The sequence below is a fragment of the Mirounga angustirostris genome, unplaced genomic scaffold (genome assembly GCF_029215605.1).
Source record: "Mirounga angustirostris isolate CCGP_5_RB_7025 unplaced genomic scaffold, mMirAng1.0.hap1 SCAF_136, whole genome shotgun sequence".
NCBI lineage: Eukaryota > Metazoa > Chordata > Mammalia > Carnivora > Phocidae > Mirounga > Mirounga angustirostris.
In genome coordinates this window covers 1-132,167 of record NW_026991844.1, presented here as the reverse complement: position 1 = coordinate 132,167, position 132,167 = coordinate 1, and the positions used below count along the sequence as shown (strand labels likewise).

Genomic DNA, 132,167 nt, shown 5'->3' with positions numbered 1-132,167 from the left:
GGCTCCGGTCATGATCCTGGAGTCCCTGGATCGAGTCCCGCATCGGGCTCCCTGCTCGGCAGGGGGTCTGCTTCTCCCTCTGCCCTCTTCCCTCTCGTGCTCTCTGTCTCTCATTCTCTCTTTCTCAAATAAATAAAATCTTTAAAAAAAATAAAAAGAGGGGTGCCTGGGTGGCTCAGTCAGTTGGGCGTCTGCCTTCGGCTCAGGTCATGGTCCTGGGGTCCTGGGATCGAGTCCCGCATCGGGCTCCCTGCTCAGTGGGGAGTCTGCTTCTCCCTCTGACCCTCTTCCCTCTCGTGCTCTCTGTCTCATTCTCTCTCTCAAATAAATAAATAAAATCTTAAAAAAAAAAAAAAGAGCACTGGCTTTGGAAACTTTAAGATTTAAGTTCGAATCCTGGATTTTTCAGCTCTTAGCTCCGTGACCCCGGATGAGTTTCTTAACCTGCTACGCCCTGTTTTTTTCTTAGCCGTAGAACAGGGCTGTAAGAATTTCATGATAAAGTGTATATAAAGTGATTAGTCAGACAGTCTACAATATAAATTATTATAAATAATACCTGTATTCATTATTGATATCTGTAATTTATAAAATATTTACACGTATCTTACGTGAACTTAGCGTCGAAGAGTATTTTATGGGAGAGAAAACGGAGTTAGTCTAGTTTTTGGGTTATGATGCAACTGATATTAAAATATCCATATTCTTCAAAATTGGTTGCTTTTTTTGTTTTTGTTTTTCCTCTATGCTGCATATCTTTGTTTAGTCAAGACTCATCAGGTGGAGAGGAACCCTTAACAAGAAGCCAAATTTGGATTGTGTTCCAAAAGGTCATGTATGATGTGATGATTTGGGGCACAGTTTTCTATAGAGTGTTAAATGGCAGTTAGGTTTTTGAGCAGATAAAAGCTTGTCTAAACGCATAACATGGTGAAAATATTCTGGATTTGCTGTAAGTACAGTAGTAATAGACCAAGAAAGTCAATAAATATTTATGAAGTGTGCTAGAAACAGTTAGCCATGGCACTGAGGAGATTTTAGTTATGGGCCCTGCTCTCAAGAGAGTCATAATGTCAGTATAGGTAATTAAGGAAAGATATAAAAACACTGAAAAATATTTTACTTGAATGTTAACTGAGAAAAATCAGTCTCAAGGAGCCTGGGGCATATGGGATAGTTGACAGAGCGTAGGCTTTGAAATGGACTCCTAGGCCTTCATCCTGACTCTGCCCTGTGCTCTCACTGTGTGTTATTTGGGCAGGTGATTCCTTCATTTTTTTTTTTTTTTTTTTTTTTAAGATTTTATTTATTTTTTAGAGAGCGAGCGAGAGAGAAACAGCATGAGAGGGGAGAGGGTCAGAGGGAGAAGCAGGCTTCCCCCCGAGGAGGGAGCCAGATGTGGGACTCGATCCCAGGACCCTGGGATCATGACCTGAGCCGAAGGCAGACGCTTAACCATCTGAGCCACCCAGGCGCCCGATTCCTTCATTTCTTACAGGGCGTTTTTTTAGCTGTGATATAATACAGTTGACCCAGCAGTGATCTTCAAGGTCCTTGGTGCTGATCTTCCTTGAAGGCATTGGATAAACAGTAGATATTTTAACGTTCTGTACTGGGACAGGGCCTCTATAAGGTACTTCCAAGGCTATATTGGCCTTACGCTGTGGTTTCTTTCTTTAGCTACAAGTGTATTCAGACTCAACGATTTTTCTATAACTAGAATGCCAAAAATGTCTTTTTTCCCACTGAGTTAGGATAAATGATAAAAAAGAAGAGAAAAGGTTTTACTGAGGTAAATGGGCAAGAATTGGAAGAGTGTGGTTTGGGAGAGGGGCTAGGTGGTGAGATACTGAGTGGAAGGTATGTCAGGTTAAACAGTTCCTGATCTAAAACGCCAGGTGGCATCCTTGGCCCAGCACTGTTTACTGCTTGCTGGCAAGGGTAGGACAAAATGAAAGGAAGCCCCTTTAGGGTAAGGGGAAGGAGGAAAACAGTGAACAAATTGCTTCTTATAAAGATGGTCTCAAATTGGATATTTTGAGGGTTGGCAGTGTCTAATGCAGTACTAGCGTGTAGTTGTACGTCACTTCAAAGAAAAACATGAGTGTAACACTACTTGGCTGAAAAGTGTTCTTCAGCATTATTACAGTGAAATCATTTCCCACATTTCCAAATATATCCTAGTTCTCTAAAATACTACTGCACTGGGAGGTGGACCATTTTTGAGCTTCATTTCTGTAAATAGTTTCTCTGTACTGCTGTTCAAAAGAATCAGAATAATAGGTTTAATATTTTTTTTCCTTTTAGTTAGTGTTAGACTTTGTAGAAACAGTACTGAAGTGAGATGGGATGATATAGGGGAAAGAACATCCTGGCAGGAATCATCAGTTCTTGGTATCAGCCCTGGCCCTTTATTAACTTTCTCTGTGGCCTTGACTGAGTCATTTAACTTACCTGTATCTCAATTTTATTAAACCATGGAAAGAGGAGATGGGAATAGATGGTCATTTCCAAACTGTGCTGAGTTGAACACAAACATACCACAGTATATTATTAGGTTTTCTTTAAACAAAGTGCTTCATGGTTTCATAAATGAGCAGAACACTTCCCATTTTATTACCTTCTTGGAGAGTCACAGTGTGCATATTAAAGTTCTGGGAAATTCTGATATAAAGTAACTTGTCCAAAACTGCTGAACCCCAGAGCCCTTATTTCTCAGAACATTGGTTAACATCGTAGTGACTCTAGCGTTTCATGGAATTCAGCTGGGGAAGCACGGGGTGAGGTAATTTCTGAAACTTCCAAAAGCAAGTGTGTCAAAGAAACAGTTCTAGACTAGTAGTCAAAACACTTAGATTGTAGGCCTAGCTTGACTGTCTTGGGCATCAGTTGACATCCCTCAGCTCAGTTTCCCCATCTGCAAAATAGGGATAGTACTAATGATATTACAGAATTGCTGTGGCAGTTAAATGAGATCAGGTGTGTAAGGTTATCAGTGTGTCACACATGGCACATGGTAAATATTTAATATATGTTATATCTTTTTTCTTTTTGACTTCAAGACATAAGACCAAAATTCTTGTCATATTCTGTGAAGGGAGAAAATAACGGGAGAAGCAGATTCCCTGCTGAGTGAGGAGCCCCAGGCAGGGCTCAGCCTCACAACCCTGAGATCATGACCCGAGCCGAAATTAGGAGTCAGAGGCTCAACCAACTGAGCCATCCAGGCGCCCCCCTAGGTCTTAGTTTTAATGGATATTGCTCTGCAGTCTTTTGATTGTGAGATCATAATGAAGTTAGACTTGTTTATGTGGGACCAGAGACAGCACTGCAAGTCAATATTCCTTGGATAGCCTGCATTTCCTTGTTTGTTTTGTTAATAACTTGAAAATTCATGGGGCACCTGGGTGGCTCAGTGGTTTGAGCCTCTGACTTTTGATATCATTGATACTCGCTCAGGTCATGATCTCAGGGTCTTGAGATGGAGCCCTGCTTAAGATTGTCTCTCTGTCCCTCTGCCCTTTCCCCTGCTTGCACTCTCTCTCTCTCACACACACACAAATCATTATTTTTGTTTTTTTATGTTTTCTCAAAGATGAGTAGAAGCTTTGCTTTTCATAGTTTGCATTTTGTTACTATGGGACGGGTGACTGATTCACTTGGAGTCACTGTGCTGTAGGTAATTCATGTTGCTTTTATTTAGAATAAAAATGAATCACAGTTCTTTAACAATGAATTTGTTTTATCATTCATAGGATATCATTTGAGGAGTAGGTGATGGGATGTGTCATTGACTCTACCATACATTTGGACTTAATAAAATTTCCTGTGAATAATCCACACAATATGTGTTTGAGTCTTAAATATATGAGTTCCTGTAACCTTTTTTTAAGTTGGCTTATATCATAGAATTTGAAATATAGAGGTCATATAGAACATAATGGCTATTGTATGAATATTGAAAAATTACTTGTATTTATTTGGTGTTTGTCATTGCTAAAGCTTCCAGTAAGAATCTCTATAAATGGTTTTAGTAATAATATGTAATAGTATGATGGTAGTTGGCATACAGGTAGCTATTTGGTGTATACACATATTATCAAATACAGGTTTTGTACTCCATTCAACTTTCTCACTTGCTAATACCATTAATAAACTTTGGTCCTAATACAGTTTGCTGTTATGAGAGAAAAACGTAGGCAATTGACAAAATAATAGAATAAAATCTCATTTCAGTCTAGTTGAAGGGAAAGTTTTGACACAGTTTGGCCATGTCCAGTATATATTGATGGGCCTGAAACAATTCATTAGTTTATTATTTTTGACAAAGCGAAATACTGAGACAAAATGGCAGGGTGACTACAGTTGTTTGTCTGATCTGCCTCCTAGTGAATATCCTATTACAGTGATAGTAAGCGAATAGAAAAGGAGAATCCTAAAACAACAAATAAGGAGGACCCATCAGAGCTGGAGATTTCAAAATATTTTTAGAACATAAAAACAATCGGAGGTATGGTTATTGATGAAACAGCTTGGAGGAAGTCCCAGCGTGTAAGTGTATGTGCTGAGGGGTGAGTAGAATAAAGAGAAGCCAAACTGCTGTGCAGAACCTCAGAGTGGTTGTGGGTGTGCTGGTGTTCAATGGGAGAGAGGGGGAGAGGGGGAAGTGGAGCTTACACAGGGGGGTTGATGTAAGTTTTATTATGGAATAGCACACAGATGTTTATCATGGAGGCTTGGGGCTGGTGGAATGGGCTGGTTGGTTTCTTCCACAGAAATTGAAGAAAGTGGAGGGACGTAGAACAACCCGCTGGTGTTGCTGCCCCAGCAGAGCCCTCTGCATTCTCACTTAGGAAGCCCCCATGTAATAGCCAACTTCTTACCCCTGTGTCTCCACGGGAAGCTGACCCTTCAACAAGCCTTTCCTGTGCACACATCAGTCTTTCTAGGCTCTTACTCTTAAATATCAACCAAATTGTCAAAGATCACCTTCAGTCAGGCTTTCCCTCCTACTGCTATTGATGCTGCTCTACCAAATTCTTGTCAAAAGGCGACTTGCTTGTGACAAATATAATGATCAGTTTTAAGTTCTTATGTGAATTATCACCAGAACTCTTCACAGTTGATCTTTTGTCTTCCTTGAAACTTTTTTTTTTTTTCTTTTTGTCTCTGGGACAACACTCTTTTTGATTTTGATGGCTTCTCCAGCAGTCTCCTTTGCTGGACCCTTGGATCTCTGAACTTTTGAAATGCCCCAGGGCTCAGTACTTAGCCCACATCTCTGTCTGTTCTCTCTCCAGGGCTAGGGTTGGCTCATGTTTCCCGTAAAGGGCCCCGATAGTAAATAGTAGGCTTTGCAGGCCGTAGGGTCTCTGCCACAACTACTTAACTCCGCCTTTGTAGCACAGAAGTAACCAGAGAGAGTAAAAGTATGAATATGGATTTGTTCCAAGAAAACTTTATTTACACAAATAAAAACAGGCCATGGGCCAAAGTTTGCTGACTGTAGCTGTTGCTCGAGGTGATCCGGTTCAGCCCCGTGGCTTTAGATACCATCTGTGCCTCCCAGATTTGCAACAGCCTGAATCTCTCTCTCTCTCTCTCTTTTTTTTTAAATAAAGATTTTATTTATCTGACAGAGACAGCGAGAGAAGGAACACAAGCAGGGGGAGTGGGAGAGGGAGAAGCAGGCGTCCCGCTGAGCAGGGAGCCCAATGTGGGGCTTGATCCCAGGACCCTGGGATCATGACCTGAGCCGAAGGCAGACGCTTAGCGGGGAGCCCAGTGTGGGGCTCAATCCCAGGACCCTGGGATCATGACCTGAGCTGAAGGCAGATGCTTAACCGACTGAGCTACCCAGGTGCCCCCAGCCTGAATCTCTTCTTGAACTCGAGATTGACACATCCAGTAAACATATTCCCTCTTCCCACCTAAATGTCTCAGAGATATCTCAAGGTTACCATGTACAGACCTCCGGATTCCTCTGCCCACTCGGTTCTTTCTTTCTGTCCTCACATCTGTAACCAGTAACTCAACAATCATTCTTGGTGCCTTTGTTACTCTTAACCCCACTTCTAATTCAGTAGTTTCTCCCTTCAGCTGTGCCTTTGAAGTGTATCCAGAAGACAGTTACTTCTCTCCACTTCCACCCTTGCCACTTTATCCATCTTCCACCTGACCAATTGTAGTAGCCTCCTGATTCTCCCCCCTGCTGCCATCCTGATCCCCCTGTAGTCTGCTTTCTACACAGAAGTCACCTTGATCCTTTAAAATGTAAGTCAGATCACGTCCAGGCTCTGCTCCAAACTCCAGTGGCTTTTCATTTCGCTCAAAATAAATTTCAAATATTCACCACAGTATACAAGGTCCTGTGTGACTAATACTGGACTTCCTCCCTGAATTTGTCACCTGCCACTCTTCCTTTTGATCAGTGTGTTCCATCCATTCTGGTCTCCTTGCACTGTTCCTCCCTAGACATCTGCTTGATCTGCTTCCTCACTTTATTTAGGTCTGTGCTGAAGTGTTACCTATCAGTGAGATCTTCCCTGACCTTTCCATTTGAATTTTATCTCTTCCCTTATTCATTCCTTTCTTGCTCTCATTTCTTTTCCTTTATGGCGCTTATTGTACCCAATATAGTAAGAACATACTCATATTCATTGCTTCTATACCTGCCCCCCCACTAGAATATAAATTCCATAAGAACAGGGAATTTGTATACCCAAGACTTACGTGTTCAGTAAATATCGAATGAATGAATTTAAGGAAATCTTATAAATTAAATAGAAAAAAGGAAGTAGAAGAGAATTTGACTTTTAAAAAGTCCAGTGAGTGTCCTCTGAGATTTTAGAAGCTCTTGTATCCATTAAAAAGGAAGAGGAAGCTGTGAAGAGAACATAATCACAGGCATATTAAAATACTGCAATTGTAAAGACAAAGAACTCAGTAGAAGGTGTAGTGAGACAAATGGTGATCTGTTGTTTTAAGCCACCAGGTGTGTGATCATTTGTTATGGCAGTCCTGGAAAACTAATACAGAAAAGTTAGAATATAAGGTAGAATGTAAGGTAAAGAAACCTACCAGAAAAGTTAGAATATAAGGTAAAGAAATCTACAGAAAGTAGAAAAAGATGTCAAAGAGATAGAAAAATGAGGTAGAGGAGACATGGAGGTTTAATCTAAGAAGTCCAATATTTGACTAACATGAGTGCCAGAAGGAATGGAGAGGTAATTATCAAAGAGATCGTAGAAGAGAGCTAAGAATTTAAGGACCGTAGTGTTCTGAGTTCCAGACATATTGCAAAATCTCAGAAAACTGAGGCTTTTATAAAGAAGATCCTGAAAGTCTTGGGGCACAGGGCAGGGGAGGGAGGGAGAACAGGTCACCTTAAAGGAATGAGAATCAAACTGGTATTTGACTTATGAGCACAAAAGAATACTTAAAGCCTTCAAGATTCTGAGAGAAAATAACTTTCCTCCCAGAATTTACCCAGGCAGCCATCAATCTAGGGTGAAGACCAAATAAGGACATTTCAGACATTTAAGGACTTGGGAAATTTACCTCATATGCATCCTTTCTTACAGAATACAAGTTAGGGATATGCTCCTGCAAAACGAGTAAGTAAACCAAAAAAGATGAATGCAGGGGATCCAGAAAACAGATCTGAGCTGGAGACCAAAGAAGCAAAGTCTTAGGATGCCAGAAAATCATCCCGTCCATGTTGCAACAAGAGGATAGAGATTTCCAAAGGGAGCTGTTTGTGTGTAGAGAGAATTCCATAGTCTTTGTGGAATCTGTGAGGCATTTGAATAATTTATAGATATGATTATGACTGACAATGGAAGAAACATGATTAGAAGCACAAATCAAAACAGAAGCTGAACAGGAGAAGAAATTTAATTATAACATTATACTTGGCCAAAAATCAATACATAGACAATGCTTCTCAAACTTACTTCAGTGTAAGAAGTATTTGTGGGTCCTTGCTAAAAATCTAGATACCCAGATTTCTCTTAAGATTCTGATTCCCTAGGTTGGGAGGTCCAGAGACCTGTTTAACAAACCAAGTTTTTCCTATCCTTAGAAAAATTTTGGAACTGTACTAATAGGAAGAGTATAGAAAATTCAGTGTGATTATAGAACATTTATCAACCTTGAAATGAAAAAATAAAAGTGCAAAAGATAAAAAGTAGGAGAGAGAAGTATGAGGGGACTGAAGTAAAAAGCCAGTTAGTACGGCCAAATACTATATGTTTGGTGGAACAAGGAATAAAGCTATAAAGTGTTAAGATTGGTCAGTAGAGAATTTAAGAGGAATAGGTTGGGGGTCAAATGAACTAAACTTATCTCTTAGAATTGGAATCAGTAGATAATTTCTAAAATTGATAAGGTAAAAACTAATCATACAAATACATTATTTGGAGAGATGTAGATAATCACTAGACTTCAAGTAAGTTAAAGAGGTGAAAAATTTTGCTGACAGTGGATCTGGATTGGAGAGAGGTGGAGACTGATACAGGTTTTTTAACCATGTACATAAATTGCTTTGTTTAAACAGCAAAACAGGTATTTTATTTTATTTAATTTATTTATTATTATTTTTTTTAAAGATTTTTTATTTATTTATTTGAGACAGAGAGAATGAGAGACAGAGAACATGAGAGGGAGGAGGGTCAGAGGGAGAAGCAGACTCCCTGCCGAGCAGGGAGCCCGACGCGGGACTCGATCCAGGGACTCCAGGATCATGACCTGAGCCGAAGGCAGTCGCTTAACAACTTGGTTTCAAATCTAAAGACACGAGCAGTCTGAGCTTCGAATAATGAAGTTCTGATCAGGATTTATTACCAATTTATTCTGAGGCTCTGAGAAAGGGCTGTCTATACCGTGTGCTTCAGCTCTGTCCTCTTCATAGAGCGGTACATGTTGCCCCAGAGCTTGCCGCATATACCACATCTCTCTGTGACTCGTATGTAAAATGCACATTACCCTTTTCATTTTGCAGAGGATCAGGGTAAATAGCACCTATCTTTACATCTACCTTTGGAGAGTCTTAACATTCTTTATATGGAGCATGCTGGCATTACTAATAGCGCTGACCCTAGAAAACTTAATGGGTTCTCATCCTTTCTGCAGTAGGTCAATGATTAGCTTTCTGATTATGCCAAGAGGACTCCTTTGCCTTTGTACTTACTGGATGATGCTGATGTGGATGATGTTGTGCATGCCCTGTCTGGGCTGTGGCCATAGCTCACTTTTTAGCACTTTTGTATTCCGGCATCTACTGCATTACCTTTTACAAACTAAATTACATAATGCTAATGGAAAAAAAATGAGAAAATTAAGTTTCAGAGAAATTGAGTGACTTTATCAAGCTCAGTAACTAGAAGTCAGGCTCTTGGTCTCTGTATTCATTGCTCTGTGTGAGTTTTTGGTATATTGCCCATCAAAGCATTTTCATTATCTGACATCTAAAGCCATATTTTATTTTTACTGTTGCAGATATAATCCTTTCTATTCTTTTTTCTTCATTAATACATTTTTATCTATACAATTTTGTGATCCAGATGGTTTCTAGTAGGTAGTAGTTATCTGAGTCAGACCATTCACTCAGTAATACTCCTTTTACTTTCCAAGATGCCAGTTAGATAACAACTTAAACCCATGTATTGGCATTACCATAGTCTTTGAATATCATGTTTAGATCCTCATTTAAAGAGATAGCTGCCTCAGCACACTTCATAAATCTTTAGCTTTTAGTGATCACAGCTTAGGCTGGTCCCATTTTTTCCTCAGGCTTGAGTAATATGCTTTCATCCTAATCTTACTGAGTTTGTTGGGGCTTGTCTCCAGTTAACAAGAACATTGGAGCTTTAGAGAAATTTAACACCAAATCAATGTGTTAGAAGTATCACTTATTCTTAATTACAGAGGCAGCCTAACTATTCTGTCAAATTTCCTATACTTCATAATTGTAATAACGAAGTTCCCTGGTTTACTCGGTTACCTGAATTCTTAGAGCTGAGATTATTGTTAATTCCCATCACCGTGATAGGTCCCAAATGTAATAATTGACATAAACTTCCAAAGGATTGTATTTTTCTCAAAACTACCTTGTCTTTGTGACTTAAAGCTGAGAAAAGAATCACAGATTGGTGACTGTTCATTGGAACAAGAGCTGACATTTATACTTTAATACATATTTTTCTTAACCTATTTTTTTTTTGCTTCATATTTATTTTTAAAATGATATACGGTAAAATTCAGTCCTTTTTTATGAACAGTTCTGAGTTTTGATAGAATATAGATTTGTTTAAACACCATCGTGATCAAGACACAGAACAATCCATCACTCCTAAACAGTTTCCATGTGGTCTCTCAAGTCACCTTCACCCTCTACCCTCAACTCTTGGCAGTCACTGATCTACTTCTTATGCATGTAGTTTTGCCTTTTCCAGAATGTCATCCAAATGGAATTGTTTGAGTCTAGCTTTTTTCACTTGGCATGATACATTTTAGATTTATCCATTTTGTTGTGTATCAATAGTTCATTCTTTTTTATTGGGTACTAGTATATCATTGAGCAAAATACCATTATATGGGTGTAGCAGAGTTCATTTATCCATTTACTATTTGTACATTTAGTTTGCTTCCAGTTTTTGGTGATTTTGAATAAAGCCACCTATAAACATTCACTTAGAAGTTTTCCTGTAAACATTAGTTTTCATTTCTCTTGGTCAAATACTTAACAGTAGGATTTCTGGGTCAAATGTTTAACTTTATAAGAAAATGCCAAACTATTTTCCAAAGTGGCTATATCATTTTCAATTCCCACTGCCATATCTTTTTTTTTTATCTTTTTTTTAATTCTTATGTTAATCACCATACATTACATCATTAGTTTTAGATGTAGTGTTCCATGATTCATTGTTTGTGCATAACACCCAGTGCTCCATGCAGAATGTGCCCTCCTCAATACCCATCACCAGGCTAACCCATCCTCCCACCCCCCTCCCCTCTAGAACCCTCAGTTTGTTTTTCGGAGTCCCTCGTCTCTCATGGTTCGTCTACCCCTCCGATTTCCCCCCCTTCATCCTTCCCCTCCTGCTACCTTCTTCTTCTTCTTCTTTTTTTTTCTTAACATATATTGCATTGTTTCAGAGGTACAGATCTGAGATTCAACAGTCTTGCACAATTCACAGCCCTTACCAGAGCACATACCCTCCCCAGTGTCTATCACCCAGTCACCCCATCCCTCCCACCCCACCCCCCACTCCAGCAACCCTCAGTTTGTTTCCTGCAATTAAGAATTCCTCATATCAGTGAGATCATATGATACATGTCTTTCTCTGTTTGACTTACTTCGCTCAACATAATACCCTCCAGTTCCATCCACGTCGTTGCAAATGGCAAGATCTCATTCCTTTTGATGGCTACATAATATTCCATTGTATATATATACCACATCTTCTTTATCCATTCATCTGTCGATGGACATCTTGGCTCTTTCCACAGTTTGGCTATTGTGGACATTGTTGCTATAAACATCGGGGTGCACGTACCCTTTCGGATCCCTGCTTTTGTATCTTTGGGGTAAATACCCAGTCCCACTGCCATATCTTAATAGAAAATAAATGTTACCCATTTAAGTATCTGTATTACTTATAGAAAAGTAAATAATCATGCAACAAACTGATAATTTTGTTCTTGTGTTGCTCCTAGATGATTTTAAATTCAGGCAGAGAATTTGAATGGTATGCCAAAGGTTTTTTTTAAAGGTGCATTTTTTAAAAAAGTAATGAAAAAGAACTTTGTAGATCATAGCAAGATTGTATATACTTTGCCACTTGTGTGCTCTTTCTCTTCTTTATCCTACCCTGTGAATGGGTCCTTCAGGAGTTACCTTGTTGCTAAAGTGGGAAAAGAAAAATTTCATGAACTGCTTGGAGGGAAAAATGAAATAGTAATAGAGATATATTTATTGAATGCCTACTAAATGCTAGGTACTTCCTGGATGCTGGGGACCCAGTGGAGAGTATAGCAGAACAAACAAAAGCAAACAACAAAAACTTCCTTGGAGAACTTTAGTAATAAGTGCTAAGGAAACCTACACAACATGAGAAGAAGAAACACTATTTTGGTGAAGTGAGGGCCATTGTTAAGTTACCTGCTTCTAATTTTAGTGGGCTGAAGCATGGCTTGTTTTTGTTTGTTTAAATAAACTGTATTTTGAAATAATTTTAGATTTGGCAAAGTTGCAAAGATAGTACAGAATTCCAATATATCTCTTACCAAACTTCCCCTAATGTTAACATCTCTCATTACCAATGTACGTTTGTTAAAACTAAGAAACCAACATTGGTACCTACTATTAACTCCTGATTTTATTTGGGAATCACTAGTTTGTCCACTAGTGTCATTTTTCTGTGCCAGGATCCAGTTCAAGGTACCACATGGCACTTAGTCGTTTTATTTCCTTACTGTCCTCCAGTCTCACAATTTCTCAGTATTTCCTTGTTTGTTTTATGAGCTTGAGACTTTTGAAGAGTGTTGGTTAGGTATTGTGTAGAATGTTCCTCAGTTTGGATGTGTCTGCTGTCTTTCTTGTGATGAGACTGGGTTATGAGTTTGGGGGAAAAATACAACAGAAGTGAAGTACCTTTCTCATCACAATGTATCAGGAGGTACGTGGTTATCAACATGACTTTTCACTGGTGATGTTAACCCTGATCACTTGGCTAAGGGTTCTGTTTGCCAAACTTCTCTACTGTAATGCTACTGTTTTTCCCTTTCTGTGTTGTGTTCTTTGGAAGTGAGCACTAAGTCCAGTCTACACTCAGGAGCACCACAGTAAGCTTTACTTCTTGGAGGGGGACGTCTATAGATATTGCCTTATTGCCTGGAATTTTTCTATAAGGAGGGTTTGTCTCTTCTCTCTCATTTATTTATTTACACAATCATTTGTATTAGTGTGGTCTCATGTATATTTATTTTATCCTTTGGTTTATAATCAAATAGTCTATTATCTGTTGCTCAGTTTGTTCCAGCTTTGGCCTTTGGGGGCTCTTACAGATTGGCTGCATTTCCTTTTCACATATCATCAGCCTTTTGTTTCTTTCAGCACTTGGTTGATTGTTGGTACTACAGGATCCATCAGGTTTATCTTGTATATTCTTTGTCCCAGCCTTAGAATCAGCCCCTTCTTTAAGAAGCTCTAGTTCTTTTTTATTGGAGAATGGTATTTGAAAACCAAAATTTGGGTGCTGCGTGTACTCATTGCTATTGGGCTGTCAGCCAGTCCATGTTTTATTTTGTTAAAATATTTTTAAAGTCTAAATCTGAAAATTATGCCAAAGAGGTAGCAGGCCAGACATAAAACATACCCTGACTTAGGAAATTATAAACTGAAAAAATTTTATGGCTCTATTAAGCCCAGCTTTTGGAAATAGATGCGTTCCAATAAAAGTGCATATTAAGTTGTATTTTATTTAAATAATATACTTTTTTTTTTTTTTTTAAGATTTTATTTATTTATTAGGGAGAGAGAGAGGAAGCACAAGCAGGGGGAGCGGCAGGCAGAGGGAGAAGCAGGCTCCTCGCCGAGCAGGCAGCCCAATGTGGGACTCGATCCCAGGACCCTGAGATCATGACCTGAGCCGAAGGCAGACGCTTAACCGACTGAGCCACCCAGGCATCCCTTAAATAATATACTTTTAAAAGTATTTAAAATATGCATTTCAGTATGCAATGAAGATAAGATAGTTTCTATTATTAAAGTCCCTTTTTGTTTTAAGCTTACCCTAATATAAGCATCCTTATCACTGAGTGGGAACCAATGATTTATTTCTTTTCTTTTAATTGGGTAGAACATTTAAATCTTTGTTCATGTGAATTGTAGGCAGAAATTGGGAATTCTCTTGCTAGGTTTCTCCTAGGGAAATTGACATCACTTTTAATCCAATCACTTATTAATGAATCTCTTTTTTTTTTTATTTAAAGATTTTTATTTATTTATTTGAGAGAGAGAGAATGAGAGAGCACATGAGAGGGGGAAGGGTCAGAGGGAGAAGCAGGCTCCCCGCCGAGCAGGGAGCCCGATGCGGGACTCGATCCCAGGACTCCAGGATCATGACCTGAGCCGAAGGCAGTCGTTTAACCAACTGAGCCACCCAGGCGCCCCTGAATCTCTTTTCAAAAGTGAGATTTTTCATACTTGGGTGAGTGTCAATTTCAGACTTTTTTCTGCTTTGGATGTTTTAAGCTATAGAGGTAAGTCCACTTGATCCTTGAACAAGGCAGGGTTAGGGGCACCTGCCCACCACACAGTCGAAGATCTGTGTACAACTTCTGACTCCTTAAAAACTTAACTGCTAATAGCTTATGTTGACCCAAGAGTCTTACCAATAGCATAAACAGTCAATTAACATGCATTTTTGTGTGTTATATGTATTATGTACTGTATTCTTACAATTAAGTAAACTAGAGAAAAGAAAATGTTATTAAGAAAATCATAAGGGATGGGGCGCCTGGGTGGCTTAGTTGTTAAGCGTCTGCCTTGGGATCAGGTCATGATCCCAGGGTCCTGGGATCGAGCCCTGCATTGGGCTCCCTGCTCAGCGGGAAGCCTGCTTCTTCCTCTCCCACTCCCCCTGCTTGTGTTCCTTCTCTCTCTCTCTCTGTCAAATAAATAAACTCTTAAAAAAACAAAAAACAAAAAAATCATAAGGGAGAGAAAATACATTTACAGTACTGTATTGTATCTAAAAAAAAATCCGTGTATAAGTAGACCCATGAAGTTCAAACTTACGCTGTTCAAGGGTCAACTGTAAAGTATTTCGGCAAACCAAAATACGGTTTATTTGGTATGTATTCTCTTTGGTCATCATATTGGGGCAAATTTTAAAAGTTGAATTAAACTTTAAATTCAGAGTTAAGGTTAATTTGAAAAATCTTTAAACACTTTTTTAAAAAGTTTAAAAGTGGATAAGGATATAATTGTTCTAAAGAACGGGATATTCTAATGTTTTAATTCTGTATTTTTATTTTGTTTTTGTTTTTTTCTTTGCAGAGAATGTAGCTGGTCACTACATTTCCCCCTTTCATGATATTCCTCTGAAGGTGGACTCAACAGAGGTATTGTTTTAACTTGCTTTGGGGGTGGATATATATACTTCTAATATCACAAAATGCTTTTTGGGGAAACATCTCAAGGAAAGAATGAGGTTGGAAGTCAAGAAGGACAACAGAGTTGTCATAACAGGATTGTAAGCCTCCTTCATGAATTAGAATTAGTATAAGAATAGGATCCTTCCAGGAGGAAGATTATGAAACACTGAGGTGGGATTTGTGCTGCTTCCAGCCCTTCAGAGGACTGGACTGTCAATATGATGGCCAACAGGGAAAATAATAGTGAAGATTTATTGAATGCTCATGGTGCTTATCCAGACACTGTGCTCAGAGCTTGACTTGCATTTTCTGAGTACGGCTAGGGCTACTGTTATTACACTTACTTTGTTAATGAGGTTCAGTGCTTTGCCCATGGTCACAGATCTGTTCTCTGAGGTGGGAGGTGGGATATGAATTTAGGTGCTCTGACTGCAGAGGTTGCATTCTTAATTGCTCTTCTGTAATCCTTCCAACTCATTAATTCTAAGTAGTATTTAGCTACAGGACAGGAGGGCATACAATCTGGAGAGAGAGGGAAGCCAAAGACAGAGCAGAAAGAACTCTCGTTTTACTGTGTGTGTGTGTGTTCCCCCCATGTGTTTTGTTTTGTTTTGGCCAATGAACAGTCCAACCCGAGTATCTCATGTCTCCTAACACCTCACCTCACTTTTGGCCAAAAGTGCATGCATTCACTTATTCATTTATTAATTAATTTATTCTTTCAATAAACAGTCATTGCAGCATTATGAGCTAGACAGCATTCCAGGCACTAGGGTTGCAGTGGTGAATTAGATAGCTGTGAGAGCTCGTTCACACTCAACTGGAGGAGACAGACAACCAGAAAACAAGTCAATCAATAATGTTAAGTGCTATAAAACTAGAATAGGGTAATGAAAGAAGGAGGGGTTGGTCGGTGCTTCTTCATGTGGGGGTGTACCATAACAAAATCTGTTTACTTAGCATAATAGTAATATTAATATTTTGGGGAATCATGGAGTAGGTAAGGGTGGAGCTGGAGCAAAGAGTGGACTAGAAGCATCCCAATGGGCATGATATTCTGCCTAAAGAGAATGGGGTTTGGGGAATGTGAGATTGGGGTTAGGCAAAGTTGAGAGTGGGGCGGGGCAAAATAACAACAGGATAAGCCAGTGAATTCTGGGCATGTGGAGATTGGTACACACAGTGGTTGTGTGGATAGGCTTCCCCCATCCTCAGCCATAATGGTTGCACCTTGTACTTTGGGATGTGGTATTTTTTCCTTCAGTAGTGGTTTTTTTGGTGTGTAAAAGTTACATAGAAGTGTGAGCATTTGTGAATGGCATAATTTTTCTTCCCAACCCATCACATACTCTGTTTTAATTTGGAAGTGCTTGATGGAGGCGTAGTAATCACACCTTGGTGGAATTCACAGGCAGGAGGTGCAGCTGAGTACTTTCATGGCTTGTTAGTCACACTCCCTAGAGTTTCATTTCAATAATGAAATGACTGTTTTAAGTGTAATCACTGGAAACTGATAGTCTTTCCTTAAAGACCAAACAGAGCCTTTGATTGTTTTATAAAAACTAGGAAAATATACTTGAAAGAGATTTAGCTTTTCTGATAATTTATTTTATGAAACACTTTAATGCTCAGGCACTGGGGATGCAAATGCTGAGAGAAAAGGAACTGGGCATTTGGTAGGTTCTTTGTTGAATCAGGTTTCTGGGCAGCCTCTGTAGTGGAATGTCTCTGTAGTAGGCTTACTTTCACTGCTTTGCAATGCAGCTGTATTCTTTGCTGAAATATTAAAATTACAAATACCATCTTTTCTTTTATAGGAAAATGGCATTCCTACAAAGAGAGCACGAAATGATGAATATGAGGTATATCTAAAGGTTTTTATTTTTGTGAGTCACTTCTGTTGTCCATTCAAGACCTTGATTATAGTTTGCGTTTGTAAAATGCTTCTAAGGTTTTCCCCCCTACAAGGTTTTTGTGTGCATTCTCTGTTTTTTTTTTTCTTCTAGTACCTGTTTAAGGAAGCTAGGGATGATCTTACTGTTTCACTTTTTTTTCTTGTGGTAAAATATACCGAAAATAAAATTTACCATTTATTGCACAGTTTTTAAAGTGTGCAGTTCAGTTTAATTATAATACTTTCACTTGTGCAGCCATCACCACCATTCATCGCCAGAACTTCTTCATCTTCCCAAACTGAAACTCTACCCAGTAAACACAAACTCTCCATTCCCTGCTCTGCCCAACCCCTGGTAACTACTGTTCTACTTTCTGTTTATGAATCTGACTACTCTAGGAACCTCCTTACCATTTCATTTTATAAGTGAAGAGCCAGAGAGAATCAGGAAATGAACCCAGATTTTAGTTGCAAGTTATTTATCATGGTAGATAGTCTAAAGTAAAGGTACTTTATGAGAATTGGTCAGTTTATCATTTTTTTATTTTAAGGGAAAAGGTGGTTTGAGAGGCTGTTTTAGAATTCAGGAACAAGTCTTTTGGGGATAGAGGAGAAACAAAGTTACACCAACTATATGCTAAAATAAATGTGTTCTAAATATATCTTTTAAATATGTGACTGTCAAACCTTTAATAGTTCTTGACTTAGGACCTGAACATTTGATTGATGCCTGCCATCCCATCTCATGCTGTTGATGCCTTTTTATCTTGCTGATGCCAGTTTTTCCTGCCACCTTCCTCAGCCTTCTTTTCCCGTTAACCTTATTTCCATTTTTTTCTCTACTCCAACTAAAACTTAGGACCCCAGCCTTTGAATCTACTTCCAGAAATAGCTGCGAGTGCTGTTTAATCCCTACCAGCTTTGCCTGCCATCCATATTGTATTTTCTTAAATTGGTGTCTGTTAAAATGGTCCTTAAACTGTCTATGTTGGAATAACATAGAACACTTGTTAAAATTTCAGATTCCAGGGCTTATTCCATATCTACTAAATCAGAATCTGCTTGATGGGGACTGGTTAGTCCACATATTTAACAAGTGTTTCAGGGCATCCTCTACACACTGAAGTTTGAGAACCACTGCCTTAGATGGGGGTGAATAGATATTGAGGGCTTCGAGGCTTTATAGGTTCATGGAGACTTTGTGTATTAACCTGGAAGTAGTTTTTTTTTTTTTTTTTTTTTTGGCAGGAAAAATGTATTCTGAATCCATACAGCCAACTTAAAATTTAGTTCTTAGAACATGGTTCATATGTCAGAGACTGCCTGATTTGAGTCTATAGCTTATGTGTTTATTTATATATAATTCTCTCCCATTTTTTCCAACCCCAAGCCCTTGGCAACAGCTTTTCTACTCTCTGTTTCTGTGAGTTCGTTCCTTCTCTCTCTCTCTCTCTCTCTCTCGGTCGTTCTTTTTTTCTTTCCTTCCTTCCTTCCTTCCTTCCTTCCTTCCTTCCTTCCTTCCTTCCTTCCTCCCTCCCTCCCTCCCTCCCTCCCTTCCTTCCAGATAAAAGTGGTACAATGCAGTATTTATCTTTCTCTGGCTTATTTCAATGAGAATAATGCCCTAACAGTCCACTCATGTTGTCACAAATGGCAGGTTTCCTTCTTTCTCATGGCTGAATAATATTCCATTGTATATATGAAGCATATCTTCTTTATCTTTTCATCCATTGACGGACATTTAGATTGTTTCTGTATCTTGGCTATTGTGAATAATGCTGCAGTGACCATGAGAGTGCAGATATCTCTTCAACATCCTGTTTTCATTGTCTTTTTTTTTTTTTAAAGATTTTATTTATTTATTTGACAGAGAGCAGGAGAGCACAAGCAGGGGGAGTGGCAGGCAGAGGGAGAGGGAGAAGCAGGCTTCCTGCCGAGCAGGGAGAGGAATGTGGGGCTCCATCCCAGCACCCCAGGATCATGACCTGAGCCAAAGGCAGATGTTTAACCTCCTGAGCCACCCAGGCGCCCCTCATTTTCTTTGGATAAATATCCAGAAGTAGGATTGCTGGATTATATGATAGCTTTGTTTTTCTTTTTTTGAAAAACTGCAATTCTGTTTTCTGTAGTGACTGCAGCAATTTACATTCCCACCCACTATGCACAAGCATTCCCCTTTTTTCACATTCTCACCAACACTTGTTATTTCTTGTCTTTTGATGATGACAACCATTCCAGCAGGTGTGAGGTGATAACCTCATTGTGGTTTGATTTGCATTTCTCTGGTAATTGTGATGTTGAGCACCTTTTCATGTACCTTTTGACTGTGTCTCTTGGAAAACCATCCATCCAGTTCCTCTGCCCATTTTTTTTTTAAAGATTACTTATTTGAGGGGCGCCTGGGTGGCTCAGTTGTTAAGCGTCTGCCTTCAGCTCAGGCATAATCCCAGGGTGCTGGGATCAGCCCTACATCGGGCTCCCTGCTCAGTGGGAAGCCTGCTTCTCCCTCTCCCACTCCCCCTGCTTGTGTTCCTGCTCTCACTGTCTCTCTCTCTGTCAAATAAATAAAATCTTTAAAAAAAAAAAAAAAAAAGATTATCTGAGAGAGCTAAAGAGAGCGTGCATGCATGTGCTCACATAAATGGTGGGAGGGGCAGAGGGAGAGAGTCCCAAGCAGAATCCCTGCTGAGTGCAGAGCCTGCCGCCATGCTCAATCTCAGGACCCTTGAGATCATGACCTGAGCAGAAACCAAGTCAGTCACTTAACTGACTGAGCCGCCCAGGGGCCCCCTCTGTCCATTTCTTAATCATATTTTTTTTTTTTTTTTTTTTTTCTGTTGAGTTGCATGAGTTCTTTGTGCTTTGGATATTTATCCTTGTCAGATATATGACTTACAAATATTTTTTCCCATTTATAGGTTACCTTTTTATGTTGTTAATTGTTCCCTTTGCTGTGCAGAAGGTTTTAGTTTGATGGTTTAGCTTGTTTATTTTTGCTTTTGTTGCCTTTGCTGTCCAAAATTTATTTGATCTTTTAAGAGTTAGAGGAAAGAAGGGTGATTTCCTCCCATTTTTTCCCAAAGTATATAAAATTTACTGACTTTTTTCATATCTTAATGAGTTTTTCTTTTTGGTTTTTGCAATAAAAATAGAAGGGAAAAGTGGAGAGAAAGAAAACCCCTGAAGGAGGAGGTAAATGGTTCTTGCTCGTACCCAGCTTTCTCACTTGAAATGTGTCCCCTCGTATCTTTGTGATTTTCCAGTAAATTTTAGCAGACCATTACTGATTTATAATTAACAGTAATCTTAGGAGAACCAGACTAACATTGGCTTTAAAAAATTACAGGTAATATGCATTTTAGCTGGAGAGAAGAAAAGCAGGCTGGAGATTGGCTCTTCAGAGATCAGGAACAAGTGATGAAGGAGAGATGGTTTGCAGGCTTAAAATTCAAACCTTATCTTTTGTTCTTTTGGCCTATTTCAAGTCTCTGTGAGTGGTTTTGGTGGGTGTCATTGTGTAAAACAGTTGTGACTAGCCTGGTCTTCTCTGTCACCTCTGGGGATTCATCTGTATGCATTTGTTCTCTTATAGCCAGGCTTTCAGGGATGAATAAATTATGTGAACATCTGCCATTTACTTAGGTTTTTCTTTTTAACAGCTACTTGAGACATATTTAAGCAGGTGCCGGGGTACCTCATAAAAGAGCATAGAAAATGAAACGTAACAGCAAGACTGTGTATAAGGTTTCTAAGATAGGTATGAGATATACTTCTAAGGAGCAATTGTTGAGAACTCATTCTTGGCTTTGTTCTTTATTTAGTCATGGATATGCATTTCTGTCATTGGTAAACTTTAGTCTTAACTAGAAAAACTTAACAACCATCATTGCTTTTGTGGCTCAATTTATATTTATATTTAATTGTGTAAATGGCATTCTTTGAATTAATAGCATACATGTTTCACTAAGCCCCCAGATATTGTTTAGCAGTGTTGTAAGCCAGAGGTTTGCAACTCTGGCTGCATATTAAAATTGCTTACAGAGCTTTTAAAAATAAGCAGTGCCCTGGCTCCATCCTAAAACTATTGAATTCAAATATGTGGGAGGTGGGCTCTAGGAAACCTTTTTTTTTTTAATTGACTAACGCTCTTGTGATTTTGATGCATAGCACAATTGAGAATAAGTGTATTTAATCACTGCTTTCTCAGATGATCTGTGCTAAAGGATTCGTTTTTTGGTTTATTTCTGATCTATTGTGAACTGATACTTTTAAAAATACAATAAAAATGAATTATTAGGGAAGTGTAATTCAAGGTTCAGTACACCTAAAAATGACTCCATCAAATTGCTATAAATGTTTCTAAATGAACCAGTAGCAGTGAACTTGCAGATTAGCTCTGGTTCTTGACCACACTTGGTGTAGCCCTGTTTTAAACCATTACTTTCCGATGGTAAGTTGTTAGTTACTGATATCCAAGTGGCATGCAAGTCAACTTTAACCTTGAGACTTCCTCTTTGTAAGGCCTAAACTACAGGAAATTATAGACTTGTATTCCTAAGTACTGTAGACAATTATTTTTACTCACCATTGACCTAGAGTCTCTTTTGCTTTAAATACTCTGCAAAGTTCAAAAATGATAAAAAAAAAAAAAAAAGCAATGGTCCTTTTGTAACTTTAGGGAATCAGAAATCTTAGATAAGCTAAGTGTAGAAAGGCATCAGTCTGACTCTTTTTAAACTTGATACTTACCTATGCCAAACGCCTTAATTTTACATTATGATCATAATAACTTGTCTTTAAATATTGCTTTGTGATTTTCAAAATATTTTACTTCATAATTTTTTGTGTATTTTCATTTAAATTATATAATTGATCTTTATTACAACCTTGTGTAGTGAGTAGGACAGATTATTACACTTACTTTACAGGTTGGAAAAATGAGACTTTAGCTTACATGATGGACCCTGTCTCTCACTTCTGTTGTTTTAGTTGGAAAATAAAAATTGAAACAAGTTACCTGACTCCATTCTAGTTCTGTCACTACACTGTGAAGGTGAAATATAGCAACTTCTATCAGTGCAGTAGTGTTCATGTGACATGATGGTTTAAATCCTGCTGTGGTGTAGATAACTTCTCTAATTTTTCAGAAGAAATTTAAGGCATATGCAGATGTAAGATGAAGTCTCCCCACGTTTTTGTGGGGAAAGAAACTACAGCATTCTTGCACAAAAGATAAATGATGAAAGATAGGTAAAATTTTCAAAATTACCTCTTTTTTTTTTTTTTAACTGCAGAATTTGTTTAATATGGTTGTAGAAGTACCTCGGTGGACAAATGCTAAAATGGAGGTATGGATATATTCTTTTACCATCAAGTGGAAATTATAATTAATGATATAAAAACTTTGTTTCAAGTTGTTTGGCAATATTTTGAACTTGGGATGGTCGACAAACTTCTTTATGGTAAAAACAATTGAAAACATTTTTGTGAACTTCGAATCTAGTTCTCAAATAGCAAAATATTATTCAAGGCTGAATTTACACTTTAAAAAAGAGTGTTTTCCATTTTTGTCTCTCTGGTTTGTTATACACATATTTATTTAATTTTCTTTGACTCCTCTGTCTTTGAAAAGAACAAACATTTTCAAGGTTTATTTAAACAGATTCTGAGATGTATTTTGTTCACAGATATAATTGAAACATATTTATTTGGGACTGATGGCAAGTTTAGTTTCTGAGCACTAACCTGTACTTTAGATTTTACTCTACCAGAAATGAAAGCATTTTCCTGGCCAACTCCTGATTTGTAAGTGCTGTATCTGAGGGCATCTGCTGTTCCCCTGGTTACCTTTTTTTTTTATCTTTTCCTTGAGACATGAGCCTATCAGGAACTTCGCTTTTGCCCTTCAGAATTTTAATGTTCCATCTTCAGTTAGGTAAGATTCCTTATAGTTCTGAGTGAAATTTAGTTTATGGTACTTAGTTTCTTTAGTTATTTAAGTCTTGTCCTATAGCTTTGGGTGTGATGGCAAGTATTATTTCAAGTATTATATTTTTTTTAAAAGATCTTATTTATGTATTTATTTGAGAGAGAGAACATGCAAGCACCCACATACATGCACGCAAGAGAGCACGTGCAGGCGGAATGAAGGGCAGAGGGAGAGGAGAGAATCTCAAGCAGACTCCTCGCGGGGCTCAGTCTCAGGATACTGAGATCATGACCTGAGCGAAAATCAAGAGCTGGGCATTTAACTGACTGAGCCACCCAGGACACCCCTCAAGTATTTTAATTAAGGATTGTTATATAGATGTATGTTTTTCAGAATTTATATTTATTTATTTATTTATTTATTTTATTTTTTTCAGAATCTGTATTTAGAGAATTGCCAGTAATTTCACCAGGTCCTAGTAGCATGTTTTGGTTAATATTTTAATAGGGAAAAGTATAAAAAATAGATTCTTTTTTTGGTCTTCCTTCAGAATATTTCAGCATTCTGGCTACTTTCTATCTCAGTTAGGTATAGAATCAAGAATCTGTGAGAGTCTACCTAATTTAAGCAGTGTTTATTCATTCAAAAATGGCTTCAGTTATACTTTATGGGATAGTTTTTTTTTTTTTTGCAAGGTAGTCTGAGTATATTTGATAGAAAGGTAACTGAAATGAAATGACTCGGTGAAAATCTTTTAAGTTAAACTTACTATCATAAGGTTGATGGTAAGACACCCAAATTAGTCTCAAAAAGCAAGTAGGTTAATCTTTATCCTTTTGCTATTTCAGTCATTCTATTATTTGTGTTAGAAACGAGTGCATATATAATAGAGTGCCTAAATATATAATCCCATGTTTTCAGACATTTTTTCTTACACAATACTGTAAAGTAGAAATAAGAGCTTAATTTATTTTAAAGTATCTTTGATCAGTAAGTTGGAATATAAATATTTAGCCCGATAATAGCAGACAGATTTAAAATATACAGTTTGAATATAGGATTAATCATTGCTCATCCTCCTCTCCCCTTTTTTCCATGATCTACTTAGATTGCCACAAAGGAGCCATTGAATCCCATTAAACAAGATACAAAGGATGGCAAGCTACGCTATGTGGCGAATATCTTTCCTCACAAGGGTTATATCTGGAATTATGGTGCCCTCCCACAGGTAACATTTTTGTTATAATGGTAAAACTTCTCTGTCTTCTGAAAAAATTGCCTTGTAAATCCTGTGAACTATTTGAATTTAAATTGGTTCTGAGGGCATGTCAGTTTGAGAGATTTGTAAATTTAAAATTTTTTAATGTGGAGTTTTATTGTAGCAATAAATTTTTTTCAAACTATATATATATCTGTACTCAAGTTCTTGGAGTTAAGCATATAGAACGCTTATATTTGGCATTTGAACACATTTCTTTTTCTGGGCTTGGCAGTTAAGAGTCAGTGAAAAATGTTTTACCTGCTTTACCTTCAGTCATTTCTTTGAATGTGACAAGTTACGTTTTTGTATATATTCATGTATGATAGCATCCTATCTTATCCCTTTTTGTTTTCTTCTCATGTTTCCTCACCCCTGGGAAATGGTATCTCCTTCCGGATTATTTAGTGAGTAAAACTCAGAGTATGCAGAATCAAAAGTCTAGGTTTAGGAGACATAGAGAAGCATCTGTCTTTAATGATTATAAAAGCCATCATATTAGACCATCTGTCGGGATATTTAAGTTTTATATTTTATTTTATTTATTAATTTTAATATTTTGCATGAAATTCCAAAATGCTTTTGGGGAGATAACTGAGAAAAAGGAGTCTGGCTTTATCCCACTGGAAAAAAAAAAAAAAAAAACAGCTGCCCATGTAGAATAAATATTTACAGGAAAAGAAGAAAGAAAATTGTTTTCTAAGGGGTCAGCCTGCCTTTGATGCATTTAGACCACCCACATGGATACATTCTTGGTTAAAACAAACACTTCTAAAATGATGTACTAAGAATGAGAATGTCTGTTGAAATAATGAAGGCAGGTGTCTGACTCCCCAGGTGCCTAAGTAGACATTCTGTTTGACCTAGCAGTAAGAGGGTAAAAAACAATTTTTTTAAGCTTATGGGATACTGTTTGTAGGAGAGGATGTATGGATGAGGGGAAGGCCGAAGAAGCAGTTGGATTGGAGAAAGACAAAACAGGGACATATAAAGTAGAGTAGGCAGGGGATAAACTAAAGTTCATGTATTTGTTTATTTCATGAAACATTTATTAAGGATTTTTATGCTAGGCAGTGTATAGGTGTTGGGTATACAAAGAAAAATGATATACATACATTAAAATCAAGGCAGCATAGTAAGTGACTGAGAATGTGGGTTTTGGAGCAGATGGCACTTACTAGTAATGTGACCTTGGGTAAGTTGCTTTGTCCTTCTGTGCCTCAGTTTCTTCCTCTGTTAAATAGAGATGATAAAGTACCTAGTGCATATGGTCATGTTGAAGTTAAATGAATTATTGCACAGTGATCTTAGAAGAGTGCCAAGAGGATAATGATCACATTATTATAGCTACTGGTACTTTTATTATATGGTCTTCCCTCTGAAGGAATTTAGAGGGGGTTATCAACAACTAAACCACTGGTTACCATGGAGCATGATAAGTTTACTAATTCATCTACTAATTCTGAGCTTTTGTAGTTTTTCTATCTAAAGTCCTGACAAATTTTTGTACTCCTCTGGATGTGTTTGAATTTTCAGGGTGCCCCTACCTACTATTATAGTAGTCTGTTAGGTATAGTAGTTTTACTGTAGACTCTAGCAGTCTCTTAATTCATCCTGAACTATTGCCTACTGAAATTTAATAACCATCTAGCATCCAAAATAGCATTTTAAGACTTAAATCTACTAATGTTTTGCTCATATGAGAACCTCTTTCCTATTTTCAAAAGGCTAAAATATAATATTCTTTTTTTAGATTTTATTTATTTGAGAGAGCGAGAGCGTGCAAGCGAGGGGTGGGGAAGAGGGAGAAACAGACTCCCCGCTGAACAGGGAGTCTGATGTGGGGCTCGATCCCAGAACCCTGGGATCATGATCTGAGCCGAAGGCAGATGCTTAACTGATTGAGCCACCCAGATGCCCCAGAATATAATATTCTTAGCATGGCTCCTTAACCCTGACTAATCTGGTCTCTGCTTCCTGTTCTAACCTCCTTTTGTAGCCATTGTGTTTCCTTGCTTCCATTCCACCACAGTGACTTCTTTAGTGTTTCTAATTTCCCTTGTTTCTATACCAAGGCATCACAGAGCTGTTCCTTCAGTACATACTATATCAGTGCCTGATGTTTGCCAGGCAATGTTGTAATACTGGAGGTAAAGTAGTGATAAGAATGACAAAAATCCTTCTGGGTCTTTTATTCTGGACAGAGTGACCCGACAAAAAAAAGGGTAATAAAATGTATAGTGTGTCAAATGGTGGTAAGTGTGTTGGAGAACAGTAAAGCAGGGAATGGGACTAGGATATATTGGGAATATTGCAATTTTGATAAGGAGAAGACCTCTGTGAGAAGGGGTTATTTGAGTGAAGACCTTCAGGAAGTGAGGGGACAAGTACCATGCACTTCTGGGGGAGTCCAACAAGAAACAGGAAGTGTGAGGGTCCCGAGGTGGAAGTAGGCCTAGTGTTTGAGTAACAGAAAGACCAGTGGCTAGAATGGATGTGAGGAGGAGGAAATAGACCTGTAGTCTCTCTGCCATTTTTAACCAGAGATCTTTACCATCTTTTTAAAGTGTGTGTGTTAGTCTTCAGCAAAAGAATACACTAGATTGCATAGAAGTTATTTACCAAACAATAAGTGAACTGATTAATGTTTATGAAAAATTGAAATTAGGCCAGTTGTTTATGGGAAAGGATAATTGTACCTAATATCTTTTCGCTTCATTGTCACTATCAAGACAGAATGAGTCTGTTAAAATGATAGCCAGCTCCTGGTCCCGTTTATATTTTTTATTTCATCTCTAGCTTCTCATCCTTCTTTTGCTCCCTCACTCCCACACTGGCCTTCTCACGATTCCTCTTGTTCTCCAGGTACACTCAGGCCGCAGGTCTTCATCTTTACATGTCCTCCAGCTTGGAACAGGTTTTGCCAGAAATGCACATGGCTTACGTCCTTAAATTATGTTTGGTCATAAATCACCTTCTTCATGATGCCTGCTCTGAAAATCCTTTAGAATTTTAACTCTGCCTCCTGCTTCCCTACTTTATTTTTTTCCCTTTTTTATAGAACCTACCAACTTCTAACATGTTCTATAATTTAGTTACTTATTATGTTTATTGTTAATTTTTTCCAGCTAGGATGCAGACTCCAGGAGGACAGGGATTCTGTCTTTATTGTTCATTGACGTCTTCCAACTAACTGCCTACCTTAGTACCGGGCACGGCATTAGGTGATTAACAAGTATTTGGGGAATGAATGCATTGTGTGTATTACACTTGTTTCATATGTGTGTGTGGGTATTAGATTTTGCTGTTTTCTTATGATTTGTCCTGTAACAGAGGGACATTTGTTCAGAATAGTTACCAAGCCAACCGTGCTTGGAAGAACATTAAGCAGCAGAGGATTGCTTAAGTAGCAGTCTCTCTTCCTCGGCTCGTGATTCATCCGTGTGCTGTCATTATTTCAGATCTTTAGCTGTCTAGACTGTTAAACCTTAATAACTTTTCCCTCACTAGCAGTAATGCCTTCCCCAAAGTTTGGGTTTGGCCTAAGCAAAAATTTTCTTTCCTCTCCCCCAGTTATATTTCCTTGTATAGTGGATTACTCAGTGTTACATCTGAGTGAATATTTAGAAGACCCATTAATGTTAACGGACTGGATAATGTTAAAGGACTAGAATCACGAAATTTTTTTTTTTTTTTAAAGATTTTATTTATTTATTCATGAGAGACAGAGAGAGAGAGAAGCAGAGGGAGAAGCAGGCTCCCAAGGAGCAGGGAGCCCGACGCGGGACTCGATCCCAGGACGCTGGGATCATGACCTGAGCCGAAGGCAGACGCTTAACCATCTGAGCCACCCAGGCGCCCTAGAATCACGAAATTTAAGATTTCTTTAATCTTTTATTTTTTTTGTAATGCAAACATTTTTTTAAATTGAAGTATAGTTGACACACAATGTTATATATTACTTTGAGCTGCACAACATAGTGATTGGACAACTCTGTAGTTTATGCTACACTCGCCCCAAGTGTAGCTACCATCTCTTACCATACAACACTATTACAATACCATTGACTATATTACCTATGCTGTACTTTTATCCCTGTGACTTACTCATTCCATAATTGGAAGCCTGTCCCTCCTACTCCCCCTTCACCTGTTTTGCCAACCCTCTGCCTTCCCCCTAAGATTTCTTCAGTCTTAATGTAATACTGTTGTGTTTTTATTTTGAACTTCATTATAAATTTGGTTCATTGACCCCAAGTAGCATTTAGTACCACTTATTAGCTTTACAACCTGGGACCAGTGACTAAATCTCTTGAGGCCTATTTGTACATCTATATCGTCATACCACCTACCCCACAAGATCCTTGTCAGTATTGAATGAGATAATCAGAGTGAAGTGTTCAGCCCCGTAGTGAGTTCTCAGTGATATTTTCTTGACGATGACACCGTTGCCACTGATACTAGCTGCTAACAGTGAGACAGCTGGCAGTGGCCTTTGCTCCAGATTGAATCTGTTAAAAGTACAGGTAGTGGCTAGGTGGATCCTCCTTCCCTTGACTTGGTTACTGGAATCCTGATTAATCAGGAAGTAGTTCTCAGGAAGCACCTGTGTGTACAGCTCTGTACAGTTCAATGCTTTTTTCACCTAAAGACCAGAGCATGGTGATTACAAATGTATTAATTAATATTTGTAGATTATAAAGCAGTGATCTCAAAACACCTGCACAAGGATGAGAAAGGTTTGTTTTAGGCTAGATCAGTAATGTGTGTATTCTGATTTATTTATTTTCATAGCTTTATAGCCATTCTTTGTGTGAGATTAACATTATATTTCTGTTGATAGTTTTTCTCTTTTTTATGCTTTTCCTGGGTCCATGCTAAAATTTTTCTTTATACGTAGCATATTTAGGTATGTACTGGTAGGTATATACCTATGAGTCAGATTGCTTAATTGTGAGCTACACACTTTTTTTACTCTACTAGGTATGCCCAAATTGCTTACAAAAGATATTGTAACAATATACACTCCTACCAGCAGTATATAGTATTCCAGGTGCTTTACGTCCTCACCAGTACAGTTGACCCTTGAACATGAGTTTGAACTGCATGGGTTTGAATCCACTTATATACAGATTTTTACGGTACACTACAGTAGATGTATTTTCTCTTCCTTAGGATTTTCTTGATAACATTTTCTTTTCTCTAGCTTACTTTAAGAATACAGTATATAATGCATGTAACATGCAAAATATGTGCTGTTCATGTAATTGATAAGGCTTCCTGTCACCAGTAGGTTGTTAGTAGTTGTTTTTAGGGAGTCAAAAGTTATACTCAGATTTTCAACTGTGTAGGGGTTCAGTATTCCTAACCCTGAGTAGTTCGAGGGTCAGCTGTATTTGGCATTATCAGATTTTTAGGTTTTTGACATAGTGTCTCATTATAGTTTTAATTTTTATTTTTCTGATCAGACTAAGTATCTTTTCATATATTTATAAGTTACTCATGTTTCCTCTTTGAATTACCTGTTCCTGTCTTTGGCCCATTTTGTATTGGGTTGCACTTTTTCTTATTTACTTGTAGAAGTTATTTCTAAATTTTGGATGCTAATCTTTTTCTTACTTTTGTGAAGCAAATATTAAGATTTGGAATTTCCTCTTGTGGATATAGAGGTTTTTTTAGTTGTTTCTCTGCCTAGCTATCCAGTTAAAGCTCCACAAGGGGGCGTAATCAAAGTTTTAAATTTGTCAAGATTTCCTCTCCTGGTGCTTGCTTAAAATTATACTGTATTTTCAAGTTAAGTTAGAAGTCATTTAGCGTGAATCTCTTTTGTAATCACAGTGGAGGCCTGTGCATAAAGTATTAGAGGCAGGACTGGAACTAGAACCATTCTGGTGTTTTGCTGTAAGGGAAATCGTGAAGAACTTGCCGTGAAAGTATCAAGATTGTATAGCTTTAGAATTTTGCACTTATGTACTTACTTCCTTGACAGGAGGAATAAATTGATAGATAGTATTGAAAGTGGAGTTCTGAGAGTAATATAGACCAACCAATTAATAAATGGGAAATACCCACCAAAACCAAATGAAGTATAGCTTATATGAAGACTGTTTTTGCCTCAGTTCAAGGAAGGAGTTTCTTAAAATTACTGCTGATCAAAATGGACTAAGTTATCTCATGAATTTGTAAGCCTCCTGTTCATTGGTAGTATTCATGTGGATGATGAATGACCACTAACAGTCCTAGAACTCAGGGCTGGGACATATCTAGCAATTGTCTTACATAGGCCATTTTTTTAATAGGTGAGGAAACTGAGATCTGGATGTTTTGGCCAAGGTAGTTTGTGATGGAGGTAGAACTACGGTCTAGGCATCTTCCTTTAGGTTAGAATGACTTTAGCTAACACATTTGTCCCCTTCTGAGGGTGGGAGTAAAGTTAAGGGAAATTCAAGAGAGGCTTCTTGTATCAGGAAGGAAGAACCTCTCAGATATTTTCTGATTCTGCTTCTGGGTTTTCTGATTTCAGTCTTATCTCAGTCCCATCTTGGTTTCTCCAGCGCATCAAGATTAATTTTGTAGCATTTATGACAAATGCTGTACCATTTGCTAACTTGACATTCTCCAGGGTATTGACTGTGTCCGGTTCATCTCTGTTCCTAACTTCCGGCCCAGAGTAGGTACTCAATAATATTTGCTGTATGAATGGCTGCCTACTTAGGAGATTCAGTGAGTAAGAGAAGGTATTTAAAAGAAGAGAACCATGAAGTAGAATTAGGTTATATCTGAAAGTAATTGCCATTCGGTTGCTGTCATTATCAAAACTTGGGCATCATAACATAATGATGAATACCTTGAGTTCTCATCCCATTGCCACCATTTAGAAAATGTGAGCATTGGGCAAATTTAAATTCTCTGTACTTCAGTTTATTTGTCTGTAAAATGGGGTCAACAATGGTATCTTCCTCATGGGGTATAGGTAGGTGTATGTGTGTGTGTGTGTGGTTGTGTGTATCACTTAGAAAGTGTCTCTCCCCTGTAACCAGTATGTAAAGTTAACAATTATGTTTGTTCTTCTTATATTTTATTATTAATATTAGTTTTTGAGGTAGTGAAATGTAGATTTACTGATTTTTTTTTTTTTTTTGCAAGGTGGGGTTCAGTTTATTCCTAAATATAATTTGGACCAGAAGGAAAATATTGGAGTTTATCTAGGGTTTAGCTGTAAACAAGAGTATACTTTTAAAATTATCAATATAAAATTAGAGGAACTAAGTTTGAATAATCTGAAATTATTTCTACATAACAGTCTTGAGGTGACGCAGTCTCTGCGCATGTTGTAATGTATATCTGAGGAAAATAATTTTAGGGAACTTTTACAGTTCTATTTAAAATCAGGTAATTATGAGGCTTTTGGATAAGGATGGTGCCTAACGGATATTTAAATTTGATAACAAATTTCTGGTATGCTGTTCATTTATAGAAATGCTCATGTGTATATTTTGTAACCAGCAGGGTATACTCTTCTCAGTAAACCAAAGAGTTGACATCTTTTCATGCTCTTGTGAAGGTCTTGAGATTTGATGTCAAAGTAGCGGATTTTTTAAATGGAATGAAATGAGACAAAAATAGATTTTTCTTTTATTTGGTGTAGATTCTATCTTGTTCTTTAGCTTATGAAGGGAAAACTAGGTTTTTTCTAGTAGAAGTCATTTATTTTCAGACACAGGGAGCCAGACCCGTTGCTGTTACTGTGTCAAAGGAAGCAATGAATGATGGAAGCAGCAGTTTAGGCAGCCTGTGGAAGTGACGCAGACAGTGGAAACTTCTGAACTGAAACTTGAAAAGAGAGCATGAATTCACATGCTGACTCAACTTGGAAGAAGAGTATGTTTGGAAATACTGCCCACTTTCAGATGTGATTATACAGAAAAATGAGAGACCAGAGGGAGGAGATACTATAAATCTGTCTTAATTATTATGATGTTTAGGGTTGTACTGGCATGTGGGTGTGGAGCCTGTGAAATTTCTGAGAAATTTCCCTTTGGATTATGACTATCTATAAAACTTCTGTGATCATGTGGAAAGACTAAGATACATTATAGTGAGCATTAACCTACATTTCTGCCTCCCCCTCCCTTTTTTTTTTTTTTTTAGACTTGGGAAGATCCCCATCGAAAAGATAAGAGTACAGACTGCTGTGGAGATAATGATCCTATTGATATTTGTGAAATAGGCTCAAAGGTTTGTTTCCTGGACCCTGTTATTCTAATATGTGTTCTAGTTTGTTCATGCCATAAAATTTCAGTTCTCTTCGGAAGGCACCAGCTCTTCAGCTCTCCCAAGGTCTGGCCTATTGCTCCCTCTGATACGAGTCCCTTTTTGTATCTTTCTTTCCTTCTCTTAGGCTAGGGGTTGGTAAACTGTAGCCCATGGCAAGTGCAATATAGTGCACCACATGTTTCTATCAGTAACACAGTTATGCCCATTCACTTACGTATTGTCTGTGGCTGCTTCTGTCCCGAAGTTGAGTAGCAGCAGAGACCATACAATCCACAAAGTCTAAAGTAACTACTGACTGACTTTTTATGGAAAAAGTTTGCTGAGTCCTGTCTTCAGCTTCCTTGCCCATTATCCAGACAGGAAATTCAATACTGAATAAAGCCAACTCGGATTCTTGTCTTTATGTCTGCTTCCAGGTTTGCCAAGACCTACTGGGGAAGAACAAAACCTGCAATTTCATAGGGTGCTGCTACTTATAGAATTCTTTGTGTTTTTGGTCCATTTTTCTATTTTCTATTGCATTTATTGCCAATACTTGTTGTTCCCTGTTGACATTCAATTCCTTGCACTTTGTTCTAACTGAACAGTAGAACATTTTGTCTTTAAATTTTGTCGAGCACATAGGAACCAGCAGATGAAAGCTCCCTCATCTTTTCTTTTTGGACTACCAAACTACCCGGGTTTACAAACATTATTTCTTTCCTTTCTTCTCTTACTGTGAGAACGGTCTTTCTTACGTAAGACCTGGGCTTCCACCTGTAACAGTATTTTCTCACCCCTTCCCTGTTCTTTATTCACAACTTCTCTTTCTTTATTGGCCTCCTCCCCTGTGCCTTCTTCCCCTTCACATGAAGACTCATAAAAAGAGTTTTCAACACTCATCTGCATCTCCTACTTTCCGTGTAATCTTCAAACCTATTTCAAAATTGTTTCCATGCCCCCAGTATTTCCATGAAACTGCTCTCAGAAAGGTCCCTGCTAACTTTCTTTTAGCCAGATCTAGCAGGCTTGTTTCCTAGGCTTTGTCTAACTTGAACTCACTGTGGCATTTTATACTGTTCACTCTTCCTTCTTGAAACAGTCTCCTCACTTGACTTTGATTGTATCATACTATCCTGGTTGTGCTCTAATTCTGCTTCTTTCTTGGTTTCTTTTCAAGATCCTATCTCTAATTCTTAAGTATTGTTTGGCTTGAGGGTTGTGCCTTTGTCCAGCTCTTCTCTAATTGGATCTCCCTTCATTTTTCTTCCTTGGGAACAGGTTTTTTTTATTTTTGCCTAGTTTTGTTTTTATCTTTGACCTAAATTTCTTCAACATTTGGGACTTTTTATTGTTTAAGAAAATTGTAGTTATATTATGGAAATAAAATCAAGCATAAACCTTCCCTCACAATCCTCCTATCCCAATAAATCATATAGTTGTTTTTTTTTTTTAAGATTTTATTTATTTGACTGAGACAAAACACAAGCAGGGGGAGCAGCAGAGAGAGAAGGAGAAGCAGGCTCCCTACAGAGCAGGGAGCCCGATGCGGGGCTCGATCCCAGGACCCTGGGATCATGATCTGAGCTGAAGGCAGATGCTTAACCGACTGAGCCACCTAGGCGCCCAGTCATATAGTTTTTATCTTTCCATGTTTTCTTCTTCTTGGGGTAAATACATAAACAGTTTGATTTTGTTGGACATTTTTTCCATTTTATTTTTTGTTACACAGTTAGTATAGTTAAAGGTTTTCCTGAATATAGCTTTTCCTTTTTAATGTCTTTTGGGAGAACTGGCTATAGGAGGCAGGGTTTCTAGAATGGCCTCTCAAAGATGTTTGCCCTAATCCCTGGAATCTGTGAATATGGTAATACGTCACTCCCTTGGTTATATTATTTTATATAACAATTTACTTTAAAGAAGGATTATCCTGGATTTTCCATGCAGATCCAGTGTAATTAAATGAGTCCTTAAAAGTAAGGAACTGTCTCTTGCTGCTGGAAGAAGAGGAACTCAGTGGTTCAGAGTGTGAGAAGTACTGATATTTCATCGCTGGCTTGAAGATGGAGAAGGGGGCATATGAAAAGGAATGCACTTGGTTTCTAGCTGCTTAGAGCAGTCCCTAGTTGACATCCAGCAAGTTAGTGGGGACCTCAGTCCTACAACTACAAGGAATTGAATTTAAGTGGATTCATTTTTAGAACCTTCAGATCAGATCCCAGCCTGTGCAACACCTTGATTTTGGCCTCGTCAGGTTGTTAAACAGAGAATCTAGTAAGCAGAGAATCTAGCCGTGTTGTGCTTGGACTCCTAACCTGTGGGAACTGTGAGACAATAAATTTACACTGTTTTAAGCCTTTAGGTTTGTCGTAGTTCGTTACACTACAGTAGAAAAACGGGATAACAGGCTTTAAGCAGTTTTACTTTCCATGGTTTCCTTGTATGGATTGGGTCCAGCTGGTTTTACCTCATTCAAATTCAGAATCAACGTAGAACTTTTGCTGTAGACCACTGTTATATTCTGCTCATACCAGGCCCCTGAGAAGTTAGCAGTTGACAAGTGTGAGCTGATGAATACATGTAGAGCCCAGAGAGAAAAAGAATATTAATATCTGTAGAAGACCTCTTCTGTTCTAGTTCATGTATGTGTTACAGCCTTTGCTCTTTACTTCAAGGAATAAGTGATACAATCTCCATTTCACTGTTGAGAAACCAAGTTCTGAAATAATTGCCTGAAGTAGTTTGCCTAATGTCACCTTTAGGAATGGTGGAGAAAGACTTCAGCTTCATAATATTTATGACTTAAAAATCCTATCTTTTGAAAGCTTTCCATAATAGCTAGAAAAGTTGGTAATAACCCTAGTCTGATTCTGCCTGAAACCTTTGAGGCAAACCTACATTGTTTCAGAATCTCAACTCATTTTTCAGTGATAGACTCTACTGGACACACTAATTTCCTTGGAGGGGGTAGATTGATAGTGTTATAATGAAACTGGGAAAATAAGTTTCATCTTGTAGCCAGTGCAGTTTATTCCTTTAGTTAATGAGACCTGAAATAACATTTAGTAAATATGAAATCAGTGTTAATCACCATCTAAAGAACAGGTTGGTTGTTGTTGGTACAGTGCTCCTTTCTTTTGTGTCTGGCTGTGCGAAGAGTCCTTAAATCATCTAAGGAACACAATAGTAGAAAGCGTCTTTGAACACTATGTTGTAAATGGACAAAGGGAAGGGAGCAAAGTCCTGGAAGTTGATAATAGAGTTAGAACCACATATATAGAAATTTAAGGTTGTTGAAATTCCTTGAGGGATTATGTATTATTCACTTGGTGTCTAACACTGTGTGTTCTGCATACATTTGTTGAACTGATTTAGAATAAATTGAATTGTAGAAGGTTCATAAGAATTTTACCATTTGTTCTTAAGTATCTTATTTTGAGTTTTTGGTTTGCCTGAGAGTTTCCTTTCCAGTCTTTAAAGGTATTATAGCAAGACAGTGGTTTATCTAATCCCTTTCTGTTGCTTATGAGATCAGAGAGCAAGTATCATTCTGATGAAACTTGATAATCCCCAAACATGCTTCCTGTTTGCTCTTGTAACCATAAATATCTCAAATCAGCTCTTAATGTTGTGTGAAGTTTCAAAGTAAATTATTAATTTTTGTGAATAAAAATAAAATTTACAATGTGCTTTTTAAAACTACACATGATTCTTAGGAATTCTGATAAGACGCCCCTGCCACCGAAGTCTTCTGCAGGGTCCTCAATTGAACTGTTGACATTTTGGATGGATAATTCTATTATAGGGGACTGTCCTGTTCAGCATCCCTGGCCTCTTCCCACTAGATGCTAGTAAAACCTTCCCATTTTTGACAATCAAAAATGTTTTCAGGCATTGCCAAATAGTCTGTAGAGGGCAAAATTGCATCTGGTTGAGAACCAGTGATCTAGTTTATCAGTGAGTTAACCAGTGTGGCCAGCCTTACACTGGTAATTATATGATAACTTCAAATTTGAACATTTTTGTTTTATAAAGGCTCTCCTGGCATGAGGTGTGTAAGTCTCCCCAGTAAGACTGGAAACCTTTGAGAACAGAGATTCTTTCTTTTTATATACATAGTGTTTAATATAGTGATGGGTATTTAATAGAGCTTAAACATGTGAGTCTGGCTAATATAATTGTGCATATTTTCCTAAAAGTGAGATTTTGGTTTACTTTATAAAGTCACACTAATCTTTTGTGTAATTAGTTGTAACTAATTACAAATTCACACAGAATTATATTAAGATTTTAGATTCATTTTGGAAATGTTCTGAAAGGATTTATTTGACTTCATGGTTTCAGATCTGGTTTTTTTTCTTCTCAAATTTCAAGACATAAGAGTGACTTTCTTTTGCATACCTTGCTTTCCAAATGTAAAAGCTGCATTTTGAGTCATGAAGGAATTTGTTCTGAAGCATGTGTTCAAATTTTAACTTGCAGTGAAATTCTGTAGAGCAAACCAAACCTTTAAAAATAAAAGGATATAGAAAGAATACATGCATATAAACTTGTCATTGGCAACTTGAGGGAACCACTGAAATAACTTTCTTTAACACATGGAACATCTGCTTCAACATCATGCAGTTTCTTGGTTTCCTTTAAAATCTTTTTAAAGCATTTTGTGAAACCTGTTTTATCTGTATTTTTAACATGTTAATTCTTTCATTGTCATTCATTATCTTAAGGCTGTATTCTAGTATGTTAAAAATTTACTTTTCACTAGTGACTGATAAATGTGGTTTGTAAAACAATTTAGAAGGATTCTCAGGTCTCTTTTTTTATCCCTAAGCAGCGAAAGCGAGGTTTATACTGTGCAATGATATACATAGGTTTATTTTCTGTTTAGTATGAGTTTCTAGGCCTAGTACATTAAATTGCAAGATCTATAAATAACTTCAGTTTCCAAAAGGGACCCAGAAACTTAATTCTTTTTTTTTTTTTTTAAGATTTTATTTATTTATTCACGAGAGACAGAGAGAGAGAGAAGCAGAGGGAGAAACAGGCTCCCAAGGAGCAGAGAGCCCGATGCGGGACTCGATCCCAGGACCCTGGGATCATGACCTGAGCCGAAGGCAGACGCTTAACCATCTGAGCCACCCAGGCGCCCGAGAAACTTAATTCTAAAAGGGATACCATAAAAGGCTTTATGACTGTTTTTACATTATCTTTAATTTAATAATTAAAATAATTATAAGCTTTATTAAATTTCAGTCTGTAGTGCTTTTAATCTTTCACATGGGTTTTTATGATATATGAGTAAATTTCTCCAAAGCCTTGCAAATGCTGAATTTCTTTTCTCTTTAAAGGTTCTTTCTTGTGGAGAGGTTATTCATGTGAAGATCCTTGGAATTTTGGCTCTTATTGATCAGGGGGAAACAGATTGGAAAATAATTGCTATCAATGTGAATGATCCTGAAGCCTCAAAGTTTCAGGGTAAGTCTTTAACTTTCCAGAAATAGAAGTAAATCGGTGTGGCATTGGAATTCTTAGAATTTAAAAGGGGCTCATCTAAAATACAATGTGTATATTTGGAGTTAAATTTATGTGTTTTATTTTGTTATGCTCTCTCCATCCACAGAATATAAAGGGCAGTCCGTTTTGATTGTGTCTGAGTTGTGTCATATTGCTGGGAAGAACAAAAAAGAGAAAAGGATATAGACAGGTGGTACTTCAGACTAAGAAAAGTACATACTATGGGTTTCCTTTCTCCTTCCCTCTATTCCCTCCATTCCTTCCCTCCCCCTTCCTTCCTTCCCTTTTTTTTTTTTCCTTAAATCTCTCTTTTGTTCATTTGGGTAACAGGAAGAAGACTAAGGGAGAAGTGTTCATCAAGGACATAAGGTGTTTCTATACCTAGTTTTTGTTCTGTGTTGCAAAAACGGGGGGAAAGGTAACTGCTCTTGGACAAAATTTTGATGTCCCAGAAATAGCTTCGTATGGTAAAGAGTTGGCTTTCTTGGAATTGGACAGACCTCAGTTTGAGTTCTGTACTACTTCCTACCTGAGTGACTTTGGGTAGATCATTTAACCTTTCTCAATTTCAGTTTGGTCACCTATAAAGGGAGAGAGTTTTACCTACTTGTGAGCTTGTTGACAATAAGAGATGATTTACTGAAAGCATCTGTCACATAGTGAGTGTTAAAAATATGACTACTATTATTATTCTTTGACTATTTTCCCCCCTATTTATCTAACCTTTTTTCTTTCAGTTTCATTCTTTTTCAGGTTCCTGGTTCCCTCTAGACCTCAATTCTTATTTGGAAGATCTATCATTTCTGAATTGACTGAAACTCATTAACACTTACGTGTTAACCTCTCTTAATTTATGTGCATTTAAAACCTTTTCTTGCACATGGAACAGCCAGAGAGAGATTTTATGCCATTCTTGCATGTAATTGAGAAAAGAAAGGGTCTGATAAGGTGAAGTACAAGTAACCTCAGGGGCAAAACTAAAGCATAAAAACTCCAATTAAAATATGAGACTTGAGTCCATATCCATGTATATTTCTTGTCTGTCTTATTATTTTACCCTGGGTTTCTTTATTACCATATTTCTCGGATATATGTATGTAAGGAGAGTAAAATACACAGTTAAAATTTTTTTAATGTGTTAACTGCTTCTCAGATGAGAACTGATAACACAATGGTGCCAAAGCCAGCCAAAACAAATCCGCTAACTAATCGATTCGTGATGTGGCACACTGAAGTCATGAAACTCTGCTAAGGGATTCCCCCTTTAAACTGGAAAGGCCACAAGCCTGAAAGAAACTGTTTATTAGGTGGAATACACTATTCTTTAGCCCAGTCCTGTTGGAGATGTGATTTAACATTTTAAACTCTCACCATATGCAAAGCACTAGTACCTGTTCTAGTGCATATTATTATTCTTAATCTAAAAGGTGCTCCAAGGATTTAAATAACTTGCCCAAGTTTGCACATCCATTAAGTAGTAGACCCATGACTTGAACTCATTTCTATCTGATTATAAAGGCCATTGTCCACCTACGGTACTGTACTGAGCAATTCATACTTGATTATAGTAATACGGTTTTTGTAACTAGCAGGATTGAAACCAGATTACATAAGGCTAAGTACCTTACCTCCTTCTTGAGTTTCCTAAGGGTTAGAATGAAAAATTTTAACTCTCTTTTGACTTTAATTCTGCTGAATAGAGATGACTTTGCCCTTTGGCATCTTCTAAATTCTTTTGGTGTATGCTTGTACAAAAAGACATGCAGAAATTCTGAAGTTTATTTGGGTTGAGGTGACATCAGACTAGAATAATTACAACAAGAACTTGTTTTGAAAGAAAAAAGGGATTTTTTTCCATTCCACTAGAAGGAACACATACCTTCATCATGAAAAATACAACAGTGCTTCTTCAAAATACGTTTTTAAAATCCTAAAATTAAAAGATTACATGAGTGTTATTGACATATTTTGCTCTGAAATGGTATGCTGACTTTTGTATTTATTTCCTGAATGAGTAAGGTATACAGAGGGAAAAATGGATATTATTTACTTTAAAGATATTTGCATGTTGTTCACTCTGGATAGTACCTGAGGTAATAACTCTCAAATATCTAGATTTTGTAAAGTAGGTTTTATAGTTTTAAGAATTAGAGGTATTTTCTTTTATTACTTCTCATTCCTTTTACCTTCACATTATTGTAATATATTCTACATATCTTTACTGAATTTTCTTTTCTCTTATTTTACAGTGACCCAAGGAAAAAATAGATATAGGTACAAAGTAAAAGGCTGAAAAAATTGTAGTATAAGTATTTTTTTTTTAAATCATGAATCATGGAATACTAGATGACCCTACATAGGAGCCTTTATTTTTAATTTAAACTCAAGTTTTGATTTATATTTACTGTATCTCTCAAACATCATCCAGCTGTTCTCCCAACTATTTCAGACAAAAGAGAGTTTTTGTTGTCTTCCTGCTTAAGCAGATGTTAATGGACAGAAATCATTCTTTTTTTTTTTTTTTTTTTTTTTTTTTAAAGATTTTATTTATTTATTTGAGAGAGAGAGAATGAGAGACAGAGAGCATGAGAGGGAAGAGGATCAGAGGGAGAAGCAGACCCCCTGCTGAGCAGGGAGCCCGATGCGGGACTCGATCCCAGGACTCCAGGATCATGACCTGAGCCGAAGGCAGTCGCTTAACCAACTGAGCCACCCAGGCACCCCAGAAATCATTCTTAATCTTAACTTTTTTCTTCACTACTTAGCCTGGTGTTGTCTGTGTTTTCATTAGCACCTACTAAAGGGGGGTATTAGGGATGAGAATGGAGAGATGTTCAGGAATTACAGGGGTTGAAAGCTTCCTAAATTTGTGTAGGAATTTTTTAGAAGATCAGTTTGTATGATTTAATTATACTCTTTAATAGGGTTTTCTTATAATAATCTATCTTCTAAAGGTACCTAACTTATAATTCAGTAGGAGCTTAAGACCTTGGCAGGGGGAGGGGACCTTAGAAATAAAGGAATCATTTCTTGATTTTGAGGTTAGATGAAATGCCTATTACAACAACCTATGATTTTATTACAGTAAGATAAGAATGTATATTTGGATTCGTATGATTAAATAAATATTAGCTAACAATATTAGCTAACAGATACTAAAAATTTATTGCTGTTCTGTCTCTACTGTACATCTTTGAAAATTAACAATATTTAATCTTACATTTGGTAACATTTAAAAATTTTATTATGTGTCCCTTTTAAAATCACGATGACAGGATTGTGGATGGCATTTTTAATTATAAAAATAATCATATACTTGGAAATAAAAACTCAGAAGGGTAATAAAAAGGTATATGAAATAAAAAGTAAAATTCTCCTTCCCCCTTCTCACCCCCTGTCTGACTTCTCATCTCTTCTTCCTTATGTTTTTAGTTCTCCTGCATGGTTGCTTCTCTACTCGAAGCATTTTACACCTCTCTTCTTAATTTACGTTTTTTTCCCTTTTGACTCAGGTTGCTGCTTTGAAAACCAAAGGAGTTTAACTTCTTAAACATTTAAATTTTATTACCATATTTCATCTTTGATTATCTTAATAACTCTAAGTAATACACTTTTGAGCTCTATTTATTGCTTCATTAATTTTGAACAGTAACTTGTGGTTGCCCAGTATAGAACTAGGGCATTGAGGTTTCTGTTATTTCTCTGTCCTTTACAGACCAGCTTCTCTGAACTATACGTTAGCTCTGTATGTCTAAGTTTATAATGTTTAAATTCTGTTCTTTAACTGTTTTTTATGTTTGGTCTCTTGAATCTGAAAATTGAAAAATAACAACTAGCAGTTACAGTCTTTATGTGAATATTAGTTACCTCCTTTATCGTACTTTTTATTGAAAGACCAGTTATGGACACAAAAGAACAGCTTGCTGCACAGCAATCATCATGGGGTTTCTTTTCATTGCCCTGGGTTAAGAGTTCTGTTTTTTCTTAGATTCTTTCATGTCCTCTTTTTTGTTTTCCATTTTCATTGTTGGCCAGTATGCATTTCCCAAATTTTTTTTTTACAGAAAATGCATGGGAGATTGATTCTGAGTCCATACATGTTGGAAATGTCTTTTTTTTTTTTTTTTTTGGTCACCTTCTCTTTAATAATTAACTTTGATATATAATGCAGTAACTTTAAATATAAATCAGTGTGTATGAATTGGTATTTTTAATCACAGAGGAGTAAGTGATTTTATAACTAAACATTTGTTATCTATACTTCTTGGCATTTTTATTAGATGGATCAACAGAAGGAAAGGTTAAAACCATGTAGGAAAGAGTAGCTATCTGGAATTTTTTTGATTCTGTAGTTTTCTGAGGATGTGTGTAATACAGAAATTCATAGAGAATTTTTTATTTTTACACATTTTCATTGTTAGACATTTAAAAAATAAATCCCTTTTGTTAATTTCCACTACCTTAAGAAAAAGAAGCTGTTTTTTGACATGATCAGTACCTATTTTTTCTTTTTTGAAAGCAGAGAAGTCTGTTTTAATTTATAGACAGCATGTCCTTCTATATTTTCATATATATTTTTTAAATGAATTTTTTTTCTATATTAATTCATTTAATTATGATTCTGCAAGGACGTTTTAGGGTTATTTTATTATAAAATAACTTTTTTGATCCAAATGAATGTATGTGCAGAGTTTGATACAATATCCTGTTTTAATATTTACAGTTTTTAACTTTGACATGACTAAACTAAAACTAGCCATTGCATCAAAGACCATGTTTCACTTAGAAGCTGTGGTTGCTGGGTGTATTTCTGTAAGTTTAATCTTATTTAAATCTTCAAGTTTTGCCTTCTGAAACTGGAGTAACCACTGTGAAAAATCTAAAAATAGTCTAAAATAACATTTAAAAACAAATTCTTTGTACTCCCTGATAGAAAATCGGTCACTTTGGCTGGCTCATTAACACCTGAAGAGCACTAAGACCATTTAATACACTGTAATTAGGTTCCAGGCTCTCATACTCTTAATGGTACCTTAATGGCCTGAAAGAGTTAATAAGACTCCCAGGGCTCCTAAATTGTTACTAGGGAATGCCTTGGCCATTAGGGATAATAGCGCTTGGTTATGAAATAACCAAGTTCAGAGCTTTTTAAGAAGATTAAAATGCTAGGGCATGTGTAAATTTCTCCTTTGGCTAAATTAACCACCTTCTATAATGTAGAGCTTCATATATTCTCCAAACAGATGTTTGAGCCTCTTCAGACCTGCCAGTGATGCCTAAGGACCTTATGTCAGGTGACATAACATTATAGGAGGTTATTTAGGCCCAGAATCCACTTCAGCTTTCAGAGTGTTAAATAAATGACAACTGTTGTCTCTTGTCCTCTTTTTAAATTGTTACTTGTGCAGTGATACTGTTTTATAAAATGAAAAATTAGGAAACAAAAATGGAAATCAGAACAATTATATTGATGTAGATACATTCTGGGATGAATAAATCGCATGAGTGAAAAGGGATTATTTAAAATGAGGCAGTTGGGAATTTTTCAAAGGCTGGCATTGTACTTGTCTTAGAATTATCATAATTTATATGTATTTAATATACGTAGAATTTCAACTTACATTTAGAGAAATTTAAAAGTCAAGTAAAACTACAGAGTTCCCTTTATGTCTTTCAAGACAGTAATATACATGTGAAACCAAATCTGTTTGGCTCAAATTTTCATTTGCTAAAAGAACATCTGGTGTCCCTGCAATTATTATTTTAAAAATAAGCAAATTAACATGGTGTTTGATTTCCGTACTTTATAAAAGACAGTTTAATAGTGTTATTTAGGGGGAAAAATAAAGAATAGCATAGAAATCTTAAGGAAGATATTTGTGTTAACCTTATAACCAGATGGCCTGGAGCTCAGTTTGCTTTTCTGTGCATGTACTCTCTGGGACAGAAAGGGCTTTCATGTCACCATTGTCATCCCCAAAGCTCTAACATTTCTGCAGCAATTCCTGTGTGTCTAGTAACTATGCTGAGTGCTTCTTTTGGAATATCTGTTTACTGTTTACACAAGCTCAAGCAAACTGTGGTAATGTCTTCCCCCTCTTTTTTTTTTTCCCCCAGATTGAGAAACTGAGGCAGTGCCATGGGGGTGGGGGTTGGTTAGTAATTTGTCTAAAGTCATACAGGGAGCCACTGGAATCCAACTGGGCTCCAGAGCTCATGCTGTTCACTGCATTCCACCACCCCTCTGAAGAGTACTGGGGTAGTTGAATGTATCCGTGGCCTTGGGCAGTGTTGCTTTCTGAGAGTACTGACCATTTGCTCTTAAATCATTTCACATCAGTGGGACACTTAAGATTAGAGGTCCCAATAAAAAGATGGCTTTTTTTAATCTTCATTCCTTTGATTTCATTAATTGGGATAGGCTTGGGTGTGTAAGGATGGGGTGTGGGAGGAGGCAGTTTGAGGAACAGGGATGAATTGAGTGAAATGTACTATAATTAAGAATAGAATTAAATTACTGGGAATCTTTTCCTTCTTTTTGAAACCTTGACCTCTTTCAGTGCTGTTTAGGTTTTAGTCATATTCCTGTGAAGATGTGGTGAAGAGTAGGGGAGGCCTAAATTCTAAAATCCCTCTTGTGTAAGTTACTGACCTTGGAAACGTCGTGTAACCTCTGGAAGCTTTAATTTCTTCATCTCCAAAGGTGCAGGAATGATCCTGTAATGGGAAAAACCCTAGGGATCATTTACCGATCTTTAAATTTTGGTTGTTCTAGGAAATATTTTTAATTCATTATTTTCAGCCTTCTTTTAAAGTAGAAACACCTAAATAAATTATCTTCAAAGATAATGCTGAAGGAAACAGTTTAAAGGATTATGAGGTAGATTTCTGGGGGACATTGGCACATCTTTTTTTTTTGTTTTTAAGATTTTATTTATTTGAGAGAGCGTGCATGCACAAGCAGGGGTGGGGGGCAGAGGGAAAGGGAGAAACAGACTCCCCACTGAGCAGGGAGCTTCAGTCCCAGGATCCTGAGATCAGGGCATGAGCCAAAGGCAGACCCCTAACCCACTGAGCCACCCGGGCGCCTGGCACATCTTTAAGTACTCTAGGGTAGCTTTTACATGATGGAGCTGTAACTTCATTGATGGTCTTTCCAACCCCAAACTGGAGTATTTCTGCCATGTACAAGGCACCTGGATGGTTTTTATTTTACTGGTCATATGAAGTTTTTTGTGAAATGGCAATGAATATTTATATTTTCGGGAAAAAGAGTCTACCAGCTCTTTTCCAAGAGGTTTTTCTGATACAATACAGATAGGCCTCTGTGTAGAATTACCTTGTTTGGTATAACCTACTTTGATGTGTGTTCATTGCCATTGTTTTTCATGCTATTAATATATACTGGTACAGGTGTTGATAAGAGCAGAATTGGTAGAAAAGGGTAATGGAGAAGGAAAGGTCAACAAAATCGGGGTTACTGCCCCTCTGTCTGTGTACTATTAAGCATAGATGTGTAGAGCTGTGTGAAAAACAAAGTCTTTTAGGGATCTGAGTAAACAAACTATTCAAACTATTAAGTCACTGAGCTAGAGCCTCTCTTTGTGATGCAGAAAATACAGTGCGTGTTATGGAATTGGAACTGTTTCTTGTGAATGTTTATAAGCTATCATTAGAAACATATGTTCTTGCTTCCCACAGATTTTGTTTAGAGGCCAGTTGTGCACATATTTAGCTCTGTGAGTGCAGCAGTTCTAGTATTGGAACGAGATCTTTGTGCATTTGCATCATTTCCTTTGGTAAAGTCCCATAGAATTGGGAGCTCTTTTTTCCTTTTTTTTTTTAATCTTCTCTGGACAAAATTTCAAGCATGTGACCATTTCCTAGTGGTTTTTTTTTTTTTTTTTTTTTTTTTAATAATATGAGCGAAGAGATATGGTATTACATTTATGTAACTGATTTTTATCTAAAAATTTAAAAAAATCCTCAGCTGATTATATGCTTCCTTCCCTTCATGTTATGGTTTGGTGGAAATAATCCAGATAAAAACAGCATTTTAATTTTTTTCTCCAGATGTTCTTCATGGAAGTACAGGTGGTTCTCAGTTTGGGGATGTGGATAGGAAGTAAGAAATGTGCATCTGTCTGTATAGTTTGCTAAAGCTCCTTGGGTGATTCTGATAGATTTATCCAAGTTGAGAATCATTCTATTAGCTTATCCGCTGCTGGTTGGATATTCAAGTCTTGAATCTAGAATAATTGATAATAGTTTTGATATACATTTAAGTGGGAGATGTAATCACCTAATCAAATTTGAGGATATCCCTCCCCCACCATACACATACCTACAGGTGTCACCCCGTATTTAAAGCTATTATATTAAGATTACTCTGTATCCTTTGAGATCCTGAGTAAATTTTGTAACCCCAATTTCCTAATTTAGCTGAAGGAAATAAATAATATCTAATTTACAAATTTTGAAGCTTCAATGACATACTATTACCGAGCATTTAAAAAATTTGTTTTGCCAAGCTGATAGATGAAAAATGGTATCTTCATTTAATTTTGAATTATTCTACTTAATGCTAAGTAGATAGAGTGTCTTTTTCATATATTTATTGGCTATTTGTATCTTCCTTTATGTGAATTGCCTATGCATATTGCTCACCATTTTTCTATTGAGTTGATATATGGAAATTGCTTGGATATTTTGGAAGTTAATTCTTTATTAATTTAGGTTGCAAATATTTTCTCCGCATCTGCAGAGATACTGTTGCCTTTTGGCTTCTAGATATTTCAATTTTGATGTATTCCATTTTATCCATCATTTCTATACACGACTTTAACATTTTGATTCTTATTTAAGGATTTCTTACCCCATAGTCAGAAAGATGTTTTTCTTATTTCCATTTTGTTCTTTTGTATTTTAATTTTTTTTACAATTGGATTTTTAATCTGTATGGAATTTATTTTATTTTTTCCATATGTACAATTTTCCCATCACCATTTAACAGAAAAATCTGTTCTCTTCCCAGTGTTTTGAAATGTCTCCTTTATCATATATTGCATTCTTACTTATACACAGAGTCTGTTTCTCTGGATTCTGTTTAGTGTCAGTGATCTATTCCTGAGCCAGTGCCACATTATTTTATTTTAATTACTATAGCCTCATAATAAAGCATTTACAAGACAAATCTTTCTCCTTTTGTTATGTGGAACAAACTTTCAGACTTGTTTTGGTTTTTCTTATGCTTTGTTCTTTGCAAATTTGGGGATCAAATTGTCAAGGATTTCTGCTATCATTAAAATATTAAATGTTTGCATCAATGAATATATATATTTTGCCATTTATTCAGGCTTTCTAATATTTCTTTTAGTGAAGTACTTGTAGATTACTGTGAAGATCTTGTTACATTTTATGTTAGGTTTGTGTCTAGGTATTTAATACTAATTTTTCCATTACAAAGCTTGGTACAGTGCCTGGCATGTTATAGGTGCTCAATAATTTTTTTAAATTGATGAATAAGTGAATATGCTTATAGTTATTGATAAATAAAAAGATGTGTGTATTGAGCAAAGTCTGAAAAAACTCCAAAAAAGGTGAATTTTCACTTATTTTGAAGGGAGAAAATATTTATACTTAAAAATTCTGGCATTTTTAACAACTGCAATTTTCTTTAGAGTCATGTGTACATTTTTATACATGTACATATGCAGTCTTTGCTTAATGCTTTGGAGATTCATGTGTATTATTGTGTGTAATCAGTATAGTTTGTTCCATTTGATTACTGAATAGTGTTCTGTTTACAGATATACCAGTTTATTCATCTCCTTGATGGAAATTTGGGTTCTAGTTTTGGGCTAATACAAATAAAGTTGCTATGAACATTTAAATACAAGTCTTTGTGTGAGCGTATGTTTTCATTTATCTTAGGGAAATACCTAGGAATAGGGTTACTGGGTCAGATGATAATTACATGCTTAATATGGTGAGAAATTGTTAAACTGTTTACAAAAGTGGCTGTATCATTTTGCACTTCTACCAGCAGTTCTTTGAGAGATCCTGTTCCTCCCAGAACCTCTCTCTATTCTTTGTCTTAAATAATAAAATATCTTTTAAAGAAACTAGAAGAAACACACACGTGTAATTTTTTACATTTACCCATGTATTTGCCATGTCCGTACCCATATATTTTGTTACAGAAAACAAAAAGAAGCTGAAGATCTGTAGTTTCTATTTGGTGTCATTTACCTTCAACTTGAAGACTTCAGCATTTTTTTGTAGTACAGTTCTGCTGGTGATGAATTCTCTCTATTTCATTGATCTGATATTGTCTTTTCTTGCCTTTGTATTGGAAGTGTAGTTTCACTGGATATAGAATTTTGAGTTAAAGGGATTTTTGTAAAGATGTTCCATTTTCTTTTGGTCTCCACTGTTTCTGATGAGAAATCAACAGTTAATGTATTGTTACCTAGTATATAATGTAATGTTTTTCTCAGACTATTTTAAAGATCTTTCTCCTGTTTTTGGATTTCAACAGTTTTTCTGTGATATGCTAAGATGTCCTTTCCTTAATATTTATCCTGCTTAGGGTATATTGAACTTTGCAGATCTTCAAGTTCATGTTTTTAACACATTTGGGTAAAACCCAGATTATTTACCATAATTTTTTTACCCCATTCTCTCACCTTCATTCTGAGACTTCTAATACACATATTTTAGACCACTTTTTATTGTCTCATGGGTCACTAAAGCTTTTTTTATGTCTTTACAGTCTTTATTCCTTACTCTTCTTCAGACAGGATAATTACTATTGTTTTTGTCTTCTACTTCTGTGATTTTTTTTTTTTTGCCGTATCCAAGTTCTGCTATTAAATCCATCTGATTTTTCATTTCATATACTCCCTCATATGGTTCTTTTTTCTGATAATTTTATAGTTTTTCCTCCTGAAATTTCCACATGTTCAATGCTTCATAACCGTATTTTTTTGAAAGTCCTTGACCATTTTTGTAATAAGTACTTTAAAATCCTCGTTTGCATGGGTCATCTCAGGATTGATTTCTGTTGGCTCTTTTTTTCTCTTGATTAGGAGTCCCAGAAATATTCTAGTATGTGCAATAAATCAAATGGTCATCTTGCTTTTACCTGACAGGTATTTTTGTTCCATATTGAGTCTGCAAGGTGCTTATCTTGTTTTTGAGTATTTTTGGTTTTCTGTTTTTATGTTTTCTATCTTGGTGTAGTTAAACCTGAGGGAGTTTGTTGAAACATGAACTCACTCCCTCATCTTTGTCAGAGGTTTCTGTTTTCTGTAAAAAGAAATGCTTCGGATGGGCATTGTTTTTAATTGATAACTTAGGTAATGTACTTGAACTGAGTGAGTCTCACTCTAGAAATAAAGGAATTTTATTTATATATTTCCTCTCTGTTCCAAATGTTTTAAAAAATGGTTGTTTAGATTTAACTTAAACATGGTAGAAATGAAAAATCTTTAGGGGTGCCTGGGTGGCTCAGTTGGTTAAGCGACTGCCTTCGGCTCAGGTCATGATCCTGGAGTCCCAGGATCGAGTCCCGCATCGGGCTCCCTGCTCGGCAGGGAGTCTGCTTCTCCCTCTGACCCTCCTCCCTCTCATGCTCTCTGTCTCTCATTCTCTCTCTCAAATAAATAAGTAAAATCTTTAAAAAAAAAAAAAAAAGAAAAAAAAAGAAAAAACTTTATAAGAACTAAACTGCAGTAATACTAGAAATAAAGGTAAATGTGTACATCATTAAATAAGAGACTAATTACAAATACATTTGAGGTCTGACCTTTACCATAAGAAAAAGTATATTTATAGAAAAATGTTACATTAAGTATGCATTTGTGTATGTGTGTGTATGTCCCGATGCCTTTTATGTTATTTTTAGTGCTTGTTTACAGTGTTTATATCAATACCTAGCTTCTTCAATTTCTCAGTAGAGTCATACACATTAAACATAAAATAACTCAGTATTAATGAAAATATGTTCATTAATTTTCTAAATTATTAATTCATATTTATTTATTTATTTTTGAGCATCTGAGGCTCTAGGTTTCCCTGTGAATATAACTGTGTCTACATTCCGTGGAAAGACTTTAGGGGATTGGAAGGATGATAATTAATATTTCTTAAAATTATCCCTTATTTTTTTATTAAATGATTTTTAATATGTTATCTTATTTAATCCTCACAACAACCATGATTTTCCATTTTGTGTTTGAGGAAACACACAGACTAATGTATTTTCCCAAGATGATGCACTATATGAATGCCGGAACTGGAGTTTGAACTTAGTGCCGTCTGATTCCAGATGGGATGTTTTTCCTGGTTTACCTTATTTCTTCTTATAAACTTTGAGTGTTCTTATTTTCATTATTTTCTGAATATTCTTAAGAGTTTTATTTCCTTTTGGACCAAAAAAGGTTTTCATTAAGTAAATAACAAAGTATATTTTTGTTTTCAATATCCAATTTTTAATTATACAAAAAGTTGAGAGGACTGGGTGTGGTTCTTTTTTGGTAGGCAAGAGAGTTATTTAAAATTTTTTATTGCTGATCTGTAGATTTATTGTATTTGCTTAAATGTGTTGTCCTCATTTTCTCATGCTTAAAATTTCTTTATGTTCTGTTTGTTTTTAGTACATAATTTAATGCATCATCTTTATAGTTCATTATTCCTTAAAATGTTTCTAGATGAAAAAGATCTCATACTTTAGGTGTTTTTCATTCTTGATGAGCTGTCTGTGTAAAATGAACCTTATCAGCTCAAGTTTTCACCTCTTCTACATCATTTATTTCCGAAATCTGGGTAAAATTGAAGTCTAGGCAAGCACAAATGCATTGTGTCATCTATTTTTAGTTATAAGTTTCTAATTTTTCAAGTGCTGTCAAGTCTGTTATGTTGCGCATAAGGACTGTGCTAAATTTCCCATAAGTCACAGTCTTACGGAGAGTAAAGATTTCTAGTTTTAACAAGTTATTCCTTATACATTTTTTGAATTGATATTGGAAAGGATACATTCTTTGGAGACCTCTTGGGGAAGGGGTTATTAATATAGTAATATTTCCTATTATATTTAAATGAATCTCCTCCAAATGTGATGGTTGAGCTGTTTTTGTGGTAATAGAACTTAAAAATAAATAAATCCTGGAAATCATTAAAGAATTTGAAATGAAAAGCTGAACCATCTAGATATCACTGTGTTTAAAATTGCCCTGTTTGCATTCTCTTTTGTACTCTGCTTTATTTTTCTTCATCAGACTTTTACCACTTAACATTTATATTTGTTTCTGTATTTGTTATCTGTCTCTTCTTACTATATAAACCATGAAAGTAGGGGCTTATTTCTGTTTACTGTTCTACTTCATTGCTTCGAACAATGTCTGACACAGAATGAGAAACTAAGTATTTGGTGTGTAAGTGTGTAAAACCCTTCTCATCTGACTTTAGTATATTCTCTTCTGGGGACTGTCCTCTCCATCTTATCTTTAGTGGTCCTTTAGCTTAATGTTTCTGAAACACAGATCCTGATGTAACTTACCTTACTCTAAGCCCTCCATTGCTCACAGAATGACATCAGTCCTTAAGCATATCTCACTTAATCTTACTACATTGCTATTTGTCTCTTTCCTTTAATTAGACCTCTGAGCTCCTTGAGGAAAAGAACTTTGTTGTCTTCATCTGCTTATTCCCTCTGCCTAACATAGTATCTGAAGGTGCTTAAGAAATGTTTGTAGGGAGCGCCTGGGTGGCTCAGTTGGTTAAGCGACTGCCTTCGGCTCAGGTCATGATCCTTGGAGTCCCGGGATCGAGTCCCGCATCGGGCTCCCTGCTCAGCGAGGAGCCTGCTTCTCCATCTAACCCTCCCCCCTCTCATGTACTCTCTTTCTCTCTCATTCTCGCTCTCTCAAATAAATAAATAAATCTTTAAAAAAAAAAAAAAAAGAAAGAAATGTTTGTAGGGCGCCTGGGTGGCTCAGTTGGTTAAGCAACTGCCTTCGGCTCAGGTCATGATCCTGGAGTCCCGGGATCGAGTCCCGCATCGGGCTCCCTGCTCAGCGGGGAGTCTGCTTCTCCCTCTGACCCTCCCCCCTCTCATGTACTCTCTCTCATTCTTGCTCTCTCAAATAAATAAATAAATCTTTAAAAAAAAAAAAAAGAAAAGAAATGTTTGTAGAATGAAGGAGTAATATTTTACATATGAAAAAAATCTCAAGTCCAGAGGTGGTATGATACATGTTGATGATTATGCTGCACGTTAGCTGCAGAGGTGGATTCCCTCAGTCCAGTGCTCTACCACACAATGAAGGGGGGGAAATCGGAGGGGGAGAAGAACCATGAGAGACTATGGACTCTGAGAAACAAACTGAGGGTTTTAGAGGGGAGGGGGATGGGGGTATGGGTTAGCCTGGTGATGATTATTAAAGAGGGCACATACTGAATGGAGCACTGGGTGTTATACGCAAACAATGAATCCTGGAACACTACCTCAAAAACTAATGATGTAATGTATGGTGATTAACATAACATAATAAAAAAAAAAGAATGAATTTCAGTTTTTAACAAAAAGTATTTTGTTACTTCACTTGCAGATATCGATGATGTTAAGAAATACAAACCAGGTTACTTGGAAGCTACGCTTAATTGGTTTAGATTTTATAAGGTGCCAGAAGGAAAACCAGAAAACCAGTTTGCTTTTAATGGAGAATTCAAGAACAAGGTGAAGATGATAATCTTTATTTTATTTATTTATTTTTTTTTAAAGATTTTATTTATTTATTTGACAGAGAGAGAGAGAGTGAGAGCAGGAACACAAGCAGGGGGAGTGGGAGAATGAGAAGCAGGCTTCCTGCCGAGCAGGGAGCCCGATGTGGGACTCGATCCCAGGACCCTGGGATCATGACCTGAGCCGAAGGCAGACGCTTAACGACTGAGCCACCCAGGCGCCCGATAATCTTTATTTTAAAACGTACCTTGTGATACTTGTACGATACTTCTTTTAGTGTGGGGGGTTTCTTATGTGAATATTTGTATATAACATGGTAACAAAAGTGCTTTATACTGACTTTAATGACATTATTTTATCATACATATTTAAAAGGATTTTTTTTCAGGAGATCTAAGTGAATTAAAAAGTTTGATACATATATATATTCATCTCTTTATCTATTGACATCTCCCTCATCTCAGAAAATGAAGGATTTCCATGATCAGTCTAACTCTGCAAATTGTGTATGAAGAAGAAGCTTCCGTTTCCTATTCTGGAGAGGAAAAAGTTACTTACTTTACTTAATGTAAATCCAGAGGGGCTTCCCCCTTAAAAGTTCATTCTACCATGACTGACTTAAGCTGCTTAACAAATAAGAAAACACTTGAATTATCTTATTGTCATAGGATTTTTCTAATAGAATACCACAGAGTTACCATGAAGTGTCTGTAATATGACAAAAATGGAGAAAATGGGCCAAAGACATCAAGTCTAAGTCATGGAATATTTTTTTAAAGTTAATACCACTATATAAATTACACATTATACACCAACACTTAAGTGGGTACTAATAAGTAAAGTATGTTTTATAAGTAAAATAAGCCATGTTAATGGAAACTTTAAAATTATAATGTCTTGCTATATAAGAATTTATTGCTTGACCTAGTATTTTTGAAAAGGCACATTGAAAGAATCCTTAAGATCTTGAGGGCTTTGTCTAAGATTTATTAAATGTAGATATAAAACTATTATTTTCAAATAGATACTCTTACTTAAAGTATTGAAATTTATAAGATAAATTATTTTTTTTCTTTTTCCTGTAAAAAATGTTATATTTTATATTTTATGTTTGAACTTTTGTGGCACCTTATTTCCTGAGGGTAAGATTGCTAAATCATGAATTTATAGAGTGAGGTGGTTTGGGGGTGGTTGTTTTTTTGTTTTGTTTCGTTTTCTTTTGCTTGATTTTGATAAACATTAATTTTTTTCTGAATGAAGACTAGATCATTGGTAGAACCTGGTTTCGAAACATAATCGTCTTATGCATTGCTTTTTACCACTTCTGTTTAAAACACAGTGCCTAACTCAGGAAAATTAAGTTTTATCTCTTCACCATGTTTGAAAAGATGACTCCTGTGCTATCTAGATTTTTCCTGCTGACCCCTTTAAGCAAGTGGAAAAGTGATTCTAAATATTCATAATTATCTGAATGATTTGGTTAAAAATCTTTCCTTATATTATCCGAACAATAAATTGGCTTTCTTGTCCCATTTCTTTCTTTTTTTTTTTTTTTCTGTTCAGACATCTTGGCTCTTTCCATAGTTTGGCTGTTGTGGTTTTTGTCCCATTTCTTAAGTGGAACTCCCCAACACCACTTCATTGAACCATACTCGGGCAACAATAGAGCTGAGAGAACTTTCTTTTTTTCAGAAGTGAATTTCTCATTACATCTTGGTTCCCAAGATTCTTTATTTTCTTCATTTCTTACCATATGTGTTTAGTTGTCATTGAAGGAGAAAGGAGGTAGTATGAATTGGTTAATATATAAGGACTCTCCTTAAGGAAAACTAACAACATTTCGGGGGGGGCGGGGAATCAAAAGAATTTGCTGCTTTGGAATAACAAAGCAGGTGTTCCTTTAGATATGTATCTAGCAAGAGGCATGTATTGTTGATTTTGCATTTTGGGACACAGTATGAATTTATACTAAGAAAAAATTTGAGAATGTGTAAGAGGTTTACTTAGACAGTGGGTATTCTAGAATGATTATACAATTAGACTGCAGTTTTGATGATGATGAAATTAATAGGTATAAGCGTACTTACAGGCAAGGGACTAGACTAAGCACTTTGCATACAACTTACTTATCCTTTCAACAGCTGGATAATTTTAAATCAGGTGTTGGCAACTTTTTCTGTAAAGTACCAAAGAGTAAATATTTTAGACTTTGTAGGCCGTATGGTCTCTGTCACAACTACTCACCTCTGCCATTGTAGTGCTAAAGCAGTCATAGGCCATGCACAAATGAATGGGCATGACTATGTTCAGTAAAACATTATCTACAGAAACTGGTGGTGAGCTAGATTTGGCCTGTTGGCCCTAGTTTGCCAACCCCAAATTACATTATCTCCATTACCTTCTACTTAAAGATGAAGAAGTTAAGACTTAGTGAGATTAAGTAACTTGCTCAAAAGTCACACAGCTGATAAAAACGGATGCCAGAATTTATACTCAGGTTTGCCTAACTCCAGAGCTCATATTATTAAAAATAAACTGTCATAGTGAGAATAGTTCCATGCAAGTATAATGATGTGATCTTTATGTCTGTTTTTGGTTTGGAACTAGGCTTTTGCTCTTGAAGTTATTAAATCTACTCATGAATGTTGGAAAACATTGCTTATGAAGAAGTGTGATGGAGGGGCTATAAATTGGTAAGAATTTGTCTTTCTGTGTAATGTTATTTTATTATTAATGGTACTAAACAGCCATATTATGCTAGTCACGTCTGATTTTTTTTTTTTTAAGAGTTGCAATTTTTTTTTTTTTTTTTTAATTTAAAAAGTGCTTATGGAAAGCAATACCAAGTGCTGGACACTGTGAAACTAGGAATTGACATGGTCCCTTTTCCCAAGGGATTTATAGTTTAGTGGGGGATACTGTTGAGTAAACAGGCATTTTAATTATAATACATTGTAATATGTGCAAAGATGGGGTAAAAAAAATAAGTGATTTTTCAGTATGCAAGTGGTTATTTTGTTTATGTGTAACTAGCACATCATTTCTTTTTTTTTTAAAGATTTTATTTATTTATTCATGAGAGACAGAGAGAGAGAGGCAGAGGGAGAAGCAGGCTCCCAAGGAGCAGAGAGCCCGATGTGGGACTCGATCCCAGGACCCTGGGATCATGACCTGAGCCGAAGGCAGACGCTTAACCATCTGAGCCACCCAGGCGCCCCACTAGCACATCATTTCTTGATGAGGTAGTAATAAGCCTTTTTTCCAACATGATCTGGATCACTAGCTGATTGATGAAAGGGAATCAAATGGTAGTGACATACATAACTCAAACATTGTATTCCTATTTTTTAAATTTTTTAAAAAATATTTTATTTATTTATTTGACAGAGACACAGCGAAAAAGGGAACACAAGCAGGAGGGGTGGGAGAGGGAGAATCAGGCTTCCCGCTGAGCAGGGAGCCCGATGTGGGGCTCCATCCCAGGACCCTGGGATCATGACCTGAGCCGAAGGCAGATGCTCAACTGACTGAGCCACCCAGGCACCCCTGTATTCCTATTTTAAAACATTTAAATATACGTTTATTTACTCCTCTTTGGATATAGTGCTAAGACCTTTTCTATATAGGTTCTAAATAAATTATATATATTCTAACATAATATAGAATAGAAAACCAAGATAAGATTCTCTAATCCTTAAACCGCTTACAGTTAAAAACTCATATAGATTTTTAGGTTCTTTTTTCTAAACCTTTTTTACAGTTTTCTTTGACACCAAGTTATTATAGTGAGTCACCTTTATTGAGGCTTTTTAGCCTTAGTAGTTTTAGAGCCTACTTATAGAACCTATTCTCTTTCCACACTCCCTTCTTTGATGAGCATAATTACTGCTTAAATTATGAAATAGTAACAAGGGCAACTCACATAAACAGGTTTAGAAACAAAAACAGTGGGCTCTGATAAGCCTGACTGTAGGAAGCAAACACAGATTCTATAGCGTACTACCCAACTTCATTGTCCCCTTCTCTGAATCAGGAGAAATTGGGAAGCTATTCACTCTCCAACAAATACTGATTTGAGGGTCTTCTGCTGGGGACTGTGCTGGTATTAGGATTATTGCTGTGACTACAATAAATAGAGTCTCTGCCCTTTGGGAGCATGAAGTCTGGGAATCAAGAAAGACATTAAAGAAATCACTAGAATAGGGGTGTGTGGATGGCTCAGTCGGATAAGCAACTCTTGATTTCAGCTGAGGTCGTGATCTCAGGGTTATGAGATCAAGCCCCATGTCAGGCTCTGCGCTGAGCATGGAGCCTGCTTGAGATTCTCTCCCTCTCCCTCCGCCCTCCTCCGCCCCCGTTCACATGCTCTCTCTCTTAAAAAAAAGAAAAAGAAATGATTAGCGTAATCAGGCAGAGTAAGTAATTAGTCTAAAGAAATATTTTATCCATGTCATCGAGAGGGTCATCTTGCCTACAACACAAATGCTTGCTTGGGCATTATACCTTCAGATTCTGTTCTCTTGTAAGTTCAAGTAATACTGTCAGTTCGTTGATCTTCTCCTTTCCTCTTACCTCGTATGCAGACCACTCTTTTTTTCATCATAGTCTTAAAATTTAGGTGGTTGTTTCTAATTTAAATAATACAGTTTATTAACAAAACTGGGTATAACTGAATGCCTTCTAGTCCTGACTATCCTAGTAATTAGTAGACCTAGGTATTCTTTATGATATTCTAAGATAGTCTAAGTGAGATATTCATGTGGTGGGCTCCTCTAAAAAGAAGGGGTCTCTTGGTGTCCAAAGAGGTATTTGCTTGCTGTTTGCTTTCGTCTTCTTCCTTATGGTACTTTCTGAAAAGCTTTTGCAGTCCTTGAAGGGTTTATGTTTTCCAGGTTCCTCAGCTACACAGCTAGAGACTATTGCTTTGGTTAGTTTTTCTATCGCTTGATGTCATTCCTTCCATGCTGAGTCTAATTATCTTTACTCTGAGGGTAACTTTATTTGTACTCTCTGGAGTCATTTTTCTGTAGCCTCCTAGGTAATGATAAGGATTATGTTAACAGTAAGAATTGCGATTTATTGAACTTTGTACTATCTTTGAAGTGTTTAATATGTGTTATCTAATTAATACTCACAAGAATCCTGTAAGATACGTATCATTGTCTCCATTTTACACATGAGAAAATTGAGACCACATAGAGATTAGGTGATCTGTCTAAGGTCACACCGAGTGGTAGAGCCAGGATTTAAGCCAGATTCCAAACTTATTCTCTTACCAGCTATATTCTACCTCTATCTTTTTAAAGAAATACAACTAAATAATTTTTTTAGCTTAAAAATTTTCAGGACATAAGTTTCTGGGCATAAATTTTATGCATCTAGATACTTTAAAGTCAGAATCTTCAGGTTTTAATTCGTTTTGTCCATTTTCTTATTTTTATCACTACTTGATTTGTAAAAATATATTCATAGTAGTAAAGTTTTTATTTCCTTTGTCTTATTAAATTGCTTCTTTCTCTTAATTCCTTAAAATATACACTGTTACTGATTAGCAACCTCCCCCCTTCCTTTTTAGCCTGTTTTCCCTACTCAGTTGAGTTTAGGTCCACATTTCTTTTTTCTTTTTTCACAGCATTTCTCTCAAATCACGTATAGTGTGTTGTAATTACCTAGGAAAACTTGGAAAATTCAAGTGCATTGTCTTCTTCTTTAAACCTAGTGAATTAGGATCTCTGAGGAGTAGGGTCTAAGCATCTGTATGTTTTAAAGCTTCCTATATAGGTGCTTCTGATAAGCCTCTCTGCTTTAAGAACTGTAAAGTCCCAACTTCTAATAGAAGAGCAAACAAGTCTTCTAGGATTTGGCCCCTGCTACCTGTCTGCCCTCATTTTCCATCACTTCTTGCCTCTACTTCAGTTCCAACAACTTAGAAACACTTGTCACCCCACAAACACCATGCTCTGATTAACTTCCAGGGCATTCATGCTGTTTCCTCTGCCATGATTGTCTTCTCATTTCTTGAACTCGATAACTTACTCCTCTTTTTGAGACTTAGTTTTGACTTCGCATTCTCTAGGAAGCTTTCCCCCAGACTAGCCTCGTGCTAGCTGGCATGCCAGGACACTGCGTTTCTTGCTCCCTGTGAACTTCTGTCATTGCATTTACCAGTTACTAACTGCTTGGTTTATGAATTTGTCTCCTCTTCTGGAACATAAGCTCCTCCAAAGCAGATGAATAAAGCTACCTTATTCATCTTTATATTCCTTATGCCTGACATGTAGTAGCCACCCAGTAAATACCCGTTGGAGTAAATTGTTGACTAATATTTTAAAACCAACAGGTGTTTGTTGTTTCTCAAATCTAGTGCAACTCTTCTGCTTCCAGGATCCCTGCATGTATTAAATTCTGTAATTGATACTTTGAGTAGTCTCTTTATGTTGTTATTTTTATTCTTTTTTGCCATTGCTTAGTATTTACTCTGAAAGCTGCATATTCTTTTAACAGAGAGAATTTGATTATTTCTATTCTTCCCTAAGGTAACTTTCCACTATGTTGTAGGAAAAATAGAGTTTTTGCCATTTGAGTTTTACTGTCCAGCTCCTTTTGGTCTTTCTTCCACCATGGCTTATTTATCTACCTTATTTTTAAGAAATCAGAAATGTACTTTTCATTTTGCCAGGTTATTTTATTTCACTAACCATTATTTATTCAGACCCATCTGTTTTCCAAACGTTTCAAGTTTTGATGGATTCCCAGATGCACTTCTAGAGCATCTGAGTTTTTTAATTTAATTTTTAATTCAGTTTTAATTCAGTTTTACTTTATTTAATTCAGTTACTTGTCATTTACTCGTAAGTTGTTTTATATTGCAACTGTTTTCATGTTTAATGTACTCTATATAGTACTGTCAGAATTATCTTTGACAAATATAAATGTGATTATCATTTTTGCTTAAAAATGTCTTGTGGCTCCCTTTGATCTTGGAATATAATCCAGCTCTTCTATATGTTAAACTACTTTTCCAGCCTCATGTTCTGTCCCCTCCTATCTCATTGTCTTTCCTCCGTGAATGCCTGCTCATTCTTCAAGAAGCAGTTCTGCAACGAATTTTTATTTCTTTTGGGCAGGATTACCTGTACTCTCGGATGATTGCTGTATACTCCTCTGTGTAGAACTTGGAGTGTTTTATTATTTTTTTATGCTTTAAATTGAGTTTGTATCTGAGCACCTAGTGACAGGACCTGACACATAGTAGTTTACACATGCTTACTGAATAACTGTATATATTACATATATACAAATATGTCTTCCAAATTGTGTAGGTCTTAAAATTGTTTCTTTTTACCTTTCTCGTGGAAGGTGTACTTGATCTATGTATGGAGAATTCCAGTTCTTTTAGCTTTCTAAAGGTTTACTTTAATGTTATTTTTCTTCTGTAAACTCTGGAGGCTATGGTCCAAAATCATTGTCATTCTTATCTCCTTAAATTTTTTCTCTCCTTTTTTCTTGACTACTTTGCTTTAGAATGAAAAGCCTTGGCAAATCTATATCCTGGACACTGTCTTTGAGGATTCTCATGACTTTGATTTGAGATTGTCTTGAAGAAAATAATTTTCTCTTTACTAAAACGTTCCATATTGTTCGCCTTGTAAATTTCATCTTGTATGTGTCTATTATTTGCAGGTAATTTTTTATTTCTATATCTTTTTATTTAGTCAGTTATTTTGCATCTATTATGTATCTATTAATACACCTTTTTATTATTTTTAAATGCAGTTTGGTTTGTCATCCACAACATTTTTGGTATTGCTGATCATCTAATGGCATGTCTGCTTATTTTGGTCAGCAAGATTGTGTATAGGCTATATAATGTTTGTAACTTTAGAACAAAATATTTAGTATCTTATTATAAAAAGGAAAGCAGCACATTCTCCTTAGTCCTTATTTTAAATCTCATTTATAATAGACACCTTCACCTTAGTCATCCTTCCTTTAAATGATTACACTGCTTCTCCTCTTGCAGTCCATAGTCATAGTTTAAGACTAAAAAGAACCCTAAATATTATAACCTGCACAGGGGCTCCATCATTCAATAATGTATCCCCAGCGTCTAGACATGTCCCTAACATTTAGTATAAGAATAATTTTTTGAATCAATAAATATGAATCAGTATTAACCAATTTTACGTAAAGGCAAATTTAGAGAAAATAAAAATGTTTCCTGAGAACATGCCTTCAAACATTTAAAGTACATTAAATCCTGAGGGAAATATATTACAACCCAGATTGTATAGTTTATTTAACTAAAAGGATGTCGATAAGGAAGTTGGCACTGTTTTTTAGCTAACAAAGTGCTAATAGAAGAACCGATTGGAGAAAAAGTAAACAAGAGGCTTTGTGACCTCTCATCTTTATATTGGTGTGTCTTGCAAGAATTTCTTAAGTCTATTTGTATACACCTTACATTTCATTCTTGAAACAGCCATTACTAATAATTTGTCCAAGGTGAAAACGGCAGAGCCTCTTGGCTTCCCTCAGTTCCACTGGTTACTTGTTGAGATATTTTACTGGAGATACTTGAAAAGTTACTCAGAATTTTAAAAATTTACATTGTTGGCTTTAATATTGACTCTTTTCTCCCATATCTGTTGATGGTTTGCTTTGTCGTAAGGGGCAGAGGGTTATTTTAGAAATGGGTTATCAGATTTAACATAAAATACCAGATACCCAGTTAAATCTAAATTTCAGAGCAATATGTCTTTTTAACATAAATGTCTCATGCAATATTTGAGACATACTTATACTAAAAAATAGTTTGATCTTATTTGAAATACAAATTTAATTGGGTATTCTGTATTTTATCTGGCAGCCCTATTTAGAGAAGACTCCCCTTGTTCTCTTACCATCATTTTCCCAGAATTTCCAAGGTATGTTTTACTTTGGTTTAGTTATAATGTTAAAAACATTGTATATGGCATATTTAGCATACACCATGCTTTCCTTAGAGGACTAGCACTTAAGACTTCGCAGTGTCTAATTTTTTGCCTTGTTCTTTTAAAATTTAGTTTTGACATTCTTTAGGGAAATATCTGACTCATAAGGCCTTACCTTTTTCAGTTTTTAGCCTACTTAAATATGGACTGTGGAAGAGAGAATACAAAATAGTATTAAAGATAATGCCAACTTGCATCAAATATTATTCATGCCAAGAATGAAAATAAATCCCACATTGTGAGTCTGGATAGAAAGCAGAACAGCCACTTAACTGTAATTGCTATTACCCAATGTCTGATTACAGACAGATATAATTACAAAGATAAATAATTAACTAGACAGATCTTTTTATCAATATATCCCAAAATATTTCACAAAAGCCATTATGAAAATGCATTTAATAATATATATCTCTTAAGTCTACTTGGAGGGCAAGTATGTGTGTGTGTGTATGTGGGTTTCATCTTCTTTAGGGATCTGCTAATTACTTTTTCCTTTGGCTTTAACTCCTCTACTGCCTCTTTCTGTATCCATTTTAATCTGATTTCTTTGATGAAATTTTTAAAAATCTTTCTTAATATGTTTGGGAGGAATGATGCCTCTGCTTTCATCCAGGAAGTAGGAAATACACAATGGGTGACATGCTTGTGGAGACAGCCTGTCATTCCCCATTGTGTGGGAAGGCTTTGACCATAGAAGGGGCTCCTGCCTACGCCTTCCTGACCTTCCCTCCTGTAAGAAAACCGAGTTTGCATATTCATGTGCTTTCCTCTCACCACTCTTGGTTTGCCTAGCCTTCCACACCTGTCTGAGAAAGAGCTACCATAGCATCTTTCCCTGGCCAGCTACAGTGCTCATCACATCACTTAGATGAAAATTCTTCCTTAGAGTCATCATTCTGTGGGTCAGGTTTGGTTTTTCTTTTCCTCACTAAAGGCTAAGTGTAGTTGTGGTGTACAGTCTTTTATATACCAGGAGATTATTTAGATTTGTATACTATTATTTAAATTTAAAAAAAATTCTAGAATGTGCAGTGCTGTGGAGCACTATATTTATAACTTTGCCTGAAAGAATGTACAAATATCTCAGTTTATATTCATTCAGGTCTTTTTCACTGGATGGAAATAAATTACTGGAATTCTACATTCAACGTGGAGTATTTGGAGTTGGTTTCCTTTTTTGGTAATTGCTTCTTTTTTATCCCAATTAATAATACTGTCTTTTCCTCTCCAGCACAAACGTGCAGGTATGTGACAGCCCTTTCCATTGCACTCAAGAGGAAGCAAGATCAATAGTTGAACTGGTAAGGGGCAAATATTCAAAGCATCCTTTAATCTTACAAATGTCACAGGGAAATCTAGCAGAAATTCTGAAAAATCTAGCAATGAAATGTATCAAGTCTTTTGGGAAGCATAGTTAAAAAATAACATTAGAATCTATTTTTTTTTAATCTGGAAAATTGAAAATCTTTTCGTTGAATTTTTAAATTCTGTTTTCTAAAGTACATTAACGACATTGGGGCACCTAGGTGGCTCAGTTGGTTTAAGTGTCCAACTGTTGCCTTCAGCTCAGGTCATGATCTCCTGGTCATGGCTCTGTGCTCAGCAGGGAGTCTGTTTGAGGATTCTCTCTCTCCCTCCGCCCCTCCCCCCCCACTCATGTTCTCTCTCTCTCTCTCTCTCTCAAAAACAATTTAAAAAATACCCTTAAGGTATATTAACCACTTAACTAATTTCATATGAAGCTACTTTTGTTAAAATCACCAATTTATTGTTTATATGCATTTACTCTCCTTGTACTGTCCTGTTCCCATGAGTGACCCACCATCCATTGTCAAAATTATGTTTGGCTGCTGGTGCATGTGCATTTTAGCTCAAGAAAAATGGAAGAAGACTATTTCTCCTTTTTTTCCCCATTTATAGGCTGTCTTGCAAGCTTTCCTTCTAGCTAAGATGATAGATATCCTTGGATTTTTACATATCTTAGTGATAAGGCTGTCTAGAGGCAATTGAATTTATTAGGAAATTAATGCTTGATTTGGAGACCACTAAATAAGAAAATTCATATTCAGATAATCAGGTAATGTTGCTATATAAAGTGTGTTCAGGATTGGTCATAGCCTAGAAATCCCATTTATAAATTAAGCTTTTTCTTTTTAATCTTAAACTAATTATGAAATTGAAACTAGTGAATTTAGATCTTTACTTCAGGAACAGTGAAAATGTTTACTCACTGTGGCTGCTTTGAATTTTTTTCCCCACTAATTCGTCAGCTGTTGAATTAGTACCTGCTGTGTGTGGTAAGATTCTAGGTACTGGGCATGCAGTATTAAAGAAAAGACAAGAAAAACCTCTGCCCTTATGTAGCTAACATTCTAGTTGGGAAAATGGATAAATAAATACAAGGAAAATAGGGCACCTGGGTGGCTCAGTCGTTAGGCGTCTGCCTTCGGCTCAGGTCATGATCCCAGGGTCCTGGGATCGAGTCCCACATTCGGGCTTCCCGCTCTGCGGGAAGTCTGCTTCTCCCTCTCCCACTCCTCCTGCTTGTGTTCCTGCTCTCGCTATGTCTCTCTCTGTTAAATAAATAAAATCTTTAAAAAAAAAAAAGAAATCAAGGAAAATATATACAGCTGACCCTGAACAATGCAGAGGGTTAGGGGTGCTGACCCCCCTGCATAGTCGAAAATCCATGTATAACTTTTGACTCCCCCAAAACTTAACTACTACTGATAACATAGTTAGTTAACACATGCTTTGTACGTTATATGAATTATATATTGTGTTATTACAATAAAGTAAACTAGAGAAAAGAAAATGTTACTAAGAAAATCATAAGGAAAATAAATACATTTGGTATTGTACTGTATTTATTGAAAAAAATCCACTTATAAGTGGACTTGCACAGTTCAAACCCCTATTGTTCAAGGATCAACTGTAGTGTGTCTGAACGTAATAAATGCCTTTATGAAAAATGGGCAGGGCAGAGGGGATGAAGTGCCAGGAGTGGGATTAGAGTTGTAGTTACTAAAAAGGGAGTCAGGGGCAGCCTCACTAGGAGAAGACTGACATGAGTCAAGATTTGTAGAAGGTAAGAGTATTAGCCAAGTGAAGGAAAAGCATCCCAGGCCACAGTCCCAAAGGCCATGAGACAAGAGGATGCCTGACATGTTCAAGAAATAGCCAAGGAAACACAGTGACTGGTGGAGTAGAGAGAGTCTAGGGGAGACAGGAGGAGGTGAGATCAGAAATGTTTGGATCTGAGGGGTGGAAGCGGTGGCAAATTATTATGAAAGACCCTGTAAAATAGTCTGTAAAGACTGTCTTAAGAAATTTGTTTCTTATTCTGAATGAGATACGGAACCACGAGCTAGTTTTAAGCAGAGGAGTAATTGACTTAGATTTTGACAAGATTACTCTGGCTGCAGTGATGAAAACAGATTATAGGGAGGTAGGGAAGATCAGGGAAGCCATTATTCGTAATGCAGGGTACAATATCAGTTTATTTTCCCCAAGTTTTCAGTTTTGTATATATGTAGGTTATATTCTGAACTTAGTTCTCATCCATATTTATTATTCTTTAAGGAGAAAAAGGAAAACAAAAAACTGTTTATCTTTGCCCAAGTAGTCTTTCGCTAATCTCAGATTAAGACTATTCCATTTTAGTTTGGGATTTATAAATAATAGGTATAATAGATTCTTGTCTTAAAATTAGCTACAGGATTAAAGTTTCTGTCTTATATCCTGTTTTTTATTTGTCTCCTATCATACTAGTAGGAAAATAATCCTCTTGGAAAAAAGAATAATTGGAGGACATGGATGTGATTTAGATAGTTAGATCTGAGGTAAGATTAGAATTCAAAACATTAATATCCAGCTTTAATTACTTGGTGTGGTAACTTTGTTGTGGTTCATAATCATGAAGAAAGTGCTAAACTGATTATTCAGAAAATCCAGATGCAGAGAAATCAGTCCTTCTTCACTACTTCTAATGGAGCATATCATATATGGGATTTCACCATTTAAAATGTGTAAGTTGAAGAATTGCTCTATTTGCAGCATCTAGTGATTCAGGAACCCAGATTAGATAATACTTTCTTGTGAAAATTTTAGTAACTTAAAATAACGAAGTTCTTTGTAGTCAGAGTATTTTGACTTGGCATTTCATCTCTTCAGAACTACACTGAGATGTTTGAATCAAAATTATTCAGGTATATATTCCCAGATCTCTCTGTTTTGCTATATACTGAGCATTGCATTAATGTCAAAGTACTATTAGTTTTTGTTTGCCCTTTGGTTGCTCAAAATAACTTAAGACATTGAAGTTATCCATCAAATTTGTTCACATTCTGACCACATCAATCCTGGGATTATGTAGAATCAAATTATAACCCCAGAGTTTATTAGTAGGCTTTATTAGAGTGAGTGAATGCATTCTAACAAGTTTAATCAACAAGATCTATATTGATAGAATACTCAGGATGAGTTGATTAGGTGAGATTTTAGGATAAATTAACTGCTTTGGCAAATGGATACTTTTAAAATACAAAAAGAAAAGACATGGATTAAACTTTTGAGTGATGAATAGAACTGTTACAGGAAGCATATACTTGTGAATATGTATTGATGAAAGCACAATTAAGTGTAAATAGCATTGAGATATTAAGAAAAAAATCATTAAGTAGTTACCTGACAATATGTACAGGTCATAGGAAGAATATTGTCATTATAACCAAGAAAAATAAAATAAAAGCCGACAGCCTGATGAGTATTATTTGGAAGCATCTGAGAAACAAAACAAAATAGCTATAGAAGTAATTTGTCATGCATAGGTCAGGTCTTAAGAAGGATAGTGGATCTGAAGAGGATAAGGAGAATTGAAATGATCAAAAGAATTATGGGATTTTGTTTTGGATGTAGATGTTTGAATTATTTACAATCATGAAAGGCAAGGCTGTGTCAAAAGCAAGACTTGTGCAGATCTCAACACACTGGGGATCCACAGAGGCAGAGAGCACTGCCCTGTTAATCTGGGAGTCGGGCCACAGCGTGGGTCTCTGGCAACAAGAGTAACAGTCTGTAATAGTTCAACCAGAGGACCACCTAATTACATGTCTGGGGATAGTGTGTCTTTTTTTTTTTTTTTTTTTTTTAACTTTTATGTAGCTTTAGAGCCAGAAAATAATGGGACTTTGCAATTCTTGAGGATGGTGTGACTAGGAATTGGAGCTTTATTTCCAGGAGCAAGATTCAGAGCATTTATAGGGAACAAAAAATGTGTGTTTGTGTAGGTATGTGCACGCATTATGTGATTTGCCTTCCAGATATAATATTAATTGCTATTGATGACAATTTATTTGACTACTGGGATTTAAGATACTACTTTTAGGATCCTTTACTGTATGTAAATATTTTTTGAAAATATGTTGAGTCGATTGAAACAAAGTTTATAAGCTTAATCTTATAGACATATGTAATTAGAGAATGCATTGTTTTTTCTAGTACATGTGGACACTTCCAAAAATTGAGTATTGGTCCACAAAGAGTTGCAAAAAAAAAAAAAAAAAGCCCAAGAGTTGATGTCATGGAGACAACATTCTCTTGTCTATAGTATAATAAAGTTTACTTATCACTTATGAAAATATTAAAAGAAAAAACCCCAAACCCATATGTTTGGAAACTAAAAACACTTCTGAATAAGTTATACCACAACAAAACAAATTGTAAGGAATCATAAAATCCTTAAAATTGAGTGACAACTGGGTTGCTATATGTCAAAACTTCCACAATGCAGCAAAAACAGTTTTTGAGAGCAGTAAAATGATATAGCAGAAATGAAAACTGAGAGGCCAGATTCTGAACTCAACAGTTACTCTGTTCTTTTTCTTATCTTTTAACATAAGAAAGAAAATTACAAAGAGTAGAGCAATTTATTTTATTTTTTTTAGTGGAGGGAGGGACAGAGGGGGAGGGAGAGAGAGAATCTTAAGCAGGCTCCACACCCAGCACGGAGCCTCACACAGGGTTCAATTTCACAACCCTGAGATCATGACCTGAGCGGAAATCAAGAGTCAGATGCTTAACTGACTGAGCCACCCATGCGCCCCTACAGCAAATGTTTAATGAAAGAAAACAGATAATGGCAAGGATCAATTAAAACAAAAGCTGGGTTTATTTTTTTAAGAATAATAGAATAAACAAAACTATTATAGGAAGGATGAAAGAGAAAGCACAAGTGAAAATGTCAAGAATTAAAGACATAATTATGGACATAGATATTTAAATAATTAGAAGGGAATACTGTGAGATGCTTTTGGCAAGAACACAGATGAATTGACAATTTTGTTTAAAATATAAATTACCAATATTAAATCAAGAATAAATGGAAAAGTACGAATAGGGAAGTACAGCATAATGAATTTTTTTAAAAAATAGAAGATGAATATACATAATCATGAAAATGGCCTTTTCTCTCATATTAATTAATGAAATCATTTGATTTTTAATCAGGATCCTACTAAGGTTTTTGATTGAACTTGACAGGATGATCCTAAAATTTATATGGCGTAGTAAAGGCCGGGAATAACCTAAAAAGAATTGATAAATTTAAATAAAGTTTAAAAAAAACCAAAACTGTGAACAGTTACAAGATACCATAAAATGAGGTAAAACATAAGCCATTGATTGGGAGAAGATATTTGCATAGAAATGACAGAAGATTTAACAACTTATTCAGATCAACAAGAAAAAGATAACCTCGTAGGAAAAAAAAAATGGGCAAACAATATAAATGGACAGTTCACAAAAGAGGATACTTAAATGGCCAGTAAACGTGAAAATTTGCTGTATCTCACCAATAATCAGTGAGATCAAACTAAGACACAATAGGGGCACCTGGGTGGCTCAGTCGTTAAGCATCTGCCTTCAGCTCAGGTCATGGTCCCAGGGTCCTGGGATCAAGCCCGCATCGGGCTCCCTGCTCAGCGGGAAGCCTGCTTCTCCCACTCCCGCTCCCCCTGCTTGCGTTCCTTCTCTCGCTGTGTCTCTCTCTCTGTCAAATAAATAAAATCTTAAAAAACAAAACAAAACAAAAAACTAAGACACAATATAATTTCACAGTTACCATGTTGGCAAACGTGTAGAAGTCTGATTTTCCAGGTGTTTTTAAGCAAGTGGGGAAAGGAGGCCTCTCATACTTGTTGGTATGTTTGATGGGAGTATAAATTGACACAACTACTTTAAAGAGCAATTAAATAATTGTAAGTAAAGTTGAAGATACTTAGAATCCACTACTCAGAAATTGCTCTTCTAAGTACACATGTGTGTTTATGAGATCAGACATGGCAAAATTGGAAACTGACTAAAGTCTATGGATAAGAGCTGGGTAAATAAGCTGGTAAATTTATGTGGTGGAATGCTGTGCCACAGGCAAAATACGGAAATTGGAACTGTGTGACTCTACATGGGTAAAACCTGAAAGTGCAGTGTTGGGCAGAAAAAGCTTTTGCAGCAAGACATTGTGCATAGTATGCAAAACACCCAAAGCAGTACCATATATTTTTATGGATACAAACTGATAATGGTGTTCACATTTTAGAAACATAAATAAGAACAGTAAGCACCAGCGTCAGCATGGTGGTTACAGGTTACTTCTGAGAAGGGAAATAAATATGATTTTAATTTCTGATGAGTAGGGAGAAAAAGAGACTTCTGTGAAGTTTCTAAATAACGTTAACTCTTTTAAAAGTGTAGGGAGTAGGTATGTGTTATAATTGTCTCTGCATTTTCTGCATGTTTGAAGTATTCATAATTAAAAAATTTGAACACCTTGGAAAACAACAGAGAGAATTAGTAAAACCAAAAGCTAGTTCGTGAAATGATCAATAAAATTGCTACCTCTTTAGCCGGAATAATCAGGAAAGAAAAGAAAGAAGACAAATTTTCAGCATCAGGAATGAGAAAAGTGACATCCCTGCTGATTCTACAGTTATTAGGAGAAAAATAGGAAAATATATGAAAAACTTTATACCAGTAAATTTGACAACTTGGATGAAATGGACAGATTCCTTGAGATATGTAAATTACCAAAGTTCACTGAAGAAGAAATAGGCATAAACAAATTAAATGTGTACTTAAAATCTTTCCATAAACACAATACTTGGCCTAGCTGACTTCCACTATTTTTATTCGCATTGTAGGTTCTAGCCAGTGCAATAAAAAGAAGGAAAGGGCATCCAGCTTATAAAGGAAGATGACATGAATGTCTGTGTAGAATATTCAATAAAATCTACCTGAAACGACCAGAATAAGTGATTTTAACAAGTTTGTTGCAGGATACAAGATCAATATACAAAAAACAATTATATTTTTATATGCTAGAAATAACAGTTGGAAACTAAAAGTAAATATGATATTTATAATGGCATCAAAAATATGAAACACCTAGGGATAAATCTGGAAAAAAATATGTGAAGAACCTGTTAAAGCATTGCCGACAGAAATCAGAGAACTATATTAATAGATATATTTATAAACATGATAAATACATTATGTTTATAGGCTGGAAGACTCAAAATTATGATGTTCTTCTCAAATTGATCTATATAGATTTCAGAGCAATGTCAATCAAATTCTAATACACTTTTTTATAGAAATTAACAAACTCATGTAACAAACTCATAAGTACCAGAAACCTAGAATAAATTAAACAACTTTATAAAGAAGAAAGTTGGAATAGTAACTTCCTGATCTCAGGACATTCTATAAAACTACAGTAATCAAGAGACTTTAGTAATGGTGTAAAACTAGACAAATTAATGAAACCAAATCCAGAAATAGACCTACATATATGTGGACAACTGATTTTCAAAATGATACTCTTTTCAACAAGTAGTACTTGAACAGTTGGTTATTCCATATGGTACCAAAGAAACCTCACTTCAATCCATACCTTGCACTGTATATATGATAATTGCCTAAATGCATCCTAGACCAAAATTTAAAACATAAAACTATAAACCTGTTTTGATCTTGGGTTAGTTAGGCAAAGTTTTTTAGATATGGCACTAGAAGCATAACCTATTTTCAAAAATGATAAATTGAATTTTATCAAAATTAAAAATTTCTCTTCTGTAAAAAAATAAGAGAATAAAAAGCCACATACAGGGGCACCTGGGTGGCTCAGTCGTTGAGCGTCTGCCTTCGGCTCAGGTCATGATCCCAGGGTCCTGGGATCGAGCCCCACATTGGGCTCCCTGCTCGGCGGGAGGCCTGCTTCTCTCTCTCCCACTCCCCCTGCTTGTGTTCCCTCTCTCACTGTGTCTTTCTGTCAAATAAATAAATAAAATCTTAAAAAAAAAAAAAAAAGCCACATACAGTAAGAACATATTTGAAAATCATACACCTGAGAAAGGGACTTGTACTAGAATATATAAAGAATTCTCACAATTCATTAATAAGAAAATAAAACATCCCCTCACCCCCAAAGGAAATGTGCAAAATATTTGAATGGTCACTTAGCCAAAGAAGACATACTGAAAACATGTGAGATGATGCTCAACTTGACTAGTCATTAAGGAAATATAAATTAAAAACCACAATGACATACTGATGCACACTTCTTAGAATAGCTAAAAATATAAAAGATTGGCCATTCCAATTGTGAGCAAGAAAGTGGAGGAACTGGTCATTCCATAGCCTGTTGATCGGAATGAAAAATGATACAACCACTATGGAAAAAACAATCTGGCATTTTCTTGAGAAGTTAAGCATAGACCTACCATGTGATCTAGCCATTCCACTTTTATATATTTACCCAAGAGAAATGGAAGTATATGTCCATACAAAGACTTGTACACAAATGTTTATATCAGCTTTCTTTGTAATAGACAAAAAGTGAAAACAACCCAAATGTCCATCAGCAGATGAATGGATAGATAAATTGTGGTATATTCAGACCGTATGTTCAGCAGTGGGAGTACTCAGCAATAAAAAGAAATGAATATTTGATACATGCTTATAACATGGCTGACAATTTTAAAAAATTTAGAAAATTGAGTATATAAAAGCAGACATATACATATTATATCATACCACTTATATAAAATTTTAGGAAATGCAGATGCTCGTGTATGGTGACACAAAACATCATTGGTTGGAGAGTTTGGGAGAGAGCCAGGGAGGAAAGATTTTGCAGTTTCTTTTACAGGGACAAGAAGAAATTGGGGGTAGTGGGTAATATGTTTATTATCTTGACTGCGATGATGACTTTGTGTATATATGTCAAAACTTACTAAACGATAATATAAATACAGTGTGCACCATTTATTTTATGTTGGTGTTAGTCCAGTGAGTTTCTTTGTGGGGAAGAAAAAAAGTTCCAGAGTCCGACCATCTAGGTCCAAATATCAGGTCTTTCATTCATAACTTAAGACAAATTATTTAACTTATTTATGCCTGGTTTCTTTATTTATAAAATGGAGCTAAGAATAATATCTTCCTTATAAGAGAATTGGATGAGATAATTCAGGTAAAATGTGAAGCAGCTAGAAAGTATTCAATACACGTTGAGTTTTATTATCACTATTGGCATTAATGTTGTTGAATTCAATGGACCACAGAGAGAAAAATCCCTTCTATTCCAGCTTCTTGAATACTTGCAGTGATGAGGATGTCACTCCTTCATGAGATAGCCCATCCCATTGTTGGATATTGGAAAAGTCATTGTGACTAATTTAAATTATTCAGTGAGAATCAGTCCTATATTCAGAGACTTGAACAGGAAGAAAGGGAAGAGGAAAGAGAAGTTAGTTTCTACAACATAACTTATTCTAATACTTAACCACTTTTCCCATCTGGGAATTTTTTTTCCAGAATTTTCCCACATGCTTCTATTTAAGCACTTTCCTTGTATTCTGCTCTCTGAGGAAATGGAAAACCTCTAGGCATCATGAGAAGTTGGGCAAAGTTTGAATTAGGTAATTTGTAAGGTTTTTTACTATTTGGTGACTGTAGTCATTTTGCTGGGGAAAAAAAAAAGAATTGACGTTTGTGAGGTTACACACACAAACTCAGTGCATGTAGGACTGAGAAAGAACCACACTCGATAAAGAAATTCCCAGACCTGTCTCAGGCCCTACACAGCCTGGTAGCCTCAGGGATTAAAATTCCTAGAATTTAGGATTCAGGGCAAAGAGAGTAAGTAGCACACTCCCACTCAGTTGCAGGGCCCAGTCTCATGATACTGTGAACCAGTTAGCTCACAGGAGTGGTGGAAAGCACTAGAAACTTCTGGAACTGGGAGAAGAGAGTACCTCCCAGAGAAGGCTCAGCAGTAGCAGTCTCACTTTGTTTTTGCCTTCCCTTGGCCAGGTTTCCCCTAAAAGCAGTCTCAGGCAAACCTGGAGCACACAAAGCTCAGAGATGGCCGTGATGATGGTTCACGGGTTCATGAGTAGTGCGTTGAAGGAGAAGAGTAAGGGGGAAATTTCTACTTTAATTAAAAATGTACTGACTACACTTGGTAGGCTTTATTTCTTTAGTGAAGCAGTGATATCTGCAGTGTTGTGTGAAATTTGGGACGGTGATTTTGTATTTGATGTCAGGACTCCTCAGCTGAATGTTAAAGGACAGTGCACTAGAATCAGATCCTGATTTATCAAGAAAAGATATTTTAAAAAATTTTAATAATGAATTATCATAAAGATGTTCCTTTTTGACTTCTTAAAAGCTCACTCTGCATCACCACTCAAAGGTGAAACAGATGAAAATAAGGTCATTTTGTTTGATTCTAGCCAATTATATACATTATTGGAAGGAAGAGGAAGTAGATTAAACTTACATAACCTAAAATACTCTACATTTTGTCTATGGATAACTAAGAATTGGTCATATTTTGCTGGGTTTCTAAAGCAAAAATCAGAAAAGAAATGTAAAAGTAAAACTAATACACAGCAATTGCCTTATGAACTGTGGAAATATGCAGGAAGAGAATATTAAAGATAATTTAATTAAATTAATTTAATTAAATCTAATTAATTAATTAATCAACTACAACTCTGCTGTACCTAAATGAAAAACTGGGAACTTTTTTTCCCTTTAATTTTGAACCCTTATAATAAAGTGAAATAATATCAATTCTTATATAGGAAAGCACAGTTTTATAGTGTTTCAATCAGTGTATCATGTTAGTTAATTAAGTTGAACAAATGTAACCTGCAATGGAAGATGCTTGTAGGGACCTGGTGGGGTTATATGAAGTAAAGGCACTAAGTACAGAGCAGTTGTATTAATGGTTCATATCAACTTAAAATACAGTTTAAGCATGAATTGGGACAGAGGCTAGAGTAAGCTTTCTTTGGTGGGTAAAAGAGGAATACTTCGGTACTGCAAACTCCGGATTCATTTATGAAAGTATTTTTGGAGTGGGAAAAGGAGAGATGGCATTTTTAGAATAAGAGTATAAAATAATACTGTTTTGTGGAGAATTTATATTAGATGATTAGAGGGTGCCCACATTTTTCCTGTAAGTAACTGAAAATGCTTTCTTCATTTCTTACCATGAAAACGTCGTGGTGGTGACTTCTGACAGAGTTGGGATTGGGTCACTTTTAGGTGCTCCTCCTCTGTGCTGCTCTTAGTTCTTCCATTTTTTGTAAGCAGGTGTGGTTTGTTGTTACATTTAAGAATCAGGAAGCTATGGGCGCTTGGGTGGCTCAGTTGGTTGAGCGACTGCCTTCGGCTCAGGTCATGACCCTGGAGTCCCGGGATCGAGTCCCGCGTCGGGCTCCCTGCTCAGCGGGGGGTCTGCTTCCCCTTCTGCCCTCTTCCCTCTCGTGCTCTCTGTCTCTCATTCTCTCTCTCTCAAATAAATAAATAAAATCTTTAAAAAAAAAAAAAAATCAGGAAGCCATTGACTCTAGGTCAAAAGTTGAAGAGCAGATGTGTCTCATGAACCCCTTGTTGTTCTCAGATTTAAATGTTGGTCTCTCTTTTGGCATATGTTAATATGGAAAAATGTAAAAAAAAAAAAAGATGACCCCCAAACTATAAGAGTTCTTATCTCTGAGCATTCAACTTATTGGTGATGTTTGTTTTCTTTTTTTATAAGTTTTTGTACATACTGAATATATTCTAACCAAGAAATATATTTTAAGATTGAAGAAATAAGGGGGTGCTGGGCTGGGTCAGTTGGTAGAGCACGTGACTCTTGATCTTGGGGTTGTGAGTTCGAGCCCCACATTCTGTGTGGAGATTACTTAAAAATAAAAATAATCTTTTAAAAAAAAAGAAATAACATTCTGAAAATTATTTTTTTTAAGATTTTGTTTATTTGAGAGGGAGAGTGCGGAGAGAGAAAGAGAGCACAAGTCGGGAGGTGAGGAGGGGCAGAGGGAGAGGGAGAAGCAGGCTCCCCACCGAGCAGGGAGCCTGATGCAGGGCTCGATCCCAGGACCCTGGAATCTTGATGTGAGCCGAAGGCAGACACTTAACCGACTGAGCCACCCAGGCGCCCCTGGAAATTATTTTTAAAATAAAATGTAATGATAAATGTTTCAGCTAGAGTAGTTTGTTCGTTTCTGTCCTGTAATACTTCGTAGGTTAATGAGAAGTTGCTCAGTTCCCCTGTTTTGTACAGGCCCGCCTCATTTTATTGCCATTCACTTTACTGTGCTTCACAGATGCTGCATTGTGTACATATTGAGGTTTGTGGTAACTGTCAAGCAAGTCTCTTGGCTCTGTGCCACTTTTCTAAAAGCATTTGCTCACTTTGTGTCTCTGTCATGTTTTGGTAATTCTCACAATATTTCAGGCTTTTTTATTACCATATTTGTTATGGTGATCTGTGATCAGGGAGCTTTGATATTAACTATCGTAATTGTTTTGGGGCGCCACAAACCACACTCCTAAAAGGCAGTGAACACAATGGACAAATGTGTGTGTTCAGACTGTTCCACTGTCTGGCTGTTCCCCATGTGGCCCAAAGAGAGGCTTTCCTATCACCTGAGACAAAACAATATTGAAATTAGGCCAGTTAATAACCCTACAATGGCCTCTGAGTGTTCAAGTGAAGGGAAGAGTCCCACGTCTTTCCTTTTAAATTAAAAGCAAAAAATGACTAACCTTAATGGAGAAGGCACATTTTGAAAGCCAAGACGGGCCCAAAACTAGGCCTCTTGCTTCATACAATAAGCCAAATTGTGAACGCAAAGGAAAAGTTCTTGACTACTCCAGTGAACACCCAAGTGATAAGAAAGCAAAACAGCCTTATTGCTGTTATGGAGAATGTTTGAGCGGTCTGGACAGAAGATCAAACCAGCTACAACATTCCCTTAAGCCAAAGCCTAATCCAGAGCGAGGCCCTAACTTTTCTCAATTCTGTGAAGGCTGAGAGAGGTGAGGAAGCTGCAGAAGAGAAGTTGGAAGCTGGCAGAGGTTGGTTCATGAGGTTTCAGGGAAGAAGCCATCTCCATAACACAGAAGTTCAAGGTGAAGCAGCAAGTGCTGATGGAAAAGAAGCTGCAGCAAGTCAACAGAAAGTCTAGCTAAGATGATTAATGAGTGTGGAGATGCTAAGCAATTGATTTTCAGTGTAGATGAAACAGCCTTCTATTGGAAGAAGATGCCATCTATAACTTTCACAGCTAGAGAGGAGAAGTCAGTGCTTGGTTTCCAAAGCTTCAGAGGACAGGCCGACTTGTCAGGGGCTCATAAGCTGGTGACTTCATTGCCATCCCACAAATCCTCAGACCCTGAAGAATTCTACTAACTTTACTCTGTTTGTGCTCTGTAAATGAAACAACAAAGCCTGCATGACAGCACATCTGTTTACAACATGGTTTAGTGACTATTTAAGCCCACTGTTGAGACCTAGTATCCTTTCACAATATTATTACTCATTGACAATGCATCTGGTCACCCAAGACAGTTGATGGTGATGTACAGTGAGATTCATGTTGTTTTCATGCCTGCTAACACAACATGCATTCTGCAGCCCATGGATCAAAGGAGTAATTTGGACTTTCAAGTCTTACTACTTAATACCTTTCATAAGGCTATAGCTGCCACAGATAAGTGACTCCTCTGTAGATCTGGGCAAAGTAAATTGAAAACCTGCTACAAAGACTTCACCATTCTAGACCTCATTGAGACCATTTGTATTTCAAAGGAAGAGGTCAAAATATCAACATGAACAGGAGTTTGGAAGAAGTTGATTCCAACCTTCATGGATGACTTCGAGGGGTTCAAGACTTCAGTGGAGGAGGTAGCTGCAGATGTGATGGAAATAGGAAGAGAACTAGAATGAGAAGTGGAGTTTGAAGATGGGACTGAATTGCTGCAATCTCATGGTAGAAGTGGAATGGATGAGGAGTTGTTTATTATGGATGGACAAAGTGTTTTCTTGAGATGAAATTTGTTCCTGGTGAAGATGCTATAAAGATTGTAGAAATAACAAAGGATATTACATAAATTCAGTTGATAAAGTAGCAGCAAGGTTTGAGAGTATTACTCTACAGTTTTGAAACAAGTTCTACTGTAGGTAGAATGCTATCAAACAGCATCGCATGCTGCAGAGAAGTTATTCATGAAAGGAGAAGTCAATCGATGTGGCGAACTTCGCTGTTGTCTTATTTGTTTAAGAAACTGCTAAGCCACCCAAACGTACGGAACCATCACCCTGATCAGTCAGCAGCCATCAACATCAAGGCAAGACCCTCCATCGGCAAAAAGATTATAACTCACTGAAAGCTCAGGTGATGGTTAGCATTTTTTAGCAGTAATTTTTAAATTAAGGTATTTACATTGTTATTTTAGATATAATGCTATGTGCACTTAATGGAGTGTATACATAACCTTTACTAGGAAATCAGAAATTCATTTGGCTCATTTTATTGCAATACTTGCATTATGGCAGTGGCAGAACCAAACTTGGCAATATCTCTGATGTATGCTTATATACCACATGTTTCCTTCCTCTGAAATGTTTGGCAGCTCCAGCAAGAAACAACTGCTCATTTTGAACAGGAAAGCTAAACAGCTAACTTTCCAACAAACTTTGTAATAGATATCCTGCACAATTGAAAGAGCATACCAATAGCAAAGAATAAAGAAGTTACTCTTGCTGTCTGTGTAGTAAAACAGCCATCAAATCCCAGAGGCCTACTCTCAATGAGTATAATTTTTATACCATGGTGGTACTTTCACACCCAGGTTTACGTAAGTTCTGTCATCCTCCAAACCAACCATCGTTAAGCATTTTCTTGTGCTAGGAAGCTGAATAGAATTTTTTCTTGGTTTTTTTTGAAGTACTTGGAAATCTCAAGGATGTTCTGTATAGAATTTATACAGAGGTTTTTTTGTTACATCATTTTTCTGTGACAGAACATAAAGTACATTTGATTAGCCTTTTTCTTAAAGAGTGAAAGGAAAAATAACTTTACACTATTTATGGTTCAGAGGAATGTATTAGGGTTCTCCAAAGAAACAATAGGATGTATAGATATATGTAAAAAGTGATTGTGGAGGCTTAGTGAGCCCAGAATCTGCTGAGTAGGCCAGCAAGCTGGAGACAGACGGGAGCCAGGGATGCAGATGAAGTCCAAAGGCAGTTTGCCGGAAAATTTCCTCTTGCTTGGGGAGGCTGGTCTTTTTGTTCTAGTCACGCCTTCAACTGATTGGTTGAGGCCCACCCACATTAAGGAGGGTAGTCTGTTTTACTGAGAGTTTACCTATTTAAATGTTAACCTCAGCTACAAACACCTTCCAAGTTGATGCATTAATTATCCAGAGGCTATTTACTGTTGCTGAAATTTAAGTTTTTCTTCCTACTGACTTGTTCTTATTCAGTACTGCCCTTAGACCTAAGCAAGGAGGGCCCTACTTTGCTTTGGCCTTCATCAGTTATGTCCCTCCCCATAAGACAAGACCAAGAGACCAAAGTTGTGCATTCACCAGGAGCCAAGCCCCCGCATTCCATACCACACTCTAGCTACTCAAAATCCTTTGCCCACATAGCTGCAAGCCTGTTTCCAGGGTCTTCATGGGCATCTCCCCAAGTCCATTCTCATTCTTTTGTGAACAGTGTGCTCACTGTTACTTCTGCAGGGGCCATTGGGTGGCTGTTCGGAGGCAGGGAGTACATAAATGTGTGGGCTGGAATTTCTGCCCTTGTGCAAGGGAGGCTCCTCACTACAGCCTGGAGCCTGCGAACGGGAGAGAAGTGGGGCAGGATGAGGGCCACGTGCCTCTTTTCCTTACTCTGCTGTATTCAGGCAGTCTCTGGGGTGTCTAGAATGCCAAACGAGGGCTTCCAAGTCGTTACAAAAGTATATTTCTCGGGTGCCTGGGTGGCTCAGTTGGTTAAGCGACTGCCTTCGGCTCAGGTCATGATCCCTGGAGTCCCTGGATCGAGTCCCGCATCGGGCTCCCTGCTCGGCAGGGAGCCTGCTTCTCCCTCTGACCCTCCCCCCTCTCATGTGCTCTCTGTCTCTCTCATTCTCTCTGTCTCAAATAAATAAATAAAATCTTTAAAAAAAAAAAAGTATATTTCTCAAGATAGGAGGATGGAGCATACTTTATACTCCATTCATCACTTTGTTAGCTTGATTTATAACTTTTAAGTATTCACATGTATGGTATGCAGTCTTCCCTTTGTACCTTTGTCCCAGACCTCAAAGGTTAGAAACAGATCTTTCCTATTGAGGGTGAGCAAAATCAGAGAATTAGAAGTTGGTTATTAAATTTGAAATCTCAAATGTGTTATAAAATCAGGGTAGTGGTTATCCCGAGGGGAGAAAAAGTTACGATTGGGGAAGGGCCTGGCCTGTTCCATTTCTCAACTTGGGTGGTGATTACATAGATGTTTATTCTTGGGCTTTGTGCATTCCTCTCCATGGATGAGGGATCTCTCAATAAAATGTTAAAAAACAAAACAAAACAAAAACTAAAAAATGTATTGTTCTTAATTAGGAAAAAAAATCTGATATCTCAGAAAAGCCTTTCTTTCAGACTTGTCTATCACAGATTATACTACATTTGTTTTATAAATCTTGGCCCAGTCATGGAAATAAACAGAAAAATTAAATGCTCTAGAAGACAGCTAAATAAATTATATAATTGTGTGTGTGTGTGTACATGCATGTGCATGATGTGTCTATGAATGTGTGTGTTAGATTTTTGTCCTCTAGTCCTCAGCCAGGGAAACAACTGAAAGAAAACCTCTCTCTCTCTGCATTCTCAGTAGTTCCCATGGGTTAATGAGAAAAATATTTTCAAGCATGCTTTTTTTATTTGACTCTGTCTGTGGTTTGTTTATCCCAAAGAAGAAGCAATGAGGCAGAGAGGAGTACTTACTTTTCTCAGGTTAGAGAACCATTGCGCATAAAGTTTGTTTTATAGTTTCACGAAAAAAAAAAACATTGTGGATGTAGTTTCCACATCTAGATATTCGTAACAGGGACTCTTTGTTTTTATCTTTCAGGTGTCATCGTCACCAAATAAGGGAAGAAATAAAGAGGAAGGTACGGTTTTTGGTTCTTGAGGAGCTAGATATATAAATTCGTTTATAATGGTGGAAACCAGAAAAAGTACAATAGGTTAATTTAAAAGTTATATAAACCAAGTAAAATACTTTTTAAAATAGTCATTAAAATTTTCAGATGAAATCAATTATTTCCTAATTTCAGAAAATGAGAAGGAGCACATATATTACTTCTAGGCTAGAAAATAGTTTGTGTTAGTGACATTTTTGGTGAAGTACTGAGAGGTTTCAGGTACTTTTGATAAATTTAATGAGACTCCAGATACCTGAATTTGGGAGATTTTCTTTATTATCTCATCATTTTAATGAATCATTTTAAATAAATATCTTAAAATCAAAATTTATAGTAGGATTGGAAATACTTTATTTTTTGTTAACCATTATTTGAAGCTGTTTTGAGAAACAAGTAAAAATGTCGTGTAGTAAGAATTTCAGAATATAAGCATAGGCACGAAGCATTCATCTTTGAAACTTTGCAAGATTTTTGATCCTTTGTTTTAATATAAAACATTAGAAGAGCATTCAACTCACAAAATTGGAGGAAAAATTAGAACTATTTACTGTGTCAAGTTCTATGATGTTTAGAAAAGAGCAGATCTGTAGACATTTCATGGGAAAGCAAGCTGTATTCCTTATATGGGAAACTAACAGACTGTTTCTTTTCAATACTATCCCATTTTGGGATATTTGACAGGCAGTCAAATTTTACAGTACAAGGTTTTCCTAGACCTTTCATGCTGTAGCTAGGACACTAACTTCTGTGTTATTCCGTAGAGACTAAAATGATCCAGAAAGATGAAGGGAATAAAATGGGAAGCCTCTGGAATTTTTAGCACAGTTTTATATAAGGCTTGAGCCAAATGAGAGAACTTAGGACAAGAGTTTAAAGGGGAGTAACTTGAAATAGGGAAATGTGTCATACCAAGCTTATGATTGTTTTTCTCTGCCTAAATACTTCCTAAAGGTCTGAATTTAAATTTGTCTTCCCTCCTCCCTCCCTCCCTCCCTCTTTACCCCTTCCCCGACACCCTCTTCCCCATTTCAAACACAGAGCAAGTGTGGCACTTCTTGGCAAGTGATTCGAACATTTGAAGTTCTGCCATCAAGATTCCAATCTCCAAGAATTCCACGACTCCCTCTCCCCCAAGTGCTAGCAACAGGCAGATCTATGAGAATTTACTGACTTCCTCTTGAAACTTTTTTCCCCCAGCGTTTTTTGAGATATACAATATGTAAATAAAGACTGATATTTTTAAATTATTTGGATATTTATTGATATGAAAAGAAGATTTTGTTTAATTTCATAGCAGAAATTTAGAAGCATTGATTTTTGACCAGTTCTAATTTCTGTGGCTGAAGGAACCCATCAATTTTATCAGCTTTTATTTCTGTAGGTTAATGTAGAAATTACAAATTTAGTAAGCTAATTAGATTATTGTGGATAATTACTCTCATTTTCATACCACATTATCTTTTTTCAAGTTGCTGGTGGAACCTTTCTTTAGCCAAACTCTGTCCTCTATTAGGCCTGTGTAATGTGTTTACATTTATTAAGGTTCTTTCCTAGAATTTATTACTTTAGAGGGCCTAAACTCTCTGATTCTTGTTCAGGCCCCTTAGTCTCAATTCTCACCTCTCTGGCAACGAAGCTCAAGTCTTCATAAGAAGCCCAGGTCTCGCACATGAGGTCTGTCTCTTGGATGTCTCTTGGACGTCTGCAACCCCTCTGGTCCAGAACTGAACTCTCTTATCTTCCCTCGTTCTTCAGCAGTGGAATTCACATTCTCCTAGCCACCCCGCTCAAACCCTTGAAATCATATTGAACAACCTCCTCCTGTCTTCATTCATGAAGATCATCTAAATGTTTCTTGGCCCTCTCCATTCCTTTCCACCTCCCTCCGGCCCTGTGCTGGTTTCCCCCCTGATTTCACTTGGATCCTTGGAGCCTCCCAGCTCTTCTCCGTGGCCCCCGGATCCAGCCCTCTGCCTCAGCCCCTTTGCTCTAGCTCCAGTTCATGCCGTCCTGTCTCCTGAGCCAGTTGTTCTGCCTCTGGCTTGTTCTCCCTTTCATGCCATCCTCCACATGGCCAGTTATGTTCCTAAAGCAAAGGTCTCGCCTTGTCACATTTTCTCAGAATGCCTTCAATGGCTTTCCATGTTGTAGAGAAGAAGAATCAGACCCTCGGATTTCCCCAGGAGTCCCACCCTCCAGCCCCGCCACGCTACTCACTCCTCTCCAAGAATATCTTGTCTGCTCACACTCCCTTACTGGACTGCTCTGGCCAGTTCCGTTCAGATCTTTTCTTCCCCTTTTCTCTTTCTGTTACCATTATGAGCATGTTCTATTTGCATAATCTGTTTTGAAATTTACAAAGCGCTGAAACAATAGCTACCATTTCTTGAGCATCTGTTGTGTCATTGGTTTTAGGTGTCATGCATGCATAAGCCCTATAAGGTAGGGATTGCCCACTTCATTTTGAGGCTCCGAGAAGTTCTGTAACTTGCCCTAGGTCACACAGTCAGTTCCAGAGCCAGAATTAACACTCTTGACAGTATGGCTCTAAATGCTGTTTTTCCACCCTGCTGTGCATGCTGCTTCCCACATACAGCCGCCTTGTGATGTAGGCAAAGCTCAGAGTATGCCTGTTTTACAGATGAGGAGATGGGCACAGAGGGTTAAAGTGATTAGCCCAAGTGACATAGTAATGTTCACTTGAGACGTCTTTGGGAATATGTAAACTTCTTTGGAGGACATCTAAGAATGTGAGGAGAGAATCTGTTGTTTTTAAGTTTCTTGATACACTGATTTTTTTATGTTGTAGAAATAAAGCATAGAGGAAATAAGGAACAACTATTATTGCAGTAGTTGTAAACAGTAAGCTGAGTTACCAAAAGACAAATTAATGGGCTTGTGGCATGTTGTGTATTAATCTCCCGAGAGTTGGAAGAGAGAGGCCATGTCTGGTGGGGCAACCCACACCTGCTGGACTCCTCCCCTCCTAGAAGTTAGTAGTACTTAGATGCTACTTAGTTAGTGAGCCTTGCTGACCTCAGTACGGTTAATCAAAATTCTCTTCACAGTATATGATTTTGCGTAGTTATAATCTTAATAAATATATAATTTTGAATTTTAATTTTTCTCTTATAGGCGTCTTTCTACATTGCTACATGGCCATCATTATAATGGTGACAGTTACATTTAATTGAATGGCTGTTTCATGATTGTTTCATAGTGTCTTCCAGACTAGCTGATCTGATCTTTGCCAGCCCTTTCCCATGGAACAATTAGTAAGTTTTATACTATATAGTTATAAAGGAAAACTCCTGGAAAAAGTGGAGTAATCATTGTTAAAATTGCCTCCGACAAATTAGGAAACCAAAAGTGACCCGTGGATGGGTTTAGGTAACACTTACTAGAGCAGTAACCGGGGATGTGAAAAATCAGAGGTAGACTATCGATTCATTTTTCTCAAACTTGCTGTTATTATAAGTATCTGAAATTTTTCTGAGGTTTTATTTTTCACATACAGACAGAATCATTTCATACATGGGACATTTAATTTCACCCCATTGTGCAGAAGGAGTGCATTGAATTTCATAAAACCCATTTCTCCATCAAGGACTATATGTATGTTTAGCAGTGTGTATACTCATTAAGAGTAGCATTTGATAATTTATTCCCAGAAGAGGGAATATTGTCATAGATAAAGATATGTCTTGTGACTGCTCACTTATCTTTATTACTTATTATTACTATCTTATTATAGAGTGGATTACATCTATAAATTCTGGGTAGTGTCTTTTTTCATCCTCCTTGTACATTCTGTCCAAGGTGTGTATCAGGGTTCGCCTGTGGGGGGGTCTTTGAAACACCAGCTTCAGAATCACTTAGAATGCTTCTTAAAAATCTTTCCAGCTTTCCCTAAAAATCTGTTAACTCAGAATTTGGGGGGAGGGGGCCCCAAACATGTTTTCCCCTCATCCCCATGAGTCTTATATATTCAAATTTTAAACCCATTGGTTTAGATAATCGAGAGATAGATCATACTGGGGATTTCTCAGTTGATGTTCTGTTTGAGACTGTTCCCCTAAGAAGAGGAGAAAGAAAACTAGATGTCTGCCTTTGTAGTGGGCCTGTGCACAGAAGGTTATCATTGCCTCCTGGGAGGAAAAAAAACAAAAAAGCAAAAAAAACTAAAGGGAATAAAGTTAATACTCAGTTTAGTGTTAAATATTAAATGTATTTTTGGTTTCAAATCAGAAAAATTTACACCTGATGGGAATAACTTGATTTCTAAGTTACCAATCAAACTGGTTGGATAAAGTGCCTGAGCCCACAGGAATCGGCCACCCCGCCAGCACCACACCCGGCACCTGTCTTCCGAAGGCCCAGTGACAGAAGCTTCTACTTCTGATGGGACAGCCGCAGAGAAGTCGCAGCAGTGAGACGGCTGGCTGCGCTCTGACAGGAGCGGAGACGGCGCGGCGACAAGACGAGAGCTTTGTAAAATATGTGAGGCTGGCTGCAGGTCAGGGCTTCTGCCGTTGACCTGATGTTACCCTATTTGGATGACCTTTGAGAACAAACTCCACTTCTCATATTATCCCCCAACTCAAAGGGAGCCAGGAGCCCACTGCAGCCAGGAGGGAAGGCATAAGCTGCTCTTGGCTTCGGTCAAAATTGAGCTGTGTCAGGATCAACAATGCATCTATCAGTCACACCCTGAATGCCACGACTCAAGGTATCCTGGCGCACCCCGAGAGGAAAGCTTCAGTGTGTCCCTTCTCTAGTAGGAATACCCAACACATCAAGGACTCTTTCCCCTTTCTGAGTACCTCGTTGCAAAGGGTTGAAGCCTGCCGAAAGATTAGAGGGCTTTAATTACATCAGTCCTGAAAGCATCTGGTTACAATGATTTTATTTAGCCAACCCTCTGTTTTTAGAAATGCTTCCTCTTTTTTGCTATTTTAAAATTCAGCAATTATTTATTGACTACCTATATATGTGCCAGGTACTATTCCAAGTTCTTTGGCTATGTCAGTGCAAGACATACAAAAGTCCCTGCCCTTGTGGACCTTGCATTTGCGTGGGGAAGACAGATCATGAACATCGTAGGTAATTTATATTGTATATGGAAGAACAAGAACAGGGTAAGGTGAACATGGGCAATCCAGCCTGGGTCCAGGGGTAGGAGTGTGAATTGAAATTTTAAATGGAGTAGGTGAGGACAGGTCTCCCTGCGAAGATGACAGCTGGGCAGAGGGTTGCTGAGAAGCAGGAGTGGGCTCACGTGGGTGTCTGGGGGAAGAAGAGCACTGAGGCAGAGGGAACACGAAGAACAAAGGCCCTGAAGCAGGAGTATGGCTGACTGGCAGGAGGAACAGCCAGAGTTGCAGAGATGAGGTCCCACAGGTTACGGAGAGAGAGCAAATAGGGCCTTATAGGCCCATGTAAGAACTTGGCCTCACACCCTGATAAAATCAGGAGCCATGAAGGGTCCTAAGCAGAAGAGTGGGTCACTGCTTGCTGTGTTGAAAATGGACTGTGCTGGAAGTGAGGGGTTGGGGGCAGTGTAGAGCCAGGATAAAAACAGGAAGTTCACTGAGGAGGTTTCTACAGTAATCCAGTACACTGGAAAACATTTTCTTTGAGGCCATTTTCTTAGTATAAGTTCCATAAGATGTACTCACAGAATAAGAACACTTCAGGACCAAAAAGATCTTCATAAGGGCTGTTCCATATTATATTGGTACCAGCAACATGAGATTTCTAGTTTCTTTATTCTCACCCTTCCTGTGACAGGGTATTTTGTTGTTGTTATTTGTGATAGGTTTAAATTTCTTCCTACATCTTGACTAGTAATAGTGTCTTATAAATGTTTGTTTTCTTTACCTATTTATCTACTGGATCTGAATGTTTTTATCAGTGTATATGATGATATCCTTAGTCTCAGGTGCAAAAATTGAATCCTGAAAACTGCATCCAAATTTAAAGACATAAGCCCACATTCAAATAAAAACATCTAAACCTGGATCCTGAAAATATTTATGCTGAGCTAACTGGGGAAGCAGGGGCAAAATATGCTAATTTTCCTTGTTGTAAGCAGGACTAACAAAGGACTATATTATGTTACTGCTTCCTGATGTCTGTCAAAAGTTAAACATGAAAAGTAAGATAAATTTTTAAGACTCACACTCTAAAATGAACAAAATCTGGTAGAACCAGTACAATTAAAAAAAAAATCATGAAAAAGTAGCAAACAATGAGACTTCTCCAATCAAAGCAGGTAAAACTGGATGGCAGAAGTGCATCTATGGTCTTCCAACTAGGAGAACTTGGCAGTCGGCAAGATCAGGGATTACCATCCTTCGGCAAGCGTTCTTCCCATTGGGAAGTAGAACATACACACTAGGATTCCGGCCAGAATCTCCTACATCAGGAGCCTTTCTGTGCACAGGTGGACAAAAACAGCTGAGTCCACAGTTAAATCAGCACGTACGCTTCCCTGCTCCTTCCTGCCTAAACCACCAGCAAGGCGGGCAAAGGCACGTGCTCAGGGCCCCCTCTGTGCTGGAGACGCCTGGGAGCTTCCGGGGCCGGGGCAGGCAGAAGTGGACTAGAGCTCAGGCTGCTGACTCCATCGTGATGACGTCCTTTCCACTGTATCCCGATGCTCCTGGAGCTCTCATCCTTGCAGCGCAACTCAAACGCTGCCGTTTCTGTGAACCCTTCCTTCCCCAGCCCTCCTGTTGAAATCAATCATTTTCTCCTCTCTGAGGGGAGAATGGCACGATGGATTTATTCCTCCTTCCCAGGATTTGGGTCATTCTGGCTTCTATTAGAATTGTTCGGATGGTCTCTATTACTGGATTATAAACTCAGAGCAGAGATTGGATAATGACGACTTAGGCGTTTTTTGTTCTACACATTAACAATTCACGTTTGTTGTACTATATTGATACAGCATCCTGTGAGGAAGACAGATATTCTTTCCATTACACTTACCACACTAAGTAAATTTAGAGGTTGAGTAGATGCCCGGAAATCACAGGCCTTTAGCATCTAATGTCAGTGTTTATTACTGCAACGAAAGCATTTTGAGGGCTACCTCTGCTGTTTTCTAAAAGCCCATGTAATAATATCTTTGAAATATAAGAATCTAATCTATAGCCTGGGTGGCTCAGTCATTAAGCATCTGCCTTCGGCTCAGTCATAATCCCAGGGTCCTGGGATCGAGCCCCACATCGGGGTCCCCGCGGGGCAGGAAGCCTGCTTCTCCCTCTCCCGCTCCCCCTGCTTGTGTTCCCTCTTGCTGTGTCTCTGTCAAATAAATAAAACCTAAAAAAAAAAAAAAAGAATCTATTCCTTTTAGGGATCTCCAAAAAAGGAAACTTAACATATCTAATATAACAGTACTTTTAATTTAGCTTGTTTTATTTTTAATATATATGGACCTGATCACTGTATTCTGAGAACTCCTCATAAATCTCAGGTATCAAGTTAAGTATTAAATTTTTTTTCCAAGTTGTGTAATTCTTAGTTCCTAAGATTGTACTCTTTGTTGAGAATTTTCTTGAAATCCTTTCCAAATTATTTTATCTTTTATTTCCCCCTGTGGAGCCCCCAAATGAATATATAGTAGACATCTGCCCAGTGTAAAAAAAGAAAAAAGAAAAAAACTGATCATTTATTTTATGCATTCCACATACCTTTTTAATGCAGCCTAGAATATTGTGTCCTTTCTGAAACAATGACTAGTGTTACCTGTTTTTTTTTTCTCCTCCCAAGTGAATAAGTGGTATCCAGAAAGATAAGGATCTTATCTCTTATTAGTATTTAAGGCATTTTGAGAATTTTGAAAAGGATCTTATCTCTTATTAGTATTTAAGGCATTTTGAGAATTTTTCCGTAAGATTTCTCTAATACTCAGGAAGAAAAGTTTAACTTACACAAAAACAATACCTTAACTGTGAAAGTACTAAGGCTGATCATCACATGTTTACTGCTGCTCTTTTTGTGGAGTATGGGACAAAAATAAACATGAAACACTTAAAAATAGGCTCAGGTCCCAAAGGCTAAACTTCTTGTTCCACAGTGCCTTCCTACATGGGTTTTAGTGTAATTATTGATAATAACTTCCATGTTTGAAACATGATCTCCCAAATTTGAAAGCAGAAATAACACATTTTTGGTTTTCAAGTTAGAAATACTGTGAGTAGTTCAGTGCTAGAAGAGCTAAATAATCTTGAGAGAGTGATAGAACAAATGAGAAAAATATATAGTGAGAAATTAGAAAAATGCAATCCATGTGGATCTCATATAAATAGTTTAGCTGAGGAACTCTCGTGAAAAAGTAGTTTTAAAGAGCATATATTGCACTCAAAATTCCACTTACTCTAAACTATTTCAGAGAATAATTTTCTCACAGAAAGTTTAGTTTTCCCATTTCTTTCTACAATATCAAATGCTGCTCCTCTGATTTCTCCTTTAGTTTTTTTATAGCAATTTAAAATTGCTTATTTATTCTTGAAGACTTTAGAAGTTCTTGGTAGGTTCTTTTTTTTTTTTTTTTATGTTATGTAATCACCATACATTGCATCATTAGTTTTTGATGTAGTGTTCCATGATTCATTGTTTGTGCATAACACCCAGTGCTCCATTCAATACGTGCCCTCTTTAATACCCATCACCAGGCTAACCCATCCTCCCACCCCCCTCCCCTCTAGAACCCTCAGTTTGTTTCTCAGAGTCCATCGTCTCTCATGGTTTGTCTTCCCCTCCTATTTCCCCCCGTTCTTGGTAGGCTCTTAAACCATAATTTGATTTTTACCAATACCCATCCCAAGCCTCTATCCTTCTGCCCCTCAAAACAAGTACTACAAATGTAATTTTCTTTGGTAGTAGTATTGCCTCTGGAATATACTTAACCACTTACAAATAAATTTTATGTAATTCAGCAGTCTGCCAAAAGCACAATCGCTGTAGACTGTAGGCTATATAAGTTGCTTTTCTGAATCTAAAGGAGGATTTAGAATATAGAATGTTTTGAACTGGAAAGAATCTTGCATGTAAGATGAGGCGAGTAGAGTCCAGAGAGGTTGGTTGCCGAAAGCTATCTAGCAAGCGAGTAGGGGAGACTGACCAGAAAGTAGATTTTCTGAATCCAAGCCTAGGGTTTGGGTTTTGGTTTTGGTTTTGTTGGACTTTGCCACCTTTAAAGTAGAGAGGTAATCATTTGCCCCTTTGTGAGGATGCGTTTAAAAATAATTGTGTCGGGGCACCTGGGTGGCTCAGTCGGTTGAGCATCCAACTCTTGATTTTGGCTCAGGTCATGATCTCAGGGTCCTGGGATTGAGCCCCGAGTCAAGCTCTGCACTGAGTAGGGAATCCGCTTGAGGATTCTCTCTCCCTCCCTCTCCTTCCGCCCCTCTCCCTGTTCATGCTCGCTCTCGCTCTCTCTTTCTAAAATAAATAAATCTTTTTTTTTTTTAATATGTTGTCATGAGTGTGGAAATGAAGATATGCAACATTTTGCCATTTTGGGCTGTAAATTTCTTCCCCACCAAAAGTTACTTGAAATGTCTGCAGTAGTCTTTATATGGAGATTTCTTTTTTGTCATAAGAACTTCCTGGTAGGCTCTCAAACCCTAATTTGAGTTTCAGCACAGCGCAAGTTTTATTGAAAATTGGAAAATAGTACTTGTGAGTGATTTACAGCCACTTTTTCCTGCAAAATGATGTTTAATCTTTGTGTGTGAGTCTGACAATAAGCTTTTTGCTCATCTTTGGTGGCATGTGTCTAGTCTGTGGCTCCCAGTATCCCATGCTGGGAGCAGGAAAGAGCTAAGTGCAAATCTATGGCTCTTCCCCCTTCACATTTACACTGGGCCATGAAGCTATGGGCCAATCTTAAGTTCTTCATGATGTGTCAGTACTTGAAGCAAATGGCAGGGACATAAACCAGCCAGGCTATCAAAAATGCTGCCCTTATACTAACATCTGTTTGGGTGGATGTTTTCCCATGGTGTAAAACAAAAAGTGCAACAAATTAGGTTTGCCACTCCTTACTGCTTTTTTCCAATGTGCAGCGAATGGAAGATTTAAAACAGAATTTCAGACGAAACAGGTGGCGTGGGAGCTGGAATTGATGTTGGCCAACTACCCTGTGGCACAGATTCATCCTTTCTAACCAATTGTCCATCCCATGAAAGCTCTTTGCAATTTATTACCAGAAACATATTATGTGAGGAATGTTAAGGGCTGGCCTCAGGGTTGGATACTTGGGAGAACTGTGACAAACAATTCCTTGCCGATACAAACATGCACATGAGAGTGTCCAGCTTAGAATGCAATTTCAATTTAGATTAGTACAAATTTCTTGGAGAAAGGAGATACTTTTTACATGCAAATGGCATTTGGCTTCTTATCCCCCTTTCCTCCACTGGCGAACATTATTATAACATATACTATTACAACATATATTTGACCATCTTGGTGTGTGTACTCATATGTATGATGTAAGGTGGTGCCTCTTGGAGGGAAGAAAAGGGAGAAACAATGAATCCTTGTTTATTTTCTCCACAAACGGAAATTTGGCTATTGCTTTAGTGGGATATACATTTTTTTTTAATGCAACAAAAATTTAATTGGGGTTATTTCTAAAGGGAGAGATATGGATTCTTTTTCTAAAAAAATTTTTATTATCAATAGCCATTACTTTTTTTTTACATTTTTTTATTATTATGTTAAATGTTAGTCACCATACATTATTACATCATTAGTTTTTGATGTAGGGTTCCATGATTCATTGTTTGCATATAACACCCAGTGCTCCATTCAGTACATGCCCTCTTTAATACCCATTACTGGACATAAACCTTTGATGACAGAATCAGTGTAAAAATTCTGCTCCCAAGAAAATAGTTCACAAAAACAATTATCTTCCTGTAATTCATGAGGAGTACAGTAACTTCACATATAAGGAACTAATGTTATTGTCAGATTGGGGGGTGCCCTTTTTGCTCTTTACTATCACAGAAAACATGGTCATTAACACCAATGTTGTGACAACATTATAAGAAGGGTTTGGTAATTTTAATTTCTTCACTACAACCGATAATTTAATTATTTGGCAGCCTGATTTGCACTAACTCTGGGATTGATGTTGGAGTCATTTTAGAGCTTAGAGAATTTTCCCTGCTATTCTCATTTATTCAAGACCTTTGAACTAATATGGTCTATTTTTCCATATTGAAATTTAAATCACTATTGTGTAGGATTTAGGCAAAAGAATATTACATCAAAAATTGGTGTAGAAAGGGGCACCTGGGTGGCTCAGTCGGTTTAGGGTCTGCTTTCAGCTCAGGTCATGATCTCAGAGTCCTGAGATCGAGCCCCATGTTGGGCTCCCTGCTCAATGGGGAGTCTGCTTCTCCCTTTCCCTCTACACTCCCTCTCCCCACTCATGTCTTACCCCCCTCTCAAATAAATAAATAAATAAATAAATAAAATCTTTAAAAAAAAAATGGTGTAGAAAGAATGTTAGCCGAGTGACCATTCGTAGAAGTCATATTGAAAGACTTCCATGAGAGAACAATCATCAGGTTACCTTTAGACTGAGGTGTCCCATGATTATGTTGGGAGTGTGCTTGCTCCGATTTCCCAAATAGTGGAGTATAACAAGGGAAACACAGGCTCAGATTTGCATTGGCCTCCTTCTCTGTTTCTAGCACAGTATACTGAAAGCCATCAACTGGAAACACTCTAAAAGAATGAACATAAATAGCCCTATTGTCTAACAAACATAAAAGTTAAACGGTTATTAAAAAACTGATTTTTTGAATTTTGTTACTTTATTAATCTGTTTCTGCATAATAAACTCTCGTAGCATTTGACAGGCTATAACTCATCTCACTGTTTCTGTGGGTCACAGTTTCTTTGGGTCAGAAACACAAGAAAGGTTTAACTGGGTCCTCTAGCTCAGGTCATCTTAAGCCTTGACTGTGGAAGGATTTTCTTCTGTGCTCACATGTTTGTTAGGAGGATTCAGTTTCTTGCCGGCTACTGGCTAGAGGCCACCCTTAGTAACCTGCCATGGAGGCCTCTCCAACATGGCAGCTTGCTTCTTCCATGGGCCAGCCAGGAATGAAATAGTGCCCCAGCAAGATGGCCATCACCATCTTTTGTAACCTAAGCATGTAAGTGACATCACATCACCATGCCATATCCTTTTGGTTAGAAGCAAGTCACTGGTTCAGCCTACACGTGAGAGAGGGGACTAAACAAAGGAGTAGATACTAGGAGGCAAGGATCATTGGGCACCCTTAAAGTCTGCTCACCACAACCACTAACTGTAACCAGCAGAAGTTCAACACTGGCCAGCAGAACGTTGTGTGTGACAGGAGGCCAATATTCCGTGTTCCTGGGGAAAATGGACTCTGGCAGAGAATTCATGAGGTTTACCTGAGTTGAATTTCCAAAAAAAAAGTATTATTCTATAAAATTAAGGCTCATATGGGAAAAGATTTTCCTAGAAATAGTAATAGGAGTCTGAAAGTGAGGGACATCCAGTCAAGGAAAAGGTGAAGTCTGTACCATAGGCCAGCAATCAATAAAGTGCAACTAAAGAATTTTACGCTTTGAGATTTTTGTAAGGTGCCTGGTGAGTAATGAACAACAGAAGATACAGAGGAATGAATTGTTTTAAGGGAAGATAGAACAAGCTAATACATTTAACTGCTTTAAAAAAAAAAAACAAAAACGAACTTTAAACAACTATTAGAGATTTTAACACACAAGTGCCAAGAAACAACACCGTGACTGCTGAGGGTCTGGGTGTCACACTTAACTCCAGGTTCCCAGGGCAGTTTCAGAATTCGTAGTGGCTGTAGGGGAATGACAGTGCCAAGGCTCTTCCGGTAGATGCATAAGGTGAGTGGAGAGGAATTTGTAGGATAGGAGACATGGGAAATATTAAGGAACAAGCATGTGTCAGAGCAATAAGATAGTATAGCATGATTGTTAAAGTCTTTGGTTCTGAAATCAAACTAATTTAAATTTGCTTATTAGCACTGTTACTTTGTAGCTGTGTGATCTTGGGCAAGTTGTTTATTTTTTTGAGCCTCATTCTCTTTTAACTGTAAAATGGCTTGATCAGGGCTCCTGGGTGGTTCAGATGGTTAAGCGTCTGCCTTCAGCTCAGGTCATGATCCCAGCGTCCTGGGATCGAGTCCCGCATCGGGCTCCCTGCTCAGCGGGGAGCCTGCTTCTCCTCTGCCTCTCTCTCTGTCTCTGTCTCTCATGAATAAATAAATAAAATCTTTGGGAAAAAAAATGGCTTGATCAATAGTATCTACCTTGTGGGTTTCTTTTGATTAAGTGCAATAATGTTTATGCCATTTAGTGGTACACAGTAAATGCCCACTAAACATTAGCTGTTACTATTATGTAAACAGATGTCTGCGTCACAGCGGAAAGAGAAAGAGATGAGACAGGATGATTCAAGGCTTTGGCCAGGGCTGTTCATTGATGCAGAGTAAAGTGGGGGTGAGGGTGGCATATGATTTGGGTGAGAAATGATGAGGTCAGTTTCAGGCTTGTGAAATTTGAAGTGTTAGCATGTGACAATACCCAGCAATTCTTTATGTGTTCAGTCTGGAGGTGACAATTAGAGATACCGTGTTCTTATGACCGCTCAGTCATAGTTGCTCCATTCAAGGTGAGCACCTGACCCTTTCCCATGATGGTACCCGCAGTCAAAATGGATTATTTAAGACCTACCCCCAAGCTGAGCCAATCAATATCTTTTCTTAAAGATTTGGAATTGAGACCAAGACATTACAGTCCAGGCTTCCTGTTCTCTGTATCAAAACAGATATAAATTCAGACTGCACAAAAGTAAATGAAACGGACATACTGAAAAAGAAAACAGAATAGGTAAGGAAGGCTACATGTTTTGAGTCCCTGATCCGAGGTGTTCCTAAGGTTCAACTTCATTCTTGTCTAGGATCCCCTAGGTAAATACCTTTTAAATTGTTATGCTTGTTCAAGTTAGGTTGTTATTACTTGCGACTCCAGCTAATACTAAGAAGCCACGTGTAGGTGATAATTGCAGGTATTTGAAGTGAATGAACTCCCTGAAGGAATAGGAAGTACCAGGAAGGGGAACGAGAAGGTGCAGTGAGAATGAGAATGAGTGCAAAATTAAGCCAATTTGGGTGGCGGGGGGTGGGGGTGGGGCATGGGAATTGAGGCCAAGCTGGAGGGACAAGGTGGCTAGCCACCCAAAGGCAGGAGTGGCCAGTGAGAATGAGGTTGAAGGAAAGCCCCCTGAACTTATTTTTTAGTTTTAATTAAAACTTTTAATTAAAATTAGTTTTTTTGGCATTACCACTGGTAACTTTAAAGACACCTACCATCTTCAGCAGATTACCTGTAATGAAATCTCTTTTTAAGACTTTTTGGAACTTGGCAAACAGTGTTTCCTCCTTTATGTCTTCATAGCATACATGTTCAGTGTGTCTGTATTTAATTTAGAATTGTTGGGTAAAGGGATTGACTGCATTTAGTCTACATTGCTTATGGCTCAAATAGTTTGATCTTTTAATGACGAGTTTACTGATGTGGGCTGAGTCACTTAGTCTTGAGCTTAGGAACCAGCTCAGAAACAGCTGGGGGGAACATCATGGTGGCCACTACAAAAGGCAGGGGAAGTGGGGTATTTCAGGCTGCTCCCGGAAGACTAGAATGGAGACCTTTCGGGAAGGGAGTGGCCCTGGTCAGAACTAAGTAGGACCCAGGAGAATGGAACTGATCAGAGATAGGCTGAACAGGTGAATTGAGTACATTGTAGCTCACAGCAACCAAGTAACAAAGTAGCAAATTGTCTAGCTTTTTAAACACTGAGATTGAATGGGAAAAAAAACCCTTTTTTTTTTAGAGAATAAACACACTTTATTTTATAACAGTATTACAGAAAGCAAAATATCATTTAATACAACTTGAAGCTGCTATAAATCTAATCTGACATCATAACTATACATAGGGTCAAAAGCAAAGGAAAGCATGTTCAATACCGTTAATAGGTCCCTATCAGGTCTCTGGTGTCAGCTGTAAATGTTATCGCTTCCTTACAACCATCAAAAAAACCCCACCACAGCCCCTGCTCTTCTCCCCCAGTGTCCTCAAACCTGTGTGAATCATCCAACTATCTGAAAGAGATATACCTGCTCAATAACAAAAGGTCAGTTTTACAAGTAGAAGTAATCCCTCACAAAAGTAAAGCTGAGTGACAGTCCTCATATACACATGAAGAAACATAGGATACTTCCTACTCCCCATGCCCCCTTTTCTTGTTGTGTGGTTCCATGTATTTGTGTTTGATAAGGTTTGATTGTGTGTTTGTGTGTGTGTGTTTTAGGATAAATAGTAGGGTTTTGGGTTTTTTTTGCCCAGATTTACATTTCTCCAGGCCTAGACCCTAAGTTAATTATGAAGAAAACTCTCAAAATCTTCTGCCAAGATTACTGCCAAGGAAGTGATAGACCCAGCTTTATCCCCTACCAGGCAAATGATTAACTGATAAGATCCTGGGATTACCTCCCCTGTTGCTAGTTTGACCTTTGCACATGGCCAATGCTGGTTGATGCTCACGGTAAGGGGGACGACGATGAGCTTGTCAGCTAAAAGGCTAAGTAGTTACCAGATTTAGAATTGTTTAAAGAAGTAACAGGAAACACACAGAGTTTCACATCTAACATTGGTGGATGTGGTCTCTCAAATGATAATTTCAAAAATTAGCACTATAGAAAAGTTCTTCCTGACAAGTTTGGTGAAGGGAAGGTAAATACAAAGTAGCATCTGTTATGGTTAAAAGTGGGTAAAAAGTATACATTTACACAAACAGGACACAAAAGAATGTAGACTCACTGAGGAAGGTGATTTATTAAAGTGGTGGGAATCTGGATAATTTTTTAAAATTCTCATTGATGTTATAGTATTATGAGTGTAACAAATTTAAAGTAACCAGAGTTGATGGATTTACAGCAAGTGATGGTTTTTTGCTTGAACTACAATAAAAACATCTTAACCTAAACCATGCACATAATCACTGAATCAGAGTGGCCCAAGTCCAGATTCTTGTGAGCCAAGCAGTTATATGGGGTGATAGATTGGTGAGGCCTCACATCCTAGGATGAGAGCCAAGAGAGCTCAGAAGGGGTAATAGGATCACTTAAGTGAGCTTTCTTTCTCCATAAAGGAGGGCTAATAGCTAAATCTAAAGCTGGGCTGTTCAGAAGTTGTATGAGTAACTGAGTTCGCAGCTAGTTACAAAGAGAAAAAAATATATATATGTCAATTTCTTCAGGGAAACAGTCCATGAAGATAAACAATAAGGACGGTCTAGTGATGATAAATTGTGCATAGAAAATTGACCAGAAGAAAATGAAATTTTTTCATGGGAGGAGATGGGTCTAACTTACTGGAGGTATACATGTTCTGCAAAAGCAATTAGAATTGGAGTCCTTGAAAGAAGGCCAACTCAGCTAGAAAGCAGGAAGTTTCACTTCCCTCGACGTAATGATGTAGATAAAAATATGGACGCTCTATGCCTGTCTGTTTCCAATGAACATTTGTTTTGCATATTAAACTTCAAGAAGCCACAGCAGTAACTTCTGAAAATCACAAAGGCTCTAGTTTAGTAGATTCAGATGGCTTTAGCAGTCCTCAATGTATGCTGAAATTTTGAGATCTAAATTAACCTAGTGGTGAAAAGCCCAGACTTAGGAGTCATATAGACTTGGGCTTGAATTCTACTGGTTACTATCTGCATGATCTTGGGCAACATGCTTAAACTCTCTGAGTCTCTTTCCTCATCAGTACAGTGGAGGTAAGAATACTCTCTTTGAGACCACTGTGTTGTATTGAATGAAATCTACTCAACGTAATTTAAGAAGAAAGAAATAATTCTAAGGATATGGGTGTCTTATGAATCCCTAAGGGCAGGAAGTATAGTGGGCCTCATAAGCAAATGAATCTGGTAACTGAAACACAGTCTGGCACCAATGTGACTTCTGAGTAAATGAAGGCCAAATGGTCTTTGTATCATTCTTCATTATCCCCGAAGATTTGAAAATGGATCCAACATGGCCTCTCCAGTAGAACATTTATTGGTTCTAACATTCAATAGAGACCAACCTGGTTACCTATATACAACTGCAAATTCTTACCAGTATGAATGTGATTGGCACAGTTTACCTGATGTCGGGTATCCACCTCTGGTCTAGTCAATTGTGACCTGGTAGATTAGGATCTTGTCATATGAAGGTCAACCCCTTCCTGGAGTGTAACAAGGTATGGGAGCAAAGAGAAAAGGATAGGCTTCTCTATAACTGAAACTTGACTTGCTAAGGATCAAATGAGATAATGTATGTGAAATACCTAGAACAGTGCCTGGCACATAGTTCAATAAATGTGGAGCCTGTGAAATAATACTGCTGATAGGCAATGGCCATAAAATCTCATCCACTTAATCTTTGAAATCGTATTTTCCTGCACTTGTCATCAGAGAAGGAAGCTCACAGAAATATTATCATGTGATGTCTCTGAAAATTTCTTTCTCAACCAGAGTGGCCACTATGAAAAGGAGCTACCCCAGCAGCTGATGTTACTGTGATCAAGTTCTGCCAACCTGGTCAACACTCTCATCCTGCCTTCCATCTCTGCGGTCTCGTCTGAGCTTCCTATAGATGTTTACTATATGTAGAGGGCTATTTGAAAAACTAGCTAGCAGAATGACTAAATTATTTGGATATTGTCTTTGAGTTTATATAAAAGACATGTGGCTGTTGACTAACTTTTTTTGTGACATAGCCTTCTCTTCCTTCATTGATTTTGATGAGTATAGAGTACCAGAAGCAAGACATGGGATCCAAATGAAAGCTCCTTGTTTTAACATTAAAGTAGTATTTACCCTTCACAAGCTCCTCTTCTTGGGCTGTGAAAAAGTATTTCTCAAGCAGAAAGAAGCAGTCATTCCCCCCTCCCCACCCAAAGCCAAGCTCAGCTGAAACACAAACAACTACCCAAGATGTGCTGTTTCATTCCTGCTTGAATCGGTTGTCTATTTTTAGAATTTAAATATCCCCTCTCATTAAAGAGACATTATGAAATAGGTATGAATGCACTTTTTCTCCCGCACCTGCAGCAGTTGGATTTTCTAGGTGGGTGCTGTCTATAAAAGATAAATTATTATTATTTTTTAAATTTTATTATGTTATGTTAATCACCATACATTACATCATTAGTTTTTGATGTAGTGTTCCATGATCCATTGTTTGTGTATAACACCCAGTGCTCCATGCAGAACGTGCCCTCTTTAATACCCATCACAGGCTAACCCATCCCCCTACCCCCCCCTCTAGAACCCTCAGTTTGTTTCTCAGAGTCCATAGTCTCTCGTGGTTCCCCTCCCCCTCTGATTTCCCCCCCTTCATTTTTCCCTTCCTACTATCTTCTTTTTTTTAAACATATAATGTATTATTTGTTTCAGAGGTTATCCCAATAAACTTGTGTTCTATAATTGATATTGTAGAGTAGGTAACTTTTTGAAAAATTCAAAAGCCCAAACACACCAAATCATTTCTTGTTGAGATGATTTGATTTACCAAATGAAAGAAGTGCCTTCACTTGCTGGACTGTCAGCTTTTAACAACTAAAAAATATAAATGAGGGCAAAAAAATTAACTTCTCTCTGAAAGATTTTTTAATGGTTTCATAGTGGGAGACATTACCTAGTACATTTCCTTCTTTTCTCACTTGCAGCTTTCCAGACCTTACCCTTCAGGGCTAAGTTCTACTTTAGTCTAAGGCCAATATTTATTTTAGAAGCAAGGGTACCAATGCAGCTTTAGAAGACAGCTCCTAGAAAACCAGGACACACAAGGTCTGAGAAGAAATACACATCTTGCACGTGTCAGTGAAGTGGTTATGGCTACCTCTGGTTTTAGGCTGGAGAAATTGGGGGAGAAGTCCAGTCTTCAGCCTGGTTTGGGATAATATCAGGAACCCATATATGCCCTGCCAGGACCCAGTCCACTCTGGTGCAGACTTCCTGAAACTGCCCCAGTGGCCTTGATCGAGTGGACTTAGAAGGCCCTCTCCTGCTAGGGAGTAACAATATGGTTTCGTGGTGGGTGCATCACATCTCACTGACACGTTCAGGATTGCGTGGACATTGTGGAGAACATCAGAGGTGCCCTTGCTATTAAATGGCTAGGATTGAGAACAAATGGAGTGAAGGGACCAGACCTTAATCCTGATGCCGGAGGAGGCTGCTCTGGGCCTTGCATCAGTGGCCCACTATCTTGTCAACTTAAACTTTCCTTAGCCTGACCTGTGTGTCTAGCTGCCTTTTAGGTATCTCCAGTTGGAAAATCCACAGATGTCGGCATGTCCAAAAATTGAACTCATGGTTTTTCTTTCCAAATTATACACCTCCTTTCATGCGCTCAGAACGGCTCAGGTCCATCCACATGCCTAAGTGCAAGACTTCTCAAGCAGAAGAGCAAGATGTAATGAAAAATTTAAAATTATTTAATTTATAGGTTTCAGCGTCCATCCACATGCCTAAGCCAGAAACCCGGGAGTTACTCTCAGCAATTCCTCTTCCATTTGCTTCCATGTTTAGTTTCACTCAGTCTGGTCAGTTCTGCCTCCCAGTAAACCTGTGACTTTGTGGTTTGCACTATTCTGGGCTCTTTTTTTAGTCCATCATCTAGAGTAATTTCTTCTCTTAATTAAGGGATGGTTCATTTCCTAAAAGTGAGTCATTTAAAAAAATACAAATGAGGGGGCACCTGGGTGGCTCAGTCAGTTAAGCATCTGCCTTTGGCTCAGGTCATGATCTCAGGGTCCTGGGATGGAGCCCCACATCTGGCTCCTTGCTCAGCGGGGAGCCTGCTTCTCCCTCTCCCTCTGCCTGTTTCTCCCCCCAACTTGTGCTCTCTCTCGCTTGCGCTCTCTTTCAAGTAAATAAATAAAAATCAATACATAAAAATGAATTTTCTGTCAGAAAAGTGGCAGCATCAGAGGTGTATATATTCAAGTAAGTTAAAATAGAATAGCCATATTGTAGGAATGTGAATAATAGAAAGTTTATAGAAGAATGAATGTACCAAGTTTTTTTCATAAAAAACATGTTAATGACAGTGCCCCAACAAAGCACTGATTCAAGCTTGACTATCCCAAACTCTAATGCGCTTACAAGTCCCCTGGAGATCTTGATAAAATGTAGATTCTGATCGAGGTGGTCTGGGATAGGGCCTGAGCCTGAGCTCCACAGCGGTGCTCATGCTGCTGGCTAGAAGACCCCGCTTACAGTAGCAGGACCTTAGGCTTTCCACCCAAAGTTATGTTCATTCGCCTTTCAAGGAATTCTTGCCCCATATCATCACCATCTTTCAGACTTGGCTCTCACAGATCGGCAATACTGTGCCGATACTTTCCCTCTGGTGAAGGGAGTCCTCAGAGAGCTGACCCATTCACATTTTTTCATGGTAGGTAATAAGCTCTATTTTTATACCAGAGGTAAAAGCTTCAGCTTGCATGAATCCCAGTGGCATTACATGACATTTTACAGACATGTAAACTCCTAAAAGATTAAAAAATAAGAAAAAAAAACCCATTCTGGGAATACAGGTATTGGGAATTGCACACTGGGAACGAAAAGCTTCTCAACAGTGACTGAGACGTCACTTTCCATCATCCTCCGTCACTCTCAGCGTGAGAGCTTCCATTGCCAGCAAAAGACTCCAAAAATGTCCTCAGGCGATATCAGCCATGTTATCCTGGAAATAACACATGAGTATTTTCCCTAAAACAATTGTGAAGTTTTTCATCATTTTATTTTGAAAATACAAGGAGATACTTTTTTTTTTATTAAAGATTTTATTTATTTATTTGAGAGAGAGCATGAGCAGGGTGGGGTGGGGGGCGGCAGGTGGAGGCAGAGGGAGAAGCAGGCTCCCTGCTCAGCAGGGAGCCCGATGTTGGACTCGATCCCAGGACCCCGGGATCATGACCTAAGCCGAAGGCAGACGCTTAACTGACTGAACCACCCAGGCCACCACAAGGAGATACTTTAAGAGTTGTAAAACTTGATATTTCCCTGAGACAAAATTTTTATATATTTTTTTACACAGAGAAGATCCTGCTGTATGTGCATCATCAGCTTGCACTTTTTTCACTTACTGATGATCTTGAGCACCCTTGTGTACAAGTATGTATAGTTTTTAGCATAGCTTTTTGATACTTGAGCAACCCTTTTTTTTTTTTTTTTTGCATATTTGTATGTATTTTGAAATTGTAGTTAAAATCTTTTTGGCCTGAGGTGGAGGGTTCATATTCATTAATTGAAAAAAATTAATTAGTTGTAGACTCTGAATTACATTGTATCACTAACACTTTCTGAGTGCTTCCTCTATACCAGGTACTAAGCCAACTGCTTTACAAGCATTATTGCATTACATTCTGAGGCAAAATTTAATGTAGGATCTTGTCAGGCTAATATGCAGAAGCAAATCACTGCTCTGAGCTATCCGCCAAGATCATCCTGCCTTCAACTTGTGTTTCCTTATTTGTCCTAGCATTTACGGTGACAAAAGCAAAACTTTACTTCTTATGAAATATGATTCTATATAGAACTTAATAGTTGGGCACCTGGGTGGCTCAGTCGTTAAGCATCTGCCTTCGGCTCAGGTCATGATCCCACGGTTCTGGGATCGAGGCCCGCTTCGGGCTCCCTGCTCAGCGGGGAGCCTGCTTCTCCCTCTGCCTCTGCCTCTCTTTCTATCTCTCTGTCTCTCATGAATAAATAAATAAAATCTTAAAAAAAAAGAACTTAATACTTAACTACTTATTGCTAATGACCAAAGTGAAGAGAAAGAGAAGACAGTCTAAAGAAAATCCTTTGGGTGGATGAATCAGTGGTGTGTGGTATTTGGCAGCGGCTCAGGTCAGCACCATAACCAACTTCATCATTATGAAGGACATTCAGTGGGCCTTCCTGTTTAAGTGCAAGACTGCTCAAGCGGAAGAGCAAGATTTAATGAAAAAGTAAAAATTATTTAATTTATGGTATTTAGACAGGAAACTCTAAGTGGAAATGGAAAGTTATTTGGGAGAAAGCCAGGCACTTCTGTAGACACTGCCGCGGTCATCAGATGGGACATTTACAAGGAACAATCCTTTGTGAATGTCAAAGGCCTGCTTTACCAGATCTTTTGAATTGGTCTTCTCTCTGTCCCCTCTGACACTAATCTAGTTCAAGTTTTTGTGATTCTCATCTGGGCGATTACAGGAGACGCCCATTTGGTTTCACTGCCCACCCCTACCCCGACCCAACTCATTGTCCACACTAGCGACAGAACCGCCTTGAAAAATGCAGCTCTTTGTCATTCCCTACAAATCCTTCAGGGATGCTACATCAAGGACCGGGTGAATGGTCTCAGCACCTTTCTTGGCATGCGAGTTCCCCACAGCCTGGCCTCTCTTCACTCTTCACTCCCTTTCCCCTAACCCTTGACTCTAGGCTCCAGAAATACGTGTTGCATTCAGTTCCCCAAAATATACTAGGCTACCTTATTCCTCAGGGGCCATTGCATCTGCCACTCTTTTCATCTGGAAACACTGGGCATCTTGAACTCATGTATCATCTGTTTTGCTTACTTCTTATTCTCAGAACCTAGCACGGCACTTACAATATGTGTGGAATAAATGCTCCTTTATTTCTTCTCCGACCTCCTCTGTGTAAACTACTACACCTAGAACACACCTCAGGCGACGTAATTTTTTTCCATCATATTGCAAGTTTTTAGGTCCCTGTCTTCTCCCACTAGGAGAATGAAGGGGTTGAAGTTTGTAACTGAAGCCAATTTCCATTCATCTTTGTGGAGTAGGTATTTAGCACAGAACCAGAGCCCAGTAGTTTTATGGTTTGTTTGTTTGTTTTTACATGAATTTCAGTATATGAGTTTTTCTTCTATGTATTTATTCATTTTCAGATACATTCTTCGAGGTGGGATCCCTTGGCCAAAAGGTATAAACATATTTTTGGTTCTTAATACATATGACCAGATTGCTCTCAGGGTGTCACCAGTTAAGTGTTTCATTACTTTGGAACATGAGCAGTACCATATGAATGTGTTCAGTGTTACCACAACTTCATCTATATCCGTTGGATGGTTTTAATATTTATTATTTTTAAAAATAATCTAGTAGGATTATTTATGTGCATGGCAAATGGCGTGGCAGATTGTTTTTAGATAGATTTCCTTCAGTTTTTCTAAGCTGCTTACTTCAAAAAGAAAAGGAAGGATCTGGAAGTGTGCAGAGGAGGAGGGACCTCCAGGGTGTGCTGGGATTGCATCCAGGAATTTCAGCACATTTCTCTGCAGTGCTCACCCACTTCCATTATATTGGCTTATTTTAAGTGTTTAAAAGTCCAACCCGAGGCATGCATCGAACAGGTCACTATTCCAAAATGCGTGGAACTTTTGTTACAGAGGAGATTAATCAAGAGAACAAATTATTCTTTATTAGGATGAGTAATTGAGGCAAAACCTCTTTTTCGACTTTCCCAGCTCTCATTAGGCAGCTTCCCAGAGTTTTCTCATGTTCGTGGATGATTTCTGACTTTTAGACAGTTTCGTTTGCTGAAGCGACGTTTATTTAGTAATATGTAAGTCCACTGGGTCTCTCTTCCTCATCATCGTCTTCTACTTCGTGAACCATTTGGGGTAGGATGTATGTCTGAGTGACAATCTCACACACGCACTGAAAACGTACTGATTGAGGTTCGCATCCTTCTGACGCTGCAAAATCTGCAGCAGAGCCTCCAGCTGTGTATGTGTATACGAATCCCGGGATGGGAATATAGTGTACAGGAGGTGGGTGGAAAAAGAGAAGCCCCGAGAAGGGGAAAAGGAAGCGCACATGGCCCCTATTGCCGTTCTCATCAGACGTTCTGTTTGGAGAGCACATCACATTTGGCTGGGGCTGCAAAGCAAAATCCTATATTTAATGAGCCAATAAAATGCCTGGAGCACCAGTGGGCTTGGGGAGGCTTGACTTTCCACTAAAGCTAAAAGCCGATAATTGAGCCCGTGCGCCAGCTGGGACCTAGAGGTTTCTACTCAAAGAGCCGTGGCTTGAATATTTTTTTTTTCTTCTTCCCCTCTCATGTGCAGCCAGCTTCTGATGAGGACTCCAATTCTCCCGAGAGTTAACTGCTATCACCTCAATTATTTTGATTAACCCTTAACTCTGAGAGTCTCAATTTACTGACATGCCACATTAACTGCAATCCTCCCGCGTAAATGCCTGCGGGGGGATGTGATAAACCGGGTCCACCGCCAGGAGTAGGAGGTGGAGCCTTCTTATTTTTTTAAGCTTGAAATAGAATTGTAACTGTTTCTGCCTCAGAAACACACAAGGGAGAGGAAAAAGACCGTTTTAGATAATGTTAAGCTAATCTGCCCCTTCAAGTGACAGGTTTAGCTGTGAGATTGCTTTAGTGGGGATCTTCTTAAAAACAAATGGAAGGGCGCCCACTCCTCCATCGTGTGTTTAAACAATTTGCACAATATATCTGACCCCTCGTTCCCAAAATCCTCACTATGTATGCCCTGAGTCAGAGTTTGATTCTGCAGGGAGTTTCACACGAACCCTTTCTGGAGATTTGGGGGCTGGTGGTGGAGAATTGTCTTAGGTATTCAAGAAACTTCAACAACAACAGAACAAAACATTATTGTCTTAGTCCACTCAGGCTGCTGTAACAGAACCCTGCAGACTGGGTGCCTCCAAACAACAGAGATTTATTTCAGAGTCCTGGAGGCTGGCAAGTCCAAGATCAAGGCACTGGCAAGGTCAGTGTCTGACAAGGGCCAGAGTCCTGGTTCATAGATGACTGTCTTCTCAGTGCCCTCACATCTAGGGTCTATTTTATAGGGTATGAATCCCATTCATGAGGGCTCTATCCTTGTGAGCTAATCACTTCCCAAAGGCTCCACCTCCTAATACCATGACAATGGGCATTAGGAATTAATATATGGATGTTGGGGTACCTAAACCTTCAGTCTCCAACAATTCTGATAGACCAGCTCAACTACAACTGTGGACTTAGAAGGCTAATGTGGTGGCTCTTGAGCTTGATCCAGAATGTGGATCCTGGAAACCAATTGTATGTCCAAAATCCACTGAGGTTTTGGTAGGTTTCCCAAGGTGTATGGAAAGAAGTTCAAGGAAGTGTTCTATAATGATTTATATGTCAGGTTTAATACATACTATGATTGCACACCCCCAAATTTTATAGACAATGGGCAAATTTAAGTGGAGATGAGTCATTAGAGTTTACAGACATGTATTCTATTATAGGTGAGAGCAGCAATGCTCTCTTTTGCCATTTCATTTGCAAAGATGTTTCATGCCACATTATTCTTCTTTCATTTAAAAATGTCTTTAGAGCATTTAATATAACTTTAGTATAGATAAAATATAAGATAAAAGGGTCTGTTTAGCATATTTTAGTCAGGAAATAATTACCCTCTGGTCTACATTTGCAAACTGTCTGTACACACAATCCGGCCAATTGGGAAACCAACTTGAAGACTCATTTTCTTTTTCTTTTCTTTCTTTCCTCTTTCTTTCTTTCTTTCTTTCTTTCTTTCTTTCTTTCTTTCTTTCTTTCTTTCTTTCTTTCTTTCTTTCTTTCTTTCCTTTCTTTCTTTCTTTCTTTCTTTCTTTCTTTCTTTCTTTCTTTCTTTCTTTCTTTCTTTCTCTTTCTTTCTATTTTCTTTATTTGAGAGAGGAAGAGAATAAGCAGTGGGGAGAGGCAAAGGGAGAGAGAGAGAGAGAGAGAGAGAGGGAGAAGCAGAATCCCCACTGAGCAGGGAGCCCAACCCAGGGCTCAATCCTGGGACTCCGGGATCACAACCTGAGCCGAAGGCAGACACTTAACCAACTTAGCCACCCAGGTGCCCCAGAAGACTCATTTTCTAGAGACAGCTTTTGTCTTCCTTGTTTTTTGTTTTGTTTTGTTTTAGAGGGAGGAGTGGGGCAGAGGGAGAAGGAGAGAGAGAATCCCAAGCAGGTTCCACACCCAGTACAGAGCCCAATGCGGGGCTCGATCTCACGACCCTGAGATCATGACCTGAGCTGAAATCAAGAGTGGGACGTTTAACCGACTGAGCCACCCAGGTGTCCCACTTTTGTTTTCCTCCTGTTTACCCTTGGGCCCCATTTCTTCTGCATCAGTCTCATTTCATTTGATAGTTAGAATTGAGATTTCAGAAGTTAAGAAGAAATAAGAAAAAATTGCAAATCAAGGAGGTAAATAATAAATAAACAGTGAGTCGTGCCTGGAAAGTCCTGTTCAGACCCCCCTAACTAACCAGAGTTAAAGGGGTTTCTAGGCTCCTGTATGAAGTTCCTCATGTGTTCTTAATTATATATCATCCTCATGCTTAAGGACTTCCCTCCATAAACCAGACTCTTTCAAGAAGGTACACACACAGAAAACTTCTTTGTCTGGGGAAATGAAAATTTCATTTGAATCCATTAATACTTCAATTGAGATCCATCACTATTGAATAAAACTGAAATCAGTAATAGTTGATAAAATTAATATAGCCATGTATTATAAAATAATTTATTAAAGTAAGTTCCAGAGATTCACTTTAAAATTGAGAACAGATTTTCTTGGCTTTAAGTTTTGAAATCAAACCAGATGCTTTAACCCTTCCACTTATCTCAATTGTTCTCAATTGTTGGTGTGCACGAATCAGAAGCAGCTGAAGGTCTTGTTAAACCCAGATTGGTGGACCCCATTCTGAGAGTCCTGATTCAATAAGGCTGGGTTAGGGCCAGAGAATTTGAATTCCTGAAAGTTCCCAGGTGTGATGGCAAAACTCTAAAGATGTCCCACCAGGAATCCCACCCTCTGGTTATACAATCAAATACCAATCTGGGAACTGCTGTGAAGGGTCTTTGCAGATGGGATTCAGGTCGTTAATCAACTGACTGTAAAATAGGAGATTATCTAGGTTTATCTGGGTGGACCCAATGTAATCACGGGAGCCCTTAAAAGTGAAAGGGGAGGTCAGAGAGGGTTCAAGCATGAGAAACATTCACTCCGTCCTTGCTAGCTTTGAAGATGGAGGAAGGGGGCTGCAAGCCAAGGATGTGGTTGGCTTCTGGAAACTGAGATAGAGCTTCAAACACCTTAAGGAAAAAGAGACCTCAGTCCTACATGGAACTGAATTCTGACGACAGTCTGAATGAGCTGGAAAGTGGATTCATTCCCAGAACTCCTAGAAAGAAGTGCAACCCTGAGGACACCTCGCTTTTGGCCTTGTGAGACTCTAAACAGAGAACCAGCTGAGCCGTGCTATGCCCAGACATCTGATCTACAGAAACTGTGAGATAATAAATTTCTGTTATTTTCATCATTAAATTTGTGATAATGTTACAGCGGCAATAGCAAATTCACATGCATGGTAATACTAATGCTGCTGGTCCCAGGAACACAACTGGAGAATAACTGGCTTCTCTTTCGGAAGTCTTATTACCAACTTACAGACTTCTGGAAAAGTTTCAGCATTTTCTTTGTTTTTCTTCAGAGAGTGAACGCTAAGATGAAGGTTCTATTTTTATTATTTAAAATGAAATAACGGGAACCTGGGTGGCTCAGTCGTTAAGCGTCTGCCTTGGGCTCAGGTCATGATCCCGGGGTCCTGGGATCGAGCCCCGCATCGGGCTCCCTGCTCAGCGGGAAGCCTGCTTCTCCCTCTCCCACTCCCCCTGCTTGTGTTCCTTCTCTCATCGTCTCTCTCTCTCTGTCAAGTAATAAATAAATAAATAAATAAAATCTTGAAAATGAAATAACATGTAAAATGTTTAGAAGAGTGCTTAGCCCTTGCTGAGTGTTCAATAACGAGTAGTTATAATAACTGACATGAGTAGATAGCATTTCCTAAAATGCTCTCTGCCAGGCATTGTGCTAATTATTTACTATGAATTTGCCTGATTTATCCTCATATTAACTCTGTGAGGTAGACGCAATCATTCTCATTTTATAGACGTGCAAACTGAGGTTCAGAGGAAACTTGCCCAGAATCAGGCAGTCGGAGAAAAATGGAGGTGATTATATAAACGTAGGAGGTCTGATTCTAGAACCTAAACTCTTCATTGCTATTGATTTCTTATGTTTTTTTTTTTTTCACAGCTGATGATGCCTTCATGTCTCGCTTACCATTCAAGTTAAACATTCCTACATAGTTTTACAAAATAATAAAGCTTAGGCTATATAATTTTATCTTTATCAAACTTTGCTAACATAAGAAAGCATATCAGTCCCCGAGCCAGAATCTATTGAACAACAACTGTATGGCAGGTTCTCTGCTGGGATTGAGTTTACAGATTTGTGAGTGGTCCCTACCCCTGTTGAATTTATAAAATCAGTGTCATTAAAGTACTTAGAGAAACACTGTAGAGTATTCCTATTAAATCAGACACAGTACATCAATGCTTTAATCAGTGTTACTTGGCATGACTTGTGCTAGCAATGCAACCAGATTTGCCAGATTGAGCAAATAAAAATAGAGGGCAGCCAGTTAAATGTGACTTTCAGAAAAACAAAATAATTTTTTAGTATTGATATTTCTAAAATATTGGATGGGAAATACTTAGGACTTATCTATTGTTTAACTGAACAAATAGTTTTTGGTCCTTTATTTTGTCGGGCTACCCTAAATGCAGCTATATAAGACTAAAAATATATGACTATAATTTTCAACTAATCAACTGAAAAACTATTAGTATCAATAGAAGATAAGCTAAATGACTGGCTATAAAATATATAAAAGTCAATGGCTTTTGCATACACTAACCGTAATTAGTTGGAAGACATAACCGATAATAGTACTTTTTAACCTTATTTGTTAAATTAAGATATAATGGACATATTACAGTGCATTAGTTTTAAGTGGACAACATGATTTGATATAGGCATATATTATATTACCATAATAAGTTTGATTAACATCCATAGCACACATAGTTACAATTTTTGTCTTGTGATGAGAACTTTTAAGATCTTTTCTCTTGGCAACTTACAAATAATCAAAACCATATTGTTAATTATAGCTACCACGCTACATGTTATGTCCCTAGTACTTTTTAATCTTATAACTGCAAGTGTATACCTTTTGACCACCTTCACCCATTTCTTCCACTCCCCACCCTCCAACTCTCACCTCTGGCAACCACCAATCTTTTCTTTGTATCTATGCATTTGGTGTTTTTTGGATTCCACATATAAATGAGATCATTTGTATCTTCTTTAATTTATTTCATCCATGTGTTATAGTTTTCAGTGTACAGGTCTTTCATCTCCTTGGTTAAATTTATTCCCAGGCATTTTATTCATTTTATGCAATTATAAATAGCATTGTTTTCTTAATTTCTCTTTCTGATAGTTTATTATTAGTGTATAGAAATACAACTGATTTTTTCATATTGATTTTTTTTTTTAATCCTGCAACTTTACTGAATTTCTTTATTAGTTCCAAAAGAGTTTTGGGGCATCTTTAGGGTTTTCTATATATAACATGTCCTCTGGAAACAGTTTTATTTCTCCTTCCCAATTTGGGTACCTTTTACTTTTTAGTCTTTCTCCTCCTCCCCCTCCCCCTCCCTCCCCTCTCCTTCTCCTTCTTCTTCTTCTGCTTTTTTTTTTTTTTGCCTAATTGCTCTGGCTAGGACTTCTAATACTATGTTGAAGAAAAGTAGTGAGTGGACATCCTCATCTTGTTCATGATCTTACAAGAAAAGCTTTGAACTTTTCACTGTTAGAGTATGATATTAGCTGTGAACTTGTCATATATGGCCTTTATTGTGTTGGAGTATGTTCCTTCTATACTTGGTTTGTTGAGAGTTTTTATCATGGATGTTGAAATTTGTCAAGTACGTTTTCTGCATCTGTTGAAATGATCATATAATTTTCATCCTTTGTTTTATTTTTTAATCAAAGTATAATGAACAAACAGTATTAGTTTCAGGTGTATAATTTAATGATTTAGCAATTCTATATATTACTCAGTGCTCCTCACAATGAGTGTACTCTTAATCCCCTTTATCTGTTTCATCCATCCCCCATCTACCTTCCCTTTGGCAACCACCAGTTTGTTCTCTGTATTTAAGAATCTATTTTTCTGTTTCTTTTTTTGTTTGTTTGATTTCTTTCTTAAGTTCCACATATAAGTGAAATCATATGCTATTTGCTTTTCTTTGTCTGACTTATTTCACTTAACATTATTGCCCTCCCCCCCGCCCAGGTCCATCCATGTTACTACAAATGGCAAAATCTCACTCTTTTTATGGCTGAGTAATATTCGATTGTATATACTTACCATGTCTTTAACCATCCATCTATGAGTGGACACTGGGTTGCTTCCATATCTTGGCTAAGGTAAGTAATGCTGTAATAAACAAAGGGGTGCATATATCTTTTCATATTAGTGTTTTCATTTTCTTTGGGTGAATATCCAGTAGTAGAATTACTACTTCACATGGTATTTCCATTTTCAATTTTTTGAGGAACCTCCATAATATTTTCCAGTGGCTGCACCAATTTGCATTCCCACCAACAGTGCATGAGCATTCCTTTTTTTTTTTTTTTTTTTTACACATCCTCGCCAACACTTGTTATTTCTTGTCTTTTTGATTTTAGCCATTCTGACAGGTGTGAGATGCCATCTCCTTGTGATTTTGATTTATATTTCCTTGATGATTAATGATGTTGAGCATCTTTTCATGTGTCTGTTTGCCATCATATGTCTTTGGAAAAATGTCTATTAAGGTATTCTGCCCATTTTTAACTAGATTATTTTATTTTTGTGGTGTTGAATTGTACAAGTTCCTTACACACTTTGGACATTAAGTCTTTATCAGATATATCATTTGCAAATATCCTCTCCTATTTGGTGGGGTGCCTTTTTATTTGGTTGATAGATTCCTTCACTATGCAAAGATTTTCATTTTGGTGTAGTCCCAATAGTTTAATTTTGCTTTTGTTTCCCCTGCTTGAGGAGACACCTAGAAAAATGTTTCTACAGCCAATGCCAAATTACTGCCTGTTTTCTCCTAGGAGTTTTATGATTTCAGGTCTCACATTTATATTTTTAATCCATTTTGAGTTTATTTTGGTGTATGGTGTAAGAAAGTGGACCAGTTTGATTCTTTTGTATGTAGCCTCCCAGTTTTCCCAGCACCATTTGTTGAAGAGACCATCTTTCATTTGTGAAAACACATTGTGCTACACCTTGATTAATTTGCATCCCTGGAAGAAATCCCACGTGGTCGTGGTGTATGATCTTTTTAATATATTGTTGAATTCAGTTTGCTAATACTTTGTTGAGGGTTTTTGCCTCTGTGTTCATCAAGTATTTTGGCCTGAGATTTTCTTTTCTGTGTCCTTGTTTGGTTTTGGAATCAGAATAATAATGGCCTTGTAAAATGAGTTTCTATTTTTTTAAAGATTTTTGAGAACAGTGGTGTTAATTCTTCAAATGTTAGTAGAATTCACCTATGAGGGCATCTGGTTCTGGACTTTTATTTGTTGGGCGATTTTTCATTACTGATTCAATCGATTTACTAGTAATTGGTCTGTTCAGATTTTCTATTTCTTCATGATTCAGTTTTTGTAGGTGTATGTTTCTAGAAATTTATCGACTTCTAGGTTCTCCAATTTTTGGCATAAAATTGTTTATAGTAGTCTCTTACAATCCCTTGTATTGTGTTATCAGTTATAATGTCTCCTCTTTAATTTCTGAATATATGTATTTGAGTCCTCTTTTTTTTTTTTGTGAGTCTAACTTTTAAAAGACAGCTCTTAGTTTCACATTTTTTTTAAATTTTGTATTAACATATAATGTATTATTTGTTTCAGGGATACAGGTCTGTGATTCATCAGTCTTACACAATTTACAGTGCTCACCATAGTAGATACCCTCCCCAACATCCATCACCAGCCAGCCCATCCCCACCCCCCTCCACTCCAGCAACCCTCAGTTTTGTTTTTGTTTTGTTTTGTTTGTTTTTTTTGAGATTAAGAGTCTCTTATGGTTTGTCTCCCTCTCTGGTTTCATCTTGTTTCATTTGTTCCCCTCCTTTCCCCTATGATCCTCTGTCTTGTTTCTCAAATTCTCCATATCAGTGAGATCATATGATACTTATCTTTCCCTGATTGACTTATTTCGCTTAGCATAATACCCTCTAGTTCCATTCATGTCCTTGCAAATGGCAAGATTTCATTTTTTTGATAGCTGCATAATATTCCATTGTGTGTGTGTGTGTGTATATATATATATGTATATATATATATACACACCACATCTTCCTTATCCAGTCATTGTTGATGGACACCTAGGCTCTTTCCATAGTTTGGCTACTGTGGATATTGCTGCTATAAACATTGGGGTGCACATGCCTCTTTGGATCACTACATTTATATCTTTGGGGTAAACACCCAGTAGTGCAATTGCTGGATCGTAGGGTAGCTCTATTTTCAACTTTTTGAGGAACCTCCAAACTGTTTTACAGAGTGGCTGCACCAGCTTGTATTCCCATTTGGATGTCTTCTTTGCAGAAATGTCTGTTCAGGTCTTCTGTCCATTTCTTGATTGGATTCTTTGTTCTTTGGGTGTTGAGTTTGATAAGTTCTTTATAGATTTTGGATACTAGCCCTTTATCTGATATGTCATTTGTACATATCTTCTCCCATTCTGTCAGTTGTCTTTTTGGTTTGTTCACTGTTTCCTTCTCTGTGCAAAAGCTTTTTATCTTGATGAAGTCCCAATAGTTCATTTCTGCCCTTACTTCCCTTGCCTTTGGCGATGTTTCTAGGCAGAAGTTGCTGCGGCTGGGGTCGAAGAGGTTGCTGCCTGTGTTCTCAAGGATTTTGATGGACTCCTGTCTCACACCGAGGTCTTTCATCCATTATGAGTCTATTTTTGTGTGCAGTATAAGGAAATGGTCCAGTTTCATTCTTCTGCATGTGGCTGTCCAATTTTCCCTATACCATTTGTTGAAGAGACTGTCTTTTTTCCATTGGACATTCTTTCCTACTTTGTCAAAGATTAGTTGACCATACAGTTGAGGGTCTATTTCTGGGCTCTCTATTCTGTTCCATTGATCTATGTGTCTGTTTTTGTGCCAGTACCATACTGTCTTGATGATTACAGCTTTGTAATAGAGGTTGAAATCGGAATTGTGATGCTGCCAGCTTTGCTTTTCTTGTTCAACATTCCTCTGGCTATTTGGGGTCTTTTCTGGTTCCATACAAATTTTAGGATTATTTGTTCCATTTCTGTGAAAAAAGTTGATGGTATCTTGATAGGAATTGCATTGAATGTGTAGATTGCTCTAGGTAGCATAGACATTTTAACAATATTTGTTCTTCCAATCCATGAGCATGGAATGTTTTTCCATTTCTTTGTGACTTCCTTAATTTCTTTCGTGAGTGATCTATAGTTTTCTGCATACAGATTCTTTGCCTCTTTGGTTAGATTTACTCCTAGGTATCTTATGGTTTTGGGTAAAATTGTAAATGGGATCGACTCCTTAATTTCTCTTTCTTCTGTCTTGTTGTTTTTGTATAGAAATGCAACTGATTTCTGTGCATTGATTTTTATATCCTGCCACTTCCCTGAATTCCCCAAGAACTGAGTTCTAGCAGTTTTGGGGTGGAGTCTTTGGATTTTCCACATAAAGTATCATATCATTTGCAAAAAGTGAGTTTCACTTATTCTTTGCTGATTTGGGTGCCTTTTATTTCTTTTTGTTGTCTGATTGCTGAGGCTAGGACTTCCAGTACTATGTTGAATAGCAGTGGTGATAGTGGACATCCCTGCTGTGTTCCTGACCTTAGGGGAAAAGCTCTCAGTTTTTCCCCATTGAGGATGATATTCGTTTTGGGTTTCTTATAGATGGCTTTTATGAGATTGAGGTATGTACCCTCTATCCCTACACTGTGAAGAATATTAATCAAGAAAGGATGCTGTACTTTGTCAAATAATTTTTCTGCATCTATTGAGAGGATCATATGGTTCTTGTTCTTTTATTAATGTATTGTATCACATTGCTTGATTTGTAGATGTTGAACCAAACTTGTAGCCCGGGAATAAATCCCACTTTGTCATGGTGAATAATCCTTTTAATGTACTGTTGGATCCTATTGGCTAGTATCTCGGTGAGAATTTTTGCATCCATGTTCATCAGGAATATTGGTTTGTAGTTCTCCTTTTTGATGGGGTCTTTGTCTGGTTTTGGGATCAAGGTAATGGTGGCCTCATAAAATGAGTTTGGAAGTTTTCCTTCCATTTCTATATTTTGGAACAGTTTCAGAAGAATAGGAATTAATTCTACTTTAAGTGTTTGGTAGAATTCCCCTGGAAAGCCATCTGGCCCTGGGCTCTTGTTTTTGATTACTGTCTCAGTTACCTTAGTGGTTATGGGTCTGTTCAGGTTTTCTGTTTCTTCCTGGTTCAGTTTTGGTAGTTTATACATCTCTAGGAACGCATCCATTTCTTCCAGATTATCTAATTTGCTGGCATAGAGTTGCTCATAATACGTTCTTTTAATTGTTTGTATTTCATTGGTGTTGGTTGTGATCCTCTTCTTTCATTCATGATTTTATTTATTTGGGTCATTTCTCTTTTCTTTTTGATAAGTCTGGCCAGGGGTTTATCAATCTTACTAATTTTTTCAAAGAACCAGCTCCTAGTTTCGTTGATCTGTTCTACTGTTCTTTTGGTTTCTATTTCATTGCTTTCTACTCTTATCTTTATTAATCTCTTCTCCTGCTGGGTTTAGGCTTTATTTGCTGTTCTTTCTCCAGCTCCTTTAGGTGTAGGGTTAGGTTATGTATTTGAGACCTTTCTTGTTTCTTGAGAAAGGCTTGTATTGCTATCTACTTTCCTCTTAGGACTGCCTTTGCTGCATCCCAAAGATTTTGAACAGTTGTGTTTTCATTTTCATTAGTTTCCATGAATTTTTTTAATTGTTTAATTTCCTGGTTGTCAGCAGGGAGTCTGCTTCTCCCTCTGACCCTCAGCCCTCTCATGCTCTCTCATTCTCTCTCTCTCTCTCTCAAATAAAATTTTAGGTGAGACTGTATTTCCTTTTTTTTTTTTTTTAATAAAGTTAAGGCAATTTCTTTGTTTGTTTCCAAGTTTTTATTTAAATTCAAGTTAGTTAACCTATAGTGTAGTATTCATTTCAGGAGTAGAATTTAGTGATTCATTACTTACATATAACACCCAGTGCTCATCACAAGTGCCTTCCTTAATGCCTATCACCCATTTTAGCCCATCCTCCCTGCCACCTCCCCTCCAGCAACCCTCAGTTTCTTCTCCATAGTTAAGAGTCTCTTATGGTTTGCTTCTCTGTTTTTATCTTATTTTATTTTCCTTCCCTTCCCCTATGTTCATCTGTTTTTTTTCTTCTTAAATTCCACATATGAATGAAATCATGTGGTATTTCTTTCTCTGACTGACTTATTTTGCTTAGCATAATACCCTCTAGGTCCATCCATGTTGTTGCAAATGGCAAGGTTTCACTCTTTTGATGGCTGAGTAATATTCCATTGTGTGTGTGTGTGGTTTTGTGTGTGTGTGTGTGTGTGTGTGTGTGTACACACCACATCTTTATCCATTCAAGTTGGTGGACACTTTGCCTCTTTCCATAGTTTAGCTATTGTTGATAAAGGCAACTTCTTTTTTAGTCAGTATATAGAAGAGGCTTTTTTTCATTAGTTGTGTTATTAGGCATTCTGCCTTATTTGATGGAACTATTTCCATTATAATTGGTGTTAGTCTAATTATAATATCCTGCCTTTTGTGTATAATTTTGATATATTAGCTCCTTATAATTAATCACATTTTAAAAATAGCAGACAAGGGATGCATTTGTGCCCATTATTGAAAATGAAATTAATGTATAACCCAGATATTAGTTGGGGCTTCTGGTTCCTGAAGACTTAGGTAAATTTGGTTCAAACCCTCAATATCTCAGTTATTACGTATACAGAACTCACCACAAAATTTCTGTGACTTCCTATACTTCTTTCTTTTTCTTTTTCTTTTTCTTTCTTTCCTTCCTTCCTAAGAGTTATTTCAGAGAGAGAGTGTGTGCTGGGTGGGTGGGAGGGGCAGAAGGAGAGGGAGAAAGAGTCTCAAACAGACTCCATGCTAAGTGTGGAGCCCAGTGCTGGGCTTCATCTCATGACCCTGAGATCACAACCTGAGCCAAAATCAAGAAAGAGTAGGACTCTCAGCTGACTGTGCCACGCAGGTACCCCTTCCCATACTTATTTCTAATGGTCACTCCTATTTATCATCCATCCTAGCATATTTTTCCATTATAATCTAGCCTACACCAGCCAATATGAAGACCTTCATCATTTCATTTTCCACGAAAAAATCGAATCAGTTATGATTTTGTGAATTAAGTAGCATTATTGAAAACTTGAAGGACTGTTAGGAGAGATCACATCACACAATCTTTGATCAGTTTCCTTGCCTCACTTGTCAGGCTCTGCCTCCTTCTAAATGCCCATGCCTCTGACAAAAGACCTTTCTCATGATCTGCAGACCTCTGAAAAATATAACTTATTCCTATCAGTTTTACTCCTTCTTTAATGGGGAACATTCTCTTCAAGTTTATTCTGCCTGCCTCTGATACCTGGAATTATGGAAAATACACTTTCCTATTTCATTATATTTCATTTTCTAATCCACCACAGTGATGACCTGAAAATGTAATGCTGCTGACACTTATGCACAAATCAGTGGCTGGAGTGATACTCTCATTCAGCAAACAAGTATTTATTAGGCAACCTCCAAGGACTGGATACTATGCTAAGTCCTGGGGATACAAAGACATAGTAATGAGAAAAATACCTTTTAAAACTTTTTTCATTTGAAAAAAATATAAAGTTATAGAATGTTACAACTAGGAAGGTGCTTGGTGGTCACCTATTTGAACTCTTTATCTTCATACAGATTAGAAAACTAGGGAATAGATTGCAGAACTTGTTGATGACAGAGCTGGGACTGGTAGCTATGTCTTCTGTTTCTTGGTCTGGTTCTTTTTCCTAGACAACTTGTATTATCGGGGATTTTGACCAAGTGAGGATATAGGTGAGATGTGTTGGGGAAACACCAAGGGGAAAAATGTTAAGAAGTACACAGGGAAAAAAGAGTAAAACAAGCTGGGTCTCATGATGAGAAAAAGTGAGAGAGGATATGCCAAGCCACAAGGCAGCACTGGGTTCATCAAGTAGGAGTGGTTCACCAGCAAAGTGAGGTGTGTTGAAAAGGGAATGAACTTAGGTGTATGCATTAGTAGGTGGGAAAAGAGAGAAATGTAAAACCAGTGCTTCCTGAAGCTTGGCTAATGTTTCATATCATTTATTCAGACTGTCTGATGGTACCCAAAATTTCCTCTGATGTCACTTTTTTTTATGTGGGCTATCAGAGTAGGAGTTGATAAATTTTTGAAAAATTGGGCCATCTTTGTGGGATTCTCACAGGGTTGGGAAAATAAACTGAATAATTTCTTTTTAAAGGTTTTAATTACTTGGGAGATAGAGAGCTAGCACAAGCAGGGGGAGTGGCAGAGGGGGGGAAAAGACTCCCTGCTGAGCAGGGAGCCCTATCTGGGGCTCAATCTCAGGACCCTGGGATCATGACCTGAGCCTAAGGCAGACACTCAACTGACTGAACCACCTAGGTACCCCAAACTGAATGTTTAAAAAAGGAAAAGAAACTCTCTTCTCTTAAAAGATTCCTTGGTATCACTGGAGTAGACCAAATAGTTCCAAATAGTAAAATTAAATGTGACAGTGTTAACCAAAGAACCTTAGATACAGACACAGATACATGATTTCTATGGTCCAGAAGCTACACAACACCAGACTACTTGGAAGTGGTGATAGGGAGAGGATGGAAATACTGCTGAAGACTTGGTTTGTTCCCAAGTACAATAAAAAGGGAAGCACCCATGATGCTCAAGAATGCTTTTCCTTGACCTCTCTGTTGTACAGTATGTTCATTCTCAATCAGCACACAATTTGACCTTGCATGTAATTGGTAAACTGGGCCAGTTAGAACCCTATTTTTTTAAAGTTTACTGTTTATAAGACTAAACACCTACTTAGAGTAGAACATAAACATTTAAGAATGGAAAACCAAGCAGAGCAAGGCCATGCAGGAACTAGAACTGGGAATTTAACAAGTGAGGTGCTTCCTCTGCCATTTCAGTCTGCATATTCTTTTTATTCCTGCTTCTGAACGTCTCTTTGCAAACTAAATGGTTTTTTATCAACACCTGGCCCAATGTAGCTTCCCTGGCCCAATTCTGCATGATCATTCTTATAATTCTTATATCTATGATCATATTGCTGCATTACTTGTGTTTCATAGCTCAAATTTATCTTTTATTGAGGTATAGTTGACCTACAATATTAGCTACAAGTGTACAACAGAGTGACTTGACATTATTTACATTATGAAATGCTCACCACAATAAATCTAGTTACCATCTGTCAGCATATAAAATTATTATAATATTGACTATATTCCCTATGCTGTACTTTGCATCCCTGTGACTTATTTTACAACTAGAAGTTTGTACCTCTTAATCCCCTTCACCTATTTCACCCATCCCCCTACCTTCCCACCACCAGTTTGTTTTTTGTATTTGAGTCTGTTTCTGTTTTGTTTTGTTCATTTTTTAGATTCCACATACAAGTAAAATCATATGGTATTTGTCTTTTTGTCTGACTCATTTCACTCAGTATAATACCTCAGGGTCCATCCATGTTGTCACAAATGACAAGATTTCATTCCTTTTTTTTTTTTTTTAAGATTTTATTTATTTATTTGAGAGAGAGAATGAGATAGAGAGCATGAGAGGCGGGAGGGTCAGAGAGAGAAGCAGACTCCCTGCTGAGCAGGGAGCCCGACGTGGGACTCGATCCCGGGACTCCAGGATCATGACCTGAGCCAAAGGCAGTTGCTTAACCAACTGAGCCACCCAGGCGCCGGATTTCATTCCTTTTTAATGGCTGTGTAATATTTCATGATGTACATACTACATTTCTTTAACCATTTATCTATTGATGGACACAAGTTGCTTCTATATTTTGGCTTATAGATAGTTCTGCATTGAACATAGGGGAGCATATATCTTTTCAAACAAGTGTTTTTGTTTTCCTTAGATAAATACCCAGATGTGGAATTTCTGAATTCTATGGTATTTCTATTTTTAATTTCTTTGAAGAACATCTATACTGTTTTCCATAGTGACTGCACCAGCTTATATTCCCATCAACAGCGCATGAGGGTTCCCTCTTCTCACATCCTCACCAACACTTGTTATTGTCTTTTTGATTCTAGCTATTCTAACTGTGAGGTGGTATCTCATTGTGATATTGCAAAACCTTATTTGAGGGTTTGATTTGCATTTCCCTGATGATTAGTGATTTTGAGCATCTTTTCATGTATCTGTTATACCATTCTTTTGAAAAAATGTCTATTCAGGTCCTCCACCCATTTTTAAAAATTGGATTATTGTTTGTTTTTTGTTTTTTATTTTGTTTTTTTAGTATTGAGTTGTATAATTTCTTTATATATTTTGGATATTAACTCCTTATTGGATGTATCATTTGCAAATATTTTTTCCCATTTAGTAGGTTGCTTTTTCATTTTGTTGATGGTTTTCTTCACTGTGTAAAAACTTTTTAATTTGATGTAGTCCCAGTTGTTTGGTTTTGCTTTTATTTCCCTTGCCTGAGGAGACCGATCCATAAAAATATTGCTAGGACTGATATCCAAAAAAATACTGCCTATGTTTTCTTCTAGAATTTCTGTGGTTTCAGGTCTTAACATTTAGGTCTTTAAACCATTTTGAGTTTCTTTTTTGTGTATAGTGCAAGAAAGTGGTCCATTTTCATTCTTTTGCAGCTTGTCCAGTTTTCCAGACACTATTTATTGAAGAAAATGTCTTTTCCCCATTATATATTCTTGTCTCCTCTTGATTAATTGCCTCCTTGTAGATTAACTGATCATATAAACATAGGTTTGTTTCTGGGCTCTGTATTCTGTTATTTTAATCTGTGTCTGTTTTCATCCCAGTGCCATACTGTTTTGATTACTGTAGATCAGTAGTATAGTTTGAAATCTGGGAGCATGATACCTTCAGCTTTGTTCTTTCCCAAGGCTATTGGCTATTTGGGGTCTTTTTTTTTTTTTTTAAGATTTTATTTATTTATTTGACAGAGAGAGAGATAGCGAGAGCAGGACCACAAGCAGGAGTGGGAGAGGGAGAAGCAGGCTTCCCACCGAGCAGAGAGCCCGATGTGGGACTTGATCCCAGGACCCTGGGATCATGACCTGAGCCGAAGACAGACGCTTAACGACTGAGCCACCCAGGCACCTGGCTATTTGGGGTCTTTTGTGGTTCTATACAAATTTTAGGATTATATGTTGTAGTTCTGTGAAAAATGCCATTGGTATTTTGATAGGGATTGCACTGAATCTGTATATTGCTTTAGGTAGTATGGCCATTTTTTAAAAAAGATTTTATTATTTAATTGACAGAGACAGTGAGAGAGGGAACACAAACAGGGAGTGAGAGAGGGAGAAGTAGGCTTCCCGCCGTGCAGGGAGGCCGATGTGGGGTTTGATCCCAGGACTCTGGGATCATGACCTGAGCTGAAGGCAGTTGCTTAACCAACTGAGCCACCCAGGTGCACCTAGTATGGCCATTTTTAACAATGTTATTTCTTCCAATTCATGAGCACAATATATCTTTTATTTGTGTTACCCTCAATTTCTTTCATCAGTTTCTTATATTTTTTAGAGTACAGCTCTTTCGCTTCCTTGGTTAAATGTATTTCTAGGTATTTTTTTTTTAATGCAATTGTAAATAGGACTGTAAATTTCTTTTTCAGATAGTTCATTATTAGTATGTAGAAATGCAGTTGGTTTCTATATTTTGTATTCTGCAACATCACTGAATTCATTTAATAGTTTTAATAGTTTTTTTTGGTGGAGTCTTTAGGGTTTTCTATATAAAGCATCATGTCATCTGCAAACAGTGACAGTTTTACTTCTTTCTTAACAGTTTGGATGCTTTTGATTTATTTTTCTTGTCTGATTGCTGTGGCTAGGACTTCCAGTACTATGTTGAATGAAAGTGGCAAGAGTGGCATCCTTGTCTTGTTCCTGATCTTAGAGGAAAAGTCGAAAGCCTTTCGCCATTAAATATGATATTAGCTGTGCGTTTGTCATTTTTGGCCTTTATTATATTAAGGTATGTTCACTTCGTACTCTTGTTCACCCTGTACCTACTTTGTTGAAAGTTTGCACAATATGGATGTTGTTTTTGTCAAATGTTTTTTCTGTATCTATTGAGATGATCATATAATTTTTATCCTTGATTTTTGTTAATTCCAGGTATATCAAATTATTGATTAGTAAATGTTGAACGATTCTTGCATCCCTGAATAAATCCCACTTGGCCATGGTGTACGATCCTTTTAATGTGTTTTTTAATTTGGTTGTTAATATTTTGTTGAGGATTTTTATATCTGTGTTCATCCCAGATCTTAGACTAATTTTATTTTTGTAGTGTCTTTGTCTAACTTTGGTTCAGGATAATGCTGGCTTCCTAGAATGAATTTGGAACCATTTCTTCCTCTTCAGTTTTTTAAAATAGTTTGAAAAGGATAGGTATTAATCCTTTTTTAAATGTCTGGTAGAATTCAGTGAAGCCATCTTGTCCTGGACTTTTGTTTGTTGGAATTTTTTTGATTATAGATTCACTTTCATGACCTGTAATCAGTCTATTCAGAGTTCCCATTATTTCCTGATTTAGTCTTGGAAGATTATATGTTTCTAGGAAATTATCTATTTCTTCTAGGTTATGCCATTTGTTGGTGTATAATTGTTTATAGTAATGTTTTATAATCCTTTATATTTCTGTGGTGTCAGTTGTGACTTCTGTTTCATTTTTAATTTTTTTATTTTGCTTATCTCTCTTCTTGAGTCTAGCTAAAGGTTCATCAATTTTGTTTATCTTTTCAAAGAACCAGCTTTTGGTTTTATTAATGTCTTCTATTTTTTTTTTTTTTTAGTTTTTATATCCACATTGATTTTTATTATTTCCTTCTTTACTAATTTTGGGCTTTGTTTATTAGTTTTTTAGTTCCTTTAGGTATAAGGTTAGATTGTTTATTTGAGATTTTTCTTATTTTTTAAGGTAGGCCTGTAGTGCTACAGGACTTTACCTCTTCTTCAATTCTGAATGATACCCTTGCTGGGTAGAGTATTCTTGTTTCCTTTCAGCACTTTGAATATATTGTGCCACTCCCTTTTGGCCTGTAAAGCTTTTGCTGAAAAAACAGCTGATAGCCTTATGGGTAGTCCCTTATATATAACCAGTTGCTTTTCTCTTGCTGCTTTTAAGATTCTCTCATTATCTTTAAATTTTGGCACTTTAATTATTACATGTCTTGGTGTGGACTTCTTTGAGTTCATCTTGTTTGGGGTTCTCTATGGACTTGGACCTGATTTCTGTTTTCTTTCCCAGGTTAGGAAAGTTTATAGCTATTATTTCTTCAAATAAGTTTTTTTCCACTTTCTCTCTCTCTCCCTCCTCCTTCTGGGACTCCTTATGATGTGAATACTGGTATGCTTGATGTTGTCCCAGAGGTCCCTTAAACTATTCTCATTTTTTTAAAATTTCTTTTTCTTTTTGCTATTCATCTTAGGTGATTTCCACTACCCCTTCAGATTGCTGATCTGTTCTTTTGCATCATCTAATCTTCTATTAATTCCCTCTAATGTACTTTTTATTTCAGTTATTGAATTCTCCCATTCTAAGTGGTTTTTAAAAATATTTTCTATCTGTTTGGTGAAATTTCACTGTGTTTATCCATTCTTCTGCCAAGTTTGGTGGGCATCTTTGTGACAATTACTTTGAATTCTGAACAGGTAGATTGCTTATCTCCATTTCATTTCATTTTTTTTCTTATATTTTGTCTTAGGTTTAGAATATATTCCTCTGTCTTCTTATTTGCCAGATTCTCTGTGTTTTTTTCTATGTATTAAGTAGATCAGCTATATCTCCTGGTCTTGTAGTAGTGGCCCTATGTAGAAGGAATTGCCTTATGTAGAAAAGCCCATTCTCACCCGCCCCCATCACCAGAACTAGGCACTCCATAGGTGTCTCCTGTGTGGGTTGTATGAACTCTCCTGTTGTGGCTGGGCCATGACTACTACAGGAATGCTGGTGGATGGGCTAGCCTAGCCCTCTGTGTGCCAGCTTTGTGGTGGGAGTGCTGGTCCTAGCTGAGGCTTCCTGCTGGGTATGACAGGATGAGAACTGCTTTGAAGAGGCACCCCCTGGGGCAAATGGGTTGGGCAAGATGTGTCTGCTCATAGCTCAAATTCTTGGGAGAGAATCTGGTTCATTGTGCTCAGCTTACATCTTGGTTTCCTTTTGAAAAGTGTCCACTGTTGGTCAACTCAGCTTTGGCTAAAGAGGAAGGAAGGAATGATGAAAGCCCCTTTCTTCAGCAAGGGAATATGGTTTCCTGTTTTTAGAGAAAGTCCATGTGCTTGGTCCTGTGATCTAAATTATTTTTTTTCAGGCCCATGGTTTTGAAAAGTGTGATTTATTTGTTCTTCAACTCATTAAGCATTTTTCAGTGGTGTTTTGGCCTGGGATTCAGGTTTTCTTAAGGAGCACTTGGGAAGTTTACAATTAAGATTTGAGATCTCATCAGGAAAGATGAGAAAAAGTTAAAATCATGGGAAATGTGGGGCTTTGTCTCCTTAGGCTGTAAATGGCAATAGTTACAATGGGGTACAATTTTATCTATGTTCTTGATTCTTTTGCATGGCCTAAATTTAAAACAAAATCAGGGTAGGTTTTTAAAGAAATATATATTTGATGTGGCAGCCCAACACTCCTCCAAAAATAAAAGTCAATTTGAGAGATTAAATAAAATTGGGCTATAGTGGGAAGATTGGGGGTAGGGTGGATTTTTTTCTTTTTCTTGTCCATAGATTTTGATTAGTGGTGAAATCATAGAATTCCATTTGCTCTTTTGTAAAGATCTGAGAGCCTAATGCAAAACATCATTCATATCTCCTAGTAATGTCTGCAGGATTTGGTGGGTCACAATGAAGCATCTTATTGATTACACTATGAGAAATCAATTCAAAAGTCACCTAGAACTTTAGCTCCAGGATGCATTCTGTGCATGCAATGGCAGAGGCTGGTTATTCATCATTGTGGCTAAAACTGAGTACCATGGTGCCCAGTTACAGCCCTGGCAAGGGGATCTTCGGGGAAGTAATTGTGGTTTCTTTCATTGCCCTCATGCGGCCTCTGAGTGAGGAGCCTCATGATTCTTTTCCAGTCTGGGGCAGCAAGAGAATTAATATGACTCTGTAATTTTGACTTCCCCTGTCCACTAGATCAAACCAATACTCCCCCATCCCTTTAAAAAAACCATTTCCCACAGATGCTGAGCAGCTGTCCTTGTCTGAAAATGCTCTGAGAAAGAAAAGCAAGGGCTAGAAACCCTTAATTACCTGTGTTGATGATAAGCAGACTTGTTTATTGAAAATAAAACTTTCCCCTAGTAAGGAGGAGAGCAAGAAGACATGGGTAGAAGAGTGAGCCAGAGAGGATGGAGGAGTGTAAAGGAGGAGTTTGTCAGAAGCCCTCTTATGAGGGCTATATTCTTAAGGTCATCTGCCTTCCTTGTGCATGCTATAATTGAAAATGGTTAATAAAGGGCTTTGAATCAAATAAGTTACTTAAAGAGAATATAGGACATAGGAATTATGGCTGTTAGAATTGAAGCCATCTGCCAAAAAAAAAAATATCAGAGCTGTTTGGGCAGTTTCTGATATGTCTTACCTACCATATATTGACTTATTTTGAAAAAAATTTTTTGGCTCCATGTATAGTTAATGAAGTAGGAGTACCATGAGTATCTGATAAAAGGGAACCATGTTATTTTGTCTTTCAAGAAAATATTTAGTTTTCTCTTGTTTCCCAATCATCTCCCTTAGTCTGGAATGAAACCTAGCAAGAGAACAATAGGCAATAATGTCAAGGAGCTGGGCTTGGGTGGGGATGGTAGAAGACTCAGAGTCAAAGATGGGCTGCTCAGAGGTTCAATCTCCTAAACTGTAGTGGACTGGTAGGTCTGTTCCTTTGGGAATTTGATAGGAAAATCTATTAGTGCCTATGATTGGATTTTTATTAAATTTTTCTAGTTGTAGCTAATCTTTTGAATTTTCATGATGGGAGAGCATATCCTCAGTGACTAAGTACTGAATATTTTTATCCTACTCGAAGGAAATAGGTTAGGCTTTCTTAGTGAGTCTGTGTGGAAATCATTCCTTTTGCATCAAAATAAACCACCATCCAAGTTCCTAACAGTGGGAATAGAGAACAGTTGATAAAAACAGGTGGTATGACAAGTCAGCTATGAGGAATTATTTGTCTCTGTTGTCAAAAGCAAACCTTTCTAGACTCATTTTTCTTTTATTGAAAGATAGCAGCCTTTCCCCAAATGTCATTTTTTGCTATCTTAAAAGTAGGAAAATATTTAAGCTACATTATCTTAGCTGTGTTGAGTTTTGGTGGTGACTGATGGGTACAGCTCTGTCAGCTTTGTTTTCTAAAGAACAAATTGTCAATCTAAACTGTGGAAGAAAACATTGTCAGCTATGTCTGGATGAGCAAAATTATTGGTTGCGTCTCTGGAAGGTGAAAGTTCTGGGGAGTAAGAGAAAATTGCCAGATGCATATTTTCAAGACAGAATTGTTGGCCATATCAGTTAAATGACAGGTTACTATTATTTTACTGCTGAACTGTGAAATTTACCATTTTTATCCCCTTTGGCATTTGAATTGACGAAGTGAACTCCACCCAAATTATCATGTGCATCGGTACTTAGCAAGGACAGATGTGCCACATGTACTTTTGTGCTATGGCTGGAAAGATAGTTATGTATGGGCAACCAACCAGGGAGTATATGATAAAATGTTGCCTGTATGAATGGAGAAAGAGCCATTCTGGATTCCTTTAATGGGTACTTCAATTCAAAATGAAAGGCAGCTAGGTCAGTGGGAGGTGGGATAAAGGCACAGGGAGAGGGGCAGTCATTACGAGAGCACTATATTTAATAACATGGCTGGTGACAGGTTTGTACTAAGTCAATAATTCTTTTCTGAGTCACAGCAGTCACAGTTGGTTCTGGGTGTGTGTGCTGGGGGGTGAAGAGAGAGGGAGGCAGGGAAGGAGGCAGGGAGGGAGACGGGGAGACTGAGACTGACTATATTTCTAAACTGGCTTCCATTCAACTTGCAAGAGGTATTTCTGACAGAGCAAGGTAACCTTAAGAGTAAGGAGCAAAGAGATGAGAATATCTTGTGTACACCTATATAACAAGTTATATAATAAGACTTATTTTTTTAAGATTTAGTTTATTTAGGGAGAGTGAGCACAAGTAGGGAAGGGACAGAGGGAGAGGGAGAGAGAGAGAGAAGCAGACCCTTGCTGACTGGGAAGTCTGAAGCAGGGCTTGATCCCATGACCCTGAGATCATGACCCGAGCTGAAACCAAGAGTCAGACACTTAACCAACTGAACCACACAGGTGCCCCTAACAAGAGTTACAAGAGTTTTCAAACTCATATTTGGAAAACTAGCCTGAATGACACTGAAAAAATGAGGTGGATTAAACTTCATTACTGGAAGGATTGTAATTTCCTTCCCAATTACTGAAATTCTAATACTGGGCACATTCTATTTTTTGAGACCTAGATGGTATGGTTTATTCTGAAGGAATCTCTGGGATAGCCCAAGAAATTTGTTGTCTGTTTTATTTTTATTCTGTGGGTTTGTGATTGTGGTTTTGGAAGGCAGGTCCAGTTTTGAGTCTAAATTAAGGAAGTTGGAAATGTTGAGTTTCAGGATTCCAAAAGTTCGTTCTTTAGCAAAACTAATTTGCTTATCTGTATTATCATATACTCTGGCTAACAACTTTTAATGGCTTCCTAATGCCTACAGGATAAAGTAAATATGCCCTAGACTAGAACTGAAGACCTTTATAATGTGGTCCCCCTTGGTCTTTTCAATTCTGTCCCAAATCTTTATGTACACCCTGCAGAAAAACAGCTCCAAACATAATATAAATTCCTGAGCCCCATCCTGTTGTTAATCTAACCCTAACCTTAACTCTAATCCTGACCTTGACTCTTCCTATTGGAGTTCTTTGGGACCTAGAGCAAATATATCTTTAGTGATGTCTAACGTATCTGAAGATCACTCTTACTCCTTTGTACCCTAGGCATTTATTGTTACTCTGTACTGCTAATTTGGCATTGATTATATACTGTCTTTTATTGTGTTTATGTATTTAGATATTTTTAAGGGCTAACTATGTGTATTATACCTGATATTAGAGATAGAATGGGAAACAAGATATGTGCCTATCTCCTTGGCCATTGTAGTTCAATAGGGGAATCAGAGAAGAAAATAGGTGGTTCTAACAGGATGCAGAAAGTGTTATGAGGGGGGAGCTCAGTGCACAATGAGAACAGGCAGGAAGAACTCCTTACCCAGACTCAGGGTTCTGAAGGAGAAGTCTTCCCTGTAGAAGTGACATTTAGGCTGTTACCTGAAGGAAGTGGAAGAGTCAGAGAGGTGCACAGGTGCAAGATCTTAGCTCCTGCAAGGAAATCATGGCAGGGTCCTTTATTGAACTAATAAATGGAGTTAATGTTCCTTATCCCTCTTCCTTTCTCCTTATTTTAAGCGGGTGGACTCTGTGAGATGAGGATGGTGAGTGATGAGGGAGATGCATATCCTGAAGGACACTGGACTATCACAAGGGGTTTGGAATTATCCTATAAAGAGCCATTGAAGAGAAGGACATAAAGGGAGAGACAAGGTCGAATTTACATTTCAGGAACATCACTCTGGCTTTAGTGGAAAAAGATTGTAAGTTGGATAACCAAACAGTATGGTCTACCTGTTGTAGTGTCCTGTCCATTTTAACATTTGTCTTAGATTTTTCATTTTTTAAAAACAAATTAGGAACTCCTCTTTATACTTCTAGCTTCTGCCATGGGCTCTTCTAGTATTCGAAATGTATGTCAGTGAACAGAATTCTCACCTTAACATGTGGTTAAGTCTAAAAGGCACCTCTCTTTCAAGGACAGCATGCAAAGCAGTCATGATAAAAAAGCCAATGGATAACTAGATTCTAAGTCCTTTAGGTCTTGACTAGTGGTGGGAGTAGTATATAACACTGCTTTCCTACTTCTGTACCAGCCAGTTGTGCCAACCTGTGAGATGCGGGAAACTATAATGCTCAGCAGAAAATGAGGGACAATAAAGGTTAAATGTACATGAAACAATGGGCAGAAAACAAATTGGGTGGTCTTGTTGTAGCACATAGAGAAGTCCTACTACAGTAGTTTTGTTATTTATCGTATGTTATACATCCACAACTATTTGCTTGGTTTTATTATTTGATAGCCTTTTATTTAGCAATAAAAGCTTTCACCAGCTATGAGTTCAAAAAAATCAAAAGCACATATTCAGTGAAAAATTAGTGCTGAGTTATAGTTTCTTGAGACAGTTGATGTTGATTGACCAACAAAATGATTAAACAAAATAGCATCACTTACCATATGAAAAGCAAAAGACAGAAATCACCGAAAGCCAATCTGTTACAGAATTTAGTATTTATAAGAAAGCTATGTGTGACTACAACAATTTAGTATGTACAGTTGTAGAAAGTATGTTTTCTTATCACTCTATGAATATGACTTTTCAGCAGATCAAATGACTGCTCTGTTCATATTCAATTCCAAGTCTCCTAGTGCATCTATGAAAGGTGAAGGACAACCATTGGCTCCATTAGAAAAAGAGAAATTCTCAATCATTGATGCTGGTTATGTATCAATATTATCAGATGCTTCAATTAGAAAATCCATTATTTCTGATAACGGTCCTTTTCCTAAAAAATATTATACATGGAACCAAAGTAAGCCTTTTGGAAGCTTATTTGATTGTCACTGTGACTGTTATTGCAAATTTAGTTTAAAGAGAAGTTCAACTTTGACTAAGAAATTATTTGTGATAATACAGATTTTGGTGAAGCACAGACATGAGGTAATAAATGTTTTTATACTGAATTAAGAAACTTATGGAGCTGAAATATACTTGGATTGGTTGTGCTACACACTTTATAACACCAGAGCCATTCTTGGGAGGAGGCATGAGCCAGGCTCCAAGTTTCCAGCACATTTTCCATTGTCCCACCAGGCTTCATTTACAAAAAGAAAAAGAAAAGAAGAAACTTTTTAAAGAATTTCAAGAAAGTAACAGCAAGAGCATTCAACCCTAAATATGGGAACTTTGGCTCATGGGGCCCTGGTTGCATGCCCATGGAGCTGGCCCTGGATGTAATCAACTTATCAGAAAATGACACAAATTGTTGGGTTTATATGGCTTTGTACCTTCCAGGCCCTTGACTCCATTCTACCTTTTTCAGAGAACCAGGAGTGTGATTTCCCTCACCTTGATGGTGAGCATAAACATGCCCAGGGCCATCTGGGGAAAAGCCCAGTTAAAATGAGAAGGGGTTACTCTAAACTGTAAATGACTGCCCCTTCCTCGGTCAAGTCTGTCCAGGCCCCTTACTGAGAAGAGAACTCGTGGCACCATCAGTGCCTGATGCAGAACATCCCAGGAGGATTGAACCCACACAATGGAACAGATGTGTGTTCACACCCACATGTCTTTTTTTCCCTTTATTACTTTTTATTTTTTCCTAGAGGGGAAGATATAAACAAACCAGAAACACACACACGCACACACACACACACAAAATGTGAATGTGTTTAGTCTAGACTAAGCTTTTTATTTGGTTCTGATTTTTCTTTGGAATGGAGAGCCAGGGAAGGAATATGAAGGAGGCTTTGTTTGGCTTGGGAAAGGAAAATTCTAAAATAAGAACTACTTTAATATGTAGTGAACTTCACATCATCTTGTTTAATTCTGTTAACCAATCTGCAAGATAGCCATCAATTATTCTTATTTTTTGGACCGAGGACAGTATGGCTCAGAAAAATTAAATAACCTGTTCAAGGTAAAGACATAACAAAATCAGCCTTTGAATCCATGTCTGTTTGACTTAAAAGCTATGGTCTTTCTTTGGAGACAAGGTTCTTGTCCTCAGGCAGCAGACTATTCTCTCTCCTGGGTCTCGAGAAGACTGTAAGTGATACCTTTTCCAGGGGTTCTAATCAGTGCCCAAAGAGGTGGTATCTCCAACTTTTTCCAGCCAAGTTAGACTTAGAACCATTTTCTAACAGAGTAACAAGTATGAGATTTTGCTGAGAGGATAGCAAGTATAAGAGAGAGAAGGAGGAATTAGGAATAGCTTTTTCCCCAGTAGGAAGTGTTTAATTTCCTGGCTTTCTAGTGGGGAAAGGATGCTTGCTATTCTGCCCTCCTTAGTTCTCCCAATAATCCTGGTAGCCACATTGGTACAGAGTCCATGTCTATGAGATGGGAGAGAAAATAGGGGGAGGGTTTTTCTTTGCCCAGTTAATTTTCCTTTCTCTGGTGTTCAAATGTAGATGCTGTACACACTGGATTATGAAGGCAAGTTCTTCCCTTTCTGGGCTGTCTCTCTGAAACTCTGAGGTAGATGGCAATCTGCCACTTTTGAGTCTCCGACCTTTTGAAAGTGCTGGTGTCATCATGAAATATTTGAGAAGAGCACGGACTTTGAGGAAATGTGCTTCTCATGTCCCCTCCTTCACACTCACCCTCAGCCCTTGTTCCACCTTCCACTCTTTGACCCCATTTCCAGAACAGGTAGTGCTCTCTTGCGTCATTCTTTCTGTTTCTGGATGGCTCACATTAATAGTGACTCAGAAAAGCTGAACAGCCCTCTCTCCTCTGAACGATCTCATGGTTAGATTCAGTCAGTGGCTTCTGGGTGTCTATCTGTCCTTCCGTTGTCATTCTGCGCAGCCTTGGGGGTTTTCCCTCTTCAAACATTCTGGTTATGAGTGGTTATCATGAGAGTGAGTGACTCACCACTGTTTAATATATCAAGAGGTAGGCGAGGGGCTGTGACATCAGCTGCTGGCGTGTCCTTGGAACCAGATACATGCCCACCCACACCTACGCTATTTCGCTTTTGTCATTTAGAGCTGGAAGTGCTGAATAGGGCAGGATCCCAGTAGCGTAACACCACCATATAATGTTTTCCACTGACTCTTTTCAGAGAGTCAGGTGCAAGACCCAGCTGGGAGGGGAGAGGGGGGTGGGGGGCAGACTTGTAACGTGTAGGTGATGCGTACTCACCATCTTAAGCTGTGTCATTGGATCTGAGGCCATTTTTGTCCCTCTCACTCACCTTTTTCCACTGACCACCCAGACTCCTTTGCCAGGGAACAAAAACAATGGGCAGTGCATCTTAGTTCATTAATGGAGCCCAGACACAATCCACAGGACTCCACTGACAGTCCTAGATGAGGTTAATATATATGTGGTCACCTTGGAATTCTATTAAAAATTGGACAGCTGGGCCAAAGGCTAACCTACTGGGTCTCTGACTGTTCTGATTGGTCAGCCAAAGGTCTACTGCCCAGATAAAACAGAATTTCTCACTTCTGCCTTACTTGCTGCCAGGCTCCGGAGCCACTT

General features: G+C 37.5%; 1 protein-coding gene across 1 annotated transcript; it reads left to right on the top strand.

Annotated features, from left to right (window-relative positions):
• The first annotated feature begins 15,031 nt into the window (after positions 1-15,031).
• On the top strand, positions 15,032-81,550 carry PPA2 (inorganic pyrophosphatase 2). Its single transcript, XM_064583911.1, has 11 exons — positions 15,032-15,129; positions 16,980-17,024; positions 22,351-22,404; positions 24,094-24,213; positions 32,395-32,481; positions 37,848-37,974; positions 52,626-52,753; positions 55,367-55,452; positions 62,987-63,056; positions 80,231-80,270; positions 81,342-81,550. The coding sequence occupies exons 3-11, from the start codon at positions 22,363-22,365 to the stop codon at positions 81,380-81,382; spliced, it is 741 nt and encodes a 246-aa protein (XP_064439981.1). The 5' UTR covers positions 15,032-15,129; positions 16,980-17,024; positions 22,351-22,362; the 3' UTR covers positions 81,383-81,550.
• The last annotated feature ends 50,617 nt before the right edge of the window (positions 81,551-132,167 follow it).

Coding starts and splice junctions, on each gene's coding strand:
- PPA2 (XM_064583911.1), top strand. CDS start 22,363: ATGGTTGTAGAAGTACCTCGGTGGACAAATGCTAAAATGGAG. Junction 37,975..52,625: donor TGAAGCCTCAAAGTTTCAGG/GTAAGTCTTTAA, acceptor CTTCACTTGCAG/ATATCGATGATGTTAAGAAA. Junction 63,057..80,230: donor CAAGATCAATAGTTGAACTG/GTAAGGGGCAAA, acceptor TTTATCTTTCAG/GTGTCATCGTCACCAAATAA.